The sequence below is a fragment of the Staurois parvus genome, unplaced genomic scaffold (assembly GCF_062004578.1).
Source record: "Staurois parvus isolate SC_StPar_1 unplaced genomic scaffold, SC_StPar_1.0 ptg000358l, whole genome shotgun sequence".
Taxonomy (NCBI): Eukaryota; Metazoa; Chordata; class Amphibia; order Anura; family Ranidae; genus Staurois; species Staurois parvus.
This window is the reverse complement of record NW_028318154.1, coordinates 4,197,143-4,341,321: the sequence shown is the minus strand read 5'-3', so window position 1 is coordinate 4,341,321 and position 144,179 is coordinate 4,197,143. Positions and strand designations below refer to the sequence as shown.

The following is a 144,179-nucleotide window of genomic DNA, read 5'->3' as shown; positions in this document are numbered from 1 at the left end:
GTAGGAAAAGGAGGAACCAACTCCAATATTTAATTAAATGGAAAGGTGATGGACCTGAAGACAATTCATGGGAACAGGAATCTAACATCCACGCTAAAGATTTAATCGTGGCATTCAAGCTCAGGCATCCAGAGAAGATGGCCCAGTTGGGCATCCGGAGGCTGCCCTTAGAGAGGGGGCACTGTCAAGGATCCTTCCGTGCAGCCGCGGCGGTGCGAGTGCGCATGCGCTGGAGCGTGCGAGTGCGCGCATCCGTAGTAGCGTACACGTCACCTCAAGGCGGGCTATTTAAACCTTCAATACAGTTTAGTCAATGCCTTCTGGTCTATAATGTTCTGCACTCCATAACCTGATTCTGTTGCCTGTATCTGATCTGACCTTAAGAAAGAACTCTGCCTGCACTGACCCCGGATTATCCCTGACTATCTGCTTGCCTGCTCCCTTGTACTTAATTTACTCGTTTGATCCTGACCCGGCTTGTCTGACTCTGCTGCACCTACTTACCTGTATCTACACCTGGCCTGTATCCTGATTGCTGCCATACTTACCTGCTGCTGCACCCACGGTCCTGCACCTGGCCTGCATCCTGGTTACCGCCATACCTGCCTGCTGTCGCATCCACGCTCCTGTGGCCATTCCCGGTCTGCATCCTGAATGCCGCCATACCTACCTGCTGCTGCACCCACTTTCCTGTATCTGCACCTGGTCTGCTGGTCTCCTGGGTCTTCACCTGCCTGCCACCATCTCCAGACCCACCCGGAACTTGTGCCACTCCTGGCTCTGCGCCCTCTGTTCCCACTATTAGGGTCTCTGAGTGGGAGTAGTAAGAGGACGCCTCCTCTCCACGTCAGGCTCCCCAACCAGGTACATGACAGCTTCTACAAACATTTGTGAAAGAATGGGTCGCTCTCAGGAGCTCAGTGAATTCAAGCATGGTACCTTGATAGGCTGCCACCTGTGCAATAAGTCCATCCATGAAATTTCCTTGCTACTAAATATTCCACGGTCAACTGTTAGTGGTATTATAATAAAGTGGATGCAACTGGGAACAACAGCAACTCAGCCATGAAGTAGTAGGCCACATAAAATGACAGAGGTGAAGAACACAGAAGTTGCCAACTGTCTGCAAAGTCAATAGCTAAAGACCTCCAAACTTCATGTGGCCTTCAGATTAGCACAACAACAGTGTGTAGAGAGCTTCATGGAATGAGTTTCCATGGCCAAGCAGCTGCATCCAAGCCTTACATCACCAAGTGCAATGCAAAGCATTGGATGCAGTGGTGTAAAGCATGCCATCACTGGACTCTAGAACAGTGCAGATGTGTTTCAGAGGCTGGGCTTGGCCCCTTAGTTCCAGTGAAGGGAACTCTTAAGGTGTCAGCATACCAAGACATTTTGGACAATTTCATGCTCCCAACTTTGTGGGAACAGTTTAGGGATGGCCCCTTCCTGTTCCAACCAGACTGCACACCAGTGCACAAAGCAAGGTCCATAAAGACATGGATGAGTGAGTTTGGGGTGGAGGAACTTGAGTGGCCTGCACAGAGTCCTGACCTCAACCCGATAGAACACCTTTGGGATAAATTAGAGCGGAGACTGCGAGCCAGGCCTTCTCATCCGACATCAGTGCCTGACCTCACAAATGCGCTTCTGGAAGAATGGTCAAACATTCCCATAGACTCACTCTTAAACCTTGTGGACAGCCTTCCCAGAAGAGTTGAATCTGTTATAGCTGCAAAGGGTGGGCCAACTCAATAAAAACCCTACGGACTAAGACTGGTATGTCATTAAAGTTCATGTGTGTGTAAAGGCAGGCATCTTAATACTGTTGGCAATATAGTGTATATCATTTGAATGACATATACTACAGTAGTTGTGTGCACAAGCATTGCTTCCATAGATTGTACAGAAGTAGGCTTATTGGACTTTGTGTAGGCCACCCACCCAAGCCTTCAAGTATCCAGCATTAAATACAGATTAGATAATGTCTCCAATCTAAGTAGCCTTTTCAAGAGCTTATGGCAAGCAGCCACTTTTTTCCTCCTCGCCAAAGCTGATAATAGCTGCTTCATAAATCCTTCTTAGCTGTAATGAACAGCTGTGTTGAGATCTCCCTGTTGTTGGTAATACGTTTGTTATGTGCCAATAAAGTGTAGCAAGTGTTTTACATTTAATGTGATTTCATAGTATCATAAAGCCAGTTACTCTCTACACAGGATGACAGCAAATTAAATTCAATGTCACAATTTTTCTTCTGCCCACTGAATGATTTAAAGAATATGTAAGCCCAACAATTCATATTCTTGTTTATGTGCCTGCATTACTATGTACTTGTATGAAAAATATCCTATTCTCTTTGTATTGCTTTGTTTGTTTGAAATCCCTGGTGTCCTGGCCAGTTTCCCAGTGTTCCTATTAAAAACTGACTACACATGAGAAAACAGTCAATTTTCTGGCTGGGCTGGAAGCTAATCCAATGATCAGTCTTCCGCTTGCACCCCCATCCCCTTGCACTGCCGTTCATGAGGGAAGATCAGTCTGCTGAGGTTTCTCCTCCCCTCACTTTTATGCAGCTGAGAAAATAGAGGATGTCTTCCTTTAATTCTATTTTAAATGGATGGCTTGTTGAACAAGGTGAAGGTTTACATATACTTGCAGATATTTGCACTTAGAAAAGTCAGGGCTCTGTATTTGTAGTAGGGGCTACCAGATCATTAGTATGTGCTCACAGGTTGCTCATAAATGGCTCATCTCCTTAAAGAGGAACTTCATTCATATCATAAAAATGACAACAAAGACACCTTTAGAAATTACAGTCTACAAACAGAGATTTACAGATTACAGTATTTTTATTCTTTACATACCTGATGTTTCTCTTCCTCCCCATTCTTCTTACAGTAGCTTTTTTTTTTGTTTTGTTTTGTTTAGGGCAGATGAAACCATCTTTTCCTGGAACTCTGAGTCTGCTTCCAGGGATATGTGGCAGGAACTTCCCAGGTTGCACCTATGAGACCAGGCTTACATCACCCATCCACTTCAAAGCAAGCTTGATCTTTGCCCATTTATTATTATTATTATTATTATACAGTGTTTATATAGCGCCAAAAGGTTTGCTCAGCGCTGTACATTAAAGTGGGGGGACAGTACATGAGACAATACAGTAACAATACAATGCAGGAGGGGTTTGAGGGCCCTGCTCTTTCGAGCTTACAATCTAGGAGGGAGAGGGTAGAGGTACAGGAGGAAGTGGCTGAGGGGGATGGAGTGGTAGGAGGAGTGGAGGAGAACAGCTGTTAGGTGAGGGTGGTGTAGGCTTGCCTGAAGAGATGGGTTTTCAGGGTACGCCTGAAGGTGAGGAGGGTAGGTGACAGTCTGATGGATTGGGGTAGGGAGTTCCAGAGGATGGGGGAAATCCTGGAGAAGTCCTGCAGTCGGGCATGGGAGGAGGAGACCAGGGAGCTAGAGAGTAGGAGGTCTTGTGAGGAGCGAAGGGCACGGGTAGGGTGGTATTTGGGTAACAGGTCAGTGAGGCAGTTTGGGGCAGCAATATGAATGGCTTTGTATGTCAGAGTTAGTAATTTGAATTTAATGCGTTGGGCAATTGGGAGCCAGTGAAGGGATTGGCAGAGGGGGGTGGCAGAAGTGGAGCGGTTGGTGAGGTGGATGAGTCTAGCCGCTGAGTTCAGGATAGACTGGAGCGGGGGTAGCGTGTGTTGGGGTAGGCCAGTGAGAAGGGAGTTGCAGTAGTCTAGGTGTGAGATAATAAGGGAGTGTACGAGTTGTTTAGTGGTGTCTGGGGTGAGGAACATACGTATCTTGGAGATGTTGCGGAGGTGGAGCCTGTATGAATTTGATAGTGATTGGACATGAGGTTGGAAGGAAAGGTTTAAGTCCAGGGTGACACCTAGGACTTTGGCATTTGGGGTGGGATTGATGGTGGTGTTGTTAGTCGTGATGGAGAGGATGGGGGGGGGGCGTGGGCTGGGGGGACATCCAGTCTGATATGTCGTTTAGGAGGTGGGTGATGTGGGCGGAGAGTGAGGGGGTGAGGTGAGGGGTGGAGAGGTAAATTTGTGTGTCATCGGCATAGAGGTGATAGTTGAAGCCGTGGGAGTGTATCAGTTTGCCAAGGGAGGAGGTGTAGATGGAGAAGAGAAGGGGCCCGAGGACAGAGCCTTGGGGGATCCCAACAGAGAGGGGGAGAGAGGGGGAGGTGGCAGCGTTATAGGTAACGCTGAAGGAGCGTTGGGATAGGTAAGAGGAGAACCAGGAGAGAGCAGAGTCGCTGATGCCAAGGGGGTGTAGTTTAGTGAGGAGGGGGTGGTCGACTGTGTCGAAGGCTGCGGAGAGGTCGAGGAGTAGGAGGACTGAGTAGTGGCCATTAGCTTTGACGGTTAGCAGGTCGTTAGTGATTTTAAGTAGGGTGGTTTCAGTGGAGTGCAGGGGACTGAAGCCAGACTGTAGTGGATCAAGGAGGTTGTTGTCAGTGAGGTGGACGCTTAGGCGATTGTAGACTAAGCGCTCAAGGAGCTTGGAAGTGAGTGGCAGCAGGGAGATGGGTCTAAGGTTGTTCAGGTCAGTGGGGTCCAGGGAGGGTTTTTTGAGTATGGGGGTGATGTGCGCGTGCTTTAGGGGGAGGGGAATGCGCCAGTACAGAGGGAGATATTGAAGATGTGGGTGAGGGAGCGAATGATGGAGGAGGGGGGTGACCGGAGGAGTTGTGAGGGGATAGGGTCCAGGGGGCAAGAGGTGAGGCGGGCTTCAGTGAAGACCTTAGTGACCTCCTCAGTGGTAGCAGGGCTGAAGGAGCGGAGTGTTGGGGAGCTTATAGTGTGCGGGACGTTAGGTGTGGTGGGGGGCAGTGTGGTTGCGAGGTCAGAGGAGGGGAAAGTTGAGGGGGTGATGGAGGGAGGGAGGCTAGGTAGATTGTGAATTGACAATGTCCTTACGGATTGCGTCAATCTTGTTTTGGAAATGATTGGCAATCTTGTGGGTGGTGAGTGAGGTACTGAGTGGAGGTGGGGGGGGGAGAGCAGGGAGTTGAAAGTGAAGAGCCGGCGAGGACAGATGGAGAGGGTGTTAATGAGGGTTACGAAGTAGGCTTGCTTGGCAGCGTGGAGGGAGGAGGTGTAGGTGAGGAAGGCAGATTTGTAGAGGGAGAACGCTCGAGGGGATCTGGTTTTGCGCCATAATCATTCCAGCGTGCGACTGCGTCGTTTGAGACATTTTGTATGGTCATTTTGCCAGGGTTGAAGCGGTCAGGGTCTGATGTTACGTGTGGTTAGGGGTGCCAGGGAGTCTAGGGCAGCCGACAGTGAGTCGTTGTACGCAGTAGTGGCAAGGTCAGGGCATGACAGGGGAAGGATACTGTCGTAGAGGGGCCAGGTTCAGGTTGCGGAGGTTACTGCTGGTGATGGTTTGACGCTTTGGAGGGGGGGGAAGGTAGAGGAGGGGGAGACGGAGAACATGAGGAGGTGGTGGTCAGAGAGAGGGAAGGGGGTGTTAGTGAAGTTGTGGAGGGTACAGAGGTGGGAGAAAACGAGGTCCAGGGTGTTCCCAGGTGTGGGTGGAGGACTGTGTGCACTGTGTGAGCGCGAGAGAGGAGGTTAGGAGGAGGAGTTGGGAAGTAGCCGGGTTGTTGACGTTGATGGGGATATTGAAGTCCCCAAGGATGATGGTCGGTAGCTCAGAGGAGAGGAAGAAGGGAAGCCAGGCGGCAAAGTCGTCCAGGAAGCGGGATACGGGTCCAGGAGGCCGATAGAGGAGAGAAGAGCCATTTAGAGTAGTGCAACAGACATGCTTTAATCCCCCTCATCCCCAACCGCACCTATTTACCTTTAGCTCATTCCCCCTCTACTCTGATCAGCCATAGGAGCTACTTCTGAGTATGTAGAAGCATATGGCAGTGCTGAACCAATCAGTACCATCACACAGGAAGTCCATTGCCCTGTGCAAAGTTGTCCAATTCTTTAATTCAACCTGTGGGGAAAAAGAAAGTATGAAGGTATGCTGCTGAGGAAGGTTAAACTGCACTTGTCCAAGCTAAAGCACTATTTAATTTTAGGAATGATACAAAACACCTTAGGCAGCTACTTGAAGATTTTCCTGAGAGCAGGGCTTAAAATATCATTCACATTCTGCTATCGCCCTCTGCTAATGACAGTCCGTAGGCCAGAGAAAGCCATATGGGCATGGACAAAGATCATATCAAGCATGGTTATTTGGCCCATATTATGTGTCCATCTTTGGTCAGTCATGATGGTATACCCTGCAAACATCCCATCACTAGTTACCCTAATTTAGAAAATCCAATGGATAGCTCAGTAGTATTGAACTTCCTAAGCACCGTGCTATGGACATTCCGTTCTCTCTCTCCTTCCTAGCAAACGTGAATCTGATCGGTTACTATGAAAATGTTTTAGGACCACCATTGTTACTCACAGGCTGTGTGTGTGAGAGAGAGACCTGGAGAGGCAGCAAGAAAGGTGTTCCAACATCAGCAACACCTGCATTCCAGGATCAACACCCAATGTTGGGGGTGAGACTATCCAGCATGTTCTCAGTATGCATGCGTCTTCAGTTTTGACTGGAGTGTATCCTTAATCATACTTATTTGTATTAATTTGTAGACAGCTGTGCAGAACAACAACAGGGTCTATTAATGAGATCTATATACTTAACAGAAATGGTCTTAGAACATAAGTAGCTCACGTCAGACAATGCTATAATCCTTTGAGAACTATTCCAGCATTACAGTATCATGAATTGGGATAAACCTCTCAGCTGCTAATGTAACACTAATTCTTGGTTGCCATTACAGTACAGATTACCATCAGGAACATAATACTTCCAAATGAACTAATTTGCTGTACTCTCTGGTTACTGAGCCATTCCATTTTTTGGACCCATAGACTTTAAATACTTTTATTTAGAATTCATGGTTTGGTCCAAAAAAAAAAGTAGTTGGCATATTTTTAAGATAGTTTCTTTGTTGCAGCTGGGATTTTCCTAGAGTATACTGTGCTTTACAAGCTTTTGCAGTTTACATTGATTGGAAATAGAAAATATGTTAAATAATATAAATGAAATGCAGGCTCTTTCTAAAAAAAATGAAAAGCAAGGAGACTAAATGCCACAAGAGAGACAGGGCAGATTTGAGTAATATAAATTTATACAATGGATAAGGAATGTAAGTGTACAGTAGTGGAAAGCATACGAATTTTGCATTTTTTGCATGGGCTAGCTGCCAACAAGTTAGGCTTTTCAGCCATGCATTATTGCAGCTGGCAGTCATGATAGATCCCAACACCAATTTCCCTTTTCTTGTCTACTTTGCAGGGCCAAATCTCAAACATTTTGGTCAAGATAAGAATACAGCCAGTGATCTATTCTATGGAATTCCTTTATACTTTGTACTGTGAAGCATATTATAGATATCACCAAATCTATTCCTATTGAAAAACATTAAATTGCTTTTATTTTTGCCCTTACAATATTCTTTTTAAAAGTGTTGATTTCTTCTAAAGGGAAATCCACCCCTTTAAAAGATACCATCTTGGAACAGACAGAAGACAGTTTCCCATGGCTAAATGGTTGCAAGCATTTGGACTAATCACCAATCATGGATTTTGAGCACTAAGTAGCCTGGTATTCTGGCAAATATCTTTGTATCTTTTGGGGAGGATACACATATCATTAACTTTAAAATTTGAAAAGAGAACAAAAAACACATTTCACATATAATATACTGCTAAACTCAAAAAATAAAATATAAAAAAAAATAAGAGTGGGAACCTGTTTACAAGTGATGGAATTACAGTGACTGGGGGCTCCTTATTCCAGTGGTTTCCATTCTTCAGTGCTGCTTCCAAAATCTTTTTTTTTTACCTTGACTTACTGATTGCTTTGTTTGTGCTCATTTATCTTGTGTTTGCCATAAAAACTTTGCCAGCAATTCTCTATCACACTCAGCAATCAGTTTCTTAGCAACATCCTTCACACTTTGAACAAAAGTCGAAGACAATGTTTCTCCCTCTCAGGAGGATTAGGAATTCATGTTTATAAAGCAGGATAAAAATGTGCATTTCTCACATGGCGTCCTTGAAAGCACTTCTTTTGAAAAACTTGAAGCACACATGATCTCTCAATTACTGTGATTTACTTTACAAGACATGCTCTCCCATAAACAAGTGGGAAATAGAATCCACTTTTTGTGACTTACTTGTCATAAAGACACAGTGAGACAAAGGTGCTGTTACGAAGTTAAAAAAAAAAAAATCAGAGAAGCTTCATCTGTGTGAATTATAGCCATAGCAACCAATTTTACTATATAGGCAGTTCTAAGAGATCCTGCTGCGTGATGAATTGCAGCATCTTTCTCCATTATGGAATGTTGGTTTTAAAGTGTTACTAAACCCACAACAGTAAAATCAGTCTGCATATGCAGTAAAGCATGCTTGTTATACTCACTGTGGAACCTAAGGGGATAATCCTCTGCATTGTGTAGAAATGTGGTTTAATCCTGACTTCTCTGATCCTCCCCTTCTTCCAGTGTCCCTTTCTTATCTCCTGATAAGACATATAGTGTGGAGACACTCTGCACATGCTCAGTTTTGCGTGTATTGCTAGAGTGTTTTTTTTATTCTTGGGATAGTGCATGTGATCAGCCAATTAGCACTGTCCGGACAGAGATCATGGGTTCTGCATCCTCCTAGAGCAGACAGAAAACTCCTCCTACAAGCTTTAACATGTGCTCTGCTGAACACTGATAGAAGTCACAAGACTGCTCTAACTGCATATGGGAAAAGGTGTTTAGCAGTTTATATTTACTAAAATAATTACATTTCTATGTTCTGTGTACTGTGGAAGATCAGACAGAGCGAATGCAGGGTCCTGGGTTTAGTAACATGTTAAGTATATGAAATACTGTGCAGTCATTAGCAATAATCAAAGGTCCAAGACATGTATTCATTATTAGGTTAACTGGTGTTTGTAGTAAGATATTGTAAGAAAAGGTCAAATTGGTATGGAGGGCTTAGTAAATACATAGTTCAAGAATCCAAGTACCCTATATGACAATTGTGTTGGGTCCAATCTCCACAGACACAGTACAGATGTTTCCCTACAGATCAGGTAACAGTGCAAACAAGCTATGACTTACAGTTAGTGCATTTTCAGAATTCATACAAAGAAAGCAGGAACTGAAGTAGGATCAAGGAATTGGAGTAATGATATTCTGCATTTCCAACAGGAACTGAAAGGCTTTCAATAAAGGCAAATAGTTACTAAACCCTTGGGTTTATCAAGGGGGTGAAATACAGACAACCATGCCAGGATACCTCAAGCCCACCACCAAGAGATCTGGAGAAAGAAAAACCAGCGGGGGGGGGGAATGTGGTAACAGACACCTGCCACCACCCCCACATGATAAAAGCAGAGGATGCAGTGTTGAGAATGCTCCCCAAATTATGTTCCTGTATTCACCCCACCTTCCCTGAAAGGCTTGGCTGTAAGTTACCCAAGAGGACTGAACACTTCCCCCTGTGCTCTTGCAACTCCGGAACCAGGAGCTGTAGCGCCAGGTAGTCAAGTGCTACCACAAGGAGGCAAGTCACCTTTCAGTAATGGCCTTCCCCAGGCAATTAAAAAAGGAGGTGGGCTCAGATTTGCTTGTAAAAATGGGATGAGCCCCACCAAAAAAAAAAAAGGAAAACGGATAAGTGGCCGACTACAGATAAGAATCCTAAGCCTCCTCCCACCAGGTCCCAAGCAATGTATCCTCATCAGTAGGAGAAAACAATAACTGGTCAGTTAGACAGATGGACTTCCTTCTAAAGTGTTGGTGATATGGTACCTGCTGGAGTATCTGCCTATTTCATCTGCTGTCCTGGAAGAAAATTTGGCAAAACTATATATGCTATGAACAGGTTTTAGAGCCTGCATTACTGTGAAAACAGATTGTATCTTAGCAACAAGTTGCCCATGTAACTTATGCAATTGAATGAAAGACTATACAAGGTTTATGATGTATTTGTAGCAGCCATCTGAATGTCATATTTTAATGAAAATGACAATTTGTTGATGCTGTAGAGACAGAGGTATCCCACCCTTTACACTTGGCAATTTGTGTGTTCTGCTTGCTACAGAAAAAATTCCTTGCAACCAAAAAACAGATAACTTCTATGCAGGAACATTAACCTGGTACCTATAAAAATGAATTGATGTATAAAAAGTAGATGCTTTATTTATAGACACACGTGGTCACAAGTACTTATGAGTAAATTGGGTTACCTATTCAGGCTTTTCACTCTGGGAAATTCCTTTATAGAACCTAGAACGTAACAAATCTTCAACTGTTTTAAGGGATGCAACAGTATTCCTGCAACTGCAAAATCTTTCTGCATATGCATATGGAATTCCCATTTCAAGATGTATGTGTCTTTCATAACCCTATTACAGAGCATACATGTATTTAACTACAGTGAAAATTGTAGTATGTTAAAAGCCAGTAACAGGAATGGCACTGCTGACCATTCAATGCTCCCTGATGTACAGTGAATATAAAAAGTCTACACACCCGTTAAAATGTCAGGTTTCTGTGATGCAAAAAAATTAGACAAAGAAATAATTTCAGAACTTTTTACACCTTTAATGCAACCTATAAACTACAACTCAGTTGAACAACAAACCGAAATCTTTCAGGTGCAGGGAAGAAAAAATAAAAAACTCAAATAATATGGTTGCATAAGTGTGCACACCCTTAAAGTAATACTTTGTTGCAGCACTTTTTGATTTTATTACATCACTCAGTCTTTTTGGGTATGAGTCTATCAGCATGGCACATCTTGACTTGGCAATATTTGCCCACTCTTCCTTGCTAAAACACTCTAACTCTGTCAGATTGTGAGGGCATCTCCTGTGCACAGCCCTCTTCAGATCACCCCACAACTTTTTGATCTGATTCAGGTCTAGGCTCTGGCTGGGCCATTCCAAAACTTTAATCTTCTTCTGGTGAAGCCATTCCTTTGTTGATTTGGATGTATGCTTTGGGTCGTTGTCATGCTGAAAGATGAAGCTCCTCTTCATGTTCAGCTTTCTAGCAGAAGCCTGAAGGTTTTGTGACAATATTGACTGGTATGTGGAACTGTTCATAGTTCTCTCTACCTTGACTAAGGCCCCAGTTCAAGCTGAAGAAAAACAGCCCCAAAGCATGATGCTGCCACAACCATGCTTCACTGTGGGTATGGTGTTCTTGCAGCAAAAATAGCAGTGTTTTTGCACCAAAAATAGGTTTTGGAATTATGACCAAAAATTTCAAACTTGGTTTCATCAGACCAGAACACATTTTCCCCACATGCTTTTGGGAGACTTCAAATGTGTTTTTGCAAAATTTAGTTTGTACATTTTTTTTTCGTAAGAAAAGGCTTCCATCTTGCCACTCTACCCCATAGCCCAGACATATGAAGAATATGGGAGATTGTTGCCATATGTACCACACAGCCAGTGCTTGCCAGATATTCCTGCAGCTCCTTTAACCACTTGCCAACCACGCTATAGCCGAATGACGGTTACAGCATGATTGTCCATTTCTAGGAGGGCGTCATACAACATCCTCCAAGAACATGAACATGCCCTCCCGTGCACCCCCAGTGCTCATGATCGGTGTGTCCATAGGACACAGCTGATCACATGATGAGGTAAACGGCCAAGCAAAGCGGCCTTTTACCACATGATCAGCTGTGTTCAATGACACAGCAGATCACAATGTAAATACAGTTGCCGGTTATTGGCAGCACTGTGACAGCATGAGGAATGTACTGCCAATAACCAGCAAAGGACACAGAGGACATTTGCACTGATCATCAGGGCACTGATAATCAGTGCCCAGCAGTGCCTCCCACCAGTGCTGCCCAGCAGTTGCGCCCAGTGCCCATCAGTACCACCAGTCAGTGCCGTCAACACTGCCCATCAGTGCCAATCATTGCTGCATATCAGTGCAGCATCATCAGTGCTGAATAAATCAAAAATGAGGAAGGAGGTTATAATTATTCTAGGTATCTGCTACACTATAAATATGTGTGGTCCAGTAACCAAAATATAGCTAGCAGATTAAAATTATGTGAACAAAGTGTCCACCAAAGCGGTTACAGAAAAGACCATGCGGTAAACCATGAGGTATATTACAAAAAATTTTAATTGTTCATCAGTGCTGCCTATAAGTGCAGCCTCTTCAACACTCATCAGTGAAGGAGAAAAATTACCTGTTTGCAAAATTTTATAATAAAATCAAAGAAAAACCTTTTTTCAAATTTTTTGCTCTTTTTTGTTTATAGTGCAAAAAATAAAACACCCAGTGGCGATTAAATACCACCAAAAGAAAGATCTATTTGTGTGAAAAAAAAATACAAATTTAACATGGGTAAAATGTTGCATGACCACGCAGTTGTCATTCAAAGTGTGACACTGAAAGCTGAAAATTGTCCTGGGCACGAAGGGAGTAAAAGTGCCCGGTACGAAAGTGGTTAATGGCCTCTTGCCAGCCTTCCAGACCAGTTTTCTTCTCGTCTTTTCAACAATTTTGGAGGGACGTCCAGTTCTTGGTAATGTCACTGGTGCACCATATTTTCTCCACTTGATGACTGTCTTCACTGTGTTCCATGGTATATCTAATGCCTTGGAAATTCTATTACACCTTTCTCCTGACTGATACCTTTTAACAGTGAGGTCTTTCTGATGCTTTGGAAGCTCTCAGTGGACCATGGCTTTTGCTGTAGAATGCGACTAAGAAAATGTCAGCATAGACCTACTAGAACAGCTGAACTTTATTTGGGGTTAATCAGAGGCACTTTAAATGATGGCAGGTGTGGGACTGCTATTTAACATGATTTTGAATGTGATTGCTTAATTCTGAACACAGCTACACCTCCAGTTATAAGAGGGTGCACACTTATGCAACCACATTATTTTAGTTTTATGTTTACCCCCCCCCCCTAAAAGATTTCAGTTTGTTTTTCAATTGAGTTGTACAGTTTATAGGTCACATTAAAAGGTAGAAAAAGTTCTGAAATTATTTATCTTTGTCTAATTTTTTTACATTACAGAAACCTGACATTTTTAACAGGGGTGTGTAGACTTTTTATATCGACTGTATATCAGGTATAGCCACCAGTGAAACATCAGTGAACAGGGGCCTCAAAGTGCTGCTTTTATGTACTGCTGTGTAATGAATCTTCTCAAAGGAAATCAAACAGTAATACAACGATCTGTAGTATGTTTAATTCAGTATTTCAGCTCTTTAATTTGACAACGTTGTCATTTTCTGCTTTTTCAAGCAACATGACAAACACTTATTGAAAAAGTGACCATTAAATAACCACTTAATTTATCACATCAGACATGTAGTTGAAATTTTCCTGGAAAAGATCATTTTACAACTTATTATACTTAAGCTATTGGAGGCATTACAAGGGTCTCGATCTGTGGAAGGCACATTTGACATGGGAGATAACACAGCCACCTGTGAGAGTACCAGAAGCCCATCATTACTAGGGAATACAGAGGTAGTATATAAAAAAGAATCTCTAAAAACAAAAATTGCTAATGCAACTATACATACAGTAGTAGTTGTTACAACTTTGGGATAAACCACAGACTGCTTTTTTTTTTTTAAATGATACATGCATTACCATGGCAAGTTTATGACAATGCAAAGAAATATAAATTATTCTACTAGAAGAAGTGAGGGTAGGACTTGCAAAATTCACTACTGGCCCAGTGTACTATTGTAGCAGGAGATTGAGAACAAAGTGTGTCTAGTCAGTAATATAAGCATAGTCAGCTATGGGGAAAATAATTGGGAAAATGTATCATTAGGAAATGTACACACATGTACCAATACCAATGGATTCAGGATCTCCTTACTAACACCACTGAATGTACACTCAAATTTTTTTTATCTGTGTATAACACACACACACACACACACACAACTTTCCAGTTTTTATTGAAAATGGATGCAGTTTAATGTCTCAATGTACTCTGAAAATAAGGAGTAGAACAAAAACTATTGGGTATTAAAAAAAAATCATGGAATTGTTTTCTTTAACAAAATGTAATTATTTTTAATTTAAAGAAGCCACCTTTTGCAGATATAACAGCCGGACACACTTATTGCATTCTTTCTACAATGGAAATTAAATATTGTTCAGAAAAATTCTTATCAACACTGTTGCAGAATTTCTCACAAAGATGTTGCACTTGTAGGTTGATTTTCTTTCACCCTTCTCTCCAGTTCATCCCAAACCAGCTCAATGGGGTTTTAGATCTGGAGATGGAGCTGCCCCCCCCCCCCTCCCTGATTTGAAGCCTACTGTCTTGTTTTTTTTTTCTAAGGTAGTTCTAAAACAACCTAGAGGTATATTTTGGAGCAACCCCTGACAAACTAGGTGTATCCCAGAGTGTGTTGCATTGAATGAACCCCTGACCAACTAGGTGTATCCCAGAATTCATTACATGGTGCTGAAAAATGCTGTAGTAGTAGTTTTAGTTCACAGTGTCACTCACTCTGTGCAAGTTGCCAACTCTGGAACCAGGAAAAAGAGCCTCAGCACATCACGCTTTCTCCTCCATGTTTGACAGTTGGTGTTACACACCAAGGTACCATCCTTTCACTTTCTCGACAGCGGTCAAAAACCCTGCATGATGAAACTAAGATCTCAGATTTTGATTAATCGGTCCATAAGACCTTCTTTCAGTCTTCAGTAGTCCACTGGTGGTGCTTGACGGCCCAGGCGAGCATCATCTTCCTATTTTGCCATCTTAGCAATGGCTTTCTTTCCACCTCTCGCACTGTCAAACCTGCAGCTGGAAATCTCCTCTTCACAGTTGAAACCGAGACTTGCTTACTTTGATCAGTGTTAAGCTGGACTTTTTATTATTATTATTATTCTACAGGATTTATATAGAGCCAACAGTTTGCTCAGCGATGTATATTATAATGGGAGACAGTACATGAGACAGTACAGTAACAATACGATTCAATACACAAGGGGTTCGAGGGCCCTGCTCCTTGGAGCTTACAATCTAGGAGGGAGGGGATAGTGGTACAGGAGGAAATAGCTGTGGGGGATGGAGTGGTAGGAAGAGTGGAGGAGTTCAGTAATTAGCTGAGGGCAGGGTAGGCTTCCCTGAACAGATAGGTTTTTAGAGTGCGCCTAAAGGTGAGGAAAGTAGGTGATAGTCTGATGGATTGGAGTAGGGAGTTCCAGAGGATGGGGGAAGCCCTGGAGAAGTCCTGGAGAGGGGCATGGGAGGAGGAGACCAGGGAAATAGAGACTAGGAGGTCTTGTGAGGAGCGGAGAGTACATTTTGGGTGGTATTTGGATACCAGATCAGTGATGTAGTTTGAGCCAGTATTATGAACAGCTTTATACATCAATGTTAGCATTTTGAATTTTATCCGTTGAGCAATCGGAAGCCAGTGGAGGGATTGGCAGAGAGGGGTGGCGGATACGGAGCGGTTAGTAAGGTGGATGAGTCTGGCCGCAGCATTCAAGATAGACTGAAGCGGGGATAGCCTGCGGTTAGGTAAGCCGATGAGGAGGGAGTTACAGTAGTCGAGGCGTGATATGAGGGAGTGAATGAGTTGCTTAGTGGTTTCCGGGGTTAGGAACGGACATATTTTGGAGATGTTGCAGAGGTGAAGTCTACATGAGTTTGTCAGCGAATGGACCTGGGGCTGGAAGGACAGATTGGAGTCTAGGATGACACCTAGTACTCTGGCTTCAGGGAAGGGACTGATGGTGGTGTTGTTGGTCTTGATGGAGAAGTCAGTGGGGGGGCGCGGGCTGGGGGGGAAAACTAGGGGCTCAGTTTTGGAAAATTTAATTTGAGGAAGTGGAGTGACATCCAATCCGATATGTCGCTCAGTAGGCTTGTGATACGGGTGGAGACTGAAGGGGTGAGGTGGGGGGTAGAGAGATAGATTTGCGTGTTGTCGGCATAGAGATGGTAGTTGAAGCCGTGAGAGTATCAATTGGCCAAGGGAGGAGGTGTAGATGGAAAAGAGAAGGGGCCCGAGGACAGAACCTTGAAGGACCCCAACAGAGAGGGGGAGTGAAGAGGAGGTGGCAGCGTTATAGGGAATACTGAAGGAACGCTGTGATAGATAGGAAGAGAGCCAGGAGAGAGCGGAGTCTCTGCAGCCAAGAGTGTAGTTTTTTTTTTGAGGAGGGGGTGGTCAACCGTGTCCAAAGCCGCAGAGAGGTCGCGGAGTAGGAGCACTGAATAGCGACCATTAGCCAGACTGTAGGGGATCAAGGAGGTTATTGTCGATGAGGTGAGAACTCAGGCGATTCTAGACTTGAAGCTCTTGTCCTGTAAGCTGCTTGTCACGTAAGCTGTTGACACTCAGAAACTTGTCTTCTGATCCTGTTGTGGCTTTGGGTCTGCCAGATCTCCTCTCCCCCCAAGCTTCCAAGTGTTTTCTGATAGTGTAACAAACTGTACTCACTAACACCTTGACTTTCATTGCAATTATGCTAAAGGAAAAACTTACACTCTTAAGGGTTATAATGGTCTGTCTTCCTTTATTAATTGCCTTTTTCTCACCATTTTTAGAGCAATATTATACTTCCTGTAGTGCAATACTGTCCATATATTGCTTAAAGTGGCATTTAAGGTTGTTTTATAAAGGAAAAGAAAAAACAAACATGTCGTAAGTACCAGCTCTCTGTAATGGTTTTGCACCATGCAGCCCGATCCTTTTCTCCTCAGGTCCCCACCAGCGCTCCCGGCTCCTCCCCCTTGACCAGTGCCCAATAGCAATCCATGCACTATGTGGGTACTGGTGCGTGCTGGCTCTCGAGCCCAGCTCTATGCATCCATAAGACACAGAGCGACAGCTCAGACCTGCCTCCCTGCTCTCTCCTCATTCGCTAACTGGCTGTGATTGACAGCAATGGCTCCCGCTGCTGCCTCAACCAATCAGTAGTGAGAGTCCCCAAGGCTCTCATGGAAATTGGATCAAGAGGGGGCTAAAGTATTAGGGTGGGGGGGGGGCTATTGCACATAGGTTTTTTTACCTTCATGCATTCTATTCTAAAAACCTTGAGTCTTTAGCTACACTTTAAGTGTGTTTGTTTTTTACAATTTGTTTCCTTTAACAGTCCTGTTGGAGGGGCTTTGGAGAAATATCACGAATCTAAAAAGACTACTGGGGAGGGGTAGTCCCGGGACAGCCACGCTCTTGTGCAGATCTCTGGCTCAAGAGGGAGCACAGGTGAGTGGTAGGGGGCTGTGGAAGGAGCAGGACACAGAAGGATATTTGCCTCCATACATAGAATATATGAAGGTAAAAAACCTTCTCTCTTTAAAACTACTTTAGGAGGGTGTAGTAACACAGTCTGTTTCAACACTGCTTTTATACAGAGTGTTTGTAAGTAATAAACAGAAGTTAGGACACGTGTAAGAATTGTTAGCATAAACTTTTAAATCTTAAATTGCTTGTAAAGGTTCAAGGTTTTTTACCTTCGTGCATGAAGGTAAAAAAAACCTCTGTGCAGCAGCTCCTCAAGCCCCCCTAATACTCACCTAAGCCCCTTCTTGATCCAGCAATGTGCAATGGAGTCTCGGCAATCCGGGCCTCCTCTCCTCATTAGCAAAGACAGCAGCAGGAGCCATTGGCAATCACAACCAGTGAGCCAATGAGAAGAGAGTGGGTGAGGCCAAGCCACGGCTCCGTGTGTGAATGAACACACACAGCAGCAGGTGCCCCCATAGCAAGCTGCTTGCTGAGGGAGGTACGCGAGAGGAGGGAAGAGCCAGGAGCATTGGCGGGGAACCAGAGGGTAGGACTGCACTGTGCAAAACCACTGCAGAGAGCGGGTAAGGATGATGTGTTTGTGATTTTAAAAAATAAATAAGCCTTTAATATCACTTTACTTACATTGCTGCAAAAAGTGAGGTGTTTTTCCTGAAAAAAGGCCTTTTGTATAACTGAAATGTACATTATTTTTCAATTTTTGTTAACCTAAAATGTTTACTTTCACATCTGGCACTTTACCGCTTATACCATTTCAGGTTATTCACTGGAATTGAACTGTTTAAATTTCAATAAAAACTGCAAATATGGGGGTGTTCTAAAACTTGACTGGAGATCATATTCATATATACACTATATTGCCAAAAATAATGGGACACCCCTCCAAATCATTGGATTCAGGTGTTCCAATCACCTCCATGGCCACAGGTGTATAAAGTCAAGCACCTAAGCATGCAGACTACTTCTACAAACATTTGTGAAAGAACGGGTCACTCTCAGGAGCTCAGTGCGCAGAAGTCGCCAACTGTCTGCACAGTCAATAGCTAAAGCCTTCCAAATTTTGTGTGGCCTTCAGATTAGCACAACAGTGCGTAGAGAGCGTCATGGAATGGGTTTCCATGGTCGAGCAGCTGCATCCAAGCCTTACATCACAAAGTGCAATGCAAAACGTCAGATGCAGTGGTGTAAAGCATGTCGCCTCTGGACTCTAGAGCAGGGGTGTCAAACTGGCGGCCCGCCAGATGTTGCTTAACTACAAATCCAATCCTGCCTCTGCCTTTGGGAGTCATTCCTGTAACTGTTAATCTTGCAATGCCTCATGGGACTTGTAGTTTGGCAACAGCTGGAGGGCCACCCATTTGAAACCCATGCGCTCTAGAGCAGTGGAGATGTGTTCTTTGGCGTGACGATTCACGCTTCTTTGTCTGGCAATCTGATGGACGCATCTGGGTTTAGCGGTTGCCAGGAAAATGGTACTTGCCTGCCTGCATTGTGCCAAGTGTAAAGTTTGGTGGAGGGGGGATTGTAGTGCGGGGTTGTTTTTCAGGAACTGAGTTTGGCCCTTTAGTTCCAGTGAAGCATAAGCATATCAAGACATTTTGGACAATTTCATGCTCCCACCTTTGTGAGAACAGTTTGGGGATGGCCCCTGCCTGTTCCAACATGACTGCGCACCAGTGCGCAAAGCAAGGTCCATCAAGACATGGATGAGCGAGTTTGGGATGAAAGAACGTGACTGGCCTGCACAGAGCACCAAACCTCAACCCGAAAGAACACCTTTGGGATGAATTAGAATGGAGACTGCGAGCCAAGGTTTCTCATCTGACGTTAGTGCCTGACCTCACAAATGCTCTTCTGGAATAATGGTCAAACATTCCCATAGACACACTCCTAAACCTTATGGACAGCCTTCCCAGAAGAGTTGAAGCTGTTATAGCTGCAAAGGGTAGGCTAACACAATACTGAACCCTATGGGCTAAGACTGGGATGCCATTAAAGTTCATGTGCATGTAAAGGCATGCGTCCCAATACTTTTGGCAATATAGGGTTTGTGTGTCTATACATACATGCACACACATACACCAGCCACTTTACTAGGTACACCTTTATAGTACAGAGCTGGGCCCCCTTTTGCCTTCAGAACTGCTTTAATTCTTTGTGGCATAAATTCAACAAGGTGTTGGAAACAATTTTGACATGATATCACGCAGTTGCTGCACATGGTCAGCAACAATAATCAGGTGCTCGATTGCTACTAAAAGGGTCCAAAGTATGCCAAGAAAATATCCCCCACATTACACCACCACCAGCCTGAACCGCTGCTACAAGGCAGGATGGATCCAGGCTTTCATGTTGTTTACACCAAATTCAGACCCTACCATTTGCATTTCACAGCTGAAATTGAGACTCATCAGACCAGGCAACGTTTTTCCAATCTTCTATTGTCCAACTTTGGTAAGTCTGTGCGCATTGTAGCCTCTGTTTCCTGTTCTTAGCTGACAGGAGTGGCACCCCGTGTGGTCTTCTGCTGCTGTAGCCCATCTGCTTCAAGGTTTGACACGTTGTGCGTTCAGAGATGGTATTCTGCATACTTTGGGTGTAATGAGTGGTTATTTGGAGTTACTGTTGCCTTTCTATCATCTCAAACTAGTCTTCCCATTCTCCTCTGACATCAACAAGGCATTTTTGTCCACACAACTGCCACTCACTGGATATTTTCTCTTTTTCGGATGATTCACTGTAAACCCTAGAGATGGTTGTGCGTGAAAATCGCAGTAGATCAGCAATTATTTATATTTTTTTTTTTTAAATACTCAGACCAGTCCATCTGGTACCAACAACCATGCCATGATCAAAGTTAAATCCCCTTTCTTCCCCATTCTGATGCTCCATTTGAACTTCAGCAAATAGTCTTCACCACATCTGGTGCGACATGATTGGCTGATTGACAATGTGTTACCAAGCAATTGAACAGGTGTACCATATAAAGTGGCGTTATATATATCTGTTAAATATGGCAATCCAACATTTCATAATCCAGATATGTGACTGCTATAGCAAGAAATTGTATGAAAAAAGTATCCTGTTCTCTTTGTATTGCTTAATTTGTGTGAAATACCTGGTGTAGCTGCTAGTTCCTCTGCATTTCTATTAAAAAACTGACCATGCAAGGCAGGAGAGCACAGCATGGTCAGTTCTTTAGCTGTGCTGGAATGCAGCCTGCTGTCATCCACTAATCAGACTTGTGCTGTGACCTCCACGCGCATGGGCCCCCCCCCCCATACACACAGTAATTGGCTGGGAAGATCCGTGCCCTGCTGTTTCTCCTCCCCGAGCTCCTTATACAACTGAGAACAAAAGGTGATTAATTATAAAAAGGGGGAAAAGGCAATTATAATGTTTTTTATATGTATCCATAAATGTTTTGTCTTTCTTTCAGTTTTAAACTGAATGGGTTATTTTAAAAGGTGAGGGTTTACATACACTTTAAACCTTCAATAAAGAATAAGGAGAATCTATATGAACAGTTTTTAGTGGACATTTAACCACTCTATTATAATGTACACTGTGCAAAGATATCAGCAGATACAAGATGGAGAATTAGGGTAAAACAAACAAAAATTTATATTAAATGAGAATTTTCCAGATCCAATATGAAAAAAATTTATTATGACAGAAAGCCCCTTCCAAGATGACTAAATATCTAAATTTAATTTAGGTTGTTATGTTAGTGGAAATTACATGATAAACATCTTCAGACACCAAACAAAATTATATATCATTAAATAGTGGTGTGGCCCATTTTTTTTCCACCTTTCGAAGTCTTAGAAACTTTCCTGTCTTTTTAATCTCCCTCATTTTACATCAGACTAGTGCACATTAAGCAATAGGGAATAGCTGGGAATACAGATGCCAAGACCTTTTTTGTGGTGTCTAAGATGTATAAATAGCTAAGCAAAGTCTAACACACACAACTGGGATATAACTTTTTATGGCCGTGTCTGCCATACTGCACACAATCATGCAGGTGCCACATTTAAAGACTGCTTAAGTAATGCAATTTCTTTATCACCTCTCAACCACTAGCCTGCTCGTGGCACAGATAAAACCCCATACACACGAGCCATATATCAGGCGGTTCAATAGAAACCGGCCAACATTCAGCCCGTGTGTACGACAGCCGATCCAACAGAAGCTGGCCGAACGTCTGGCTAATCGTAAAGAGCATGACCGAAAAAGGTCCGGCTTCTATCATAGGGGCATGACCGAAAAAGGTCCGGCTTCTATCATAGGGGCATGACCGAAAAAGGTCCGGCTTCTATCATAGGGGCATGACCGAAAAAGGTCCGGCTTCTATCATAGGGGCATGACCGAAAAAGGTCCGGCTTCTATCATAGGGGCATGACCGAAAAAGGTCCGGCTTCTATCATAGGGGCATGACCGAAAAAGGTCCGGCTTCTATCATAGGGGCATGACCGAAAAAGGTCCGGCTTCTATCATAGGGGCATGACCGAAAAAGGTCCGGCTTCTATCATAGGGGCATGACCGAAAAAGGTCCGGCTTCTATCATAGGGGCATGACCGAAAAAGGTCCGGCTTCTATCATAGGGGCATGACCGAAAAAGGTCCGGCTTCTATCATAGGGGCATGACCGAAAAAGGTCCGGCTTCTATCATAGGGGCATGACCGAAAAAGGTCCGGCTTCTATCATAGGGGCATGACCGAAAAAGGTCCGGCTTCTATCATAGGGGCATGACCGAAAAAGGTCCGGCTTCTATCATAGGGGCATGACCGAAAAAGGTCCGGCTTCTATCATAGGGGCATGACCGAAAAAGGTCCGGCTTCTATCATAGGGGCATGACCGAAAAAGGTCCGGCTTCTATCATAGGGGCATGACCGAAAAAGGTCCGGCTTCTATCATAGGGGCATGACCGAAAAAGGTCCGGCTTCTATCATAGGGGCATGACCGAAAAAGGTCCGGCTTCTATCATAGGGGCATGACCGAAAAAGGTCCGGCTTCTATCATAGGGGCATGACCGAAAAAGGTCCGGCTTCTATCATAGGGGCATGACCGAAAAAGGTCCGGCTTCTATCATAGGGGCATGACCGAAAAAGGTCCGGCTTCTATCATAGGGGCATGACCGAAAAAGGTCCGGCTTCTATCATAGGGGCATGACCGAAAAAGGTCCGGCTTCTATCATAGGGGCATGACCGAAAAAGGTCCGGCTTCTATCATAGGGGCATGACCGAAAAAGGTCCGGCTTCTATCATAGGGGCATGACCGAAAAAGGTCCGGCTTCTATCATAGGGGCATGACCGAAAAAGGTCCGGCTTCTATCATAGGGGCATGACCGAAAAAGGTCCGGCTTCTATCATAGGGGCATGACCGAAAAAGGTCCGGCTTCTATCATAGGGGCATGACCGAAAAAGGTCTGCCGATCAGCGTTCTCAGACAATGATTAAGAGCGCTGACCAGTGTGTTCTGGCAGGTGGCGTCCCCCTGTCAGAACACAATAGCTCAGTGGGAAGTTCCTGTACTAACAATCTGATGTTTGCTAGTACAATGATCTCCTCCAAGGCTCTTCAGTTTTTTGTTTTTTTTTTTCATTCAGCCTGCTGGGTTGAAGGAGAAAAAGAAACAAAAAAACAAACTGATAGTGTGTACTAGGCTTAAGTCAGCATCATCACCTCAGTTTGCATAGCAGGGAGGTTTTCTATGAGCAGCTGAATTGAACCAGGTGTGGCAGAGCCTAAACAAAAATGACAACTCTTTTTTGCTGATAAAAACAGTAAAAACATATGTCTTTTAGCTGTGATTTTTGGCTATTTGCCTGAAGATCTATTTGATTACAATGAAAGGCGTTACCGAGTAATATATGGAGCCTGCACTGCAAACCTTCTGAAAATTCAAGTTTTCGGACCTTTATATTGACCCACAGGCACCAATACTTAAGTAAATGATCCAGATCATGTATATATAGACCAGAAAAGTAAAAAAAACAAAAAAAAAAACCCACACACCAAAATCCTCAGAAGCCAATATTTGCATACTTGCTCTTGGCTAAAAAGTCAAAAGTTTTGAATCAAGATAGTCAGCATCACTGGCCGGCAGCTAGCATTTGCAGAGTGACATGTCAGCAATGACAACCTCCACGTTTCTCTACGTTTCGGAGACCATCGTAACATTCACTACTAGTTTTTTTTAAATGTCTAGAAAATTAGGGCTTACTGTGCAAAAAAAATGATAGTTTCTGAATATCAATTAAGAGAGAGAAATAAAAACTGTTAACAGCCAACACTAAATTCTGCCCAAGTAAGCAAGATTGTTTGTTCACTCAAGAGTTTTATTGTAAGACATTTGCAAGGCCAAAAAAATGTTATTCTGGAGCAACAGTAAAGTGCTGTGTTAAATTAGTCACCTGAATCTTACTCATTTGCATTTCTTTACTCCTGGTCAAACAAGAAGCCCTTCCTGCTAAGGACAAAGAAGCATGATGGGCTGACTTGACAAATCAGATATTTGGATGTTTGGGCTCCATACACAAAGGATGTTGTTTCTGCTTCTTTGAAAAACAAAAAGGCATGTCGCTGATTAAAGAGGCATACCAACGCATGCAGGTTACCTGAACAAATTACCGAAAACAGAAAGAACATTAATTAATACAAACTATAAGAAATCCTGGCCTCAGTCCAACCTCCCGCCCACTGTATAATCAATCATACTACATATGCATTAGGATTGACTGATAATGCAGCATACCACACAGACATTATGAATTTCAATTAAAGGGACACTGTCAAACCTCTGTAAATATTTTAGTACTATTTTTGCACATTGGTGTATTTATATACTTTATCACACTCTCCAAGGCTGCTAGTATTTTTCTAGTGCACAGTTTTGTTTCTACACTCCTAATGCAGTGAGTTACAAAAACAAGAGCGAAAAGAAACAAAGCTGCCAACTGCAAAAAAAAGAAAACTAATTTTTAATTATGGACAAAGACACTATTAGTTCCTGTTTTATATATGGAAGTCACCACATTAGGATGGGTACGTGTAAGCCTATCCATACTACAATACCTCTCGGTTTTGTTAAAAATGCACAGATCTAGGTTTAAAGCATTTATTCTTGATAGTGTCCCTTTAAGAAAGGGTAATTAAGTAGTAACAAAGGTCTAATTTATGTATGTCTGCAATGAGAAGTGTTGGCAATTAAATGGCAGCAGAAAGGGTAGCAGTTCTGAATGAAATCATGATTGCTACAGGCCAAGGCAGTTCTCATTTCTGACAGTTTGCTAAATGAGGAGGTATTCAAGGACAAATAACGAGTATGAGGATTTCTGCACACTCTTGTAATTTTAAGCATTAAATGTAATTCAAAGGATCTAAAGAGCCAGAATACTCCTCCCAACCCCCAAGATACCTCTCGTATTTCTAGATCAAGGGAAGGCAGTTGTAAAGTCATATGTGGTTTTGCCTGCAGAAGCCAGCAAAACTCTTACAATATAGCCATGCTGTTTAGTGCAGAATGGAAACTGACTTGGAAACAAACTACAAATTGTGTTCTAATTGAGCTGGCAAAATGCTGCATAGAAGTATGCTAACACACAACAGTCATGTCTAAGCCAGTGCATAGAGGAGATAAAGCACTTATGGTAATTGCAAACATTAACATGTTCATAAAGCTTTTACAAATTAGCAATGGTCCATAGAAAGATACCCATTGAAACATTGGGAGTGAAAGGCTTGAAGATTACAAGAGCGGAAATGACCTGAACTCAGGAACTCAGGTAAGAAAAAAATCCACGAAACCAGCAAAATAGCAGGAAGCCACCAGAAAAGGCATATAGAAAAAATGTGTGCCACTCTCCCCTACTGAACAACAGGCAGAAAACAAACCAAAAATGGAAACTGAATTTGGCAGATTGTACAAGTCGAGTGCAGAAAATACAAATTAAAAGGACATAGAAAACCAATTTTGATATATTTTCAGATTTAAATATGGGTAACAAATCCTTCCAGAGGAGATGATGCTATGTCGGAGACAAGTGGATCATGACATTACCAGCTGAAGCATAACTATGTCTCCTATCAACAGTGCTTTATTAAGAAGCCAACAGTCAAAGCGCACATCCTTCAGTTGTACTAGAGGTCCAGGCAAAGCATCATCTATGAAGCAAAACAAAGCTCTCCAGCTTCTCAGGAATTTGCTTTCTGTAGGTTATATTATGTTTGACAATCACACGTGCAGCCAAACACTGCAGAGTGGTGTGGTTGATGGGCTGGATTAAGTTCTTTGCCATTTCCTTCTCATCCAGCAAATCACAGGCAGTTTGGTTGTGCGAATTTGTAGAGTCAAAATGTGCCCCGGCTTTTATAAGCAGATTCATAATATCCGGGTGGTTGTTGAGAGCAGCAACATGTAGTGGACTGTTCTGTTCAGAGTCTCTGACATTAACATCAGCACCACACTCCAACAAGATGGCGGTCACCTGAAGAGAAGGGAATTTGCAAACAGGGTAGCGGCCGACACAAGTGGTGTTCTTATCCACAGCCAGGTGAAGAGGGCTAAAGTTATTTTTACCTTTGGGTTGCAGCTTAAGGAACCTATAAATGTTCTGCTTTTTGAAATGCTCTTGGTCTGGGCTGCAGGGAACTTTCTCCAGCAAACAGATCAAGTGCAAAATTATAGAGAGGGCCTTGTTTAACTGGACTTGGTCGGGAGGCATCAACGCTTGTCTGACCGCTCGGTCTATCTCCAGTACACTTTTACACAGTATACCCATAAGGTCATCAAATGTAACTGTAGTACCAAGCAATCCTTTAGCCCGATCCTGAAGCATGAAGGAAAATAACTCAGCAAATGACAACAGGCTACTGGCTGTCATTGGACTTAAAGGATCCAGGTTGTTCTGCTGCATGTCCAATGCATACTTCCAAAGATTGATGCATCGCTTGAAGTTCCCAGAGTCGGCATAGACTGCACCCCGATACCTGATGTAATAGGATGTATCTGGGTGCGAAGGGCCCAAAATTCGTTCTCTAATTAAAAGAGCTTGCATTCTCATCTCATCAGGGTCAGCAATAAGGTTATCTAGCTCCTCAGCAGTATTTACTTCCTTGGCATAATCATATGCCATTATTAATTCCTGTGGAGCAGGCTTGCTGATGACGTTAGTCCTATCACTGTATCTCATATCCATAGCTCTCTTCCAATACTTTAAGGCACCAAGAAGGTCCCGTTTTTTATCAACAAATGTAGCTCCAAGAAGTTCCAGGGCATTGATACGCTCTCTCTTACTGGTCTGTGGGTGCTGAGTAAGGAAGTCCACAATGTTTGTGTGACCAGTCACACTGGCTGAGAGTAGCGGTGTCATTCCATAGCCATCCTTCTCCATTCTGGCTCCATATTTCAGAAGCATTTTCATGATTTCTAGGCTTCCAGATTCAGCACAGTCATGCAAAGCTGTGTTTCCTAAAAAAAAAAAAAACAAACAAAAAAAAACACAAAAACACATTATATTAATGGTAACCCATATACAGTAAAGAAGCATGCACAAAGCAGTTACAACTCACTTAGATAGATGGCCAGGTGCTAAATATATTCTAGTGCATGCATGGTAGCAGGAGGCAGCAATCAATCTGCTACAGATAAACTTGGTCTATTCCTGTGTAGTGGAGCTTTGAAAGGTGGAGAGAAATATGATTACACTAGTGCCATAGAAAGTATAAATCATATTTATTTTAGAAAGTCCAGACCAAAAATGTATTCGGTAAGCAAATCTGGGGCTTGTGGTTTCATTTTAAAAGAAGCCATCTTCATGGAGCTTATATATTTCAGTGGGCAACCTACAGAAAGCAAAATTATGTAAATTTCTACTAAACTTTAAAACTATTTGTATATGGAAGGATTTTAAACCTAATTTTGTAATAATAAATTAATACATGAGAAGTACTATAATCACCTGATATACAATCTTTATAATACAGGATTTGTCAACCCACCTCTATGAATATATGCGCAATCAGTTAAGTTCCTTTAATCCCTAAAAACTTCTGAAGGTCAGTGGTGCTTGACATCAGGATCTGCAAGATTAGGCCACCTAACTCTGAGTGCAAGCATGTTGTAAAATGTACTGTCAGCTTTACTGTGTGAAAGTCTACCTAAAATAGCTCCGGGGGGGGAGTTTATGCTGTACTTTTTTTTTTTTTCTAAAAAGACTGTAGAGCACTGCACCTGCAATCATAAGATCGTGGGTGCAATCTCAGGCTCCTGCAGACTCTCAGAATAGCTGTCTGCCCGCACCTCATATGGGCAGGCAGTTACCTGAGATCATGAAGACCGATGGACTACGAGAGCGCTCACCCTCATAGTTCATTCACAGCTACAAGAAGTCGGCTGCAATGGTAGATGGTACTTGAAGGCATTCATTCACAGGAAACTGAATCAGCCGAGTTATTATCAAATTGTGACAGCTGGTGCAGGGAGACGATGCCCCACCTGCTGTCACAGGGAGGGGAATCAGGAGAGAGAGGCTGCAGATGCATGATGGCTCTGAGGAAGGGTTGCCCTCGAAACTAATGAGCCGTAATTTGACCCTGGGAGGGCCCTCATCTAGACGTCAGGGTCCATTGGCCCCCAACGGTCATTGCACCAAGTGGCTGTCAATTGTTATGCAAACTGTCCCACGTTCGTTAGTATGTTTTAATCTATACTACAATAAATCAGTTTGGGATAACGCACTAGGCTGGTGCACTCTTCCATTGTCTTTTTGCAGTTTGGTCTGGACTGCCCTGTCGTGTGCGAGCGCAACAAGGCTTGGTCTGTCCGTGGGACATCCAGATACACACATATCTGGGGGGGGGGGGCATTTTTAAGATTAGTTAGGTGGTGCCTGGAAATTCACTTTAAATTAAATATCGACAGTCAAAAAAGTCCAAACAACTAAGTAACTGAGCATGTTGCAGCTTCTAGATTGGTTTTCCTGTAACCTCCAGCCCCCATGTTTCACACTACAGTGCTGAAAATAGACAAAGAAGAAGCTAAGCAGGAGAATCCTAATTAACTGATCAGAGGTAATAAGATACTGATTCTTAAGCAAAGACTTATGGTACAAAGGCGACAGCATGAGTCACTAATGTTTTCAGATCTGCTATGTACATATCCTCTTAGAAACCTATCAAGCTGTTCAGTCAAATCACTTATTTTTTTATTATAAATTTATTTTAACAGCAGCAGCACACATGGAAGCATTCCCTGCAGGGTCATGCAGATCACAGAAAACAAAACATGCCTAAATGTGGCCAAAGACAAAAGTTAATCTCCTAATCTGTCCAGTTTAGGTCGGATCAGAAACAAATGCATCACTATCAACTAAATGAGATTCCTTGCACTCTCCCCACCTATCCTAGTATAAACACACATACTTGGATACAAAGCAGAGTTCATCTAGAAAGTAGGCCTTTAAAGTAAAGACTTAAAGTGGAGTTCCACTCACCCTGTCAAAAAATAAAAGTCAGCAGCTACAAAAACTGTAGCTGCTGACTTTTACAAAACAGCCACTTACCTGTCCCTCGGTTCCGCAGTGTGTCCCCCCCCCCCCCCCAGCTCGTTTCACCGTCCGTCCTGTATTCCAGGAGGCCAGCATCTTCAGTGTGGGCACCTGGCTGTGCAGCTTGCGACTTCACAGCCGGGTACTCACTGCGCATGCGCGAGTAGCGCTGCGCTTCCTGAATGGTCCTGTAGTCTTCTGAGACCTGTCACGTGTCCCAAAAGACTACAGGGAGGGAGGGAGGGAGAACACCTTCCGCTTTGGATTGGAAGTAAAAGCGGGTACCTGTCAAATTCGGGTATCCACCCCCCCGGCCCCCAAAAGGTGCCAATCCTTAATGGGGAGCGGGGGAGCAGTCCTTAAAGCTGAACTTCCCCTTTTGGGTGGAGCTCCGCTTTAAAGAAAGATCTTCCATTACAGAAGCCATTTAGAAAATGCTGTATGCCTGTGTTATGCTGACTTACTAGTATTTTCAGAAGGGGAGGGTAGCAATGGCAGCCTCTATGTTTCTTTCATGTCTAGTACCCCTAAAGCGGTATCCAGCCCAAAAAAATATTGGAGCTTTCCAGTCCTTAAAGTGATAATAAAGGCTCTGAGTTTTATTCTTTTTAAAATACCAAAACATGTTATACTTACCCACTCTGTGCAATGGTTTTGGATCCTACTCTTCTTTGGTCCCAACAGAGCTCCTGGCCCCTCCCTCCCGGAAGCAGCTTGCTATGGGGGCACTCCTCATTGGCTCACTAGCTGTGATTGACAGTAGCAGGAGCAAATGGCTTACACTGTTCTCTCAGCCAAATGAGGAGGGAGAGACCTGCTGCTCTTGTGCACATCGCTGAATCAGGATCAAGTAAGTATTAGGAAGGGGGGCTGCTGCACACAGGTGGTTTTGTAAACCTTGGGCCTTTACAACCACTTTAAAATGTAACTCTACTTTCGTGGGAAAAAAAAAACCAAAAAAAAAAAAAACATAGGATAGATAGATCTATATATCTCCGTATCCATCTCATATGCATTTGCTACACAATCCATATTGTAATTCGATGTAATTAAAATTATATCTTTCCTCTTCAACTGCATTTTCTGTAACATGGCAACTTGAAAGTGTTCTGTACACAGTTGGTGTACAAAAATGTCATTTCCTGCTTATGAGAAGAACTCTGCACTAAGGGGAGAGGAGGAGGAGAGACAGGAGAGACAGGAGAGGAATTACAGTCCGCTATTATATTGACATTAAAAAGTATTGCGGTTGCAACAATGTATCTATTTGTATCCGAAAAACCCATCTGTATCCGAAATGGATACAAATAGATACAATGTTGCAACCGCAATACTTTTTAATGTCAAATATAATAGCGGGGCTCTCTGCAGGGACAGAAGTAATTAAATGCCGGCCGTAGACGGGAAGAAAATCGGCCAATTTTTTTACTGTTGGTGGTAACGTCGGCCTATTGAACAACCGATTTTTCATTTTTTGCTAAAAAATCGTCCAGTTTTCTCCCCGCCTATGGCCTGCATAACAAACAGTTTTTTCATCAGCGTGAAAACACGTAGGAATCTGCAACAAAGCTTGTTAAAATCCTTGCAGTTTACAATGATCACCCAGAGAGGATCAAAAGTGAAGTTACTCTTTAAGGCCTCATTTAGGAGGGCTGTCTGCCTGCATGGAGATTCATAAGTGTTCCGCGATTCCCCATGCAGGCAGCCCTATAGCTGTTAATTGGTACACAGCAGCTGCACAGACACAGCAACTGCCCCCATTGTGACACCCGTGCGGGTGCACAGATTCACATGATCCATGTGAACGAGACCTTAATGTGGAGGCTGCATTCATTTTCTCTTTTTTTTTTATATTTTTACCTGGTGACCTCGCCAGGAACAACTTTCTTAGGGTGTCTTATGTCTATACTATTCTGAAGTCGCTCTGGTCTGGTCACATCTCTCCAGCAGCAGCTTCAGTATAGAAAAAGGACATCCAACAACTGCTACCCCATAATAGGCCTATGTGTGACATCACCTATGCTCTGCAGCGGTTGTCGGCGACCTCTCCTTCACTGAAAGCTGGCGCTGGAGAGATCATGTGATTGCGCTGGAGCAACTTCAGAATAGGCAAGTGTTACAGTATAGATAGAATAGGCCTAGAAAGGGTGTGGGAGTCTACAGAAAGGTATGCTTACAGAGAACTATAATTAAGTGTTCTTGCATGGCATGACCACTTACTGTTATCTCACATATATATTCTTATAAGTGTTCTTGCATGGCAAGACCACTTATCTCACATATATTCTTATTACAGCCAAATTTACCACCCTAACTCCTCCCACAGTTTTTACACTACATAGACAGTAATATACCAAAACGTGCGGATTGTTCCCGATTGGTGCTATTACTTTGTGGAACGTTTCGCCGAATGGTTCACGAAATATCGCCATTTTTGTGGTGAAATTGGTCCCATAGGAATGAATGGCGCTGTGAGGGACCGCCGAGCGGCACCACTAGCACTCCACTGGTCAGGCGTGCCCAGAGTGCGGAGTCTAAGCCCCAGGGTACTTGTTCACCAGGGCCCCTGATGGTGGGGATGGACTTGTAGTACCCCGAGACCAGGTCGCCTCTACTGAGCACACCTGTCAGTGGTAGTGGTGTTCGCCAGGGGTTCCAACCAGGGAGAGCCAGATGTGAGGAGGTCGGGTGACCCCGATGGGATGGATGGATGGATGGCGGAGCAAGTGCGTAGTCAGACAGGCCGAGTCGGTAATGTAGAGGACGGTAAGGTACAAGGGAGCAGGCAGAGAATCGTCGGGTCACACGCCAGGTCAGCAACAGGAGGTCAGATCTAATAAGGGGCATCCAGGGAGAGAGGTCAGGCAAGCAAGGGTCTGGGCAGGAGAAATCAGCAAGGTCAAGAGTAATCCGGGTCAATAACTTACTAGGCACAGGAACACAGGAAGCAGGTAAGACCAGAAGGCAACGAAATGACAGCTCAGGGACCTTTAAATATCCCGCCCTGCGCTGCCATTGGTGCCCAGCGGGCGGCCGCGGCTTCTACTGCGCATGTGCGAACTCGAACGCCGCGGCCGGCCCGGATCTAGTGCCCGTGTACTGGGTGGAGCAGTGCGCCTGCGCCGGGCCCATCGCGGCGGGGATCGAGGAGATCCCCGACATTGCCCCCCCCCTACGGGCAACCTCTGGATGCCCACCCGATCTCTCCACCACGGGTGATCACAAAGAAACCCCCGGACAAGCCTAGGTGCATGGACATTATGGGCTGGTTCCCACGAATTGTCCTCAGGGCCGTAGCCCTTCCACTTGATGAGAAATTGGGTCTGGCCCCCCCTTCGTCGGCACTTCAAGATTGCCTCCACCTCGAATTCTTCTTCCTCTTCAACCGTTACGGCCTCCGGGGGCCTGGATTCCCATTCCGGGAAGGCATCAGGGACTACTGGTTTCAACAGGGACACGTGGAAGACAGGGTGGATCTTGAGTGTCTCGGGGAGAACAAGTTCATAGGCCACCTCATTGACCATCCGTTTGATGCAAAAAGGGCCTATAAATTTAGGTCCCAACTTCTTTGACGGGCAGAGCATCCTCAAGTTTGACGTAGCCAGCCAAACCTTCTCTCCGGGCTGCAACACCAGATCCCCTCTTCGCTTCCTATTAAAAGCCCTCTTGTAGTCTTCTTGGGCTTGACGGATGGCTTCCTGTAGTTTCCTATTGTTGGAGGTGAAGAAGGTCAGTGCATCCTGTGTCGCTGGAATCGGGCATTCCGGGACCAAGTCCGGGAGGAAGACAGGATGAAACCCATAGTTGGCGAAGAACGGGGACTGCCCAGTTGCTGAATGGCAAGCGTTGTTGTACGCGAATTCTGCCAAAGGGAGGAGTGGCACCCAGTCGTCCTGAGAGAATGATGTGTAGCATCGAAGGTATTGCTCCAGGGTCTGATTGGTCCTTTCGGTCTGGCCATTGGTCTGAGGGTGAAATGCCGAGGAAAGGGACAGCTTGATATCCAGGGCTTTGCACAATGCCCTCCAAAACCGCGAGGTAAACTGCACCCCTCGGTCCGAGACAATGTCTTCGGGAACCCCATGCAGTCTAACGATCTCTCGAATAAAGACTTGCGCCGTCTCGGCTGCTGATGGAGTCTTCCGTAAAGGGATGAAATGGGCCATCTTGGACAAGCGGTCCACGACCACGAGAATTGCTGTGTGGTCCAGTGAAGGTGGAAGCTCGACAATGAAGTCCATGGAGATTTTCTGCCAGGGCCGTTCAGGGATGGGCAATGGACGTAGCAGGCCCCACGCCTTATTTCTTGAAGGCTTGTTCCGCTGGCAGATGGCACAGGAGCCCACGTAGTTCTTACAATCCTTGGCCATGTCCGGCCACCAGAAGGAACGTCGGAGAAGTTTCAGGGTCTTGACCGGCCCGAAATGTCCTGCCAGTGGATGGTCATGGCAATGTCCCAAGACCAAGGTTCAGGCATCCTCCGGCACCACAATCCGGTCCTCCCTCCATAGGAGTCCCTCCTTGTTCTGGAGGGGGGCCCCATCGGGGGTGGACATTGCTGTGGACGCTCTCAGGATCTCGGAGCGAAGGTTTGTCTGAAGGGCCAAGAAATTCCCTGCAGGAAGAATAGTGTCGGGCACTGGAATCTCCTTGGTGTCCTCGTACATGCGCGACAACGCGTCAGGCTTCGTGTTTTTCGAGCCGGGCCTGTATGTAATGTGGAACTGGAACCTCGAGAAAAACAATGCCCATCTTGCTTGGCGTGGGAGTAGGCGTTTGGCCGTCCTCAGATATTCCAGGTTCTTGTGGTCCGTGAATATCAGGATGGGATGGGAGGCACCTTCCAGCAGGTACCTCCATTCTTCTAAGGCGGTTTTGATAGCCAGTAGCTCGCGATCCCCAATGTCATAGTTCCTCTCCGCAGGGGTAAGTTTCCGTGAAAAGAATGCTACTGGGTGAAGTAATTCCTTGGCGCCCTTCCGCTGGGAAAGGATGGAGCCAACCGCGTTTTCAGATGCATCTACTTCTAAGATGTAGGGCAGGGAGGCGTCGGGATGACCCAGAATGGGTGCCGAGGTAAATAACCTTTTTAGTGCTTCAAAAGCTTCCTGTGCCTCGGGCGTCCATCTGAATCGCGTCCCAAGCTTGGTTAACTGAGTGATGGGGGAGACCAGACCCGAGAAGTTCTTGATGAACTTCCAGTAAAAATTTGCGAACCCAATAAAACGTTGGACACCTTTCCTGTCCGTGGGTTCAGGCCAATCTAGGATCGCTGAGACCTTCTGAGGGTCCATCGCGACCCCCGTGGTGGAGATAATCAGACCCAGAAATGTAACGCTAGCCTGTTCAAAGCAGCATTTCTCTGCTTTAGCGTACAACCCGTGCTGCCGCAACCGCCCCAACACCTTTGTTACATGTACCCTGTGCTCCCCCAGGGAGGATGAAAAAATCAAAATGTCGTCTAAGTAGACGATGACAAAGATGTCCAGGAAGTCCCTAAAGATGTCGTTTACAAAGTGCTGGAAGGTGGCTGGGGCATTGCACAACCCGAAAGGCATGACTAGGTATTCAAAATGGCCGAAACGGGTGCGGAAGGCCGTCTTCCACTCATCCCCCTCCCTTATGCGAACCAAATTGTAGGCTCCCCTTAAGTCCAACTTGGTAAACACTACTGCAGCTTTTAGGCTCTGGAATAATTCAGGTACCAGTGGTAATGGGTAACGATTTTTAATTGTGACCCTATTCAGCTCCCGATAGTCAATGCATGGCCTCAAAGTCTTGTCCTTTTCTACAAAGAAGATCCCTGCACCTGCTGGGGAAGTGGAGGGACGGATGAATCCCTTTCGGAGGCTATCCTCAATATAGTCCTTCAGGACCCCTAATTCTAACTCAGAAAGGGGAAAAATTTGCCCGAACGGAATTTCAGAACCGGGCAACAGATCAATAGGACAGTCATATGGGCGGTGGGGGGGTAGAGCATCTGCTCCCCGTTCACTGAACACATCAAGAAACTTATGGTAGGCTGCAGGAATCACTTGTTTTAGGCTGTCATCCCCTTCAGAGCACAGGAGGACCTGGGGGACCTCCGGGCCCGAAGTTCGACACAGTTCCCGACAATATGGGGAAGGGAACGAGACAACCCCAGTCTCCCAGTCAATTTGGGGGTTATGGGCCCGCAACCAAGGGAGCCCCAGAATGACTGGGAAAAGGGGTGATGCAATAGCATCCAGGCGGAGGAGTTCCCGGTGCTGACCGGCAATGGAAGTCACAATGGAAGGGGTCTCCTGGTTAACTACTCCTGACTTTATCCGGGAACCATCAGCCAAAAAGATGTGAAACCCCTTCTCCTTTGGGCGGAGGGGAATACCCTGCTGGTGAGCAAAATTGATATCCACAAAACAGCTGCATGCCCCCGAATCAACTATGGCCGTCACCTCCACGGTCCTTTCTGAAAGCTGAAAGGAGAGGGGAACAACTAAGTACTGGGACGGATTCATATTGCCAACAGATAATGAAGATGAGGTGAACTTACTCAGTTTCTGCGGGCAGGAACGCACCATGTGACCAGCTTCGCCGCAGTACAGGCACAGATTCTGGGAGCGTCTGCGCTGGCGTTCCTCAGGCGATAGTTTAGGCCGAGCCAGGCCTAGCTGCATGGGTTCGGGAGCATCTTCAAACGGCAGGTTCTGGATGCTTGGCCTAGTATGTTGACTGGATCCCTGAAATGACCCCCAGAGATTTCCGCGACCCTGACCAGACCTCTCCAATCTGCGCTCCCGTAGTCTACGGTCAATTTTGATGGTGAGTGCAATCAAGTCCTCTAATGTCTCGGGCACCTCCACCCGGGCGAGCTCGTCTTTCAGAGCCTCTGATAGGCCCATACGAAACTGGTGCAAAAGTGCGAACTCGTTCCAACGAGTGTCACCCATCCAGCGCCTAAAGTCAGAGGCGTATTCCTCAGCCGCCCGCCGACCTTGTCGGAGTGCGTATAGTGTGGCCTCGGCCGAGGCTGCCCGTTGTGGGTCATCATATAGGATGGCCATAGCGTTAAAGAAGCTGTCGACCGTAACCAGGTGAGGGTCATTGTTTCCCCTTAGTCGGTGGGCCCAGTCTTGGGGTTCACCCTGCAACAGGGAGACAACAAACCCCACTTTCACTGACTCTGTCAAAAAGGTCCGTGGCTGTAGTTCAAAATAGAGCAGACAGGAGTCACGGAATGACCGAAAACGTGTGCGATCCCCATGGAAGCGCTCGGGTAAGGGTACTCGGGGTTCCGCCATAGGGAGTGATGTGGGAGGCCCAGGGGCCGGCTCGTGGGCTGCTGCAACCGGTGGTACAGGAGCCGGGGCCTGTGAAACAGGAACAGATATGGTGCAGGCCTGAAACCGATTCTCGATCTGCAGACATCTGTCCTGTAATGTGTTTACAGCTTGCGTCAGGGTAGCCAGGTGCCTGCAAACCTCGTCCAACGGGGAGAGTCCTCCTCGAGGCTCAGTCATGGCCTTCTGGTACTGTGAGGGACCGCCGAGCGGCACCACTAGCACTCCACTGGTCAGGCGTGCCCAGAGTGCGGAGTCTAAGCCCCAGGGTACTTGTTCTCCAGGGCCCCTGATGGTGGGGATGGACTTGTAGTACCCCGAGACCAGGTCGCCTCTACTGAGCACACCTGTCAGTGGTAGTGGTGTTCGCCAGGGGTTCCAACCAGGGAGAGCCAGATGTGAGGAGGTCGGGTGACCCCGATGGGATGGATGGATGGATGGCGGAGCAAGTGCGTAGTCAGACAGGCCGAGTCGGTAATGTAGAGGACGGTTAGGTACAAGGGAGCAGGCAGAGAATCGTCGGGTCACACGCCAGGTCAGCAACAGGAGGTCAGATCTAATAAGGGGCATCCAGGGAGAGAGGGCAGGCAAGCAAGGGTCTGGGCAGGAGAAATCAGCAAGGTCAAGAGTAATCCGGGTCAATAACTTACTAGGCACAGGTACAGGAACACAGGAAGCAGGTAAGACCAGAAGGCAACGAAATGACAGCTCAGGGACCTTTAAATATCCCGCCCTGCGCTGCCATTGGTGCCCAGTGGGCGGCCGCGGCTTCTACTGCGCATGCGCGAACTCGAACGCCGCGGCCGGCCCGGAGCTAGTGCCCGTGTACTGGGTGGAGCAGTGCGCCTGCGCCGGGCCCATCGCGGCGGGGATCGAGGAGATCCCTGACAGGCGCAATGTTCAAAACTGGAGTGGGAGCTGACAAAAGCTAGAGTGTGAGATGAAAAATTAGGACATGATTTCTAAACTGCCATCACTCCCTCATTTTCAAGCCCACCTACACAAATCATATATCAAAACGTTCAGCTATCCCTGCTGCCACTAAAAATGTCTAAGCCATACTCCTGATAGTTTTCACAATATGACCATTTGTTTGCAACTCACGCTGCTCATAGAGACATACTATGCATCAAAATGTAGGTCTGGGTCTTGTGATTCTCACAATATAAAGCTCTTCGCTGTAGGAGTTACAGTTTTAAAACTACAACCGTTTGAAAATGGCAACCGTCAGTGAAGTGAGCAAGTTGGAGCAGTTTGTTTTTAACAGCTCCTCTGCCCTTGCTGTAGAGTGAGTTGCCATAGGAACCCAGGTGTGTGAGCAGGCAGCAGAGTGACAAAAGCTACTCCGCCCACTCCAGTTGTAGACTACTGGTAGAGGCAAGAACACTTCACACAATTTCCCCAGAAATTGTAGATTTTCTAGTGCAATATTATATATACACAATAAGTCTCTCCATTTAGCGGCCAAGGATAATGACAAAATGTATTTAAAGTTCAAATGGAAGGAATGCATAGTGGTACTGTTCTATTTTTGTTCTTTTTTATTGTAAGAACTTACTCATATGTGTTATTTCATATTTAACATACTATATTATGTAGTCTTTATTGCAACAAACAAGTGTAGCTCTAGTCTCATGTTACCACAGTTCTTGAAAAAAAAAAAAAAAAAAAAAAATAATAATAATAATAATAATAATGAGTATAGCTTAGTGGAATGGTCTTGTCCAACATTCAACAGATCAAAATAGTACATGCCACATTTTTTGTAGCATAGTGCACCAGGAGATGAAGAAAGACCAAAAAAAAAAATCTAACAGGTCAGCCTAGAAACTAAACGGAAAAAACAAAAACAAAAAAAAATTTAGTTTATATTTAAAAGAAACATACCAAGAAATAAGGAGGTAGCAACACTTTTGCTGCCTGTGACTTACAGCATATGGTAGTATAGAACTGCTTCCAGCTGGCTAGCTCAGTATACCTTGCGTCAATAACATACTTTTCCTGAATGAACACTTTGGACAGAGACTTAATGTACATGCACAAGCTGAAAGCGGTACCGATCACTCAAAGTGCTTCGTGTTCATTCATTCAGTACAGGGAAGGGGACTGAGGATCTATGCCCTCAATCCCTTTCTCGACTTCAAAAAGTGAGACATCAATGGTCTGTGCAGATCCCTGATATTTCCCAAAAGCTCCTCCAACAGGGCTTTTAAAGAAAAAAAAAGAAAAAAAAAAAAACCTGTAAAACACACATTTTTGCGTTAAAAAAACGCCTGAAAAGTAAAAAAGAAAAATGCTTTCCTATATAACCGAGGCATTGTGCTTGCGGTGCAGTGTAAAAACTCCTGTTTGCAGCATCTTTGGGGCATGTTTGGCAAGTTAAAAAAAAAAAAAAAAAACCCCACAAAGATGCCTCTTCCCATCGAAATCAATGAAAAATGTCTGAAAAGCACCCATGAAAAGCATTTTTGGTGCAGTTTCTAAGTCATGTGTCCTTTAATACGCTCAGTAAGTGCGGTAAAAACTCATATGCGTTTTTACGGAGGATCAGTGTGAAAATAGCCTTAAAGTGGTTCTAAAGGCTCAAAGTTTTTTACCTTCATGCATAGAGAAAACACCCATGTGCAAAAGCCCCCCCACCCTAATACTTTCCGCTCTCGATCCAGTGATGTCCATGAGAGCCTCGGGGACTCTCACTCCTGATTGGTTGAGGCAGCAGAGGAAGCCATTGGCTTCTGCTGCTGTCAATCACAGCCAGTGAGCCAATCAGGAGAGGGAGGGGGGCAGGACTGAGCTATGGCTCTGTGTTTGAATGGACACGCACAGTTGCGACTTGGAGCGCACCTGCTTGGGTGCCCCCAGAGCAAGCTGCTTGCTCTGGGGGCACTCAGCAGGAGGGAGGGGCCAGGAGTGTCAACGGGGGACCCAAGAAGAGGCGTATCCAGGCTGCTCTGTGCAAAACCACTGCACAGAGCAGGTAAGTATAACACAGTGCCATGAACATTTGTTTATGCAGCTAGAACCACCTGGAGCTGTGTGCAGGCAGCCTATGTTACTCTTTGGGGACAAAGAAGTTGTACAAACACAACTGCAGATCCTAATTTTAAAAGTGTGCAGGTGTGGGTGAGCGGTCCTGAATGCAGGGTCATGCACCATGCGCCTGCCAAATAAGGACCTGTGGCTGTGTTCATAAAGCCACTGCATTCCCATAGAGTAACACAGGCTGTCTGCACATAGGCCCAGGTGGCTCCAGCCGAATAAACAAACTGGCATCACGCTGTACAAGCCACGTGTCCACAGTGTCCCAGGAATCACAGGTGTTTGCGTAAAGCTGCAGGCAGCAGCCTGCACAAATCAACGTCAGGCTGATGGACAATGTGACTATACACATGCAATTTCACATCCTGGCCGCAAACTGGACTGCTCAAAAATCCCTACATGCATGTAACCGCTCAGATGTGCATGCATATAGTCATGGTGTCTGTCAGCCTGTTATTGATTTGAATGGGCTGCTGCTCACGGCCGTATACAAACTCCTTTGACTGCTGGGCACAGTAATACACTTGTTCTTAATGCTGTATGACCCTTTGTGGCCGTGAAAATGAGCCCTAAAACAGAACACAGATGTGTGTTGCAGCACATCATAACACTGCGTTGCCTGCATCATTTTATCACAATGTACATTAACCACTTGCCGACCACAGATAGCCAAATGACGGCTTCACCGCGGCTGGCCAGTTCTGGGAGAAAGTCATATGATGTTGTCCCAGAACACACCCTCCCACGTGCCCCTGGGTGCGCGCACCTGGCGATCTTCGTGATTGCTGTGTCCTATGGACACAGCTGATCACGTGATGTGGTAAAAGGCCAATTACAGCGGCCTTTTACTACGTGATCATCCGTGTCCAATGACACAGCAGATCACCAGTAAATGCAGTTGCTGGTTATCGGCTGCACTTTCCTCACGCTGTCACAGCATGAGGAAAGTACTGGCAATAACCGGCAATTGTTAGAGGATGGATCGGCACCGATCATCAGGGCACTGATGAAAAGTACCCACCAGTGCCGCCCACAAGTGCCCAGCAGTGCTGCCTATCCGTGCCACCTCATCAACGCACATCAGTGAAGGAGAAAAATTACCTGTTTGCAAAATTTTATAATAGAAACAAAGAAAAACTTTTTTTTCCAAAATGTTTGCTTTTGTTTATAGCTCAAAAAATTAAAAAAAACACCCAGCGGCGAGTAAATACCACCAAAAAAAACCTCTATTTGTGTGAAAAAAATTATAAAAATTTCAGTACAGTGTTGCATGACCGCAAAATTTTCACTCAACGTGCGACAGTGCTGAAAGCTGAAAATTGGCTTGGGCATAAAGGGAGTATAAGTGCCCGGTAGGAAAGTGGTTAATGAAATGCACACATGGTGCTGTGATTTTCACTGCTTCACAAAAAAGGAACAAATTTAAAATTTACAAATATTTGTTAATTCAATACAATTATATTGTTTGGATTTGGTAGAAATTGTGCAAGTTTTGCTTTGGTAAATATTGATTTTAGTGTATAGAAAAACTATTTTGCAACAATTGCGAAACCTAAATAACAAAATAAAAAAAATCAGCACCCCTTATTTTTATCTATCTTTCAGAAAATGCATAGTTTGGGGGGTCTTTTTACAAACTCTGAAAGCTGTAAAGGGGGGAAAAAAACGTGGTAAAAATGAAAAAATGCTGTGATATTTATGGCGGCACATACTGTAATATTTATAGTGGAGCATGCTGTACTCTGACCATCCCTCATGCCATGTCTGCAGTCTGACCATCTCCTGCACTACTGTAGTCTCTGACCCTCCCCTGTACTAATGGCAGTAACCTCTAGCAACCAGGGAGAGGTAATGTGCTGTAACCTCTAGCAACCAATCACTGAGTGTGGACCAGTTCTTTATGTTTATATTATTAAAGTTTTGTTGTTGTTTTTTTTTTAGATAAGTCTGTTTTTTTGGGCTGTTGGGGTGCAGAGCAAAATTGTATGGGGGAGCCCAAGAATATCTCACTCTATTTAACCACACCCCCTTTAAGCCATGCCCAACATTTAGCATAATTTAAAACACAGTCTTTGGTGCAATGCTCTTCGCACGGCACCATATTTTTATCTCCAAGCTCCACCCACAAATGTGCCTGCCCCTAATTTACATAACGCTCCACCTACACTGGCTTTCTGGACATATAACAAATACAATTAAAAAAAAAAAAAAAGTGTCCCTAAAATTTTTTTGAAATGTTGGCAACTATGCTCCTCTTCCACTTTTTTGGTAGTTTTGTGAGCAAGGAGATACGCGTTAGTTGAAACTACAGCCACAACCCAAAAAAACCCATTGTGTGTAGCTGCTGATCATACTTCTGCAAGCTGCACAAAACTTTTCAAGCTCTTAATATGGAGACACACCCAAAGTAGGAATGTGCCTGTACCTAGACCAGAACCTACTGTACAGTACACTATTTACATAGCTTGCCAAGTATTTCACACAGACCCTAACCTCCTATTGCTTGCAATATACTTTAGGAAACAAACTGGCATTGGAATGACAGAATTTTCTAAGCAGTTCATGAACTGAAAGGCAATAGAAACAAAGCTAAAGTAGAATAACTGTATACTAGAAACACTGGAGGGGAAATTTATCAAAATTGTAGCAGACAGAATTTTGAATAGTTGTGCGATGCAGCCAGTCCGAATCTTTCATTTTCTAAGTTTAAAGCAGAACTCCTACAATTTTTTTTTTTTTTTACCATGCAGTGGGATTGTGCCCCACTGCTTTGATCAGCTGCTCGTTTTTTCTACGGGTGCGGACTAAGCACATAATCACCTGACCCACCGATCCTATGGAAAACCTCGCTTCCCCCCGGTCCAGCAATGGACTGTTCCTGTCTGTGGAGCATGCACTGAGCATGCCAACGCCAGGAACAGTCCATTTACAAGACTGCTGGACTGCGGAGGGGGGGTTGACAACAGAAGCCAAAAGGACTGGTCTTGTGCTGAAAGGATCAGCAGGTCAGGTGAGTATATCTTCTTTATCACCTCCCCAACAAAAACATTTAACCCATGCAGTACCAGCACAGCCCCACTGCACGTGCAAAAAAATCTATTCCCCCTGATTTCTGCTTTGAGACTGCACTCACACTTGAGTGTTTGGTAATTTGAAGCTCAAAGCTACAAAAATGCTCAAACTTAAAAAATAAATTGTTCTGTATGGTGCCTATTCACACTTGATTGCACGGATCAGGTGTCCACAGGCACCATAAAGAACAACTGATTGTTGTACATCATCTAGGATATTTTTTAACCTTCATGCATTCTATGCATGAAAGTAAAAAAAACAAAAACCCATTGTGTGGGCAGCAGCCCCTTCCCCCCCCCCCATACTTACCTGGGGCCCCTCTCAATCCAGTAATGTGCATGAGAGACTAGGCTGTCCCAGGTCTCTGCCTACTCAATGGCAGAGACAGCAGTGGGAGCCATTGGCTTCCGCTACTGTCAATCATAACAAGTGAGCCTATGGGGGGCGAAGTTTGGTGCAGCAGCTCGGGTGCTGCCATAGCAAGCTGCTTTCTGTGGAAGCACTTGGCAGGAGGAAGGGGGGCCAGGAGCGCCAGCAGTGGACCCGAGAATAGGAGGATTAGAGCTTTTTATATGCCTTTACTATCACTAAGTTTGAACGTTTTTGTAGCTTACAGCTTCAAGCTACAAAATGCTCAAGTGTGAATGAAGCCTCAAAACAAAAACAAAACACAAAACAAAAAAACAAAAACAAAAACTGTTGCAGGGGCGCACAATTTATATCACCTGCTGGTTTTTTGTGTCAGCCCTGCTGCGGACAAGCAGCAGATTTCTGTTTTTTATTTTTTGTCCCCCCCCCCGCATGTATCCGGGCTCCACTTTCCTGTGGATTGGTATAGCAGGTGCTGGTAGTGGGGGGGGAGAAGGTGTTGAGGAGGCACATGTCTGCTCTCCTTTCCTTCTTGTCCTGACCTGGAAGTGATGTGTATGACATCACTTCCAAGTCACCGCTGTCACTTTCCCCGACTAGAATAGAGCGGGAGAAATGTATTGCAATGCAATCTGCATTCCAAGACATCCAGAGGAGACATGCAGGTTCTTTTAGACCCTGGATATCTCAAAGAGAATCCGTCACCAAAAAAGAATCACATAGGAGACTTTTTGTCCCCTGCAGTATGTGATGAAAAAAAATATTTCATTTTAATATATATATATATATATATATATATATATATATATATATATATATATATATATTTATTTATTTATTTTTTCCTTAAAAGTTACACCCAAGCACATAACCCAACCTGCCCCCCTCCCACCTATGCATGAAAAAGTAAATTGTGATACACGTTACAAATTGCTGCGCATACCAGAATGACAGCATTAATTCTAGCACCAGACCTTCTTTGTAACACTAAACCGATGACCTATAGGGGGCTTTAAATGTGTCACCTGTAGAAAATATAGGGTACTAAAGTTTGTTGCCATTTCACAAGCGCACGCAAATTTAGGCTTTGACATGTTGGGTATCTATTTACTCTGTGCAACCTAATCTTTTCCATGTTACAAAAAATTTGCAATTTATTGCCTAATTGTGCGCTAAAATGAACTTAAGTATGTTTTTTATTGAAATTTTGGGTTTTCTAGAGCTTTGTGGTAAAATCGTGTGACATAAAAAAATCGGAACTACCACTATTTTATTCATTAGGGTGTCTGCTTTAAGAAAATATATAATGTTTTGGGGGTTTGTGTAATCTTCAGATCTTAAAGGATTTTTTTCAACAAGCAAGAAAGTAGGAGATAAATAGTGCAATGTTAAAAACATGAAGTCGCCATAAAGCCTCCTTCGTTTTTAAAAGCCCCAGACATTCCTAAAAGCCCTTTATATTTAAATACGGTTTTGGTTAGAATTATTATTTTTTTTTCAGGACAAATAGATTTGGACCCCGCATTAGTCCCTTGGACAAGTAGTTTTTTTTTTTTGTTTTTTTTTTTAAATTTCCACACCCGAGTTGCTCTCTGTTATGCTTACTGTTTGTGTGTCCAGGTGTGAGCAGGCACCATAAAGAACAATTTTATAGGTTTAGGAGTAATGGTAGCTTCAATCTACAAAACACTCAAGTGTGAATGCAGTCTTAGGCCTGGTTCACACCTATGTGCGTGGTAATCTGCTGCAGGGGGAGTCCCTGCCCCTTTCCAAAAACACAGTGGCTGAAAACACATAGATGTGAATGTGTCCCATAGGAAACCATGTTAATTGGATTGTAGTAAGTGCAACTGCAAAATGCAAAAGGCACTAAAGCATGCATAGGTGTGAACCAGGCCTTCCTGAACATGCTGAAAACAGAAGCAGAATTTGTTGCCATGCAGGGCTTTTGCATTTACTGTCTGCCCAGCAATAGATACATTCCTCCATTTTGTTTTGAGAGAGCTGCTTTTACATTCCCTCCATGATTCTGCAACCTTTCCAAGCCTGCTAAGGAACACATGTATTACAAGATAATTGGAGGCTAGAGGAATCACTGTTTAGGAAACACTGTATGCCTTACATGCCAAAATTCTGTGATGAAGTTCTACTGAATTTGGAGTTTCATACAAGATATTCCAGTTCTACTCCATTCTTTATGTACATATGAGCTGAGGAATATTCTGTCAAGAACTCTGGATATGCCATTTGTGGAAAGAAGCGCCGAGAAAAGAATGTTCAGCTAAGAAACCATGAACGACACTAAAGGAGTTTGGGGGTGTGTTTTACTTGCTGGTCATCCAATCCCTTCCCATCCAAAACTGCGTACGGTTTCCAAACAAAAACCACAGCTGCCTGGAACACTTCAACATCAAACCTGACAGTCAGATGAAGAAAGGTTTACAAGCTCCTGCCACTTGCTGCAGATATGAGCCTGGAAGCAACCAAAGTGTTACAAGGAAACTACAATGGTATTTAATATATGACAAGGATTACCAGAGCAGTATGGGTTAGCTAAAGGAAGCACAACAACTATTTCTTTCTTTGTCCCTTACTCAAAATTAGATGGAACCATCTGAAAAGGGACACATCACTCCTCTGACTCCTTCATTTGGACGAAGGAAACAAAGGCTAGATATAATACTTCATTATATTAAAAAATGTAATATTTAAAAAGTTACTTGCTTCAAAAGACAATCTGTCATTTTGTCCATTCAGGGCAACATGAACCCCCTTCCCCTCCACTTAAAAGTGGTTCTAAAGGCTTAGGTTTTTTACGTTATACATTTTCTGCACTAAAAAGATAAAAAAAAAAAAAAAAAAAAAACACTTCTGCGCCACAGGATCCCCCCCAGCCCCCACGTTATACTTCCCTAAGCCTGAACTCAATCCAGTACTGTGCCTGAGAGCAGCGGCTCTCTCCCTCCTCGCAGCCTGGAAAAGGTTTACAATCACTTTAATTATTGCCTCCACTGAACTAACTCCCTACTCCATCATTCGGCAACTTCCCAACAATCCCAGGTATGTAGAGGTTTGTGATCTCTCAGGATGCAGTGCTCAGGCCTGAGCAGCCACTATCACCTGGCCAGGAAAGGATGTTGCAAGAGGTGTAGGTGTGTGTGTGTGTGTGTGTGTGTGTGTATTTAAAAAAAAAAAAACACACAACATTTAAGCTGGCCACAGATGGTTTGAATGTTGGCCAGTTCAACAAGGATCAACCGATATTCAATCCATCTATGGGCAGGTTGGTTCAGGGGCAGACTGACCATTTGGAAATTTGGGCACTGCCCGAGGGCCTGGGGTCAGTAGGGGGCCCCATGAGATGCCCCTGGTACCTTTTTCACGGGCCTTTTTGAGTTTGGGCAAGGACACAGGGGCCCCATGATCCCCTAATGCCAGGGGGCCCCATGAGTTGTCAGTCCGCCCCTGGGTTGGTTGTACCCAGCTAGCAATAATCATTGTGTTCATCCCAACACCCCCCCCCCTCCAGGAGAATACAATCACTCCGTGAGAGGGATTCCCCCATCAACACCGAGTGTGTTGATGAGAGAATCACATCACTGCACCATCTATGGCAGAAAGGACGCAATTGGAGGAGTGTGGAGGAGTGGAAAAGAGACTTGTGGGAATGGTCACACAGAGGTGAGGAAGCTTGTGGTTTTGTATATACTTTTTTTTTTTTTAGAATTCATCAGATCAAAAAATTGTTACTTTCCTTCTAAACTACTGCTGCAGATTTCCCATTCATTCAGTTTCCGCAAAGAAAAAAAAAAAAAAAAAAAAAAAAGAAGAAAAGGTGATTCAATGCATGCAATACTAAAACAATACAAGTTTGAACAAGCTCCAACTCTACCACCAAGACTAAAGAACAATTACATATTCCATGGGTCATTTTTTTCAGTGTGTCACATAGAAACTAAGAAATCTACAGTGACTCAGTAGTTTCTATGGGTGTGAAGTACACCGTGTATGTTAATGTTCATACTCCGGGAATCCATTCTGAAGACACCCAGTTAGAAAAGATGATGCTAAAACTGTATGCATTTGCAACTAGATTAGGTGTTGTATGTTAATTTTAATGTGCTTTCTTCTCTATTTCATGCTTTATTTTAACCCTTTTGCTGCCATCCACATTAGGCCTATGCACTCAGCCCCATAAACCACTGATTCATGTTGTACAGGCCAGAGCTTTGATGTAAATAAGACGAAAGACCTCATTCCCACACACAGCATATTTCTACACCCAGGAGTTACAGGTGTTTTTGTACACCAGCCTGTAAAAATCACTGACAGGCACCTCGGCTGTCGCATTATACCTCACAGCCTGGATACAAACAGGGCTGCTCAATAAATCACTATACGACTAATCACTTGGATGTGCATTTACCTGCTTACAGGCATGGTATAAGTCAGCCTGTCATTGATTTGTACAGGCTGCTGTTCATAGCTTTAACCACTTGTCTACCGGGCACTTTTACCCCTTTCCTGGCCAAGCCAATTTTCACCTTTCAGCACTGTTGCACTTTAAATGACAAATTGCGCAGTCATGCAACCCTGTGCCCATATGAAATTGTTATTATTTTCACATAAACAGATTTCTTTTGGTGGTATTTAATCACCACTGGGTTTATTTTTTTGCGCTATAAACAAAAAAAAAAAATTCATTTTGCAAATAATCTTTCTACACAAACATAGGCCACAATGTATGCTGCTACATGTCTTTGGTGAAAATAACCCAAATCAGTGTTTATTGTTTAGTTGGTAGGAAAGTTATAGGCTTCAAAAACTATGGTGTATATCTAAAAATTGATAAATCCTGGTGTAGACGGCTGATCTCACTTCTTGAGGCCCAAAAACACTAGGACAGTACAAAGACAGGACCCCCAAAATGACCACTTTTCAGAAAGTAGACAGTGAGGTATTTAGTAAGAGGCATGGCGAGTTTTTTGAAGTTGTAATTTTTGGTCATAATTTTGTGGAAAGTTACAAAATAAAAATAAACTTTTCACAATTTGTTTTTTTTTTACATGCTATCACCAATGCAGTACAACGTCATCATATAAATGGCATGGTGGTGATCAGGGACAGTATGTTGAGGGTAAAAAAAAAAAAAAGGTAATTATTTTAAACTTGTTTATTACATTTTTTTTCTACTCGTGTGATCAGAGCAATACAATGTTACCATAGTAACATTGTACTACTCTGGGCAAGTGATCAGGACTTTTTTTTTTTTTTTTTTTTTTTTACACATTATGATCACTTATATAACTAACTACATTGGTATAAGCAAGCATTTTTACTGAATGAAACTGATTCATTGAATAGTTATGATCAGCTGTGATTGGCCATAGCTGATCACATGCTACAGATGGGCTGTGATTCACCCAGTCTGTACATGTGATCACTGTGACCAATCACAGCTCGCAGCACAGTGGTAAGCATTGAAAGGCATGAAAGAAAGACATTCATTGTTTACAACGGTCCTGTGATCTGCTGTGATTGGTCACAGCAATCACGTGACACTGGCAATGGGTGGTGTAGTGATCTGTCATTGGCTATGTCCAGTGGACACAGCTGGTGACAGATTACACCGGAGCGTGGCCTGTGCTTGATTTTATTTTAAAATCTCCTTTAAAATTACATTAATTCAAATCTATGTTCAGCAGCTCCTTGCTGCACACTGTAGCGCACTGGTTTGCAAAAAATATGTATATGCATACACATGCAACAGAAGACTGCAAGCAGGCAGCTAGGTGAATTTTAATGCAGAAGACAAAACGGGGTTGATTTACTAAAACTGGAGTGTGCAAAATCTGGTGCAGATATGTATAGAAACGAATCAGCTTCCAAGTTTTGTCAAAGCTTAATTGAACAAGGTTCAAGTTAGAAGCTGATTGGCTACCATGCACAGCTGCACCAGGTTTTGCACTCTCTAGTTTTAGTAAATCAACTCCATTGCATATTTCTTCTGCGATAAAATGCCTGCTCGTAAGGTTTTTGTTTTTTAATGCCTGCGTTTCAGCTTTAAAAAGTACCTTCATTTAAAGGGTTTTTATTTTTTGTTTTGTGGTTGTAAAAAGGAAAAGCAAAAATATAGCATAGTTTCCCTATAGAACATTAGGGTTACAGAGAGTTTGCAACACACACACACCATCAAATGATATTACTAACAGCACTAAGAGAAAGCCTGAACAACTCCCTAACTATTCCACAGCATAGGCCCCTGGCTAGACGGTGGGCAATATATAACAGCACACCATTATACAGAGCTGTTACATTTTAATAGGTTCACTTTTCATATGTCAACATTTTTATTTGAAAGACACTTCTTGCATTTGGGCATACCGTTACTGTCAATAGAGGTATAGCATATTCCTACAACTAAAAAACTGTTTATTACAGAGATAAATTTAAAGAGTACATCATATCTCTGTTTACTGCAAAGCCTTGAAATAGCCCAAATATGTGTCAGATGTCTTGTTTTAAACTGGTAAGTGCGATATAGATTTCAGGTACAGCTCTTTTCCTACTCAGAGAAATAAATTACACATAAGAAGAAAGCTTGTACAGATGCCTGTCCAAAAGTTATTTTTGAAGCTGCTGTTGCCACGCAAATCCTTGTCAGGTAATAGTACTTAAAAAAGAAAAGGCTGATCTCTGCTGGACTCCCTTCAAAAGTTTCAGAGTATTTCAGCCTCACACGTTGGATAGTGGAATATTCTGCCCTAACCCAAATAAAAAAAAAGTCAAGTTATCCTAAAAATGCACAAGCCACAACCAACCATCGGGTTAAATTAAAAAAAAAAGAAACTGTCCGGAAATCATTCCACCTTGGTAACAGAATACCACTTTTTTCAGTAAAGCTGTGTTGCAGCTCTGGTTTTGTCATTCGTGAATTTACCAACTCTTCCCCATCATCAGCAACACTAGACTCAGAAGAATGCTGAATCAAATAAGTGGAAAAAAAAAGTAATGGGACACAATAGTCTTATATCCAGGATGACTTATTATCACAACTTTAGATTCATTAACGAAAACAAACACATTCCTCAAAAAGTGTTACCTTAACCAGTTGCCACCCGGCCTATAGCCAGATGGTGGCCGGGCAAGCAGCTCGTCCCCCCGGGTGGATGCCATACGGTGTCCTTTCAGGCATGCGCAGTTTGCCTGCCCGCAGAGCCGCGCGATCTGTCACCAGCCGTGTACCCCGGACACGGCCGATGACAGATCTGTGTACCGGTCCCATTGCCGCTACCATGTGACCTGCTGTGACCAATCACAGCAGGTCACGACAGTTGTATATAATGGATGGCTTCCTTTCATGCCATCCATTGTATACAAGTGAGGCTAGCTGTGAATGGTCACAGCAATCACATGCACAAGCTTGGCCAATCACAGCCCAGCTGTGTCATGTGATTAGCTGTGGCCAAACCACAGTTAAGAAAAAAAGAAAAAACCCTGAATGAATCGATTTCATTCAAATACATGCTTGCTTATAGCAAAGTAATTCTTTGCTATAAGCAAATTGTGTAAAAAAAAAAAAAAAAAAAAAAAAAGGAGGAGGAAGGGAAGGGAAAGAGGGAGAAGAAGGGAGAAGGAGGGAGGAGAAGGGGGGAGGGAGGAGGAGGGAGGGAGGGAGGGAGGGAGGGAGGGAGGGGAGGGGAGGGAGGGAGGGAGGGAGGTGAGGGAGGAGGGGGGAGAAGAAAGAAGAAAGGAGGAAGAAGAAGAAGAATTATCAATTTTTTTTTCGTACTGTCACCAGTCAGTGTCCCTGATCACTGCCATGCCAGTTATATGACGACGCTATACCGCACTGGTGACAGTATGTAAAAAAAAAAATATAGTGAAAATCATTTTTTTTATTTCTTCATTTCCGAAAAATTATGACAAAAGAAATTACAACTTCAAAAAACTCGCCATGCCTCTTATGAAATATGTTGGACTGTCTACTTTGCAAAAATGTAATTTGGGGGATCTGTGTACTGTCCTGACATTCTTGGACCTCAAGAAATTAGATTGGCTGTCAGTACTTCAGGATTGATCAATTTTCAGATATATCTCATAGTTTGTGAACTCTGTAACTTTCCTACAGAGTAAGTAATAAATACTAATTTGGGTTATTTTCACCAAAGACATGTAGAATACATTTTGGCCTAAATTTATGAAGCACAATTATTTATTTCCAAACTTTTATAACAGAAACAAAGAAAAACGTGTGTTTTTTTTCAAAATTTGATTTTTTTGTTATTTTAGCAAAAAATAAAAACCCCAGCAGTGATTAAATACCACCAAAAGAAAGCTCTAGTTGTGTGAAGAAAATTATAAAATTTTTGTTTGGGTACAGTGTTGTATGACCGCGCAATTGTCATTCACAGTGTGAGAGCGCTGAAACCTGAATATTGGCCTGGGCAGGAAGGGGGTAAAAGTGCCCGGTATGGAAGCGGTTAAGTAAGGCTCGGTTCACACTACTGCGACTCCAAAGTCGTGCAATTTCCTTGGCATTCCCTTGCGACTTGCTTGTGAATTTTATAATTTAACAATGCAGTCTATGGCTCTCAAGTCACACCAAAGTTGCAGAAAAGTAGTGTCATTGTGACTTGAGATGACGCCCATTGAAATTAATTTGTTTTGACTTGTCATGGGAATGTATGTGTCCCAAGTTGCATTATAAATCACAACTGTATGAACTGGGCTTAGACTTTAATTTGTTGGTCAAGTGTATCTAAATCTGCTGACTCTCCAAAAGTTGTATCTATTACTGGCCAGATAACCAGGTAAATATGGGAAAAAAGTCCATAAAACAAAAAAAACAAAAAATAAACAAAAACAAATGCAGCCACTAAATCCAAGAAAAAGTAAGCTGCAATGTATTGGTATTGGGTTTAAATACTGCTACCTAAATATTTGTTTACCTTAATACAAGGAATACATTAAGATTCAAAAAAATGTTTAGCCTTTTAAACCACTTTCCTAGCACTTTAACTTCTGGGCCTAGCAACAAAGTATCAGCAGGGAAGCATGTGAGAGGAAAACTCCAAGAAGGATACAAACAGAAAATAAACTCTTTTTGTAACAGAATAGGAGGAGAACTACAGCCCATGTTGCTATTGCTGTGTCTTCCTTGAACTTTAATCACTTCTAGACAAGATGACAACATTGTCTGCAATGTGAGATCTAAGTCACTGCTACCTATGACTACTAGTCGAAGGAGATTTGGAGTGAGATTTGGGGAGGTCACTACCGTGCGGCTTATGTTTCTCCTTGCTGGAGACTGCTATAAGGAAGCAGATCCCTGCTTCTACCAAGATGCACACCTTCACATAGAGACCCAGTTCAGAACACCACATGGCAAATTAACCTCTTCACGCCAGCCGAACGCAAATGTGAGGCCTCCCGGCGCCTAGGCCTAGACTCCGAGCAGCCGCACATTTGCGTTCTATTAAAAAAAGACATATGTGCTAAGAGCGCTCCCAGTACTCACGGAAAGGTCCCGATCTCCTCTTTTGATCGGGACCTTTCCCGAGCATGTGACCGCTGTAGCGGCGTGTCACATGACCCTAAACCCCACCCCCGGCTTCTGAAACCCTTAAAGGGCCGGGAGGCGCCGGCACGAAGGGGTTAAAGTAGTTGTAAAGGCTGAAGGTTTTCACCTTAATGGATTCTATGCATGAAGGTTAAAAACCTTCTATGTGCAGCAGTGCCCCCTGCCACCTCAATACTTACCCGAGCCTCACTGCGATCCAGCGATGTGAATGACAGCCTCGGCTGTCTCTGCTTCTCATTGGCTGAGACAGCAAGCGGGAGCCATTGGTTCCCACTGCTGTCAATCACAGCCAGTCAGCCAATGAGAAGGGGCAAGGCTGAGCCATGGCTCCATGTGTGAATGGGTACAGGGAGCAGCGGGTGCCTGCATAGCAAGCTGCTTGCTATGGGGGTACCCAACAGAGGGGAGGGGTCATGAAAGCCTGCGGGGAACTCGAGAAGAGGAGGATCCAAGCTGCTCTATGCAAAACCACTACACAGAGCAGGCAAGTATAGACATGTTTGATATTTTACAAAAAAAAAAATAAATAAATAAACCTTTAGAATCGCTTTAATAATGGAGAAAGATCATTTGCAGAAAGACGCAGGCAATTCCGGTGGCTAGTTACTACTGCCTTGCCTTTTTTGGGCGCAACTTCTCGGGTTCACTACCTCTTTAAAAGAAAGAATTCATAACATGACAAATTGCAAAACCTACAGGCTTACAGGTCTATAGAAAATGGTTATAAAGAAAATATTACTATATGCAAATTACACACAGACACCTCAATTCGTAGGGCCACTGATAGGGAGCTCAGGCATAGTACTATGGGAAGTGGTGGAGGCGAGTCTAATCTCTGCTGGCAGGAAGTGAAGAATATGCAAGAGACTTATGACAACTTCATAAGGTGAGATTGTACAACAGCACTGTAGTCTGTTCAGTACCAGCTGCTACTGTTGTGAACATACGTTATAGATACTAATACAGTTCTAGCTATGGGGGCACCTTACTTGTTTTTGCCTGGTTTTGGGGGGGTGTTGGATTGTTACAGGAGACACTATGCAAGTCTGTTGAGTCTGAGGCAAGATGCAGGATGTGCTCTAGAGCTGGGGGCATGTGCAAGAGGCCAAGAAGCAGGCTGTAACTGAGAGGGGTCTGTGCCAGAGGCAGGCTGGGATTGCTTAGAGATGTAGTGGCTGAACTACCCAATACAGGCATTCCATGTGTCTGCTCAGTGTACAGTACCCCTGAATAGCTAGCCAAAAACATGAAACCTGACCACATTAACACAGATCAGCATCTATGCTTTGCGTGGTCAGTTTAAAACAAGAAATAAATGTGACTGGCAGGATCAACCAGGTACCTCAGATGGAACATAAAACGTGATAGATACTATGATTTATAAAATACACACGTGAGCATGCACATAAAAAAAAAACAAAAAAAACTGCATGGGTTAAATGCTTTTTTTTTTCTAGGGGTTCAGAAAGCGTAGATATACTTACCTAATCTGCTGATACTCCGAGCGCAAGACCAGTCCTCGTTGCTCCTGACCCCCTGCACGCTAGCGGTCTTGTGAATGGGCTGTTCCTGACGTCTTGTCCATAGACCAGCTCCTGACGTATCGATGGCAGGAATAGTTCACCACTGGACATGGGGGAAGCGCTGCTTTCCGGAGAATCGGAGGACAGGGTAAGATTAGCTTTTCCCTGAGCCCTTTGTCAAAATGAGCAGTTAATCCATGCAGTGCGGGAAAAGCCCCACTGCGTGGGAAAATGCAAGTTTTGACTGGAGTTCTGCTTTAAGCTTGGTTACTTTGTTTGCTTTAAAATCAACCCCTAAGTAACAGGTGTCCTTTTGCCCAGGTCAGGTATACAGTGCAAATATGCTAGGTGTCTGCACATAACTGCAGTAGCTTTCAGTCTCCCTGCTATGCCCAAATGCTGGAAGTTGCTATTCAGCGAAAAACTGCAACTTCATGGTAGTGTCAAAACTTGCCACCACCTCCACATTACTATTTGCCAGTGAGACAGTCAATCATAGTGATGGACCGATAGGAATTAATGGGGAAGAAAAAAGAAGTCATGCTTGACAATCAGCACTGTACAATAAGAACAACCTGACAATCAGGTGGAGGGGGGTGGGGGGGATTGATAGCTGTACAAGTTACTCAATGTTAAACCTGTCAGCAGCTTTATTTCTGTTAAAGTGAGCAACGTCTGTTAAAATTTTTCACCCTTACTATGAGGTTTCTAGTCATTTATCACAAGAAAAAAAAAATATGCAAAAACCATTATTTGTGCAAGCAAAATTTGTTACATATGTATTACAGGATACTATTGAATGTTAGAATGCTGGTAAGACCACCGCATTGCTGAAAACATGTAAGAGGGACTAACACTCTAGAACATTACTGTTGCATTTTTGAGATAGGCACATTAGTGATCGGCAGGTTTTACTTTTTACAGCTAGAAGTAGTATTTTTGTAAGCGTTCCAATAACAGATGAAACAGACCCAAAATGCAGTTTTTCCCCATGCACACGATCCTACAGATGGCTATTAAGTAGTGCCGAGTGCTGTAGTAACCACGGGCTGGGAACCGCAAACAATCCGATTAATAAATCGGGTAAACATTGGAATAAACATACTAAACCATTTACAAGGATACCTGGTATTTTAACATTAACAGCTGAAAAGAGCACAAGACTTGGATGCGTTAATAAAATCATTTTTTGTTTACTATCACTGCCTTTTGGAAAGGAAGTACTTCTTTTTTGGTCGGAATCCGCCCAGAAGCCTAACCGGTAGCTGGCCTAGTCTTCTCAGCATGCTGCACTGGAGGGGCAGAGCAGGGAGATGGTGACTGACAGTCACCGCTCGCTGCTCAGTGAAGACTGAGAACTGAGCAATCGGTGGTCATGTGATCACTCTGCTCTCAGTGTACAGCTGTAGCATCAGATCCATGCTGTGGCCATCTAGGTGAGTAAGCTTGTTTTTTTTTTATTACTATTCCCACACTTCTCTGTTAAAGCAGAAATCCAGATAACAATTCAATTATTGTATGTACTAAAGTTTGCCAATATCAGCCTCCTGAAATGCTCTAGCAGAACTGAAACTGGCAGGAGCAGTAACAGAATCCAAACTATAGTGAACATGTAGTGACAGTGACAATTCTGCAAGCAGGATGTGCTGCTAGTTTTTCTTTTCCAATCATCAGGCTGGGGATTATACTGCCACCAAACGCAACTCATTCAAGTGGTGGTGTGGGCAAGGAGGTGAGGCAGCAACATAATCGCCTCCCAGCCACCTGTCAACCACCTCTGAAATGCGTTCCACCATGTATTATTATACAGGATTTATACAGCGCCAACAGTTTTACAATATGAAGGCAGCCAGCACAGTTACAATACAATTCAATACAGGAGGAATCAGAGGGCCCTGCTCATTAGAGATTACAATCAGAGGGGCGGCAAGAGCTGCTGCAAGCGTGTATGAGCCCCAATGTTCAGGCTCACACCCTGAGATTTCCTGATTAGATGCTGAAAGGTCGGTCTCCAAAGTTATTTACAAACTCATTCATCAGCAGTAATGAAGATCAATTGTCCCTCCTTCCTTAGCTGATAAAAATATACAAGGCTAATTTTTCTAGGCAATGAGCCATCAGAGAGTAATGCAGGCCATAGACGGCTGTTTATCGGCCAAATTTTTCATCCGATAAATGAAAAATCAGTCGGCCCCGTTGCCGATGCTGCCACCAATGTCCATGAAAAACGGCCGGTTTTCGTGGATTTTCCAGCATGACCGATAAAATTAACAAGAAGATCCGCGAAAAAGGCCGACGGGCTGGCCCCACTAATGGCATGAATATTGGCTGATTTTTTCGTGCGGACGAAAATTCGACTGATCAACGACCCATCTATGGCCTGCATAACAGTTATCCTAGCCCACAGTCAATCGGCTTTCCAACTGGGTCTGGTTAAGGAAATTGGTCCCCCGAAGCCAATCTTCTTGCCATTCTCCATCTGGTCTGAACCCCTTCTGCTGACATCACATGGCATCCTGGTCTGCACTGTATGTGACAGATGGGTTTGGGGGGGGGGGGGGGGGGAGGGAGGAACACACTGATCACTGTTACTGTACAACTGAGTAAAAGGTAAGTATTTGTTTTTGTAAGCTCATGTTCTAGATAAAAAGAGCAGTTAGTGTGTCCCTCAACAATGGTTATAATAATAGGCACATCAAGATTGTCATTTTCGACACAAACTTGGAAAGTGATAAGGAGCAATAAAACATAAGTATGTAGCACTGCAAAGCGGGTTCCCACACGGGAACCGCAAGTACAGTGCACGTGACATGCCATAGACTAAATGGCACCTGCTCAAATCCCGTGTTTTTCTGTGTGGGAGGTGGCAGCTGGGGGAACAGGTGTGGTCCTGCGAAAGCAACACGCACACAGATGTGAACCCAGCCGTAATAGTGATTCACTTAACCACTTGCCCTCCTGAGGATTTACCCCCTTCCTGACCAGGCCATTTTTTGCGTTACCGCGCTTACCTTACTTTAACGGACAACGCTGCACCCAATTGAAATTTACGGCCTTTTTCCCCACTAATTGAGCTTTCTTTAGGTGTTATTTGATAGCCTGTACACTTTATTTTTTGCGCTATATAAAAAAGCAACAATTTTGAGAAATATTTTGGACTTTTTGCTATTAAATAATTCCAGTAAAAAAAAAAAAAAATCAAATTTTGTCATATATTTAGGCCAAAATGTATTCTGTGACAAGTATTTGCTACAAAAAAAAATCCCAGTACGTGTATACGTGTAAATTAATTGGTTTACATGAAAGTTATAGCATTTACAAATTGCAGTATAGATACTGGGATTTTTTTTTCTACTAGTAATGGCGGCAATCAGCGACTTAGCGGGACTGCAGCAGACATTCTGACACTCGGGGGGGGGGGGGGGAACTAACTTGGTGTCACTGACATGCCCAGCAGTGTGCCTGAGATGTAAGTAAAACAGTCTTCCTCCCGGTCGGAAATGCTCGGTAATGAGACGGGGACGCGAATGGCGGCGCAGGTAGGGCGCACGCCCCCCTTACCAGAAAATGCAGATCATGTATATATACACACGTGATTTTGCGCACCTGTGCCGCCCTGTAACAGTATTTCTGCTATAGGGCGGTCGGGCAGCGGTTAAAGTGAATGACACATTTACGGCTTTGTAAAATATGCCCTTGTAAATTCCCTTTAAGCATACTAATATCTAAAATACATTTCATTATTTTATTGAATACATATTTTCTATTTGCCTACACTAACACTTTTAGAGTTTATGTACACTGCAGTTGCTAAACTGAAGTTTAGGAGCAGTTGTGTGTTTTTTTCAGCAGCCCCTGAACTCTCCTTTATGTTTTCTATGTGTCCATGTACACAGTCTTCTACAGGCAGTAGAGGTTACAGGCATTTTTTTGAAAGCACAAAAATCGCATTCAGGAATTAAGTTTACAGGCATTTCAAACGCCAAACGCTTGTAACCGTGTGCAAACACTTGTAACCTCGTTTATGCGCATTTATGTTTAGACGCATTTTTGGGCTGCTCCATATCCAGATGCTGTCCAGTGCCTTTTTAATTCATCAAAAATGTATGCACAGCATTTTCCATGTATTCAAATGGACCTAGTACACCAGTGCAGTCAGTTCCAGGTTTTGCGTGAAGGAAAATATGGTAGAACGTGCTGCATTATGCTCATGATGAGATCCATAGTGAATACAACCAGAAAAGACAGGTCATCTCAACACATACTGCTCTCTGCATTTCTCACAGAATGTCTGAAATAGTAAATTATTTACTATTTTTCAGTGCATTCTGGGCATTTGGGAGGGTCTACTGAGGTTATCTTTTAAAAACGCTTCTAAACGGAAATGCAAAAAAAACACGGCTAAACGTGCATAAACGCAGTAGCTAAACTGACATTTTTAACCTACGTTTTCTAGCAGTCAGTAAAGTTTTTCAAACGCCCCGTGTACATGAACCCTAAATTATGTCCATAGGTCTTGCTGGAAAGGATAAAAGACAAAATAGAAGGGCTGAAACACTTTCATTTACTGGGAAAGGCTCTCCCCAGTGCTGACAAAAAGCCTACCAGAAACCTGCAAAGATATTTAGGCTGCCGATGCCAATATTCTTTTGGAAAGAACTGCCTGGCTGTTAGCTAATATTTACTGACCTGAAACAAGGATACAGCTAGTGAAGCCAGAACAAGGTCTGCATACTTGTTCTGAGTCAGCGACTCAAAGTACTGAAGCCGAACCGTCACCATGACAGCAAAACAAGTAACATTTTCAGAAGTCATCTATAGCAGTCTACATATTTCTCACACTGCAGCTTTGCATTAGAGGATACCTATGTTGACAGACCACCTACACTTCACTGTGATACTCTTCTCCTATAAATGCCAGCTCCCTGGCTGTTATTCTAATCCAATAGCTTGAAAATTTCATGATTCACTGGACACCAATTATTTTGAATCAGTAGGTATCAGTACTGAAGCCAGAGAGACAGCGAGACAACTAGCATCTTAAGAAGGTCCACAACACTTGGAACTTCTCTCTGGTTCCCTTAAAAATAAAACTCCAGCCAAACAGAAGATAAAAAGGAATAACCCATAAAGAAAACGTAATACAAAACCACTTTCTCTGAGCCCAGGTCATCTTTGACCCACTCAAAACATGTGGCTGGAAAGTGAAAGTGGAAGCATTAGTGATGAGCTCATCTCTGTCACTCTGCTTTCACTTTCTATTTGCATGCTTCTGGACAGCACATGGACCAGCTGGCTCCTTGTACAGCTTCTTGCTCTCACATGCCAGCCCTACACTGACTACATTTAAAATACTACATTTATTGAAGTATTAATAATTACAGAGTTGCATTAATATGCGTCTTTTATATCTGCTTAGAGATTCGTTTTAAAGAACTATCTATACTGATCTGAGGTAAATTTGACTGCGCCATCAAGATCAATAACACAACCATCAGTTCCTCCCATCATGTCAGGTTACTAGGTGTAATCCTAGACTCCCATCTGTCCTTTCAGCCCCAAATCCAATCACTGTCCAAATCTTGTAGACTTCACCTCCGCAACATCTCCAAGATACACCCGTTCCTAACCTCGGAAACCACTAAGCAACTTACTCACTCCCTTGTTATATCTCTCCTTGACTATTGTAACTCCCTCCTCATTGGCCTACCTCATCGCAGGCTATCCCCTCTTCAGTCTATCATGAATGCTGCTGCCAGAATCATCCACCTTACTAACCACTCTGTATCTGCCACCCCTCTCTGCCAATCCCTCCACTGGCTGCCCATTGCCCAATGAATAAAATTCAAAACATTATCACATATAAAGCCATTTATAACTCTGCCCCAAATTACATCACCGATCTGGTCTCCAAATACCACCCAAACTGTACTCTCCGCTTCTTGCACGACCTCCTGCTCTCTAGTTCCCTTGTCTCCTCCTCCCATGCTCCTCTCCAGAGCTTCCCTCATCCTCTGGAACTCTCTACCACAATTTATCAGACTATCGCCTACTCTGCTCATTTTTAGGTGATCTCTGAAAACCTATCTCTTCAGGGAAGCCTATCCTGCCCTCAGCTAATAATGGAATCTTCTACTCTTCCTACCATTCCAAGGAAGCTCCAAGGAGCAGGGCCCTCCTATCCCTCTTGTATTGAACGATATTGTTGCTGTATTGTCTCCCTTTATAACGTAAAGCGCTGAGCAAACTGTTGGTGCTATATAAATCCTGTATAATTATATATATATATATATAATCTTCAATATAAAATCAAACAATACAGGGTGTACCAAAAACACTAGTTTCACAGTATTATTGGTTCCCTAAAGGAAAAAAACAAAAACAAAAAAAAAAACAAATGAAGGCTTTCAAACAGTTAGAAAAATACACAAAATTTTTTTTTTTTTAAGCAGAATCCCTCTTACTCCTGCCAGGCACTCAGCTACATCAGGACTGGTGAAACAGTTACATAAATAAAGCACTTTTAAATTTACCTAAAACCATGGTCAAACGATACTGCAGTTCTGAGGTTTCTCTATTTACATTCAGCAAATTCCTTCGCATGTCCACCTACATCACTGCCTCCCTGATGTGGACACTTCCTATTGGCTGTCCAGCAGTGGTGTACTTTTAGGATCCAAAGGAGAAATTATGTCAGCTCCAGAAAACTTTAGGGAACTACCGAGGGGCAAAGCTGGGCTAATAGTTCTTCGCACCTATAGATAGCACCAGTGGGAGGACATGGATACAGATTTAGGGTAGGACTTGCTTCAGGTACGAAAAAAAAAAGGAAACCATTAACGCCCACACTGGGTGCTCACAAGTCCAGCAGCTGTATGCAACACAACCTGTCCTTAGATTATAATGCTCTCAATATACAGCGCTCCTAAAACTAAAAATATAAAAATAAAAGAAGCGCATGTTCCTCACCACAATGTGAACATTCATTAAAGTACAATAGATTAGGTGTCCATTGAAGTGTGCTCTTTCATATTATATTTTTTTCACTGTATAAAGTGCTCTGTGCAAATTGAGAAAAACAAATTGCACCAAAACAATTCTTTAGAAATAGTGATTCTTCTATGGTTCACTCCACCACTGTGTGCCAACAACACCACACTGGAGAACTCACCAGATACCCATGACCCCCCACATTAGAGTAGGTCTGTATGCGCTTTATCCCCCAAGGGGTTTAAAACATCCAGGGATGCACTTCTTCCTCACAGTATTATCAGAGTTATCATAAAATCAGAAGGGAGAAAGAATCTGATGGTGTAAAACCATCAACTAGTTCATACAACCTAAAAATCCATCAGCTAATATGCAGACATTGTTTGTGCATTCCGCCATGCACCTGGGTTTAACAACTCTATATCGTTACCAGCCGGCTCCACTACAGCTCATTGCGAGTGTGGTCCATCTTCCAAATCTGGTATCTCACCTTCTGGGTAGCTCACCTTCTGGGTGTCTCCAACAGAACATCACTTCCTGTAACTCTGTCTCAACGTACGTTTCGTCATACCATCTAGAGGCGCTACGGGAAGCTTTCGCCTTTCTCCTCTTAAATGCAGCAAGTTAATTTCTGTACCATTCTTTTCCAAATATATTTTTGTATTTTAAAACTTTATCCTATTTATTGTATAAAGCCATCATTTCATATCCTCCATAAATACTGATAAATTATCTTTAATGGAAGCATTTTAATAGCTTTAATATTACTGCCAATTCCATCAGATCAACCTGTATTGATCCATTTGCCAGTGTATGGTACCCTTAAATTAAATCGCTATATTTAATATAACTTATTTCCTAAATTCCACTGGGCATGCATTTAACCTTTTAATAACATTAGATAGGTGGCTCTCATTTATGAAAATAAAAAGTAATTTATAAAAAATTATATAAAATAAGAATAAAAATTATTTAAAAAATACCCAGAAATAAAAAATGTGCAATAAAGCAGTTTACATCAATGTCTATGTTAAGGCCCTCTGGTGTCAACGTATCCAGTGTGTACATCCACTTAGTTTCGTTTTGAGAGACACTCTGTTTTTTGTTTTGTCTCCTCCCCTGGATGTTTAAACCCCTTGTAGGAATAAAGCGCATATAGGCCTACTCCCAGGGCTTTTTTTCCCTCAGCGAATAGGTGCACGAACTCCCTCCTTCTGAGTCGGTCTTTGTCTCCGCCCCCTACCTACGTGCACCATCCTTTGGTTCCACTGCCTACCCACCTACCAGTATCACCCATTTTAGTGAACAGAGAAGTATCATTTTGTGGTGTTAAGTGATTTGTATGGAATTTACTAAAGAAAAAAACAAAATGCAGTAAAAACACAAAAAACAACCCTGCTGCCAACAACAAAAGAAACCCCAGTAACAATAGACCTACTCCAGCCACAAAAGATCGCTCAGCACCCAGCAACAGAACCCTCCCTCAACAGCAGATCCCTCCCAGCAACAATTGACCCTTCAGGAACAATAGACCCTTCCCTCATCAAGAGATTACCCCTCCCCCCAGCAAAATTAGATCCCCCAGTAGCCAGCATCAATAGACTCTCCAGCACACCCCCAGCACTCCCTGACATTCCATACATTCAGCACTGAAGGTACCAAAACTGCGTTCCCGCTGAACAAAAAGCCCTGCCTGATCTAATGCGCGGGAGGAAGGGGGGTCTTGGTTAGCTGGTGAGTTCTCCAGTGGGGTGGTGGCGGCACACAGTGGTGGTGTGAAGCACAGAAGAATCACTAAATTCCTAAACAATTGTTATGGTGCAATTTATATGTTTTGCACAATTTGCATGGAGCACTTTATACAGTGAAGAAAATATACTATATGGAAAAGGACTAATCAATTGCACTTTAATGGGCATTCATATTATGTGGTGGATAATGCACCTCATTTAAATTTATATATGATGTTTTTAGGAGTGCTGTATATTAAGAGAGCATTGGTTCAAAGAGAGTAGAAGGAAGCTCACTTTTTGCTCCCAATGGAGCTTTGGTAATAACAGATGCAGTGCCAACTAATGTATCTCAGAACCGATATGCTGTAATATGATCCATTTTATATAAGCCACCTATACTGGAATCGAAGGGCACCTTATTAAAGTTCAAAGTTTTGGTTTTTTGGGGTTTCTTTTAAATTTAGGACAAGCAAACCTTTTAAACTCCAAAACATATTGCTACTTGGTAATGCCAACATATGCCCTACTGATTCATGGTCTTCATGACTTTTAATGATAGGCCCATTTCAAATATGAAGATACAAAAAACATGTAATAATTATAGAACTGATTGGTACTGGGGTATAATTAGCATGATGGTGTTACATCAACGTTAACCTAGAAGCTTCTGTACAGCACATATGTCAAAGTTGATGAAGGGATATGAGCGCTGGTGCAGTGCCATGAGTGATTACTGACATCTCAAATCAAAAGGTCATTGCCAAAAAAGACAAACACAAAAAAAAAAAAACACCTCTCTCTAAAAGCATGTAAAATTGATACAAAGTAAATATAAAGCTTGCATTAGTTCTCATTAAGAGGTACTGAAACCAGTTTGTATCAATATGGGACTATTAGGTCTAGTACAAGCTTACTTTTTTCCCCACATCAGCAAGGGAGAGGAAGGGCTACAACATGTAACCTTACATTTTGCTATTTACTCTAGTTTTTGTTATTTTAAGTACTTCCTGAGGCTCTGGTTGTAGTCAAACCCAAAAGGATGGGGATTCTAGCACATAAAAAGCTCCTTATATTTTGTCAGTCTCACTTCAGCACGGTATCATTTTTTCCAACCTAATAATTAAAAGAAGTCACATATGGCTTTCTGTCCATGAATAAATTGCCTCACTGTCACATGATAGGAAGTCGGTCCTGCTGGGTTCTGATATTTAGTGTGGACCAAGAGCTGACTTTATAGCTTGGAATTTGTGTTGAGTGCACACAGTGAGCACACTTGCAGCACAAACATTGGCTACCAGGGGAAGCATGAGTGTGGTCTGTGGGTGTTAAAGCCCACCCGTTCATCCAGACTCCTATCCGCCCCCCCTTATTATGGTTCCCAAGATCTCCCACTCCTCTTTTGACATACACACACAAGATATCCAATACTGGTAATATTTACCACCAAATGAAAGCCCAATGTGTATAATCCATCCGGATAATATGTCCAGTTTTACTAAAACAATAATAAACACCCACTCTACTAAATGCTGGACAGACTGCAAGCAAACACCCTGGGAAACATCTCTTACAAGTCTGAGTGCCACTCCGTGTACCTTTTTAATATATCCCCTCTACTCCTCCTTTTCATATAACTTTCTTGTGTTCCCAAAATCTCATTTCTTTACCCGTCTGCTCCACCTCAAAACTTGTACATCTCACCCTCACTGCTACCATCTCCCTACTACTGCTCTCCTCCTGCTGATACTTCACTCTCCTGCTGACCCAAACACCAGGACTGGAAGTCATGTGCAGTTGTGTACATCCTGCTCCCATCTTACTTTCCTCACTCCTCTTCTCCTAACCTCTGGGGATATCTCCCCAAACCCTGGTCCTTCACCACCTCGCTCACCCACTAGGCACCTTCCTACCCCCACGAACCGCCGCAACCCCCTCAACCTTATACCTGTCCCCCTCCTCCCTGCATCCACCCCTCCACTCTCGGTTGCAGTCCTGACCGCCCGATCGGTGTGCAACAAGCTCACCGCCATCCATGACCTCTTTATCTCCCACTCTCTCAACCTCCTAGCGGTCACCAAAACTTGGATCCAAGCCACTGACTCCGCCTTCCCTGCGGCACTCTCCTATGGAGGTCTTGTCTGGTCCCATTCACCCAGACCGAGCGGTCGTAGAGGTGGTGGGGTCGGCGTGCTCTTGTCACCGCTGACCACCTTCCAGGTCCTCCCAAACCCCCCCCCTCTTTATCCATCTCTTCCTTCGAGGCCCACTGCATCCGACTCTTCTCTCCCACCCTCCGAGCTCTGAGGAAGGGGGTTCAGCTCCAGAAACGCGTCATTCGCATCATTAGACACAGATGTATTGTGACTGTCTTTGTGGACCACTTATACTGCTTTTAATCACGTTGGTTTGTGAATATATATCCTCTTTTTATTCAATACGCGTTTTACCACGGTAATGCACGATGAGAGTGCACCCTTGTCTGTTCTTTTCCACTAGTGCTCAGATTTCCCGATCTTAGAAGGACTGCACCTCTTCGGTTGGCATTTTGGCATCTTCTTGGTTGTATGAAGACTGGAGCGCTGGTTACATTTGTTTATCTTCTCTCCCACCCCTCTGGGGATTGCAGTAATCGATCGGCCTCCTGGACCTGTATCCCGCTTCCTTGACGACTTTTCCGCCTGGCTGCCCTTCTTCCTCTCCTCTGAGCTACCCACCTTCATCCTTGGAGACTTCAATATCCCTATCAATGTCAACAACCCGGCTACATCCCAACTCCTCCACTTAACCTCTTCTTTTTCACACAGTGCCCACAGTCCTCCACCCACACCGATGGGAACACCCTGGACCTCATTTTCTCCCATCTCTGCACCCTCCACAACCTCACAAACACCCCTTTCCCTCTCTCTGACCACAACCTCATTACGTTCTCCGTCTCCCCGTCCTATAACGCCTCCCCCCCAAACGTCAAACCATCACCAGCCGTAACCTCCACAACCTGAACCTGGCCTCTCTCCACCCTGCAGCTGACCATCTGTATGACAGTATCCTTCCACTGTCATGCCCTGACCTGGCCACTACTGCGTATACCGACTCGCTGTCAGCTGCCTTAGACTCCTTAGCACCCCTAACCACACGTAGCATTAGACCCCGACCGCTTCAACCCTGGCAGAACGACCAAACTAAAAATCTTAAACCACGCAGTCGCGCACTGGAACAATTATGGCGCAAAACCAAATCCCCTCGAGCGTTCTCCCTCTACAAATCTGCCTTCCTCACCTACTCCTCCTCCCTGCCAAACAAGCCTACTTCGTAACCCTCATCAACACCATCTCCACCTGTCCTCGCTGGCTCTTCTCCACTTTCAACTCCCTACTCTCCCCCCCCCCACCCAGTACCTCACTCACTGCCCACGAGATTGCCAATCACATCCAAAATAAGATCGACGCAATCCGTAAGGACATCGCCAATGCTCAACCTACCTCCCCACCTAGCCTCCCTCCCACTATAACCCCATCAACTCTCCCCTCCTCTGACCTCGCAACCGCCCTACCCCCCACCACACCTAACGTCCCGCACACTATAACCTCCCCAACACTCCGCTCCTTCAGCCTTGCTAACACTGAGGAGGTCACTAAGGTCTTCTCAGAAGCCCGCTTCACCACTTGCCCCCTTGACCCTGTCCCCACCCTCCTCCTCCATCCTACGCTCCCTCACCCACATCTTCAATCTCTCCCTCTCTACTGCCGCATTCCCCTCCCCCCTAAAGCACGCGCACATCACCTCCATACTCAAAAAACTCTCCCTGGACCCCACCGACCTGAACAACCTTAGACCCATCTCCCTGTGCCATTTACTTCCAAGCTCCTTGAGCGCTTAGTCTACAATCGCCTAAGCGCCCACCTCACTGACAACAACCTCCTCGATCCACTACAGTCTGGCTTCCGTCCCCTACACTCCACCGAAACCGCCCTACTCAAAATCACTAATGACCTGCTAACCGCCAAAGCTAATGGCCACTACTCAGTCCTCTTACTCCTCGACCTCTCTGCGGCCTTCGACACAGTCGACCACCTCCTCCTCAATAAACTACACTCCCTCGGCATCAGAGACTCTGCTCTCTCCTGGCTCTCTTCCTACCTATCCCAATGCTTCTTCAGCGTTACCTAAAACGCTACCACCTCCCCATCTCTGTTGGGGTCCCCCAAGGCTCTGTCCTCGGGCCCTTTCTCTTCTCCATCTACACCTCCTCTCTCGGCAAACCGATACACTCCCACGGCTTCAACTATCACCTCAACGCTGATAACACGCAAATTTACCTTTCCACCCCTCGCCTCACCCCTTCAGTCTCTGTCCGTATCACCCACCTACTGAACGACATATCAGACTGGATGTCGCTCCATTTCCTCAAATTGAACCTTTCCAAAACAGAGCTCCCGATTTTCCCCCCAGCCCGTGCTCCCCCCCCTCTCCATCACGACCAACAACGCCACCATCAGTCCCACCCCGCAAGCCAAAGTCCTAGGTGTCACTCTAGACTCAGACCTGTCCTTCCAACCCCATGTCCAATCATTGGCAAACTCATGCAGGCTCCACCTCCACGACATCTCCAAAATACGTTCGTTCCTAACCCGACACTACTAAACAACTTGTCCACTCCCTTATTATCTCACGTCTGGACTATTGCAACTCCCTTCTCACCGGCCTACCTCATCGCAGACTATCCCCGCTTCAGTCTATCCTGAACTCAGTGGCCAAACTCATCCACCTTACCAACTGCTCTGCTTCTGCCACCCCCCTCTGTCATTCCCTCCACTGGCTCCCGATTTCCCAACGCATTAAATTCAAACTACTAACACAGACATACAAAGCCATTCATAATGCTGCCCCAAACTACCTCACCGATCTGATACCCAAATACCACCCTACCCGTAATCTTCACTCCTCACAAGACCTCCTACTTTCTAGCTCCCTGGTCTCCACCTCCCACGCCAGACTGCAGGACTTCTCCCATCCTCTGGAGCTCACTACCCCAATCCATCAGACTGTCACCTACCCTCCTCACCTTTAGGCGCACCCTGAAGACCCATCTCTTCAGGGAAGCCTACCCTGCCCTCACCTAACAGCCAATCTCCTCCACTCCTCCTACCACTCCATCCCCCACAGCCACTTCCTCCTGTACCACTATCCCCTCCCTCCTAGATTGTAAGCTCGAAAGAACAGGGCCCTTGAACCCCTCGTGTTTTGTTACTGTATTGTCTCATGTTCTGTCCCCTACTATAATGTACAGCGCTGAGCAAAGATTTTTTAGCGCTATATAAATACTGTATTATAATAATAATAATAAACAAAGTCCAAACCACTTGAGTTGCAAAGCAGCACAACTCAGACTAATATTCTAGTGATTTGTCTGGTGCACTGGCAGCCCATTCAAATGAATGGGGTGGCTTAAAATGGTAGCAAACTATTTTATGCTAGTTTTACCAACAGGCTGCAAGCATGGTTAGTTTACATCTTGTGTCATCCCACTGTCAATACAGGCATGCTGTGCTAGAGAACAGCATGCCTACTTCTTCTGTAGTCTGTGGAAAGCCATGACCCCTCCAGCCACTCATCCTCTAGTACATTCGCCTGGGGAAAGAGGGAATTTATTATGCCGCCAGGTCTGACTGCATGTCATTACTATGGAAACACAGAAGCTCGGCAGCAATGTCATTTACTGCAATGACATCACCCCCCCCCCCTTTCTTGACATGCCCACCAGCAGGTCCATGGATTGCTCATTGAGCTACAGCGATAAAGTAACCTGAAAATTCATTATAGACACACATATCAGGAAACAAAACCTGGATTCCTCTGTAGAATAATGTATTTGTCGTTAGTAAACTTTACAACTGCTTTAACAAATAAACTGATCTAGAAAAACCTACAGCATACAGGCAGTGCAATCAAATCTTCATACACGCTTGCTTACTCAGGGCCAGTAACACATTATGTAGTGATATCAAGAAGAAGATAAAAAAGACTTGAAGGTTTCCAGTAAGCTGCCAATATACACACAAAGAGTGTTCAACACCACCAAAAATCTCAGTCTATGGGTTAGGCTACTCACAGATATTCACAGCATTAGCCCATTCCACTGAGAGGGCAGCACATGAGCAACTTGGTTACATTAAACCCCAGCACACACACAGTGAAAACCCCACACACAAAAAAAAAAAATGTATATATGAATATAAAATGATTGTGCTTGTAATAGCAGCCTTATAGAAATCACAAGAGTAAACCTCTAATTATTAGAACTAGAGAATTTAGACCATCAGGAAAGCTTTCAGTTTTCGTTACTCTCCTCTGCCTATATATATGTGGAAAGACAAATCAAAATCTAAACTGTCTATGAAAACTACCGCAAATATGAGTGGAAGATAATCTGTCAGTCTCACAGTTTGGGGAAAATCAGATCCCTTTATATATGGTTACCTTAATTCACACAAAAGCCAAATACTTCAAAAGGAGCACAGTAGCACGGTTCATGACATTATTACAAAGGAATTATGGAAAATGAGGGATTCCTATTGCTCTATTAACTTAGAAGCTCTTTAATTATCTAGAAGCAAAATTACCTTTTACGCTTTTCCTATTAACATCTGCTCCCTTTTCTAGCAGGAATTGGGCTATCTCTTTATGACCTTTGTAGCAGGAGATCATCAAACAAGTGTGGCCATGACGGTTGGCCACCTCCAAGTCGGCTTTGTGCTCTATTAGATATTTCACAATGTCCAAATGCCCATCAAAGCAGGCAGCTCGCAAAGGCGTAGAGTTGGTGAGGGTTGTGTTGTTCACGGAAGCTCCATGATCCAGTAGTGACTGAACCACTTTAAGGTGGCCGGCTGCAGATGCAGCCCACAGTGGTGGTGCTCCTTCTATGGTCTCCCCATCAAAATTGACAGATCCCCCGATTTCCACAGAGGCACTGCACTGATCCAACAGATAATCTACCATGTCTAGGTGACCATAACGTGCTGCCATTAAAAGAGGTGTTGCCCCATTGGTTTTCTCAGACATCAGCAAAATGACTTCATCTTTGGCCTTGTTTTCCAGCAACTTGGAAAGAAGGCGTAGCTTTCCATCACGGGCAGCATTGAATACTGCAGTCTTGAGATCCATGGTTGTTCTGCTATGACAGTCTTGTGCGAGTCAGAGAAGCCAGATCTATGCAGGATGACAACCGGAATTTTCCAGGAAAGGCACGAGAAAAAAATTAAAAAAAAAAAAAAAAAAAAGAAGAATGAGTTCCACCACGTCTCAAGAGAAGCATAAATATGGGCTCACAAATGCATAACACTGAATAAAGACAAAAGGAGAGAAAGACATGGTTAGTCATTCTACTAGTTAACCTTAGAAACACTTAGCATCACATTAACATTTGTTTTAAAGTGGTAGCAAAGGCGAATACAAATATTCTTAAAAATGTTCCCTTCCCCCCTCATCCTACCTATACTGCATACCCTATGTAAAAAAAAAAAAAAAAAAAAAAAAAAAAAAAAGTCTATACTGCATTCCCTGTATGAAGAAAAAAAAGAAAAAGCTGTACCATTTTTATTCTGATCATGTGATGCAGAAGCTCTGGCTCCCCTGTGTAAGGGAACACTAGGCAACAGTTGTGAATTCCCAAAGACACAACGTCACCTAGTTTCCAATGGCCCAGCCACTGGTGGTGCAGCCGCTCACTGGAGCTGCAGGATCACGTAACTGAATCGGAGCGGATCAAAAATAGGTGACTACGTAGATTTTTTTAAATACAGGTTAGGGGTGTGTTTGTGTGGCGTGGGATGGGGTGTGGTGTAGGAAGGGGTGGGGGGGGTCAACATTTTAAAGAACAGTTAGTATTAGCCTTATCTTCCACTTATGTAAAGTTATGTAACAGAACAGCATTTGGGCTCCATACAAATCTACAGAACGCAGTCACGACTAAAATACTGCAAAACTCTGAAAGCAATGTGTTCAGCTACTTTGTGCTTATCAAAGCATGGTGCTGGCAGCAACTGTCTCATGATTTGTTCCTGCTTCACCACAAGAGCTGGCATAACATACATTTCAAGAATAGAAACCTAACAAATTGAAAAGCAGTATTCAGTAATTTGGAGCAAGCTAGCCTTCCAAACCGCCTTTATACAAACTGCTACATACTCCAAATAATACATCTGTTCAATTAAAAGTGCCCGAATTTAATTTCCATCCCAGTATGGTAGCAATCTACAGTATAAGGGATGGACACAGTAATTCCAACATAATGTCCAATCGTGAGGAGAGAAGGACAACCTCACAAACTTTATCCATCTCTAAACATCATTAACTGGTCTGAATACAAGACAACTGTGGATTTCTATCAGAGAAACAAGGAAAAGCATTCATTGTTGCAATTACCAGATCCTTTTGGCTAAGAGAATCATTCAATAAAACATTGAGAAGAGCCTTTTTATAATTTGAACTTTCATTTTGTACATTTGCAACACTGTTTGTTTTGGCTACTATACTTAGAAGACTTCTCTAAGCAAAACACACAGCTGCAAATAACACTGATCTTAGCATTAGTCACACTCTTTATTCACCGCTTCTGTATTGTTTACATGACAACCAATATGGAACAATTACATAGCTAGCATCGGCACAGGTATGTGTGTTACTACCAGAAGCCGAAAAATAATAAACCTATCATACGAATATTGAGTGCAAGGTTTATGAACAACTTTTTTTAATTATGCAAGCCAACTTAAACCAGAACAGGAGTTTTAGCTACAATGTGTTAGCTTGCAACATTTATGAGAAACACAAGAAAAAAAAAAAAAAAAAAGACACACCTTTTAAAAATGACATGAATATTTCTTATGTAACATTTTTACCTTGGGCATCAATAGAACTATAAATAGAATAAACCCAACTGTCAGGAAAGAGTATGTTGTGAGCTAATAAAGCTTCATAAAAATGTGCTCAATAAATGAATAAATAAAATATAACTGTGTAAACTATGCAAAGAACAACAAAAAAAAACTATTTAGTCATTAAAAATAATGGCTGCACACAGGTACATAGGCTATGTATATGGCTGTGGTGCTGCTAGTGATAACAATACCTTTTATTTTTAAGTAGGTTTTATAAGATTTTTGTACAAACTGAGATGTTAAAGGTTAGAATTATAGATTTTATATACGTTTTCTGTGATGTTACCCCTGTTCTGGAGTTTGTTCTAATAATCCTGGCTGCACCAAGTGGAGGTAAACAAAAACAGACCAAAAAATGCTTACTTGCTGAAAAAAATCTTAAAGTTTTCCTTTTCTGTGTAATAAGAAGGCGGCTGGGGCATTATGTTCACCATATTTAACCCGGTCTGTACTACTGGTACTTTGTAATCAATCTGTCTCCTAATTATACACTGCAAGCTATGCTGACAATACAAGCTGCCTATGTATTTTTCTCTATACATCTGCTCCCAAGACCAAGAATCTAGAAAAGGTAAGAAATATTTTAGGCATGCTGTGTGAATGGGAACACAAACATACAGTGGGGGAGTGGGGGGGGTTCTCCAACTTGACCGCAAAGGTGTAAATATACTTTACAAAAAAATCCTTATTTTGCGGTGACCGATTTGTGAACTGAACAATGTTGACGGAACTGAGGAGAGTGAACTTTGCCCATGCTTATATCTACCAGACTAGGAGCAAAGGGGAAATTATTCACAGTCAGCTAAATGTGACTACCGGCTCTACCGCAAGCCCAGTTATAAACTACTGGCTCTATACTTATATACCATCGGCTCTATCGCGACCCCAGTTATATACCACTGGCTCTGCTGTGACCAGGATAAGTACTACCAGGTTTCCATTACCCGGATTAGTACCATCGGCTTTACCATGATCTGGATAGGTGCTAACAGTTACGTCATGACCAGGACTAGTACTACCAGCTATACCATTACCCAAAACAGTAATACGATCCCTAACTTGGCCCAGATTAGTACTACCAGTTCTCCCATGACCCAGATTATCCACTACCTGCTCTACTATGGATGGATTATATACTACCAGTTCTACATGACCTAGATATATGCTAACGGCTCTTCCATGACCTGGATAGGTACTAACACTTTTCCATGATCAGGATTAGTACGACCAACTCTATGATAACCTGGATAGAGTCTAACAGGTATACCTTGACCAGGACTAGCTATACCATGAGCTGGATAAATACTACCAGCTATTCCATGACTTGTACCAGCAATAAGAAACCTTAAAATGGCCCAGATTAGTACAACCAGCTCTACTATGCTTTAAAATAAATACTACCAGCTCTACTATGGATGGTTTATATACTACTAGCTCTATATGACCTGGATAGGTAATAGCAGCTCTACCATGAGCCAGATTAGTACTGTGACCTGGACTACACACCACCGGCTCTACCATGGCCCAGGTGAGCATTACCAACTCTACTAGCTATACCATGATCTGGATCGGTACTAGCATCTCTTCTATGACCTGGATGAGTAATATGAACCCTAACATGACCCAGATTATATACTACCAGCTCTACCGCAGCCAAGATCATTACCCGCGGCCCGGACCACTGCCCTCGGCCACACCGCGGCCCGCAAACCACTGCCCTCGGCCACACCGCGGCCCACAAACCACTGCCCTCGGCCACACCGCGGCCCGCATCACTATTCTCAGCGCTTCCCCGACCGGGGGAATCAGCACTCTCAGCGCTTCCCCGACCGGGGGAATCAGCACTCTCAGCGCTTCCTTCACTTGGGGGCTCAGCACTCTCAGCTCTTCCTTCACTTGGGGGCTCAGCACTCTCAGCTCTTCCTTCACTTGGGGGCTCAGCACTCTCAGCTCTTCCTTCACTTGGGGGCTCAGCACTCTCAGCTCTTCCTTCACTTGGGGGCTCAGCACTCTCAGCTCTTCCTTCACTTGGGGGCTCAGCACTCTCAGCTCTTCCTTCACTTGGGGGCTCAGCACTCTCAGCTCTTCCTTCACTTGGGGGCTCAGCACTCTCAGCTCTTCTTTCACTTGGGGGCTCAGCACTCTCAGCTCTTCCTTCACTTGGGGGCTCAGCACTCTCAGCTCTTCCTTCACTTGGGGGCTCAGCACTCTCAGCTCTTCCTTCACTTGGGGGCTCAGCACTCTCAGCTCTTCCTTCACTTGGGGGCTCAGCACTCTCAGCTCTTCCTTCACTTGGGGGCTCAGCACTCTCAGCTCTTCCTTCACTTGGGGGCTCAGCACTCTCAGCTCTTCCTTCACTTGGGGGCTCAGCACTCTCAGCTCTTCCTTCACTTGGGGGCTCAGCACTCTCAGCTCTTCCTTCACTTGGGGGCTCAGCACTCTCAGCTCTTCCTTCACTTGGGGGCTCAGCACTCTCAGCTCTTCCTTCACTTGGGGGCTCAGCACTCTCAGCTCTTCCTTCACTTGGGGGCTCAGCACTCTCAGCTCTTCCTCCACTTGGGGGCTCAGCACTCTCAGCTCTTCCTCCACTTGGGGGCTCAGCACTCTCAGCTCTTCCTCCACTTGGGGGCTCAGTACTCTCAGCTCTTCCTTCACTTGGGGGCTCAGTACTCTCAGCTCTTCCTTCACTTGGGGGCTCAGTACTCTCAGTAAGCCCCGTATGACGGACCCGTTCCCCAACATTGTGATAATACACAGGACACCACAGCGGACACGGATTCGTCAGAAAGTTGAACAAACGTTACCCCTCCCCGGCAGCCATTGTCCCGGCCGTCCAGTGAAGACTCTTTGTGGAGAGCTCAGGAATCCGGGGAGCACTATGGCGGCTCCTAGAAGTGAACTTCCTCACCCACCGCCCCGTCTACACTGAGCTCTGCCCTCTACAGCCCTCGTACGACTGCCAGGCTGAGGCGGGGAGCTGTAGTCGTGGAATCCACACTGGAGAGTACACCTCCCCTATAGAAGAGACACGGTGTAGGCGGAAGCAGCCGGTCCCCCTGTCCCCAGCAGACATAGGCGGACACAGCCGAAGAGACATTACCGCGGCCATGGTTGCTGCCTGTAGCCCCGGCTCTCCCCCCCACGTCACCGCGTTCTCCGATCCAGCCTGCGCCAAGCCGCGGCCGGTGTGACGGTTGCAGGCGGGGCTCCCCTCCGTCTGATAGCAGGCACACCTAACCTGCTAGCCTCCGTTAGCTACTAACAGAACTGTCCATAGCCAATGAATGACGGAAGGCGTGGCAGGGGAATGAATCGCGCACATTCGTCGAGCGTATGCTGACGTAGCCGCGTCTCATGTTTGGTTGAGATGACAGCTGCGTCGAGTGTTTGGGCGGAGGGAGACGACAATGGTGTGGGCGGGGCACGGGGGAGGTCCCTGACTGGAGTTCTGGAATGTAGGGACTGAGTGTGTCAGGAGCTCCTAGATTGGTAGAATGTTCTATGTGTGTTGCTAGTTCACCTCAGGGCTCTTGATAGACTGGGTATACCTGAAGTACACTGTATTGCCAAAAGTATTGGGACACCCCTCCAAACCATTGGATTCAATCCCCTCCATGGCCACAGGTGTATAAAATCAAGCTCCTAGGCATGCAGACTACTTCTACAAACATTTGTGAAAGAATGGGTCGCTCTCAGGAGCTCAGTGAATTCACGCGTGGTACTGTGATAGGTTGTCACCTGGGCATTAGGCCCATCCATTAAATTTCTTTGCTACTAAATATTCCACGGTCAACTGTTAGTGGTAATATAACAAAGTGGAAGCAACTGGGAACAACAGCAACTCAGCCACGAAGTGGTAGGCCATATAAAATGAAAGGGGGTCAGCTCATGCCGAAGCACACAGTGAGCAGAAGTTGCCAACTGCAGAGTCAATAGCTAAAGTCCTCCAAACTTCACGTGGCCTTCAGATTAGCACAACAACAGTGCATAGAGAGCTTCATGGAATAGGTTTCCATGGCCAAGCAGCTGCATCCAAGCCTTACATCATCAAGTGTAATACAAAGTGTCGGATGCAGTGGTGTAAAGCACGCCGCCACTGGACTCTAGAGCAGTGGAAACATGTTCTCTGAAGTGACCAATCATGCTCCACTTGTAATCCGACGGACATGTCTGGGTTTGGTTTTGCTTGAAGAACAGTCCTTGCCTGACTGCATTGTGCCAAGTGTAAAGTTTGGTGGAGGGGGGATTATGGTGTGGGGTTGTTTTTCAGGGGTTGGGCTTGGCCCCTTAGTTCCAGTGAAGGGAACCCTTAAGGCGTAAGCATACCAAGACATTTTGGACAATTTCCTGCTCCCATCTTTGTGGGAACAGTTTGGGGATGGCCCCTTCCTATCCCAACATGACTGCACACCAGTGCACAAAGCAAGGTCCATAAAGACATGGATGAGCGAGTTTGGGTAGAGGAACTTGACTGGCCTGCACAGAGTCCAGACCTCAACCCGATAGAACACCTTTGGGATGAATTAGAGCGGAGACTGCAAGCCAGGTCTTCTCATCCAACATCAGTGCCCAAGCTCACAAATGTACTTCTGGTAGAATGGTCAAACATTCCCATAGACACACTCCTAAACCTTGTGGACAGCCTTCCCAGAAGAGATGAATCTGTTATAGCTGAAAAGGGTGGGCCAACTCAATACTGAACCCTACGGACTAGGATACCATTAAAGTTCATGTACGTGTAAAGGCAGGCGTCCCAATATATTGTTTGCAAAGGGGCTCATGTATCCGGATCATGATCTGTCTGGGGGGGGGTCATAGTTTATGAAAGCCAGTTGTAATGGGACCTCAAGGGCACTGGTCTTTTAGCACTGATGTATGAGATGCTGGCATTTTGGTGTCAGCAAAAGGCACAGGTGCACCATCCAAACACTGGCAACAGCCTGCAAAGCTTCAGGGACAAGTACCTGAATTGTTTGTGTTCCTGGGCACGTTCCGCCGCAAGGGCACGTTCGCGATTTGGAATCACAGCTAAACACGTGGTACACATTTGGGTGCCATTAATTTGCCAAGATTGTCAGAAATGCAGCAAAACACACATTTATAAAATTGCACGAAGCTTATCGCCTAAAAAGGTGCATGAGCTTCCACTGCTTGAAAAACATGCATAGGACAGCCCATTCAAGTGAATAGGCTGCGCTATGCGTGACTCACATGAATATTGCGCACACAAAATTAAGAATGGGAATAATTGTCCCCACTATGTGATATGTGAATGGGGCCTAAATGTTAGAATCTTTAAGTGCACCATCAAGGCACAGCAGCTGACACACTCTCATAGAGTTTACAGACTGCGAGGCTGGATGATGCGCCTGTGCCAAGTGTCCACACCAAAGTGCTGGGATCTAATAAATGGGGCTAAAAGGCAAGTGTGCATGAGGCCTTAGGATGATATCCCAGCTTTATATCCACACAGATAGCACCAGCACTTTAACAGCTTGCTGCCCAACATACAGTGCCTTGAAAAAGACACATATAAAAAAATGGAAACCGCATTGGGAAAACACATAAACTGCAACCTGCATAGGTGTGAAACAGGCCCTGGTCCTGTTAATTTTAGAGCCAGCAATCTGCTTTCCAATATAGGTGATTTAATACGCTTTGCAGACACCCAATCACTTTTACCAAGCTCAAAAAAGCCTCTCACCTGCCACCATTCCACCAGAAAGCCCAGGACTGCTGCAAGCGGTTTGGTTGGCTGCCCAGAAAGGAGGTGAAGGAACATCCAGTCCCCCATCTCCTCTATGATTAATTAAGCAAGGATTTTGTCACTTTCAGTTTCAGAGCTGTCATACCCTGGCCAGTTCAGTCAGTGAAGGAGCTGATCAAAGAGATCTGTGTTTGATCAGATGTTTTGAAGGGCAGAGGAGATATAAAGAGTACCTGTCACTGCCCAAAGTGGTCACTAGGGGTCTTTTTCACCCCTTGTGATAACAATAAAGTTAAATGAAAAAAAATTAAAAAAGTATAAAAGTAAAATTTAAATAAAAAAAAAATGTAAAAGCACGCCCGTCCCCCCATGCTCACAGGCAAAAGTGCATGTAGGTCCCACACACATATGTAAACGGTGATTGCACCACACGTGAGGTATTGCACCAGACGTCAAAGTGAGAGCAATAATTCTAGCAGTATATCTCACATGTAACTCTAAACTGATATCATGCAAAGGCTGTTAAAGCATCACCTGTGGACAATTTTAGGCACTTTAGTTTTTTTGCCATTTCACAAGTGCAACAAATTTATACCTTGACATTTTTGGTATCTATTTACTGGGTGCAACATCATCTTTTATATTTTTCCAAATAATTTAGGTATTATATTGGTGTTTTGTGTGCACTAAATTTCCTTTAACTGTATCTTTTTCTGCAAATTTGCATTTGATAATGGCTGCACAAAAAAGTTGCAACAACCACCATTTTATTCTTCAGAGGCTCTGCTTTCGGAAAATATGTAATGTTTGTGGGTTCTAAGTCATCATCTAGCAAAAATAAATGTTGAATTTAACATGTACATGAAAAATGTCAAAATTGGCCCGGTAGGCAAGCAGTTAAAGAGGAACTTCATACCGCAGTGCAATTTTATTTTAATCTTCTCTTATCTTTTTATCATCAGATTACATACTCTGAAGTCTTTTGGATCTGGCTTTGTCCTGTTGCAGTCTGCTGATCATCCACCATAAACCGGATCCTGCACCACCATCTTCTTCAGTGACATCATTAGGGGGCTGCTGTCTCTTCTAGGTCCTTGCTGATGATGTGTATGTACTCCTGTGTGTAATTAGGGGGCCAGCTGCAAGAAACAGGAAGAGCCACCTGGCCCCTGGTGACACATATACATAGTACAGTAATCTTGCGATTAGGGACCTAGGGTGTGGGTATTTTCGGAGGCTGTGGGCCAGGGGGATATTATTCTTGCCTAGGTGAAAATCCCAGGAGATGTCCTACCCAAAAAGTGTATATTAGGATGAAATAAAAAGGCTAACAGTGAGACCGGGAGTGGGAGGATTGCTAAGCAGTTGGGGAGGATGAAGGTCTGCTTTAACCTCTTCAATACCGGACACTTGCACCCTCTTTTTGCCCAGACAAATTTTCAGCTTGCAGCACTGTCGAACTTTGTATGACATGCAACACTGAACCCATATGAAATTATTATAATTTTTTTTCACACAAATAGTGCTTTCTTTTGATGGTATTTAAACACCACTGGATTTTTTTATTTCTTGCTAAATAAACAAAAAGAGACTGAAAATTTTGAAAAATCTCCCCACATTTTTCTTTGTTTCTGTAATAAAATTTAGCAAATAAATATTTCTTGATAAATTTAGGCTAAATGTATTCTGCTACATTTCTTTCGTGAAAATAACCCAAATCAGTGTTTATTATTTGGTATAGGAAAGGTATACAGTCCACAAACTATGGTGTTTGTGTATATTCCTAGATTGTAAGCTCGTAAGAGTAGGGCCCTCTTACCCCTCGTACGTTGTTTGTTGTTGTTGTACTGTGCCATGTATTGTCCCCCCTATTGTACAGCGCTGAGCAAACCCTTTGGCGCTATATAAACTCGTAGTAATAATAATAATAATAATATATATATATATATATAAATATATATATATCAGTTCATCGGGATCGATCGATATATATATATATATATATGAAAATCGATCACTTCTCATTTCTTGAGGCCCAAAAATGTCAGGACAGCATAAATACCCCCCAAATTACCCATTTTTGGAAAGTAGACACTCCAAGGTATTAAGTAAGAGGCATGGCGAGTTTTTAGAAGTTGTAATTATTTTGGAATAGTTTTTTTGAAAATGAAGACATTAAAGAAAATATTTTTAATTTTGTTTACATACTATCACCAGTTCAGTACAGCATAATCCTATACCTGATGTGGTGGTGATCAGGAACACTGACTGGTGATAGTATGTAAAAACAAAACAAAAACAAAAAACATTTTTTAAAAAATGTTTTTCTTTTTTATTACGATTTACGATTTTTTTTTAAAACACTGTGACTAGAGCACCATAATGTTACCATAGTAACATTGTACTACTCTGGGTAAGTAATCAGGACTTTTTTTTTCTTTTACACATTATGATTACTTATACAATTGAATTTCATTAATATGAGCAACCATTTTTACTAGATGAAATTGATTCATTCAGTTTGTGTTGTTGTGATTAGCTGTGATTGACCACATGGCACATGGCTAATCACATGGCACGTATGGGCGGTGATTGGCCCTGTCTGTACTATGTGATCACTGTAACCAATCACAGCTAGCAACAAAATTGTACACAATGAATGGCATGAATCAATTCCGGTTCAAATGTATGCAGATTATATGTGGTTTCGACGGCATTCAATCCGCATGATGTGAAATAACATTGCTTCCTATGGTGCCTGTTCACATTTGTCTGGTGCAATGGTGGTGCAGATTGGTTTTAAAAAGAGTCATATACCATTTCTGAGCAGTGCCTTTCATTTCAGGTGCAGATTACTGGCTATTGACTTCTATTGGAACTGTTTCTAAAACGCATATGTGAACAGGATAAAATCCTGAGCTAATCCTGACCTGAACCGCTGAACAACTATTGTATCAATTAGCTGTGAAACCTGAGCTTCAGTCTGCACCGCACATGTGTGAATCAGCTCTTAAAGGCCTTCATTGTTTTCAATTGTCATGTAATTGGTCATAGCAATCACCTGGCACTGGCAGCGGCCGGTGCAATGATCTGTTATCGGTAGTTGTCCAGTGGACACAGCCAGTGACAGATCTCACTGCAGTGGCTCAACACGTGAGGCACGTTCCGGGAGGACATCATATGACGGCCACCTGGACTGACAAAAGTCCCATTGTACAATAGGCTGGGGAGTGGTTAAAGCAGAAATAAAGATGATTTATTTTTTTCATTTTGGATAGGGTAAGGGAGGGTTACAACACCTGCCAGTTTTTTACATCTGTGTCCCATTGGGTAGAATTGCCCTCTATTCATGTTCTGGTGCCAACTCAAAATTTAGGATTTTCTTTTGCTGTCAGTTATGCCAGTCACCAAGATAAATATAGAGGAGGAATCTCCTTATTAGAGACACAGACAGCAATAAAAATTTGCAATAAAGACAAAATCAGCACACCAATAAGTAGATGCTGAGGTAGAATATACTAAAGTCTCTTAACAGCAGAAAAGTTACATCAATAGTAATATGGTACTTCATGAAATCCTGCTTCAGACTCGAGTTGGTTTGCTGGTTTTCTCTTCTCTGCTGGATTTTGTATAGTGCCACCATAAAGCCGTACACCGCTTCTTCACCCCTATGGATGTCTGTGTGGCATGGTTTGATGAGTTGTTAGGCCTCGTTCACACAGGGTGCACTACACCATACAGTGTATGGTGTGCAGAGAGTGTGTGTTTGGGGCTGTGCACCCACATGGATGTCAGATTGAAAGCATCTGCTGTGTCCATACAGCTTCTGTGTCCCAATTGGCATCAATATGACTGCTTGTATTGGGTTGCATGAAACATCTGTGCATCCCTGTGCAGATAAACATGGGCATATGGCATATGGTGTAGTACAGGTGCAGTATGGTTTTGCCTGTGCAAATGAGGCCTAATCATAAGGTTGTGACCATTACCTTCACCTCCAGTGATTGATCCAAATCGGAGGCATCACCACAGGTGACACAGCACTCCACTGCTACTAGTAACCAATTACTAGTGGGACAGCACACTGAGGACAATTCTGGTATCCACAGCTTTAAAGCGGTATTAAACCCAAAAACAAAAAAAGTAACATGTTGCAGCTTACCAATTATAGCTGTGGCAGCTGCATTCATTTTATTTTTTAGGGGTTTTTTTCCCCCTCTCTTTTTACCTGGTGATCTGGCCAATAACACCCTGTCTGTATTGGTTGCCTACACTCTGGATTGAGGAACTACAAAGACACCTTTGCACAAGTCTGGGGAAGGGGGTGATGTTAGTTGTACTAGCAGATTTAGATACACTAACAAATTGAAGCTAGACTCTAAAAAAGAAAACCAGTACAGCCACCACCAGGGCCGGTGCTTTCACTAGGCAGCCACCTAGGGCACACTGCCACCGAGGGGCGACTGGGTACAGCACAGGCCAGCACTTTCTCTGTGTGGCATATGGACCTCTTGTATGTATTTTTCATTTCTCTGCAGAGTTCCCCTCTCCTCATACATAGGGAATGATGAGGGAATGATGGTATCTTTACTCTTCATATACAAAATCAGTAATCCATGTAGCAGTGAAATGTTGATGAAAAGTGATGACATTAGCACAGGACCCCAGGTGGTTAGCAGTCTCTGATTGGAGGATCAGTCCGTACATCTCCAGTACACACACTGGCACACACGATCCTCCAGCTGTAACAGGTAGGCGGCTAGTGATTGAATGGGGCATGTCCAGTGCTGGCTTCACCTTCTGCTACACAGATGGAGCCAATCAATAGGTAGGGGTGTGCTCTCGTTGCAGGGTTAACCCCATGTGAGCAGGATGATCGGTGCCCAGCAGTGCCACCCATCAGGGTCACCCGTCAATGCCACCAGTTAGTGCCTCCAGTCAGTGCCCATCAGTGCTGCATGTCAGTGCAGCATCATTAGTGCCTCCTCATCAATACTAACCTATCAGTGCCCATCAGTGCTGCCTATTAGTGCCGCCTCATCAGTGCCCATCAGTACTGCCTATTAGTAACTATCAGTGCTGCCTATCAGTGCAGCCTCATCAACACATTTCAGTGAAGGAGAAAATGTACCCGTTTGCAAAATTTTATAATAGAAACAAAGAAAAAACGTGTCTTTTCAGATTTGCTCTTTTTTCGTTAATAGTGCAAAAAATAAAAAACCCAGTGGTGATCAAATACCACCAAAGAAATCTCTATTTGTGTGAAAAAAATTATAAAAATTTCCAACGGGTACAGTGTTGCATGACTGCGCAATTGTCATTCAAAGTGCAATAGCGCTCAAAGCTGAAAATTAATTTGGGCTAGAAGGGAGTAAAAGTGCCTGGTAGGCAAGTGGTTAATATATCCCCTGTACCTTTCCAAAATCTGAAACCTGAACATTTAAAGTAAAAGTAAAGGCAATACATTTCTTTGTTTGATTTGAATAGAGTGCAGACGGATTAGAATCCCTAGTCCATTGTTATTGCTGTCTGTGCTCCATTAGAGAGATTCACCCCCTCTATTTGTCTTGTATTTACCATTATCATTGAAAATGAAAGTAAAAGAAAATCCAAAAGTCGGGATTTATATAAGTGAGATTGGACCTGGTACTGGAGAACCAAAAGTTAAACAATGTTATAAGTAAAAAAAGTTGGAGGCAGCTGATACAGCATGGCTTCCACTTACGCCGAAAGCAAGAAACAGATATATAACTCTTAATTGGTTATATTTAGAGATAAACACAAAGCTGCCATTAGAAAATATAGAAAAATCTTTGTAGTGATAGCATTCTCAGCTGATTTGAGCGTTTTATCTCCCTTAAGGATGTCTCAACAGATAATTATCAGAGGGAATTGCTCAGTGTCTGGTTCTATCATTCTCTGATAATCCCAGAGAAACATTTATCTTGTACATCAAGTTTCTAAAAAAATTCTGTTTTTTAAACAAGCAATCTTACACCTTTACATCTAAAAATGTTTCTGATTCACCAGATACCCATATGCAGTATGTAACAGCAATATGTGATACAACTGGCATTTCAGTACTGTGTGATTATTAAAGGGGAAGGCTTCATGCATTATTAAGGCATTACATTTTCCTTTTGGATTTAAGACATAACTTACAAATCCAGGTATTAAATGATAAGTTAAGTTTCACAAAAAAGTCATAATTGTACTCCCTGCCTTCCTTATTACTTTCTTTATGCAAACATACAGTGGGTAAAATAAGTATTGAACACATCTCCAATTTTCTCAGCAAATATATTTCTAAAGGTGCTATTGACATGACATTTTCACAACATGTGGGTAACAGCTCTTGCAATCCATACATACAAAGAAACCAAAACAAATATGTTTAGGAATTATGTTATGTGTAATAAAATGGAATGACACAGGGAAAAGGTATTAAACACGCTAACTGACATTTAATTAATACTTTATACAAAATCCTTTGTTTGTAATCAGCTTCAAGACGCCTCCTGTATGTAGAAACTAGTTGCATGTATTGCTCAGGTTTGATTTTTGCCCATTCTTCCACACTGTCTTCAAATCTTCTTGTCCTCTTCTATGAACTCTGATCTTTAGTTCTTTCCATACATTTTTTGTTGGGTCCAAGTCAGGTGATTGGCTGGCCCATTCTAGCAGCTTTACGTTCATTCTTGAAAACCAATTGAGAGTTTCCTTGGCTTTGTGTTTGGGATCATTGTCTTGCTGAAATGTCCACCCTTGTTTCATCTTCATCATCCTGGTAGATGACAGCAGATTTTTATCAATAATGTCTTGGTACATTCAACATTCCTTCATTGTCTTTCTGAAGCTCTCCACAAGTGGTCATTGGCTCTTGGACAATTCTTATGATAATTATTTTCACTCTTTTCAAATCTTGTGAGGAGCACCTGGTAGTGGCCTGTTTATGGCCGGTTTATTCCACTTCCAGATTATGGGAAAAATGGTGACAAGTTCAGTACTTAATTTTACCCGCTGTAAACTTTGGATGGAAACTAAACAGAAAGCATATATAACATTAGATGTTAACCACTTGCCCTTCGAAAGACTTACCCCCCTTAATGACCAGGCCATTTTTTGCTCTTCGGCACTGCGCTATTTCAACTGGTAATTGCACAGTCATGTACCCAAAAAAAAAGTATGTCCTTTTTTTTAACACAAACAGAGCTTTCTTTTGGTGGTATTTGATCTCCACTGGGTTTTTTGTATTTTTTGTGTGATATAAAGGAAAAAAGACCGACATTTAAAAAAAACAATTTCTATTTTCTGTTATAAAAAAATATCCAATAAACTCAAAGTTAGTCATAAATTTAGGCCAAAATGTAGTCATAAATTTAGGCCAAAATGTAGTCATAAATTTAGGCCAAAATGTATTCTGCTACATATCTTTTTTAGAAATAATCCCAATAAGTGTATATTCATTTGTTTGTGTGAAAGTTATAGCGTCTACAAACTATGGCATATATATATTGGAATTTAAGCAGCTTTTACTTTCTGACTGCCTATCACATTTGCTGAGGTGCTAAAATGCCAGGATAGCACAAAAACACCCCAAATTACCCCTTTCCAGAAAGTAGACACCCTAAGCTATCTGCTGAGAGGCATGTTGAGTCCATGGAAGATTTTTTTTTCCATAAGTTTTTGGAAAATGACAAAAAAAACTTTTTTTTTTTACACTAAGTTGTCATTTAAATGATATATTGCTCACACATGCTATGGGTATATGTTTTACACCCAAAAATATATTCTGCTACATCTGTTGAGTATGGGGATACCACATGTGAGAGACATTTTGGCAGCTTAGCCACATACAGGAGCCCAAAATCCAATGACCCGTTTGAATGCCTGATTGGATGTAAATTCCTCATTTTACTTCCTCACTTTTTGGAAATAAGACACCACAAGCTATTTACTGAGAAGCATGTTGAGTCAATGCAAGATATTTGTTTTAACCACAAGTTTTTGGAATATGGAAAAAAAAAATTACACAAATTTGTCAATTAAATGATATATTGCTCACCCATGACATGGGTATATGTGGAATTACACCCCAAAATATATTTTGCTACTTCTCCCAAATATGGGGATACCACAGGTGTGAGACTTTTTAGGAGCCTAGCTGCGTACAAGAGCCCGAAATGCAATGACCCCTTTGAGAGCCTGAAGGTGCGTAATTTCCTCATTTCATATCCTCACTACCTATCATAGTTTCAGAGGCTCTAAAATTCCAGAATAGCTCAAAACCCCACCATCAGGAGCTCTGGTGAATATTGGTTAGTGCTTAGACCCCACACCTCAGATGAGCCTGCATCATTTCCCAGGGTGACCTGCTTGTTTACCTATCCTGTTGGTTGGTCTGCTGCTATAGCTACTGGTCTCTGATCTTGACCTTGACAATGGGACTCACCAAGTGATACCGCAGTGCTGGTATAAAAAAAGACCAGGATATACTAGGTTGCTGGTGCTTGCCAGTTCACCAAAAGGTAGTGAGGCACTAGTACCAGCACTCAGGGACCTAAAATGAACCTCTTCTTCATTGTCTGAGCTACCTGTCGAGGTGCCACTGCTTTCTACAGGTTCTTATTCTGAGACAGATTCTGTCAGAGAGGCTTCCCCTTCGCTCTCATCTGACATGCTCAGAATCCTGAAGACCTCTTCACTAGTGTACCTTTTTTGGGACATTTTGGGCTCTAAACCTAGTGCGATTCACGGCAAATAGGGAACCTGGCTACCAATAAAATTCAACTGCTAGTGCTAGCAGAGATCAGACTTGATTCTGCTATCACTAAGGTTTTGTGTACAATGTATCACAGGTGACAGTGATCAGAAATTACACTAACACTGCACTACTTGTTAGAGGTGGTGTCAGGGCAGGGCTGTGGAACGGACAGGTAGGCCTAGTGGCAGGGTAACGCACTGGCTGACGACAACCACCACCAACAGACCGAAGTCCCTCAGGGCGCGGAGTCTAAGTCCCAGGCTGCCCTTCACCAGGGCCCCTGATGGTGTGGATGGACTTGACACAGCCAGGAACCAGGTCGCGGCCCCCGAGACACCCCGGCTGCGGTAATGGCCGCCGCCAATGGCGTGTAGCTGGTGAGAATGACAATAGCGTAGTCAGGCAAGCCGGGTCGACAACAACGGGACAAAACAGTACAGAACAGTAGACAGAGAATCACAGGTCACGGGCCAGGTTCAGCAACGGAAGGTCAGATCGAAGGAAAACACAGAGAATGGTCTTAGTCACAAGCCGAGTCAGAATACCAGAAGAGTCACGAGCGTATACACAGAGCTGTAGCAAGACAAAGACACAAGACACAAGTGCAAAGAGCATGTGCGGATCACAGGCTTATATGTACTCAGCCACACCCCTCTGGGGGATGGACCTCAGAGACCTGAAGGCATAAAAGCTTCCCACCATGCTCAGCAGAAATCCAAGATGGATGCCAGCACATGGAGTAACATAACCTCTGGGAAAAGGTAGGACCTTGACAGGTGGGGGGGAGTGTTGGGCCTAAACAGAAAAGGTTAATGGAAACAGGGCTGATCATGCTAATACTGTGTTTTTGGGGACACTAATACTAAGGGGGCACTGGTACAGTTTTGTTCATGATCAATATATTGATCAGTATCAACACTAAAATAGTAATGACGGTGATCAGCCACGTATATCGTAAGTGCGATAGTGTGCGAGCAGTCTAACGCTAGGTGACCCGGGCTGGGGGGGCACTAACTAACTCTGACGCTATCTTACGTCGCTAGTGGCACTAATATAGTAATCAGTGAAAAATACTGTACACTGGCAATGTACTAATGGCACTGGCAGAGTGACAGGGGGCAATTTCAAGGGTTAATGTGGCAATCAAGGGGTTAAAATGTCTCTATCTAAAGTGTGTGGGTGCAGTGTGCTGCTTTTACTCACGTGTGGTGTCTCTATCTTCTCCCCTGGAAAAAAATGGTTCCAGGGAGAGAAGATGGAGCTAGATCATGTACCTGTATTTACAAACATAGGCACAGCTCTGCTTCTCCATTTGCTGCAGGAGATCCTCAGACTCTCAGCCAAAATCCTTGGCCAAGACCTGTTGACATGCATCTCCAACAGCGAATGATAGCAGGGGTCAGCGGGGGCTCCAAACCAGGAAGTAAACCTGGTCCTGCTGCTGCCGCCTACCCACAATTCACTGCCCCAAAGTGGTTAAAGTGACACTAAAGCTTTGGTTTTTTTTTCTAAAATAATAACCATGTCTATATTTACCTACTCTGTGCAGTGGTTTTCAACAGAGCAGCCCTGATCCTTCTTCTTTTCGGGTCCCTCACAAAACTTCTGGCTCCTCCCTCTCAATCAGTGCCCCTTGGGAAAGGTTCTCACCCAGGAGGCACCTGAGCTGCTGCTCTATGTGTCCATAAGTCGGCTCGGCCCCACCCCTCCTCTCTCACTAGCTGTAATTGATAGCAGTGGGAGCCAATGGGCTTCTGCTGCTGTCTCAGCCAATGAGGAGGAAAAGTCCCCAAACAGCTCAGGCTGTCGAGAACATTGCTGGATCAGAGGGGGCACAGGTAAGGATTTGGGGGGGGGGGGGGTGCTGCACACAGAAGGTTTTTTACCTTCGTGTATAGAATGCATGAAGGTAAAAAACCTTGGGCCTTTAGAATCACATTAATTAAACATTAAAGCCCATCTCCAGGCATACATAAACTATCCTGCCATTTACATTGTACAATGACCATATCCTGTATGTAACAGGGCACTTGCACTGACCTTCATTGCAAAAGTGGTTGTATCAGGTAGTTGCGCTCCATATAATGACCAGGGATGCATATGGGGTTTTAGGAGGGGGATGTCCCTTTTTGGCTAATGTAAAATTTTAGTAAAATAGGTATAATACCTAATATTATTATTATACAGGATTTATATAGCTCCAAAAATGTATGCAGTACTTTACAATATAAAGGGAGACAGTACAATTACAATACAGTTCAATACAGAAGGAATAGGAGGGCCCTGCTCATGGAGCTGACAATCTAAAGGGATGGGGAGGTGATATAAAAGGTAATAGCTGTAGGGGCTGACCTGATGGAGGTGACTTAAGTACAGTTCTTAGGTGGTGGTGAGGTACGCTTCCCTGAATAAATGAGTTTTCAAGGATCGCTTAAAGGTGGACAGGCTAGGAGCATGACCGGACATACTGGGGCAGGGAGTTCCAGAGGATGGGAGAGGCTCTGGAGGAGTCCTGGAGGTGAATGTGGGAGGAACTGGAGAGCAGGAGGTCTTGGGAGGAGTGGAGAGGACGGTTTGGGTGATAATGCCTAGTACAGTCAATAATATATAGGAGGGGCCTATTCACTCAGCACGCACTATTTTTTCATTCGTTGAGGTATGTTGCATTTTTAATCGGCTTCCTAATACAGTGTGCTGCAACACTCCTCAAAGTACAAAAACATGTGCATGGAAGATTCCTATTGAAGAGATTTCTCTGATATAACTAGGAAAGAACATGCAGGTTTTTTCCAGTGGTGTCAACAAAAAATCCTGACCTAGTTATTCATACTTCTCCACTCTATTCAACATAAAAAAAAAGTTTAAACTGGAATTTTTCTCCTAAATCTTCTTGCTACTTGTTTTTATGGCTTTGCTCTAAATGCTTCATGACAATTACATTGTTTTAAAACCATTGTAATTATTGCATTTCAAACTTCCATAATTGGAACTCAGTGTATTTAACAACATTTGTCTGAGTGACTCCACCTTCAGTTCCAGACATTCAATGTTGCACAATAAGCTATTGCTCTGTATTGGCTTCAAATATTACTAAATTAATTCTTCTTAGGTGAAAAGGGAGAAATGTCACTACCTCGTCATATTGATTTTCATGCCTTTACATTTGCAAAACAAAATATTGTTTGGAACCTGTTGTAACCTGCTCACCATAATTTAGAAATAGAAAAAAAGTACATAGTATATCTCTATAAAACATGTGAACACAACATGATAATACACATGAGATTTTTTAATCCACAAATTCATCAGGCAGTGATCAGCACAGCCAACAGCAGTCTGTCATCCCTACAAAAAGCAATCCTTCTGTATGCACTGTGATGGTGAAGGGAATCTGCAGGATCATAGGAAACTAGTGTGTTTGGACAACATAGCACTTTATTAAACTTATACAGGCCATAGATGGGTCGAACATCGGACGATTTTTCTTTAAAAAACGAAAAATCGGTCGTTCAAGCGGCCGACGTTACCAGCAACGGTAAAAAAAAAATCGGCCAATTTTCATCCTGTCTACAGCCGGCAAAAAGTGTCCCTGCAGAGAGCTCCGCTATTTCTTTGACAGTTCCTTGACATTTATAGCGGTTGCAACAATGTATTTGTATCCATTTAGGATACAGATGTTTTTATTCGGAAACAAATAGATACATTGTTGCAAGCGCTATAAATGTCAAGGAACTGTCAAAGAAATAGCGGAGCTCTCTGCAGGGAGATTTTTTGCAGGACTGGAATTCCTCTTCTTCTTCCTCTTCTTCTACTTCTTCCTCCTCTTCTTGTTCATCTTCCTCTTCTTCCTCTTATTCTTCATCCTCTTCTTCATCTTCTTCATCCTCTTCTTCATCCTATTCTTCTTCTTCCTCCTCTTCTTCATCCTCTTCTTCGTCCTATTCTTCTTCTTCCTCCTCTTCTTCATCCTCTTCTTCTTCTTCACCCTCTTCTTCTTCCTCTTCTTCATCTTCTTCTTCCTCCTCTTCTTCATCTTCTTCCTCCTCTTCTTCATCCTCTTCTTCTTCTTCCTCTTCTTCTTCCTCTTCTTCTTCCTCTTCTTCATCCTCTTCTTCATCCTTTTCTTCTTCTTCATCCTCTTCTTCTTCATCCTCTTCTTCTTCTTCCTCTTCTTCATCCTCTTCTTCTTCCTCTTCTTCTTCTTCATCCTCTTCTTCATCTTCTTCATCCTCCTCTTCTTCTTCATCCTCTTCTTCCTCTTCTTCTTCCTCTTCTTCATCCTCTTCTTCTTCTTCTTCTTCATCCTCTTCTTCATCCTCCTCTTCTTCTTCCTCCTCTTCATCCTTCCTCCTCTTCATCCTTTTCTTCTTCCTATTCTTCTTCTTCATCCTCTTCTTCTTCCTATTCTTCTTCTTCCTATTCTTCTCTTCCTCCTCTTCTTCATCCTCTTCTTCTTCATCCTCTTCTTCATCTTCTTCTTCATCATCTTCTTCTTCTTCATCCTCTTCTTCTTCCTCTTCTTCTTCCTCTTCTTCATCCTCTTCTTCATCCTCTTCTTCCTATTCTTCTTCTTCCTCTTCCTCCTCTTCTTCTTCCTCTTCTTCATCCTCTTCTTCCTTTTCATCATCCTCTTCTTCCTCCTCTTCTTCTTCTTCATCCTCTTCTTCTTCTTCATCCTCTTCTTCCTCTTCTTCTTCTTCTTCATCCTCTTCTTCATCCTCTTCTTCTTCATCCTCTTCTTCATCCTCTTCTTCTTCTTCTTCATCCTCTTCTTCTTCTTCATCCTCTTCTTCTTCCTCTTCTTCTTCCTCTGCTTCATCCTCTTCTTCTTCCTCTTCTTCATCCTATTCTACTTCTTCATCCTCTTCTTCTTCCTATTCTTCTTCTTCCTCCTCTTCTTCATCCTCTTCATCCTCTTATTCATCCTCTTCTTCTTCTTCATCCTCTTCTTCTTCTTCATCCTCTTCTTCATCCTCTTCTTCCTATTCTTCTTCTTCCTCCTCTTCTTCTTCTTCCTCTTCTTCCTCTTCTTCATCCTCTTCTTCTTCCGCTTCCTCTTCTTCATCCTCTTCTTCTTTTTTCTTCTTCTTTTTGTCTTCCTCTTGCAGGTCATTGCTCATGCGCAGATTTTTTTATCGGTAAAAAGATCGGCCGATTTGCCCATCATTGCCGGGAAAATCGGGCGATCGGCAGAATCGGCCAATTTTTTTCCAACTTTACCGATAAAAAAAATCTGCCAAAATACTGAAAAATGGCCAAACAATTAGCCCACTAACGATCAGAAAATCGGCTGATTTTATTTTCGGCTGAAAAATCGGCCGATTTTCGACCCATCTATGGCCTGCATTAGAATGCTTGGCAGCTACACTATATTGCCAAAAGTATTGGAGCATCCCTCCAAATCATTGGATTCAGGTGCTCCAATCACCTCCATGGCCACAGGTGTATAAAATCAAGCACCTAGGCATGCAGATTGCTTCTACAAACATTTGTGAAAGAATGGGTCACTCTCAGAAGTTCAGTGAATTCAAGAGTGGTACCATGATTGTCACCTGTGCAATAAGTTCATCCGTGACATTTCCTTGCTACTAAATATTCCACACTTAACTGTGATTGGTATTTTAGCAAAGTGGAAGCAACTGGGAACAACAGCAACTCAGGCCACGTAAAATGACAGAGCGGGATCAGCACATGCTGAAGAGCACAGTGCGCAGAAGTCACCAACTGTCTGCAGAGTCAATAGCTAAAAACCTCCAAACTTCATGTGGCCTTCAGATTAGCACAACAGTGCGTAGAGAGCTTCATGGAATGGGTTTCCATGGTCAAGCAGCTGCATCTAAGCCTTACATCACCAAGTGCAATGCAAAGCATCGGATGCAGTGGTGTAAAGCACACCGCAACTGGACTCTTGAGCAGTGGAGGTGTGTTCTCTGGAGTGATGAATCGTGCTTCTCTGTCTGGCAATCCAATGGATGTGTCTGGGTTTGGCATTTGCCAGGAGAACGGTACTTGCCTGACTGCATTGTGCCAAGTGTAAAGTTTGGTGGAGTTGGGATTATGGTGTGGGGTTGTTTTACAGGGGTTGGGCTTGGCCCCTTAGTTCCAGTGAAGGGAAATCTTAAGGCATCAGCATACCAAGAACAATTTCATACTCCCAGCTTTGTGGGAATGGTTTTGGAATGACCGCTTCCTGTTCCAACATGACTGCGCACCAGTGCACAAAGCAAGGTTCATAAAGACATGGGAGAGTTTGGGGTGGAGGAACTTGACAGTCCTGACCTCAACCTGATAGAACACCATTGGGTTGAATTAAAGTGGAGACTGTGAGTCAGGCCCTCTCATCTGACATCATTGCCTGACCTCACAAATGCACTTCTGGAAGAATGGTCAAACATTCCCAAAGACACACTCCTAAACCTTGTGGACAGCCTTCCCAGAAGAGTTGAAGCTGTTATAGCTGCAAAGGGTAGGCCAACTTAATATTGAACCCTATGGACTAAGACTGGGATGCCATTAACCCCTTGACGCCGCCGCCTCCCGGCCCTTTAAGAGATTCTGACGCCGGGAGGCGGGGCAGTGGGGGCGTGGTTTAGGAATCATGTGACCGCCGTGATGACGCGTCACGGTGGTCACATGATCAGGAAAGGTCCCGTTCGAAAGAGCGGAGCGGGGCCTTTCCGTGAGTACTACACATGTGTGCTGGGAGCGCGCAGGGCGTGCGCTCTCAGCACATATGTATTTAGTTACATGGACGCAAATGTGCGGCCACTCGGCGTCTAGGTTCAGACGCCGGGCGGCCGCACATTTGCGTGCGACCGGTGCAAAGGGGTTAAAGTTCATATGCGTGTAATGGCAGGCAATACTTTTGGCAATATAATGTAAATAAAAGTCAATTTCCACAACAGAGAATGCAAAGGCTTCTTTTCAGGTTAATGTACTGTAGTCTTGTTAGGAGAAAAGGGCTTACTGTACTTCACCCAGGAAAACTTCAGTGGAAGTGGAGTCCAAACACAGTAGCACCACATGGCCCAGCTAGCAGTAGAGTATTCTGGTATGTGTATGAAACAGGTGCAACATTCAGCAGTCTTATCATCAGTCTCTCTCTACTTACTCTCTGCCTCCTACTTCCATATCAGTTCTCTCATTTATTAACCCCTGCGGTGTCTTCTAAAAATATGAAAGTCACACAGTGAGACCACTGCAATAATAACCTAAAGTATGTGCTCATTGTAAATACATTATAGTTCCCCTTTAACAATCTTAAACACACCAGTATAGGGACTTACTGCCAGTTGCCAGTCAGCCAGAGTAATTCGGTCAATATAGAAATGTGTCACTGATAAGGTTGTGAATTATTGCTTCAGGAGTTAAGAGTGTCAAAGCTAAGGTTGTGAATTGTTGCTTTAGTAGTCAAGAGCGTCAAAGCTAAGTAAAAAGTGCTGCTTTTGAAGGGGAAATTTGCTATCATTCCAAGTAAGGCAGTCTGTGGAGATCATGTACATAGAAAGCCAGGGAAGCTCCATATCAGCTAAGCAGCTACTCTTAAAGTTTAACTTGATTTTAAAGTGGTTAAAGGCTGAAGGTTTTTTACTCTCATGCATTCTATGTATGAAGGTAAAAACCCTCAGTGTGCAGCCTCCCCAGCTCCCCTAATACTTTCCTGAGCCTGATCTGGATCCAGCGATGTGCACAAGAGCAGCGACTCTCCCTGCTCTCTTCCTTTTTATTGGCTCAGACAAAGCAGTGGGAGCTATTGGCTCCCGTTGCTTTCAATCACAGCCAGTAAGGAAGGAACGAGGTGGGGTTATGCTGTACTCTGTCTGTGAACCAGCTCAAGCAGGCATGAGTGCCCCCATAGTAAACATCTTGTTCGGGGGGCACTTGGCAAGGGGAAGGAGCTAGGAGCGGGGACCTGAGAAGAGGAGGATTGGGGCTGCTCTGGACAAAACGATTTCACAGAGCAAGTAAGTACTGTGCAAGATGTTGGATTTTTTTTTTTATTTTTACCTTCTAAATAATCATAACTTTAGTTTGTTTGGACCAAGCTATTCTCTTCACTAATACATTCGCTTGCTGATAGCTCTGTATAAACTTTATGTAGCATCAGCAACATACAGGGTACAGTATATATTTGAAAACAGTGTGGCACTGCTGACAGTCAATAATGATGTGTAAACAGTAAATAAAATTGAAAGTGCATCTATAATAACTGGAAAATCTAAATTGCATAAGGCATCATCGATATTAAATTGTGCACGTAAACTGCTATATTAAAACTCAAATCAAACAATAAAGTTCATAGTGCAGTCCATTTATACAATTCCTCAGCTATATTATGCTCCTGTTATCAGTGAATAGGTTATATCCAGCAGTTGTGAATCACACAAATGCTATTTGTGATTCCAAACACCTTGTGCTCCCTCCAGGCTCACCTCACCTCCAATCCAAATACACCAGCATAAATGATCAGACCATCCAAGGTATCACTACAGCCTCCATCCACAGGGATCTCCCTTGGGGTGCCAATTCATATCTTCTCAAACAATATCTGACGTGCTTCTGCCTTTAAGATGTCATGCATATTCATGTGGCCTTAGTCAGAGCTCGGTGGTCAGGACAGTCCATGATAAAAATAATACTTCATTTGTTTATTTTTTGGCGAACACAGCAAGTTGCACTGCTGCATATTTATGAGGTCCTCGGGCTGTGCATTTCGGATATTTATGGCCCGAGGATCACTAGTATTTTGAACCAATGAACTTAACCCATTCATGATAGTTCAAAGCAAGCATTGCATTGTAGAAGCAATGCAATGCAAGAAAAAAAAAAGAAAAAAATCTCTGATCACCTCCCACCCCCCAGAATAGAATAATTTTACTATGGTAATATTGAACTACTCTGATGAAAGTAATGTTAAAAAAAAATTAAATATTGAGAAAAAAATTGTTTTTTAAGTTTTTTTTCAATACTATGCAGGTGAGCAGCAACTCTGGGCAAAGTGACGTACCCTTACATCGCTTTGTATTTCCAGGTGTGAGCGTGCATGTGTGCGCCTCCCGCTGCTTTCTCTGTTGGTCCAGGGAGAGGAGAGAGAACACCTCACTGTGAGTAAAAGCACTACATTTTACACACACACGTTAGGTTAGCACATTTAACACTTTGATCGCCCCTGTCACCCAGCCAGTGCCATAAGTACAGCATCAGTATATATAATTGTTTATTGATCACTGTATTACTGCCACTAGCAACATCAGATAGTGTCAGGGTAAGTTAGTGACCCTCCCAGCTAGGGTCAGTTCACTGATCACCGCTATTACTAGTATAGTGTTAGTACGGATCAATATATTTTTCACGAACAGAACTACTGTATACTAGTGCCCCCTTAGTATAGCGTCCCGAAAAGCGCAGCATTAGCAGTATCAGCCCCATTCACTGCCAGCACTAGTGTTTAGCCACTTTTTTTTCACAGAAGATTTGTATCAATTGATTTTGGGCCAAATCAATTTATACGCACAACATCACCGCCCACCCAAATTCAGCTCATGCCAGACAGTTCACATGGAAACCTATCATGGTTTCCGAATGTAAAATTTTTTTGGGCCTAACCCTCAACATGGGTGTTACAAAAAAGAATGAACTGCGATCATACTGGTCCACAGACCCAATTCATCATATGCCCATGTTCTCTGCTGCCATAGCCAGGCATAGATATGAGACGATAGTTTGTGCTTCATGCATTTCAGTAATAACACTCATGAAAAAAAAAAGAACATTACATGTATGCCCAACAACGACTAGCAACATACTGGTACGTCGCTGGACTTTGAGTGGTTATACCGGGATGATGTCTGCAGCTATAGACATCATCCTGGTATAGTTTTTTCTGCTGGTGGTCAGCTTTCATGTAAAAGCAATCCTAGATGCTAATTATCCACTGGATCACTTTTAAAAGCAGCAGGAAGAGATGCGCCCCTCCCACCACCTTCCATGGCTTTCTCTGGCTCTCTTGTCCTTTAACCAGAGAAAGCAGCCGGAAGTTCCATTGGATAACCATAGTGCTGATCAGAGACCAGAATGGCTCCAATCATCTCTATGGTCTAAGAAACCAGAAGCAACAAGCATTTCATCATTTTGGTTTCGCCGAATATAAACAGCGCCGCTTTTAAATTGGTAAAGCATCTGATCACACCGATCTTAGTGTGCGCAGATGCTTTAAGGGTAGAGGAGGGATCTAGCGTCTAATAGACTCCAGATTTCTCAGAAAAGAGTACCTGTCACTGTCTATTGCTATGACAGAGGATATTTACATTCCCTGTGATAACATTAAAAGTGATAAAAAAATAAAAGGGACAACGTAAACACAAAAAAGAAGCAAAATAGATAATTAAACTCCCCCGTGGTCCCTTGCAATGGGCGTGCAGAATTTTAAAGCATGTCATGTTTGCCATCTATTTACTCAATGTGACATCATCTTTTACTGTATATATTTTTAAAAAATTGCGCAATATATTGTGTATTTTTTCCAAAAATTGTTCATTTGAAAAATCACTGTGCAAATACTTTGTGAGATTGCAACACCCATTGTCTAGGGCCTCTTCTTTAAAAAGATGTGTCAGAATAAGCTTGGACTTGAAATGGTTAGAAGAGTGGGTGGTATGTAGCATAAGCTTCTAATGTTGGCCCTAAAATGCCTGGATAGTGGAAGCACCCCCCCCCCCAAATTACTCCTTTTTGGAAAGTAGACACCTCAAGGTATTTGCTAAGAGGCATGCTGAGTATTTTGCAGATCTAATTTTTTTGCTACAAATTTTTGGAAAATGAGGAAAGATAACAAAAATGTATTTTTATTTTTCTTTCTTTTTTTCTTTTTCAAAACCTTCTGACAAAAAATTATATCTGCAAAATACTCACCAAACCTCTTATCAAATTCCTTGGAGTGTTTACTTTCCAAAAAGGGGTCATTTCGGGGGGAGGGGGATGTTTGTACTATCCTGGCATTTTAGGGCTTTCGAAACTGTGATAAGTAGTGATGAAGTGACATGAGGAAATATGCCCTTTGAAAGCCTGAAGGTGGTCATTGGATTTTGGGGACCTATATATGCCAAAAAGTGTCTCGCATGTGGTATCACTATGCTCAGAAGAAGTAGCAGAATGTGCTTTGGTGTGTTATTCCACATATACCCGTGGTATGTGTAAGCAATATATCCTTTAAACTGTTACTAAACCGACAAAGGTAAAATCAGTCTATATATGCAGTAAAACATGCTTGTTATACTCGCTGTGGAACTTAAGGGGTCAATCCTCTGCATTGTGTAAAAAGGATGTTTAATCCTGTCTCATCTGATCCTCCCCTTATTCCACTGTCCCCTACTCATCTCCTGATAGAACAGAGCCTTGGGGGCAAGCTGCACATGCTCAGTTTGGTGTGTATTACTAGAGAGGTTTTTTTTCTTGGGAGAGTACAATTTGATCAGCAAAAGGCCAATCAGCACTGTCCAGACAGATGGTTGGGGGTCCTGCAGTCTCATAGGACAGTGAAAGGAGAATGAAAACTCCTCCTAAAGAACAAGGAGAGTATTTCCCCCATAGTAAGAAGAAATTGGCAGCTTCAACACTTCAACAGTCTATTGATTTACCTTTTTTTTTGGACTAGCAAGTTATATAATTGGTTCCCTACATCTATGGGGGCATGTGAATCGCTACCTTTCCTACCAAGATGCAGCACTTGGTGCATGGGCAGGGGATAAGGATTTTGTAAATTCTTTGTAGCCTAATGCAAGTCTTTATACTTTGCTTCAGGGGAACAGGCCACAGAGAAGAACAAAGAAGTAGGAAAGGTGGATGAAGTGAGCTAATTAACTAGACCAAACATACATACAGTTATTTTAATGTTAAGTGCATGCATGCTAAGTAACATATAATGACATATGTGGGTGGTTTGGTTCGAACAGTGCAAAATTGGCACAGGTGCAGCATATAGCCTCCTGTCAACAGCCTGTAAAAATCAATGACAGGCTGAAATATGCAGCAGTTGGATGCTCTTTTGAGTCGTACTTAGGGCTGTATGCGTTCAGAGACATTTGCCCAAAACACAGAATCCTGCACTTGTTGCACCTCTGCATCCCTGCCCCCATGTGTACTTAGCAAGGGGGATAATCAGCTGTCATTCGCTCAGTGTCTCTCGACAAGACAGGTCATATGTGGCAGGTGGCTGGATATTTTAGTTTTTTGTAAGGGTCACGTTCATTGTGATTGATGCTGGATCTACACTAGGGGGCATGTTTATATATATATATATATATATATATATATATATATATAGATAAATATATATATTTTTTTGGTGAAAGAGTATGGGTACTATATACACCTTATTCATTCACTAATGGGTTATGTGGTGGGATCTGGGGACCAGATTCCAGATCCCGATATGCACCCCCACAACCACCAGGCCAGGGTTGTGGGGAAGAGCCCTTGTCCTCATCAACATGGGGACACATTGCTTTGGGGGGAGGGAAGCCCCCCTCCTCCAAAGCACCCACCCCCATGTTGAGGGCTTGTGGCCTGGTATGATTCAGGAGGGGGGAACACACTCATCCCCCTCTTTCCTGGCCTACTGTAAGCAATGTACCGGGGTAGGCTCCAAAGGATACAGTGAAGTCATGAACGAGGAAAGCAACCCCAACACCAACTTTTGCCACAACAGAATTTTACTTAGATGTGGCAAATAAACACAACCACAAATGCTGAGAACATACAAAATTTACATACACCCAGCCCAAAGGCTGAGACCCTTGTGCTGCACAGCATGGCGCCTTCTGATGGATGAAGGTAGAAAGTGAAGTAATTTACCTACTGGCGGGCACAAATAAGCTGCCACACCTTACCTGTTATTACCCTAAAAGAGCAGGAATCAGTGTATGGTATGGGCTAGCCTGCGGTGCAGCACAACAGCTTACAATCTTACACAAATCTACAGTATTCCCCCTCCCATAACTGGTCCTGTAGCACGTGCCTGAGTATTCCTTCTGAGCAAAATGCCAGTCTGGCTTGTGTTTGTAGGATTTTATCAGCTCTCCAATGTGAAATGTCACTCTAAGTTGTGGAGTCCTTCCAATAATCTGTAACAACACTTGTGGCCTTACACAAACAGAGACCCTAACTAACTAACTATAGGCCTGGACTCAGTCTCAAGGCGCCAACACTGAAATGAGGTGCATGCACGATCTTACCGACCCGGGTCTGCTTTGCATCCGCTGGTGACTCTGAACAGTACAAATGTCTCTCCAACAAGCATGCGGTCTTGCCGTATATGTTGCTTAGTTCCTCTGCTCTCATCAGCCTTCCTGGCAGCAATCTCATCAGCATTCCTGGCAGCAATCTCATCAGCTTCACTCAGCTGCAGCTCTGGCCACTGAGGGACGACCCCACACCTGGATGTCATCAGATTCTCAGCTCACACGGCCCCCCATTCACCATGCTCCAAAACATGGCTTCTCCCTCTCCTTACTGTTCTCTCCAACTCTGTGTGCAAAACCCCACCTCTTCATGAATATACAAATATCTATGCAGTCTGAGGCTGTGTTAGAAAAACAGTGACATCTTGTGGCTAAACTGCAGAATGTCAGTTAAAACATTAATTTACTTCCAGACAAACAGTGTTCAAACAATGAGAGCTGTTTCCCCATCTCACACTACCATGCTGCATGCTCGGATAAGGGTCTGGTATGAATTTTGGGGGGGACTCCACACCTTGTTTTTTTAAATTTAGGTGTGTGGTTCCTTTCAAATTCATACCAGACCCAAACAACCTGGTATGGATTGAAGGAAGGGGGCATGCTGTTTATTAAAAAAAAAATGTAATGCCAGCTCTTCTTTTGTTTACATTCTGTTGACAGTGGTGAATCTTGCTGACAGCAAATGAGACATGGTTGTTAAGGAGGCGTCTGTCCGCTCCTTAACAACCAGTTATTAATTAATCAATTTGGATCATCCATTATTTCAGATCTTTCAGACATCCAAATGAAACAAATGAATTTTGTTGATTCATTATAATTTATTTCTGATTCATTTAAATTCATTACTGTTGTTATTAATGTAAATTTAATCTGAATTCCGATTCATAATGAAACAATCACACATGTCTAATTGGATACCACCAGCCTCCTGCCTCTTTGTTTATGTATGCTGTGGGACAGAGAATGACTTGGCCCGCAGCTGATCAAACTTTGAAAAAGCACATACATTTTAAAAATAGATGAGTTTGAAGGATTCCCAAGCTCATCTCTACCAGAGAAGAGACTGCTGAGGAAATATTTTCTTCTGCCTTGATGACATTGTCTCAGTCTGAGGACAGTCACTACAAAAAAATGTGCAGCATTATTATTTTTCCACAAATTCATATATGTCACAATAGAAACCATGTTGTTCTACCTGTTAAAAAAATAGGTATTGTTAGCTCAAAAGCAAATGATATCTCCATACCTGTCAGCTGAATACAGAATATCTGCATTAGATTCATCATATGGCACATAAAGGGCAATGCGTATTACTGACCTGCTCAAAGGCTTCTGTTAGGCCAATCATAACTAATGAAGAGGAAAGCTGCACCATATTTTTAGATGTCCCGAAATAGGCTACAGCTTGGACAGGGAACACCTAGTGCAGGCCTGGTGAGCAAAGCAGAAAAACAAAAACACAAACTGCCAAGCAACCAGCTGAACATGAGCTGAACATTTGGAACTGAGACAAACATAGTAGATTAGGCAGGGTAGTTATTGCCAAGATTCAACAGACTTTTCAAGTTACAGTTTCAATAATGGATAAATTAGCAGTGAAATGGAATGGCTTAATATTAGCAAATTCAGCTTAACGTGGCCTGGGCACATGAAGAGGGATTAATAGGAAACATTGCCTGCTTGCATGCTATGTGCCATTTTCACCACCAATTACAGTAGCAGTAGGTGTCTAGTTAACAAACGAGTGTGCCCTGGAAGTGACAAGTGTCTAGAATGGAGTTATAATTTAAAACTTGTTGCTTGGGGTTACATGGAGCTGAGGATTTTCTGCATAACTGTGCAACTTTAAATTGCACGCCCCACTTTTTGCTGTCTTCAAAAGATATTGAGGGGAAAAAAATGGATCAAGACACTGTTTTTATTCCACCTTTCTCAAGAATGTCTAGTCTGCAGCACTAAAAAAAACACTGTAGCTCTAGTTCTGAAATGGATAGACTTAGGTGGGTTGGTAGGGTTTCTTGCTTGTAATAGGCACATAAATGCGTAAAGCCAATGATCAGCAATCAGTGTCTCATGAGTCACATGCTGCTTTCAGTACTTTAGATTTTACTGAATTTTACTAAATCTTTGAAGTATATCACAGATTACCATTCTTTTTGTAAATCTATTATGATTCATCACTATGTGTTATATTTGGATGTGGCTCAGATGTTATACAGGAAAGAAAGGACTGCACATGAATAACAACACAGTGATTAAAAAGTGTTATTCCATTAACTCATATCCACCAAGTGACTTGCCGCTTCAATATGTTTTGCCCAATAGTGCCTAATCAATAATACAGAAGCTATAAAGGTTTAAAGCCTCAGTGTTCTGCTCTGCTGAAGTGAAAAAAAAAATATAAAAAGCTGTAGCAGGTACAAGTAATTTAAATAATGTTTTCTAGATATACTGTATGTGTTAAAAAGTGGGGATTTCCCTTTACTTCCTGTCCTGTAGACACAACAGGAAAAGTATTTCAAAGTGCAGGTAATTCCATTTTTTCCCCTGGATTTACACTGTTTCATGTGCATTGCAGATTAGGTGGCTGGGTCTATATAGTTTCCATTTCCTTCTCACAGTAAACCACAGTGTAGAAATCTGAACCAGCCCTAAAGGAAGAGTGTGATTTACACTTGAGATTGTTTTTTTATCCAGGAACAGGCATGAATTTGGCTTCATGAATAAGTGTTATTAGGACCTTAGACAGTTGTCATTGGAAAAAGTGTCCTCATTGGAAGTTTTACTGTGTTATTGTTTTGGTGGAAACTAAGAAATGTGTATTTTTCAGTCCTTGTAGTCCCAGTGTTCTCATGGGTCACCAGAACAAATACAGAATCTCCCTAGTTTATGTCACAGACAACAATAAATACCTGACAGAGGTTCTAACCTCTCACTACTCTTAAAGAAAAAAGCTTTCCCTTTAGGTACACTTTTAAAAAGGTTTCCCTGATTTCCAGAGAACAAACTGATTCATGAGCTGGCATTAGAACATTTTGCACTTGCAAAAATAGTGGAAAGAAGACCTTATTCTATGTCTACGGGGTGTGCTACTATGTGTTCTTGTAAGGCCCCTTTTACACGGGCAATCCGATCAGATCCACCTGCCAATTTTTCAGGCAGACCTGATCAGATGGCCCATGTATTCCTATGGACCGGTGGGTGTAAACAGACTTTTGTTCATTTGTACCTGCCTATCTCCAATCCAATCCACTGAAAAAACCCAAAGGAGATCCGTTCACCTCCATCTAAGCAGATCAGATTGGAGGGCAGTCAGGTGTAATTGGACAGCCAGTCCGTTTACACCAGACTGTCCATACAGCAGAGTGGGCTCTGGCCATGTCCGATCTGCATAAATGGAGCAGATACAGACCTGTCATCTGCCTGCTCTGCTCCACTCAGCAGGGAATCAGCAGATAGATCACCTGCTGAGCAAACTGGATCTGCCTCATGTGAAAGGGGTCTAATATTGTAAAACTGAGGAACTGGCCTTGTTAAGAAGTATTTCAAGCAATTCAAGAAAAAAAAAAAAATACCATTTGCAATATTCATGAGAGAACTTTATATATTACATTATGCACTTTGTTTATACAGTATAACAATAGCCTCTATAACTTTAACCTTTCTCTTTTGGCAAGCTTTATACAATGTGAGTTTGCCAAAGCCTCCATCGATTAGTGATTAGTGTCCAGGTTATCTCATATATATATATATATATATATATATATATTTCAATGTTATATTTCTCTTTGTTCCATTCTCTCTTTCTCAGCCTTCCAAGTTGCATAATGCTTCTGATATATGGACTCCTGGAAGGTTCTTTCCACTAACAGATTGAACTCTGGACTCTTTTCTTCCAAAGCGTTAAAAAGATTTATTGGAAAGGGTGTCTTGTCTCTTGGCAGGTAATTGTCTTTCGGTCTCACTGGGATCACGGTGTTATATTTATGATGCATATTAATGGAGTTGATTAACGTGGCATGGGACTGGAACTCACACCAAGTTTCTTTGAGGAAGTTCTCAGTGAGCAATAGAATAGTCCAGGCTGATCCATTCACTGCATTGTCCAGGGTTTGCAGTATATGCTGACCTGCAGGCATTTCTGCGAATATAAGTCCTGGCTTGACATGGAAAGTGTCCTGCAACAAATCCTTCAGTCTCATGGCCTCATTTATATCTGTTTCAGCATGAAGAATTACAAATTTATAAAACACTTCTTCATTATCTTCATTGAGTTTAAGTGAGGAGCCCATTTGTGGTGTCACCGTATTGTTGTTAGAGGCGCATATAGGTTCTTCCTGAATGATCGGAATTGTATCTTCTCTGACAGAATCTAATGGAGGTTTCCTTTGTTGATTAATGTTTCCCATCATATTAATTCATTATCCCCTTTTAATGCGTCCTAAAATAAATTGAAATAAGTTTATTTACTTACATTTTAATTTATTTGGATGCGGTGAAGGTAAAAGATAGAGCAGAAGCATATTGTATATAGCATATTTATACCATGTTATAGAAGCACTATCCCTGGCAATGCCATTTTTGGAACTATTACCAAAAATCACATAATACTGCCCCCTGCTAGTGGATTATAAATACAATTGGAGGCAACATTAGTTGGAGTTGCTTCAGTTATGGGAAGGAACAAGTGGGATTTGTGCCTCCATATAATTGAACTTTGTTTTCTCCTCTACCCCATTGGAGGGAGCCCAGTTGCGGTTCCCAAACATGGACTTTGTGTACAGATAGACTAGACCAGGGGTAGGCTTTCTAGCTGTTTTGGAACTACATTTCCAATGAGGCATTGCAACATTACAAAACTGACAGTCACAGCTATTACTTGCAGAGGCATGATGGAACTTGTAGTCCTGCAACAGCTGGAGAGACACAGGTTGCCTACCCCTGGACTAGACTAACTAATTGCTAACAAGGTATGATCTAATGGGCAGGAGCACCAGGGCTAGAGTGATACACTGAATATTGAATTATGTCTATGGGAACTGTAATGGAATGTGAAGCTGTAAATGAAGAAGTGCCTTCAGTAGAGCAAGTTCCATCAACAAAATCTGCCTTGTCTGAAGTCTACTCAGGAATATGCATAGGGGTGCATGCATAGTGTATCAAATAATGAGTTCATACTATAGGAAAAGACATTGCAAGGAGAAGATACAGTACAGGTGTCCCAAGAGCTACTGAATTAGCCCTTGGAGGGTTGTGTCCCCATTGCTAGTGACAACAGTATGTGTCTAATTATGGATAGTAGCCAGCCAGCCAGGAAGCTGAGGTGACTCAGCAGGTGCTGGAGGTCCCCAGTAGTTAAGGGGGGTTGGGTTTCCTTCCTAGCAATTGATAACCCAGATTGGATGTAGTTGCAGTATGGGGTGTCCTAGGGACCTGACCTGAGAAGTCACGGAAGAGTAGGTGAAGCCTCGGGGTAATAAAGCATGGGTGCACTAGGCAAACTAGGTGGCCGCCTGGGGTGTGCTGCCACCTAGGGGCACCTGGGAACAACACGGGCCAGCACGCTCCTAGTGTGGGACGTTTTCTGTGTGGGACGCCACCACGTCATGAATGATCATTCAGCTGAGAGGAGGGATGGCAGAGGGGAGGAAGAAAAGACAGAGGAGGATGCTGGGTGTCTGCAGTCATTGTAGCAGCTGAACTGTCACTCCTTCCAGTGTTCCTCTCAAACTCAGTTCCTTACTGCAAGCCGGCTGGTGGCTGCTGATCACTGTGGAGTATTAGCTCTTCTCTTCCCATTCATCAGCAGAGGCAGAGCTGTGCCTGCAGAATAAGATAATGTCTACTTTGATGTCTCGTGTCTGTGTGAGTGTGTCTCGGCCGGCAGGATATCATCACATGTGCTATGTGTCAGTGATGATCAGGGGCGGACTGACCATTTGGAAACTCGGGCACTGCCCAAGGGCCCGGGGTCAGTAGGGGGCCCCATGAGATGCCCCTGGTACTTTTTTCATAGGCTTTTTTGAGTATGGGCAAGGACACAGGGGTCCCATGATCCCCTATTGCCCGGGGGCCCCATGAGTTGTCAGTCCGCCCCTGGTGATGATATCATCACAATCCCACAGCTTGCTCTTCTAGTGCCTGCTGGGTCTGCTGATCTGTGTCAGTGTTGGTGGTGGTGTGTTGTGTCGAATCTGTCACTGTGTGGGATCGCTCAGTCCAGCTGCCTACTGTCACAGCGTTTTATCTCCCCCCCATTGCCTGGGGAATTCCAGCCTGGGATCTGTCATCCTCCACTCACTGCAACTGTCACCCTGCCACTGCCAGCCACAGATACAGTTCGTCCGTAACACTGATTTTGTCTTTAATATTGGTGCTGGTGGAGTTTTATGGAACTGATTTTTGCAAATTAAAAGAAATGTAGCAGTTTCATGTTTTGTTGTTTTAATATTTTCTACTGTTTTTAAATTGTTATTTATTTATTGGGGGGGGGGCACAAATAGCTGGTCTTGCCTGGGGTACAAAATAGTGTAGCACCAGCCCTGTACGGGTGGAGTACAGTTTTTAGCTTCCTGCTGTTTATCTGTATGTTACTGTGTCATGTCTGAGTGGAGGATATGACTGTGTGAAGGAAAGGAGTAAAAAGACTAATACAGATGAGAGTGTCACTGGCAGAGGTTTGTGTCTTTGGGCATGAGTGCACACTTCTCCTGTTTCCCCACCTGAATCTGCTTACACCTGATATGGGCCATGGAGCCTGGAGGCTTTCTAGAGTCCTGGGTGAAATGAAGTCTCCAACTCTGGGTCCACATTTTGCCAGTAACCTGCACACTGATTGTGCAGGTTAGCTTAGTGATTTTTTTTTAAGAAGCAGACTGTAGTGCAGGGCTCCTACGTACAGTATACCAAACAAAAAAAAAGTATATGTCCTTAAAAAAAGTATAAAACTCATTAAGGTGCACAAATTAGTTATTTTTATGTTAACTGACACATGCTGATGCTGCTAAATTTTGGTTAAGTAACTAGGCATCAATGACCCATTGTCACAAAAAGGCTAATGCAGCTTAAAGCAACATCTGGTACAATACTTTAAAACAGTATCATTAGAACTTTCTAAATCCACTGTGTTCCTTTTTTAAAGGCTATAATTCAGATATATAAAACTGGGTAATAAAAGGATTATGCGGTTTTTATTAGGAAACATTTTCTGTACTGACTTTAAAGTAGGATTTAGCGTGATAAGTATTTGCCAAAAATAATTTTATAGAGCTGTATGCAGTTGAAGTCTGGGATTCTCACATTGGAATGATATACCAGTATATAATTTGAACAGTTCTGAAACATTTAACTATTTCTAATTTGTAAAAGTATGTCTAAAACCAAAATTATTTGCTCTCTGTTGGAGCCATCTGTGTCCCCACTGGGAAGCTTAGAAGTAAAGAAAAATCTCAATAGGAAATAAACTGCAACCAAAAATCTTGACAGGAGATTTTGTTCCTTATTCTTTTCAGACTTAAAACAATTTGTTTTTATTATACATTTATACTATTTTAGTTTAAAAAAGTTTCCTCTTTCAGACCTTCCCCTTGGGCTCCCATTTTTTACTATGGCACTGCAGGTAATACTAGGTATTGCAGTTCCTCCATACCACTAAAATGCTGGTATGGAATTGTCCATTTACAAAGGCAAGTAAACAAAACACAGTCTACAATCAGGGAAAATTACAAACACACACTCACTGTGGTAGGATTCTAGTTTATGCTCCTGGTCTGTCAATCATTTAGACAGAATGGGAGTAGAATGGATTCATAGTTACATGAGACAGTTTATGAAGTCAAAAAGGACACAGGTCTATCCACTTCACTCTATGTGTGTGTAATTTTATTTTCTCCCCTGGCCCTATATATTCTGCTTTCTGAGGATGACATCTAAAAAATGTTTAACGTTATTGACATTCTCAGATAGTACCGCATCCTGGGGGAAGGAATTTCATATTTCTACTGATCTAACAGTAAAGAACCTTTTCTACAATCTAAAGTTAAACCTCCTTTCTTCTCACCTCAAATTATGGTAATGTGTCCTCCTCAGATACCTTAGAGTAAACAGTTTATTACAGTTAATGAAGCCACCCTTGATTTATTTCTGCATTATAATCATATCTCCTTTAACCACTTCCATACAGGTCACTTCTTGCCCAGGCCAATTTTCAGGTTTCAGTGCTCTCACACTGTGAATGACAATTGCGTGGTCATACAACACTGTAACCAAACTCAAATTTTATCATTTTTTTCACACAACTAGAGCTTTCTGTTGGTGGTATTTAATCACCACTGGGGTTTTTATTTTTTGCTAAATTAACAAAAAAAGACCTAAAATTTTGAAACAAAAACCCACGTTTTTTTTTGTTTCTGTTTATAAAATTTTGCAAATAAATAATTGTTCTTCATAAATTTAGGTCAAGATGTATTCTGCTACATTTCTTTGGTGAAAATAACCCAAATTAGATTTATTATTTAGTTTGTAGGAAAGTTATTGAGCTCACAAACTATGGGATATATTTGAAAATTGATCAATCCTGAAGAACTGACGGCCAGTCTAATTTCTTGAGGTCCCCTTTTTGCAAAGTAGACAGTCCAACGTATTTCATAACAGGCATGGCAAGTTTTTTGAAGTTGTAATTTTTTTGTCATAATTTTTCAGAAAATGAAGAAATTAAAAAAATGATATTCACAATTTTTTTTTTACATACTGTCACCAGTGCAGTACAGCATCATCATATAACTGGCATGACAGTTACATTTTTCATTTTTTTAAGTTTTTTTTTTTCATATTGCACTATGACCAAAGTAGTATAATCTGATAAATCCTTTTTTGTGATAAACATATAAATCCCCCAAATTAACTCCAACTATTATACTTTTATAATCTATATCAAAATGTGTCAAATAAAACCACACATAGTACCAAATGAATAAAATATAAAATATATGAAAAAAATATATGAAAAAAATATATATGAAAAAAATATAAAAAAATATATTAATAAACCCCAAAGTGTCCAAGTTCAAAAATATTTCCAAAAATATTTCTTATATATTCAGTGAAGCAAGAAACGATTTTAAATACTCCATGGTAACCTCAAAGAAAAAGGAAAAATTCATAGTGCATTATCCTTATAATATAAATTTATATACTTCACTCAGTGCGCAACACAAAACACATCAAAATTGTGCAGATTGAATTAATTATATATCCATCCAAATACAACAAAAATTTAAAAACCCCAAAACGTGAAAAATCGTGATCACTCCAACCATAAGTGAATAGTGATACTAAGTACTAGTACCCTTTAAACTCCAGCCAAAAGTGATACCAAGTACTATTACCCTCTTCCACTGTTTTCAGGCACAAAGCTGACATAGAAAACCCGTATTTCTCAATCCTTCATTTTCAGGGGTATTTTCCATAGAAGTAAAGAAAGGCTCTTTTAGGCAGGATCCATAAAAAGGAACAGATTTTAATAATAACTCACATATAAAATAGGGATATCCAGCTTCCAGCACTGATCTCTCTAGTCCTCGGTTGAAAACCATATGTTTCCAAGCAACAAAATGGCCGCGGTGACACCTCCGGTAAGCGTGCGTGCGTGATGACGTCACTCCCCTAACGCGTTTCGTCACTTCCGGACTTCATCTGAAGGGATCATAGTAACATTGTACTACTTTGGGGAAAAAAACTTTTTTTTTTTTTTTTTTTACACAATTTGCTTATAGCAAAGAATTACTTTGCTATAAGCAATCATTTACCTGAATGAAATCGATTCATTCAGGGTTTTTTTTTTTTTGTGCATGTGATCGCTGTGACCATTCACAGCTAGACACACTTGTATACAATGGATGGCATGAAAGGAAGCCCTCCATTGTATACAACTGTCATGTGACCTGCTGTGATTGGTCACAGCAGGTCACATGGTACTGGAAACGTACTGTACACGGCCGGTGACAGATCTCGCCACAGCGCGGCCCTGCAGGCATGCTCAATGTACGTTCTGAAAAGGACGCCATATGGCGTCCACCCAGAGGGACGAGCTGTTTGCCCGGCCGCCATCTGGCTATAGGCTGGGCGGCAACTGGTTAATTACCTTTTCTCTAGAGTGACAACTGTAATCTATGTAATCGATCCTCATAGATGAGGTCTTCCAACCCTCTTTTAACTTTGTTGCCCTTTACTGAATTCTTAAATTCAACCACATCTTTCCAGAGGACTGGTGACCTAAACTGAACTTCATATTAACTAGCTGGTGACTGCCTCCTGCTGCTGCCCTGCGCAGAATCTCATATACGTGATCCGCGTTCTCTCTGTGTTCCTGAGTGCACGTGCAAGCCCAGTGGTGTTGTGATTCAGTACAGCACTGATCAGTCATCAGGCCTAGGCCAATGATTAGGCCTGGACCTGCTGATCGGTTGTACCAAATCAGAGATCATCCTGTGCCTGTGTTTACAGAACACAGGCACAGAAAGTGATGCAATCTTCTCTCTTGGAGGCCTTTTCAGTTCCAGAGAGAGAAGAGAGCAGATCCAGTCACAGCACCACATATACACAGTAAAATCACAGTTAGGCACATTTTAACCCACTGATCGCCCCTCAGTTAACCCTTTCATTGCCCTGTCACCAGTGTTATTAGTATGGTGTACAGATTTTTTTTACTGATCACTGTATTAGGGCGACTTCAGATAGTGCTAATGTCAGTTAGCATAAGTTAGCTCGCCTCCCAGATAGTGTCAGATTGCCCTCCACACTATCACCATCACATTTAACCCTTCGATTGCCAGAAAAACTCTCACATACACAGTATAATTGCACATACACACTCATTATTAGTATAGTGTCTGAACAGATCAGTATCTTTGATCAGATCAGAATTATACTAGCCAATACAAATAGTATAGTGTCCCCAAAAAAATCAGTGTTAGCAAGATCAGCCCCAACACCTGCCAGCACCTGAATTTAGCCCCTCCCCTCCACATAAAACTAGCAGAGCAGTTCAAGCAGTCCCTGACAGTCAGGTGCTCTTTTTCCTGTCAGTCACACTAGGTACCTTTTAGTATGTAAATTTAGTGGCCAACATGTCCAAAGAAAGGTACACTAGTGAAGAGGCCTACAGGATTCTGAGTGTGTCAGATGAGAGTGAAGGGGAAGCCCAACTGACAGAAACAGACTCAGAATATGAACCTGTAGAGTGCAACGGCACCCTGAAAGATAGCTCAGATGATGAAAAAGAGGACCCTGCTAAGTTCAGGCATACCCAACCCCATTCCCAGGTTGCTGAGGTGCTAGAATTGCACAATGATTCTCATATGCAGCAGAGTGCCAGTACTAGTGCCATGCTACCTTTTGGTGACCTGGCGAGCACCAGCAGCCTAGTACACCCTGGTTTTTTACACATTAGCTCTGCAGTATCACTTGGTGATATGGGAGTCCCATAAGTGCAGTACAAGCTGGTGCAGTGGCTAGCACAAGTAGCATCTTACAGCCACCACAAATTTGAACACAGGCCCGTAGAGCCCATAGTGTCCTTCTGGACGTGCTTGCAAATCCTGATTGGCAGCCCACAGATGCTGCAGCACCCATACTTCCCCCATTCACTGCCTAACCCAGAATTCAGGAGAAGACAGCACATTTAAGTACTTTTTTGATTTTTCATCACCGCCAACCCAAATTCAAACCTCACTAGACAATTCGCATGGAGACTGCATGGAGGTTTCCGAGTTTAAAATGTTTTTGGGCCTAACCCTCAACATGAGCATTACTGAAAAGACTGAGTTGTACTCATATTGGTCCACAGACCTAATTCATCAAATGCCCATGTTCACTGCTGCCATGACCAGACATAGGTATGAGAATATAAGGCATTATTTCAGTAATGCAACTTAAAAGGTGAAACTAATATATGAGATAGACTCATTACATGCAAAGCAAGATAGTTCATGCCGTGATTTGTCATAATTGTGATGATTATGGCTTACAGCTCATGAAAACCCCAAATCCACAATCTCAGAAAATTAGAATATTACATGCAATCAATAAAACAAGGATTGTACATAGAAAAATATCGGACCTCTGAAAAGTATAAGCATGCATATGTACTCAGTACTTGGTTTGGGCCCCTTTTGCAGCAATTACTGCCTCAATGCGGCGTGGCATGGGAGCTATCAGCCTGTGGCACTGCTGAGGTGTTATGGAAGACCAGGATGCTTCAATAGCGGCCTTCAGCTCTTCTGCATTGTTCGGTTTCATGTCTCTCATCTTTCTCTTGGCAATGCCCCATAGATTCTCTATAGGGTTCAGGTCAGGCGAGTTTGCTGGCCAATCAAGCACAGTAATCCCACGGTCATTGAACCAGGTTTTGGTGCTTTTGGCAGTGTGGGCAGGTGCCAATTCCTGCTGGAAAATGAAGTCAGCATCCCCATAAAGCTCATCTGTGGAAGGAAGCACGAAGTGCTCCAAAATCTCCTGGTAGATGGCTGCGTTGACCCTGGACTTAATGAAGCACAGTGGACCAACACCAGCAGATGACATGGCTTTCCAAATCAACACAGACTGGAAACTTCACACTGGACTTCGAACATCTTGCAGTGTGTGCCTCTCCATTCTTCCTCCATACTCTGGGTCCTTGGTTTCCAAATGAGATGCAAAAGTTGTTCTCATCAAAAAAAAAGACTTTGGACCACTGAGCAACAGACCAGGTCTGTTTTTCTTTAGCCCAGGTAAGATGCTTCTGACGTTCTTTGTTGTTCAGGAGCGGCTTGACAAGAGGAATACGACATTTGAAGCCCATGTCCAGGATCCGTCTGTGTGTGGTGGCTCTTGATGCACTGACTCCAGCCTCAGTCCACTCCTTGTGAAAGTCCCCAACACTTTTGAATGGCCTTTTCCTGACAATCCTCTCCAGGCTGCGGTGATCCCTGTTGCTTGTGCACTTTTTTCTTCCACACTTTTCCCTTCCACATAACTTTTTATTAATGTGCTTTGATACAGCACTTTGGGAACATCCAACTTCTTTTGCAATCACCTTTTGAGGCTTTCCCTCCTTATGGAGGGTGTCAATGATGGTTTTCTGCACAACTGTCAGGTCAGCAGTCTTTCCCATGATTGTGATTCCTACTGAAGCAGACTAAGAGACCATTTAAAGGCTCAGGAACCCTTTGCAGGTGTTATGGCTTAATTAGCCGATTAGAGTGGGACACTTTGAGCCTAGAATATTGCACCTTTTCACAATATTCTAATTTTCTGAGATTGTGGATTTGGGGTTTTCATGAGCTGTAAGCCATAATCATCACAATTATGACAAAACACGGCTTGAACTATCTTGCTTTGCATGTAATCAGTCTATCTCATATATTAATTTCACCTTTTATGTTGCATTACTGAAATAAATGAACTTTTGCACAATATTCTAATTTTACGAGTTTCACCTGTATGTGTATATGCCCTGACAATACATCTATGAGTCTCTGCTTAATTTTTGTCCATCTTGCATTCATACAGTATCTCTCCAACAAGCATGCCAGATCTGGGGTCAACATGTATGAGCTCTGCGAGAGGGCAACAGACTATACATGTAATTTTCAGATTTATGAGGGAAAAGATAGTCACAAGGAGCTCCCTGGATGCCCAGACTACATGGGGAGCAGTGGCAAGATAGTTTGGGACTTGGTGTCACCCTTGTTTCATAAGGGGTACTACTTGTCCGTGGACAATTTTTATACAAAATTTCAATCACCTCCCTCTCTGTCCCTCTCCTCATTTGAAGTTCACTGTATTCATCTATTCTCTCCAGTTTCTTTAAGAATTGCTGTGATATATGAGCCTCCTATCGAGCTTCCTTGATGACTTCTTCGCTTGGCTACCTTACTTTCTCTCTTCTGAAATTCCCACAGTTATTCTTGGTGACTTCAACATCCCTGTTAATCTTAACACTCCTGCTAGTTCTAAACTTTTGAGCCTAACCACTTCTTTTGACCTAAAACAATGGACACATGCTTCTACTTACTCTAATGGTAACTGCCTCGACCTTGTATTCTCCTACCTATGCACTCCTTGAAACCTCACCAACTTTCATTTTCCTCTTTCTGATCACTCCCTTATTAGCTTCACTCCCTCCTTGGCTTCCTCCTCTTTTTCTTCCAACTACCGGAACAATTACCCATAGAAACCTTCACTATATTAACCTTTCTCTTCTTTTTTTTGCAACAGATTGTATCGATGACAAAATCTCAGCCTTGTCCTGCCCAACCTGGCCACTTGTGTCTACAACAGTTCACTGTCATCCACATGACAGTCATAGACACATTGGCCCCCCTCACTACACACAGAATTAGGCCCACGACTGCTACAGCCCTGGCAAACAGACAATACCAGATGCCTCAAAAAACGTAGCCATGCTCTGGAGCGTTTATGGCGTAAGACTAAGACCCAGCAAGACTTTGACCAATATAAATCTGCCCTTCTAAAATACAACTCCTGTCTCCACACTGCCATACAGACCTATTTTATCACTTTCATTAACACCCTCTCACGCGATCCCCGTCAACTCTTTTCTACCTTTACCTCCATTCTTCTTTACCTCCACCCAATAACTCAATTACTGCCCAGGAGATCGCTAATCACTTCAAAAATAAGATTGATACAATTTGTGACGAGATCTCCACTGTACAGATATCTCCCTCACCCTACACTCCTTGTCCATCTGTACAATCTATACTTCCCTTGTTTAACCCAGCTACTATAGAGAAGGTTGGTAAACGTTTTTTCTAAAGCCCACCTAACCACCTGTCCCCTGGACCCTGTTCCCTGGCAAATACTACGGTCACCCTCTGGCTCTGTCCTTCACTCTTTAACTCATAGCTTCAATCTCTCCCTTTCTACTGGCATCTTTCCCAACTCTCTAAAACAGGGGTCCTCAAACTTTTTATACAGGGGGCCAGCACACTGTTGAGGGGGCTGGACTACAGTTTGAAAAAAATATGAACAAATTCCTATGTACATCACACATATCTTATTTGAAGTGCAAAAAACCAAGAAAAAACAATACAATATTTAAAATGAACTGTACACTGTAACACACTTGACACCACAATGCACTGTACACAGTAATGCACTTGGCACTGCAATGCACTGTACACTGCAATGCACTTTACACTGTAACACACTGGACACTGCAATGCACTTTACACTGTAACACACTGGACACTGCAATGCACTGTATACTGTAATGCACTGGACATCGCAATGAACTGTGCACTGTAACGCACTTGACACCGCAATGCACTGTACACTGTAATGTACTGGACACCGCAATGCACTGTACACTGTAAGGCACTTGACACTGCAATGCACTGTACACTGTAACGTACTGGACACCGCAATGCACTGTACTCTGTAACGCACTGGACACCGCAATGCACTGTACACTGTAAGGCACTTGACACTGCAATGCACTGTACACTGTAACGCACTGGACACCGCAATGCACTATACCCTGTAATACACTTGGCACCGCAATGCGCTGTACACTGTAACGCACTGGACACTGCAATGCACTGTACACCAAAATGCACTGTAATGCACTGGACATCGCAATGCACTGTACACTGTAACGTACTGGACACCGCAATGCACTGTACTTTGTAACGCACTGGACACCGCAATGGACTGTACACTGTAACGCACTGGACACAGCAATGCACTGTACACTGTAACGCACTGGACACTGCAATGCACTTGACACCAAAATGCACTGGACACTGTAATGCACTCGACATCGCAATGCACTGTACACTGTAACGTACTGGACACCGCAATACACTGTACTTTGTAATGCACTGTACACTGTAACGCACTGGACACCACAATGCACTGTACACTGTAACGCACTTGACACCGCAATGCACTGTACACTGTAAAACACTTGACACCAAAATGCACTGTACTCTGTAATGCACTTGACACTGCAATGCACTGTACACTGTAACGCACTTGACACCAAAATGCACTGTACACTGTAATGCACTTTACACCAAAATGCACTGTACACTGTAATGCACTTGACACCAAAATGCACTGCACTCTAACACACTGGACACCTCAATGCACTGTACTCTGTAATGCACTTGACACCAAAATGCACTGTACACTGTAATGCACTGGACACCGCAATGCACTGGACACTGTAATGCACTGGACACCGCAATGCACTGGACACTGTAATGCACTGGACACCGCAATGTACGGCCACCACATTGAGAATAACCTTCTCGATCCCCTTCAGTCTGGATTTTGCCCACAACACTCCACAGAAACTGCTCTCCTAAAACTCACAAACGACTTACTAACAGCTAAAACCAATGGTCACTATTGTGTACTCTTTCTCTTGGACCTCTCTGCTGCATTTGACACAGTTGACCACCCCCTCCTCCTCAAAAAACTCTTTTTACTTGGCATCCGTGACTGTATTCTCTGTTGGTTAGAATCTTACCTATCTCACTGAAACTTTAATGTCACTTACAACTCTACTTCCTCCTCTCCTACTCCTCTTACTGTCAGGGTCCCCCAAGGTTCTATACTTGGACCTCTCCTTTTATCGATCTACACTTCTTCCTTGGAACAGCTAATAGCTTCCCATGGTTTCCAATACCATTTCTATGCTGATGACACACTAATATCTCTCTGCTCCTCAGCTCACCCCATCAGTTTCCTCAAGTATCACCGATTTCCTAACACACATATCAGACTGTCTGTCACACCACTTCCTAAAACTCAATCTATGCAAAAGCTCATAATATTTCCTCCCCCACGTGCCTCTTCCCCTGATTTCTTGGTCAAGATCAATTGCACCACTATCAACCCATCCCCGCATGCAAGGGTGCTAGGGGGTAACCCTGGGTTCTAAACTATCCTTCCAGGCCCACGTCCAATCCCTGTCCAAATCATGCCGCCTCAACCACCACAACATCTCCAGAATATGCCCCTTTTTAACCAATGATACCACAAAGCTCCTAATTCACTCCCTAGTTATCTCTCGCCTCGACTACTGCAACTACCTCCTTATTAGCTTACCTTTACATAGGCTATCCCCCCTCTAGTCCATCATGAATGCTGCTGCCAGGCTCATGCACCTTACTAACTGTTCAGTGTCTGCTACCCCTCTCTGCCAATCCCTCCACTGGCTTACACTCACCCAATGAATAAAATTCCAAATACTAGCAACAACTTACAAAGCCATCCACAACTCTGCCCCAAGCTACATCACCAACCTGGTCTCAAAATATCTACCAAACCGCTCTATTTGATCTTCCCAAGACCTGCTCTTTAGTTCCTGTGTCACCTCCTCCTATGCTTGCCTCCAGGACATCTCCCAAGATTCTCCCATCCTATGGAACTCCCTACCCCAATCTGTCAGGCTATCTCCTAATCTATCCACCTTTAGATGATCCCTGAAAACCCTTCTCTTTAAAGAAGCATATCCTGCTTCTAACTAATCAAAAGCTTTTTATTTCCTCCATCAGCTCATCCCCCCACAGCTATTACCTTTTGTATCACTCAACCCTTCCTCCTAGATTGTAAGCTCTAACGATCAGGGCCCTCTGTTTCCTCTTGTACCAAATTGTATTGTAACTGTAATGTCTACCTTCATTTTGTAAAGCAATGAGCAAAATGTTGGCACTATATAAATCCTGTATAATAATAATAATGAGTCTCGATTTCAGCTGCGACATTCAGATAGTAGGGTCAGAATTTGGTGTAAACAACATGAAAGCAAGGATCCCTCCTGCCTTGTATCAACCAGTTCAGGCTGGTGGTGTAATAGTGTGGGGGATATTTTCTTTGCGCACTTTGGGCCCCTTAGTACCAATTGAACATTGTTTAAATGCCACGGCCTACCTGAGTATTGTTCTTTACCATGTCCATCACTTTATAAATACAGTGTACCCAATTTCTGATGGCTACTTCCAGAGAATAATGCACCATGTCACAATGCTCAAATCATCTCAAACTGGTTTCTTGAATATGACAATGAGTTCACTGTACTCCAATGGCTTCCACAGTCACCAGATCTCAATCCAATAGAGCACCTTTGGGATGTGGTGGAACAGCAGATTCGCATCATGGATATGCAGCCAACAAATCTGCAGCAACTGCGGGATGCTATCATGTCAATATGGACCAAAATCTCTGAGGAATGTTTCCAACAGCTTGTTGAATCAATGCCATGAAGAATCCGAGAAGGAACCCGAGCATGCAGCTGGCAGTTTCACCGGCTGACCATAGAGCTGATCTGGAGATTGGAACAACTCCAATCAGCTCTATACTCTAAGAAACCAAAAGCTATGAGCATTTTATCACTTTGGATTTGCTGGATATAAACAGCACCACTTTTAATTTGGGAAAGCATCTGATCACACCAATCTTGGTGTGATCAGATGTTTTAAGGGCAGAGGAGAGATCTAGAATCTAACAGACCCCAGATTTCTCAGAAAAGAGTACCTGTCACTGCCTATTGCTATCACAGGGGATATTTACATTCCCTGTGATACCAATAAAAGTGATTAAAAAAAAGAAAGGGACAGCGTAAAAAAAAAAAAAGCAAAATAAATAGTTAAAAAAAAAGTATCCCTGTCCCTAACGTGCATGTGCGCAAAGGCGTATGCAAACATCGATCCCGTGTAGCAGAACACATTTTGGCCTAAATTTATGACAAAATTTAAGTTTATTGGATACTTTTCATAACACAAAGTAGAAAATATCGCTTTTTACCACCAAAGGAAAGCTCTATTTGTGTGAAAAAAAGGATATAAAGTTCATGTGGGGTACAGCGTTGCATGACCACGCAATTACCAGTTAAAGTAGCGCAGTGTGGTATAGCAAAATATGGCCTGTCAGAAAGGGGGTAAAACCTTCCAGAGGTCAAGAGGTTAAAGATGAGGACAAACCACCAATGTTTTGTAAAGGGGTAGAATTATTGATTTATCTCTTGAATGCATTTTCCTTTTTAATGCATGAGGGTATTTTTATAGATGTGTTATTTTAGGCTTGGGTATTGCATGCTGTTGCTGTGATCCCATGGGAGATCCTCCTAATGTGTATTTTTGGCACCCAAGTGCATAATATTTCTCAATACTGAACTTTATCTGCCATGTAGGTGTCCAACCCACTATTTTGTTGAAGTCTTCCTGTAATGATGCTATATCATCTGCTGAAGTTATTTCCCTGCATAATATGATATCATTAGCAAATACTGAAATTCAGCTCTTAACTCCAACCCCTGTATTATTATTAAAAAAATTAAACAGCATTGGCCACAAGACAGAACCCTGGGGAGCACCACTCACAACTTTAAACCATTCAGTTATTTATCACTGCTTTCTGGATCTGTTTATGTAACCAGTTTCCTATCCATGTACATACTATTTTTATCAGCTCCAACAAACCTTATTTTATAGATTAAATGTTTATGAGGTACAGTACAAATGCTTTAGCAAAATCTAGATAAACTATGTCCCCTGGATTTCCACCATCCAATTTCTCACTTACTTCAACAACTGATTGGTCTGACAAAAATGGTCTCATAAATTTATGCTAGTTCACTTATGATACTTTTACCGCAGACAAATTTCTGTATAGAGTCTCTTACCATTCATTCAAATACCTCACATACTATTCATGCTAGGCTAACAGGTCTGTATTTCTCATGATATATATATTGATCCTTTTTTGTAAATTGGTACCACATTTGCTCTGTTTTAGAAAATGAGAAACAGCTAAGTTCCCTAAGGACTTATGGGTGTAAGCCATCTGGACCTGGTGATTTGTTCATGTTATGTTTCAGATCTCTTTTGTACCTAGTTTGCCATCAACCATAGAGGTACTTGTTGTTAAGACTATCAAATTTCTATTTTTCAACTGTAAAAACTGAAGTGAAAAAAATAATTAATACATCTGCCTTTCCCTTTCATTTTTGACCAGCTTCCCATTTTTATCTGTTATTGGGGTCTATCTGGTCATTCATAACCTTTTTAGTATTGATATATTTGAAACAAAATTGAGATTTATTTTTTCGCTGTTGCAATATGCTTCTTGTATTCTATTTGAGTCCCCTGATTGCTCCCTTGCATTTCTTGTTGTATTCTTTGTAAACCTGGAATACAGGTACTTTTTAAAGGCCTGTTTTTTCTCATTTCTTTGTTTTTTTATTGTTGAATTGAGCCATATAGATCCTAATATTCTTTTATGCCTAATATCCAATGAAATACAATGATTATTGTACTTGTTTATATTCATCTTTAAAACATTCCCACTTGCCTTGTGTGTGCTTTGTTGCAATATTTAATCCCATTGAGTGTCGTGGAGTAAGGATCACAGCTTATTGGAGTTTACCTTTTTGAAATTTTGTCATACCAACATGCTTCTCTTTTCTGTAACTTTTGGCAAATGTGGTTACATTATGATCACTATTACATTTGTAATAAGCTCCATGTTGGAAATTAACTCCAACAGAGCATTTTTCCTTGTTGGGACTTTCGCCATCTATTCCATGAAATTGTCCCATGATAGCTTTAAAAAATGGCAAATGGACCTGTGCAGTTCTATCTGCCCAATCAATATCAGGATAAAAAATTGCCCATAATAATAACATTATAACAATCTGTGAAAGGAGCTGAGACTCTTCCTTTTATGGAGCTCCTGCCATAATGACTGTTCTCGCTAGTGATATAATCTCTCAAACTAACTTTCAGATTGTGCTTCACATAAATACATACTCCGCCACCTCTTCTGCCAATTCTGTTCCTCTGAAAATAGAGTGTTCCCCTTGATATTAGCAGCCCAGTCATGTGAGCTGTCCAACCAGGTTTCCAATATTCCCTCAAAGTCAAATCACTCCTTGAATAACAGAAGCATCTCGTTTGTTTGTCGTGCTACTTGCATTTGTGAACACACCTTTCACTTTATATTAGCGTTTATTTTTGTTTATCATCTATTTTTCATTTATCGTTTATTTTTCTAGGTTCTCCTAGCGTGATACATTAGATTGCAAATAAATGATTTAGGCCTTCAAGCACAGACTTCTACATGGTTAATAGTTGCAGCTTTAAATTTAGTACAAAGTTGACCGTTACCATTATATGTGTGTAGCAAGTGTTCATATTTGTTATACCCAGTGTAGCCATGATTATCAGATAGCTGCTTAAGTAGAAGTTACTGTATAATTGAAATCTTAGTTGAGAAGGCTGACATGATTAGGCTATTTAAAAGCTGTAAAGAAATTGCATTTGATGAAATACATAGCTCTAAAGAATCCATGTCAGCTCTGTAATATAATCTTTGCTCATTGTCTTCTGTGTTGACCTCTAGAGCTTTCATGCAGACAGATGTGCTTAGAAGTACTCCAGTGGGAGTCACCCATTATGTATAATTAGTATGCCTAAATCATCGCAGCAACATTTTCTCAATTTTAACCGACAAAGGCTCATCTCTATGTTTAATTTAGATTGCTGAATTTTTTGCTGTATTGTCATAGTAAGGTTATCAATATAGAGACCCAGTTCCAATGCTTGAGTGCCAAATCTATTTCTAGACCAATGGTTATCATCTAGATAGGGTAGGTGACAATGACTGTAAAACTGCAAGCACTGTCAGAAATCCCAGAGGAGTGTATGGTATGCAGCATCCAGAATACTGAAACCTCTAACCCAATCAACTTTTCAATCTTGTGTCCATTTTTCCCTCACTGTAGAGCATGATTTTAAAACACACGACCCCCTTTAAAAAGATATACTTGTGCCCAACATAAACAAGTCACTTTTCAAAGTGTATGTTGGGGTAAAACAAGAATATAAGTATGCCTATGCAATACATGTACATTACCCAATGCTCTATCTCGTTAAAAAGTGAGTATATAAGTGTTAAGTCTTTGCTACTGTGAAATCCCACAAAGCATTGGTGGCCATATCTGCTGAACTATAGAAATTCTGTGTCCTTCTTCACAGGCATGCATTGCTTTTTTTCCAACCTAAACAAGGCAGTTGCCTTGGCTACCAAAAACATATGCATGCACGGGGGGGGGGGGGGATTTACTAAAACTGGAGCAGACAAAATCTGGAGCAGCTATACTTAGTAGCCACTCAGCTTCTAACTTTAGCTTGTTTAGTTAAGCTTGGAAAATAAAAGCTAGGAACTGACTGGTTACCATGCACAGCTGCTCTGGATTCTCTCTACTCGGTCATAGTAAATGCCCCCCACTGTATGTAGAGAAAGAACTTCTTGGAAAAATAGTTCATGGGGAAGTGACCTGGTGATGCTCATACCTATACAAATCTTTCAAGGAATAATACTTCCTCAGATATATGCCTCACGTATAGGTAAAATATATTGTAAGTAAGCAAGTAAGTTTTACGTGCTACCTTTCTAGTACATAGTACACGTATCCATGAGTATAATTTGTACAGATGACTAAACTTGTTATGCAACAATGAATAAAACATGCACACAGACTTATAAATAACATACAGTTTGCATTATGAAATATAATTAGGGCATGTACTGACTTAATATTGCTGCTATAAGATTACTTATATACTTTTTCCCTTTATATAACCTTCCATGTATATAAAAGTTGCCCTTTTTTTCCAATAGGTAATCCTATTATATATTCCCATTGTACTTAGTTGTAAATTACATTGCAATTGCAATTATGATAACATACATGAATGGTCACTTGCATTTTTAAACTGTCCAGGCTTAAGAACTGAATAGAGGAGTACTGAAGATAAGAAATAGGAAATGTTCAATGTTTTTAAAGCCTAATTCTACCTTTTAGACATTGGGGGAAATTTACTAAACCTGGTGCACTCAGAATCTGGAGCAACTGTGCATGGTAGCCAATCATTTTCTAAATTCAACTTTTTCAATTAAGCTTTGACAATAAAATCTGGAAGTCAACTGGTTTCTTTTCAGAGTTGCACTGGATTGTGCACCCTACATTATTAGTAAATAACCCCCCATTGTTTTATATTACACCCATATTTAGGCATAACATAAAATATGGGGCCAGACCACAGCCCACCGCCCTCAAACTGTCATTAACACACTCATCTACTATTGACTGACTCATTATCCCTGCTAATAGTCTGTTCATAAACTGCTCTTTCAATAAAAAATTAATTTCTGTGGTTAGTTTTGAACTTTCCTCCTGCTAGTTTGAGGTGATGTCCCCATGTTCTTGATCTTGACTTCATATTGAAAATGCTGCCCTCCTGAACCTTAGTTACTCCCTGAAAGTATTTAGAGTTTACAATAATGTCTCCCTTTTTTCACACACTGCAAGTCCCTTGGTTGTTATGGTCTCCCCTACAACCAGGTTGGACTTTAAAGCCCAACTCCAGGATAAGTAAAAATATTCCCTTGTAGTGGGGCTGCTGGTGCATTGCAAAGCTTATATGCTTTTTTAGGTCTCTGTATATGCTTGTTTGTGTCTATAGACACACATAGCCGATTCGGGATCAAGCCTGTACCACCGCAGGATACATGGCACACGGATAAGAGGAGGAGCCAGGAGCACCAGCGGGGGACCAGAGAACAGGAGGATCAGAATGCTCTGTGCAAAACCATTACACAGAGCAGGTAAATACGACATGTTTGTTATAAAATAAAAATTTACAATTACTTTAAGACAAATCTATAAACTTGTACATAAAATAAATTTCAAGCTACAGTATATAGCAGGCACCCTTCGAAGTTACATATTATCATCACATGTCCTGTAAGCCTCCCCAGGCTGCTTCTGCAGCCTCTGGATAAAATGAACTTCCATGTACAGGGCAAATAAGCAAGCTGCTTCTTCATTACATAGTGCTGAATGTGCTGCTTGTAATCTATTACCCTGCATGTGTTCATCAGAAGGTAAAAAAACTTGTGCCCATTAAGTATTTAGTAAAGCGCCCCTCCTCACTGGCTGTGATTGGACAGCAGTGGGTTCCAAAGGCTCCCACTGCTGAGTCTGAGCCAATGAGGAGGCAGAAAGCCTCTGCTCTCATGCACAGCGCTGGATTGAGATCAGGCTTGGGTATAAGGGAAGATGGGAGGGGGGAGCTGCTTGCAGAAGGCTTTTTACCTTTAAACATTTTTATACATTAAGGTAAACAAAAAACCTTCTGTATTTATTAAAATGGAAACAAACAAAGAAAAATCAGCAGGAAAATAATAATTGAAAAGAGAAGGAGACTATGGAGTTAATTAGGGCTGTTTAGAGTAAGCAAATGGTTAAAAGGGGTTAAACAGAGGAACATTCTAATAAAAAAGAATATAATTTTTTTTATACTTGTCGGGTTGCTGTAAGTCAGGGGTCCTCAAACTACAACCTGCAGACCGGATACGGCCCACCAAAGCAATTTATCCGGCCCACCGGGCCAGCTGAAAAAATAAAACAAAATGGCGCTGGCCGGTCCTTGGCCGCGAGGACCCATCAAGAGGCAGCCTGGAAGCCCCTGATTTCACCTGCTGTGGCCAGAGGAGCAACAGGAGAGGAGGAGAGCACAGGCACCAGGTACAGTGCATTGCGGTGTCCAGTGTATTAGTGTACAGTGCATAGCAGTGTCCAGTGCATTACAGTGTACATTGCATTGCGGTGTCCAGTGTATTGGTGTACAGTGCATTGCGGTGTCCAGTGCATTACAGTGTACAGTGCATTGCGGTGTCCAGTGTATTAGTGTACATTGCATTTTGGTGTCCAGTGTATTAGTGTACAGTGCATTGCGGTGTCCAGTGCATTACAGTGTACAGTGCATTGCGGTGTCCAATGTGTTACAGTGTACATTGCATTGCGGTGTCCAGTGCATTACAGTGTACATTGCATTGCGGTGTCCAGTGTATTAGTGTACAGTGCATTGCGGTGTCCAGTGCGTTACAGTGTACAGTGCATTGCGGTGTCCAGTGCGTTACAGTGTACATTGCATTGCGGTGTCCAGTGCATTACAGTGTACATTGCATTGCGGTGTCCAGTGTATTAGTGTACAATGCATTGCGGTGTCCAGTACGTTACACTGTACATTGCATTGCGGTGTCCAGTTTATTAGTGTACAGTGCATTGTGGTGTCCAGTGCATTACAGTGTACAGTACATTGCGGTGTCCAGTATGTTACAATGCATTGCGGTGTCCAGTACGTTACAGTGCATCACGATGTCCAGTGCATTACAGTGTACAGTGCATTGCAGTGTCCAGTGCGTTACAGAGTACAGTGCATTTTAAATATTGTATTGTTTTTTCCTGTTTTTTTGCACTACAAATAAGATATCTGCGATGTGCATAGGAATTTGTTCATATTTTTTTCAAACTGTAGTCCGGCTCCCCAACAGTGTGAAGGTCCATGAACTGGCTCCCTGTTTAAAAAGTTTGAGGACCCCTGCTTTAAGTGATCGTTTGAATATTAAAGTTAATCCCTTTGATTTGCAGATGAATAAATAGAATGATACAAAGTAACAATATGATTCAGACTGCTTTTTTGACAGCTGCAGCTGCTGTTTTCTTCAGTATACAGGTGAAACTCAAAAAATTAGAATACCGTGCAAAAGTTAATTTATTTCAGTAATGCAACTTAAAAGGTGAAACTAATATATGAGATAGACTCATTACATGCAAAGCAAGATAGTTCAAGCCGTGATTTGTCATAATTGTGATGATTATGGCTTACAGCTCATGAAAACCCCAAATCCACAATCTCAGAAAATTAGAATATTACATGCAATCAATAAAACAAGGATTGTACATAGAACAATATCAGACCTCTGAAAAGTATAAGCATGCATATGTACTCAGTACTTGGTTTGGGCCCCTTTTGCAGCAATTACTGCCTCAATGCGGCGTGGCATGGAAGCTGTCAGGCTGTGGCACTGGCTGTAATGCCAGTAATACTGGCTTTGATTAATCAGAATTGACATTTGCTGTATGCCAGAAGTTAGAGGGTCCCAAAAGCAAGGCAGAGAGACTGGATGTGCTAAACACATCTTATGTACAATGACATTTTTTGGGGTGGGTGTAGTATTCTGCTTCCCCAGCATTTCTTAGCTAACACAATCTGAATAAACTCATCTTACATTTTAATATTCAAAATTTCCAGCTAACTGATAAGCAGCTGAAAAAAAAATGATTGTCTCGGCACTGCAGTATGTTTTCATACAAAACTCCCTGGTGCTTAAATAGAGGCTCTAACAAGGAAAACATTTGCTTGGTTTGCTACATTGATTGACAAGCTCTGTATTAACATCATGCTGTCTGCAGAACATGTTTTTTGTTTTTTTTTTAAATTGAGCCGTTCTCAGAAAAAGTTGTGTGTAATATATATCTACAGTATATCTTATATAGTGGTTTTGTTTAAGTTTGAGTTTCATTTCACCAGGCTTCATAGCAATATATTGATTTACCTACAATTTTATTATTTACAGGTAGCTAAATAAAGATTTTTTTTTGTTTTAGAAAAGCAACTTAGTTCCACATCCATGTTATTCCTATCACAGAATATGATAGCAGAGCACCCCCTTCTGGCCTTTTCTTCTGCTTGTTAGGAAACCGATGAACTGGCAATTGTTAATGAGTCTCTTACTGTACATATTTGAAAAAAGTATATAAACTAATTGAGAACCTACATATAAATAAAGGGTCCATTACTGAAATAAATAGTACATTATGATAATTGATTTTGCTAATAAATAGAACAATAACATCTAGAATATAGTTATTTGTTTAATTTTGCAATTTAGTGTGCTTTTCAAAAAATCCTGCTTGCTGGCTGCTGCATCTTTGATGTGCTTTCATCAAAATTAACATTATTTAGAGTTCATTAGTAATGCACCTACATTCACTGTCAATTGATACATTTTAGAATTGCTTTAGGCAAGTATGTTTGCCTCCTTTTGGTTGAGTAGAAGAACAGTTCCTGCAGCAACAGATCTTGGGTTTCTTGCAGAGTGAAAAGTGAACCATCACTGATATGCTGGATTCAGCCAGCGGTAATCTGTGGTTGTAGCCTATTCACCAAACCCATTCCAGACACTGCATACATTAAAAGAGAAGTACAGCCAAAGCTCTTTTGGCTGTACTTCTACTGTGGTGCACAGGAATGCAGTTCGCCCACTGTTGGCTGACCTCACTCAGCCGCTCCAGGCAGGGGAAAGATCCCGACTCTAAAGTCAGGATCCACCCCAGAGTCTGGAGCTCAGCCAAGCTCAGCCTCTCAGCGAGGTGCTGAGAGCCTGAGCCAGCCGTTCCTTTCTCCTCTGCAGCCCAGCACTCCAGCGGGTGTGCAAGGAGGGGGGTAGAGCAGAAAACAGTGACAGTCACCACTCTGTTCAGAGCGGCTGTGAGTTCTCACACTTAGAGCCGGTGAGGGAAAGATGTAGCATAGGAACAATACTGCATCCACCTAGGTAAATATAATTGAGGAAACAAACAAAACCCCATACTTCTCTTTTAAAATCTGTGCATTCTGCCAGAGCACTAGCCCATATGGAAGAAAAATATATTTGAAATATATTTTAAAAATATTCTTCCCAAATATATTGACATATATTTGAAATGCTACAATTTTGGCCATATTCAGTATATAAAAAAAAAAAAAAAATATATATATATATACTGCATGTTTAAATGTGTCTTTATTACAAAATATATGAAAAATATTTTTAAAAATACATTTCAAATATACTGTATGTCTTTAAAAATACAAATCTACATTTTTGGACTGCACTTACAAATATATGTTGCTTGAGGTGATTGTAGCCGTATTTCTGAACAAGATCAACAACATACAGCAATTATCATCTAATACACTTCTAGTGACTATGGATGTAGTATCCCTGTATAGTAATATCCCTCACAAGGATGGATTAGCTGCATGTTACAGATCTTTATCATCCTCACCAAACCACAAATACACTGCTGAGGATGTTACACAGCTCATTGAATTCATACTTACACACAACTACTTTGCCTTCAATAAAGACATCTATCTTCAATGTATGGGCACTGCGATGGGAAGTAAAATGGCACCCCATTATGCCAATTTATTTATGGCTGACCTGGAGGAAAAATTCCTGAACAGCATGGAACAAAAACCATACAGATACTATCGCTATATTGATGATATTTTCATCATATGGACAGAAGGTGAAGAAAACCTAAAACAATTTTACTCATTGATCAACACTTTTCATCCATCAATCAAACTAAAGATGGAATACTCAAACACACACGTCAACTTCCTAGACACCACAGTATACATCAGGGATGATACGCTTCACACCTCAATATACAGGAAACCCACTGACAGATGCAACTACCTCCACAGTTCCAGCTTCCACCCCCACCACACGAAACGTGCCATCATACACAGTCAGGCCATTAGATACCACCGAATATGTTCTGACCCAAGAGACAGAGATAGACATCTCGGGACACTAGCAGAAGCCTTCCATAAGAAAGGTTACAAGGACAAAACTATCAACAACAGCATGAACACAGCCTTGAGAACCCGAAGGGAAAACCTACTTCAGTACAAAGAGAAAAAAACAAACAACCGTGTACCTCTAGTAACCACATACAACCCAGCACTAGAGGGAATAAGTAAAATAATCAAAGATTTACAACCCATCATAACAGAGGATGGAACTCTGAAAGAAATATTCCAGCAACCACCAATACTGGCCTTCAGACAACCCCCCAACCTCAGAAATAAACTAATTAGTAGGAAACTTCCTTCTGATTATGATGTCACTAATAATGGAAGCAAAACCTGCAATAAAATATGCCGCAAACTGTGTAACCAAATCAATCCATCAAAAAGTGTCAGACACTCAAAAGGGATCTTCAATATCTCCGGATCATACAGCCAGGGGTGTATTTGCCACGAGGCAAACTAGGCACTTGCCTAGGGCGGCACTTTTCAGGAGGGCGGCATGGCGGCAGTGCCGCCCCCCCCTTTCCCACGGAAGGGACACTTCCATGGGAAAGGGACAGGGGCAGGGCCGCCATGGCTGAGGGACCGGTGTAGCAGCAAGATCTGTCCCCCCATGAAGATCTGTCCCCCTGACGCATCTGCACATCTTCACCGGCTGCAGAGGAGAGCGCAGTGGTGGGCGGATCCCCGGTGTGAGGGGCGGGGCCCGCTGTAAGTGCCGGGATGTGCAGGAAGGCCAGAAGGAGGAAGCAGAAGAGGATGAGGTCGGGGCGGAGCCCGCCTGCTCCTTTGCAGCCGCCGGAGATCCTGGGGGAGAAGGGACACAGGCACCTGGTGATCAGAACACCATCTGGAGGAGCCGCTGCTGGACAGGTAAGTGCTTGGAGCACTGGTGCTCCCTCGGTCCTGTCTCACTGTCCCCTGATACACTGCCCCCCATCCATCACACTGCCCCCTGCCCCCACATGTCACCCTGCCCCACACCTGTTCCACTTCCCTTCTCCTGTCCCCCACATTGTCCCACTAGCACCCATCTGTCCCCACTGCCCCCCACCTGTCCCTCTGCGCTCCTCCTGTCCATCTGCCCCTCACCTGTCCCTCTGCGCTACTCCTGTCCCGCTGCCCTGATCCTGTCCCATGCCCCCCTGTCATGCTGCCTCCCATCTGTCCCTCTGCGCTCCTCCTGTCCCACTGCCCCTCACCTGTCCCTCTGCGCTCCTTCTGTCCCGCTGCCCCTCACCTGTCCCACTGTGCTCCTCCTGTCCCACTGCGCTACTCCTGTCCCGCTGCCCCGATTCTGTCCCATGCCCCCCCGTCATGCTGCCCCCCATTTGTCCCTCTATGCTCCTCCTGTCCCACTGCTCCTCACCTGTCCCTCTGCACTACTCCTGTCCCACTGCCGTGATGCTGTCCCATGCCCCCCGTCATGCTGCCCCCCATCTGTCCCTCTGCGCTCCTCCTGTCCCACTGCCCCTCACCTGTCCCACTGTGCTCCTCCTGTCCCACTGCCCCTCACCTGTCCCACTGCGCTACTCCTGTCCTGCTGCCCCTACCTGTCCCATGCCCCCCCGTCACGCTGCCCCCCATCTGTCCCTCTACGCTCCTCCTGTCCCACTGCCCCTCCTGTCCCACTGCCCCTCACCTGTCCGTCTGTGCTTCTCCTGTCCCACTGCCCCTCACCTGTCCCTCTGTGCTCCTCGTGTCCCACTGCCCCTCACCTGTCTATCTGTGCTCCTCCTGTCCCACTGCCCCTCACCTGTCCCTCTCTGCTCCTCATGTCCCACTGCCCCTCACCTGTCCCTTTGCACTCCTCCTGTCCTGCTGCCCCGATCCTGTCCCATGACCCCTGTCACGCTGCCCCCCACCTGTCCCTCTGCGCTCCTCCTGTCCCACTGTCCCTCACCTATCCTTCTGCGCTTCCCCTGTCCCACTGCGCTTCTCCTGTCCCGCTGCCCCGATCCTGTCCCATGCCCCCCGTCACGCTGCCCCCTACCTGTCCCTCTGAGCTCCTCCTGTCCCATTGCCCCTCGCCTCTCCCTCTGCACTCCTCCTGTCCCACTGCCCCTCACTTGTCCTAAGTGGGCTTCCGGGCCTCCCACTGACACCAATGATGGGGCACTATTCCTCCCACTGATACCAATGATGGGGCACTTCCTCCCACTGACACCAAATATGGGGCGCTATTCCTCCCACTGGCACCAGTGATGGGGCACTATTTCTCCTACTGATACTAATGATGGGGCACTATTCCTCCCACTGATACCAATGATGGGGCACTATTCCTCCCACTGATAGCAATGATGGATCACTATTCCTCCCACTGACACCAGTGATGGGGCACTATTCCTCCCACTGACACCAATGATGGAGCACTATTTCTCCCACTGAAACCAATGATGGGGCACTATTCCTCCTACTGATACCAATGATGGGGCACTATTCCTCCCACTGATACCAATGATGGGGCACTATTCCTCCCACTGACACCAATGATGGGGCACTATTCCTCCCACTGACACCAATGATGGGGCACTATTCCTCCCTCTGAAACCAATGATGGGGCACTATTCCTCCCACTGATACCAATGATGGGGCACTATTCCTCCCACTGATACCAATGATGGTGCACTATTGCTCCCACTGACACCAATGATGGGGCACTATTCCTCACACACTGACACTAATGATGGGGCACAATGTCCCAGCAGTTGTATCACCCTCTCACCCATGGCGCTGTGCTCATCTGCAGTGGCACTCTTCTCTTATTCTCTTTCCACACAGGACACGGAGGCATCAGTAAGAGCCATTAACTCCTGCAGCTGTCAATCAAATTATGTGACGAAGGAGCAGGGAACGGGCTGAGCTGAGCTGTGTGTGTGCCTTTGGACACATTTGGTCCCCTAGGGCAGCCTTTTTCAACCAGGGTGCCTTGGGGCTTCTTCAGGGATGCCTTGGCAAAATGCCTAAAAACTGCCCAAACATTGTAAACAAGCTTTTAGTTACACAAAGCCACAGGTTTACATTGTGCACCAATAGGACCTTCTAGCTGCTGACATTCAGACAACCAATGACACCATCAGTTCATATGGAGGATGTTGGTCATCTGCATCAGGGTCACTGAGTGATGGGAAAAAACTGAGGGAGAAGAGAAACACTGGAATACTAGTGTGCAAAAGTGTATTTGATTTGGAAGAATAGATCACCTCCAATGTTGGATGTCCTACATGTGTGGGTGTTGATGCATTATATAAAACTATTAGTTTCCTTTTTTTACATTTTAGAATGGGGTGCCTTGAGGCTGTCCATGATTTTAAAGGGTGCCTTGACTGAAAAAAAGGTTGAGAAACACTGCCCTAGGGGATTAAATAAAAGTTCTTCTGATATGACTGACTTGACATATCTGTTTAGGTTTTTTGACTCCTTTTGCTGCAGTAGAAATCTCCTCGATCCTGCTGCAGTCCTTGCCATGTAACACTGGACTTCACATCAATTTCATGCTAGCAAACTTGGTATTGTGAAGCAGAGATCTCACTGCCAGAAGCTTGAACAGTTATTAATAGTGAAACAAAACCCCATCCAACAACAGCAAACGGTATACTAGGCAAATGTGAAAATATAAGTGAGCAGTCAGAAAACCTAACTAGCAAGCCTAACTATCTTATGTTGTACAATATATACAAACAAAAAGAATGCACAGAATAGCAGGGTAAAATTGGAGGTGCAAGGAACAGTCAGGAAGGTAAACCAGGACTGCGCTTTAGGGGGAGCTGATGAAAGGGTACAGGATCTTGGCTGGAATCATGATCAGGAAAAATCAGCAAGCAGGTATCTGCCTAACATGCAAACCACTTTGCTGATTCACATACAGTATATGCGGATTGGATGCAGTTTGAACATTGCTTTCTATGGTGCCCGTTCACATACAGTTGTGTTCAAAATATTAGCAGTGTGTTGAAAAAAGTGAATAAAGCTCAAAATCCTTCTAATAGCTTTTATTTCCATACACACAAATGCATTGGGAACACTACACATTCTATTCCAAATCAAAACATGAAGAAAAATATATCAAATTTGTGTTGTTCCTCTAAAAAAAAATGTAAGAAAAGTGAATATTAGACTGTTCAAAAAAATAGCAGTGTTTGTATTCTTCTTTCCAAACTCAAACATTCACTATATAAACTGAAAAATGTTTGAAGATTTTGCTTTCCTTTGAATCACTTAATGAATATTTAGTTGTATAAGCACTGTTTCTGAGAACTGCTGTACATCTGTGTTGCATGGAGTCAACCAACTTCTGGCACCTGTGAACAGGTATTCCAGCCCAGGATGATTGGACTACATTCCACAGTTCTTCTCTATTTCTTGGTTTTGCCTCAGAAACTGCATTTTTTATGTCACCCCACAAGTTTTCTATTGGATTAAGATCCGGGGATTGGGCTGGCCACTCCATAACATCAATCTTGTTGGTCTGGAACAGGGGTGGGCAAACCTTTTGACTTGAGGGCGGCAATGGGTTCATATATTGGACCCGGGGGCCGGACCAAGAGTAGATGAATGATGTGTATGTGTCATCCATAGTAAGTATAGTAATATTCCCCCATAGTAAGCATAGTAATTCATCCCCCATATAGTAATTCATCCCCCATAGTAATTCATCCCCCATATAGTAATTCATCCCCCATAGTAATTCATCCCCCATATAGTAATTCATCCCCCATAGTAATTCATCCCCCATATAGTAATTCATCCCCCATAGTAATTCATCCCCCATATAGTAATTCATCCCCCATATAGTAATTCATCCCCCATAGTAATTCATCCCCCCTATAGTAATTCATCTCCCCTACAGTAATTCATTCCCCATATTAATTCATCCCCCATATTAATTCATCGCTCATATAGTATTTCATCCCCCATAGTACTATTCCCCCCCAAGTAGTAAGCCAAGTCCCCCCTGTGTCAATTTACTTACCTTTGCTCCGCGCGTTCCTCTCGCCGTGTTCCCGCGCCGTTCCGGTCTTCAGGGCGGACTGTGAGAGGAGCCTAGCTCCCCTCACGTTCGTCACGCTGCCCCGCCTACACACATCCTGACAGCCAATGTATCACGCTCCGCGGGCCGGATTAAAAGGTCCGCCGGCCCGTATGCGGCCCGCGGGCCGTAGTTTGCCCATTGCTGGTCTGGAACCAAGATGTTGCACGTTTACTGGTGTGTTTGGGGTCGTTGTCTTGTTGGAACACCCATTTCAAGGGCATTTCCTCTTCAGCATAAGGCAGCATGACCTCTTCAAATATTCTGATGTATTCAAACTGATCCATAATCTCTGGTATGCAATAAATAGGCCCAACACCGTAGTATGAGAAACATCCCCATATCATAATGCTTGCGCAACCATGCTTCACTGTCTTCACAGCGTACTGTGGCTTGAATTCAGTGTTTGGGGGTCGTCTGTCAAACTGTCTCCGGCCACTAGACCCAAAAAGAACAATCTTACTTTCATCAGTCCACAAAATGTTGTGCCATTTTTCTTTAGGCCAGTCAATGTGCTCTTTAGCAAATTGTAACCTCTTCAGCACGTCTTTTTTTCAACAGTGGGACTTTGCGGGGGCTTCTTGCAGATAGCTTGGCTTCACATAGGCGTCTTCTAATTGTAACAGTACTCACAGGTAACTTTAGACCTTCTTTGATCTTCCTGAAGCTGATTGTTGGCTGAGTCCTTGCCATTTTGGCTATTCTTCTATCCAATCGAATGGTAGTTTTTCCACTTTCTTCCACGTCTTTCAGGTTTTGGTTGCCATTTTAAAGCATTTGCAATCATTTTAGCTGAGCAGCCTATCATTTTCTGCACTTCTTTATATGTTTTCCCCTCTCTAATCAACTTTTTAATCAAGGTACGCTGTTCTTCTGAACAATGTCTGGAACGACCCATTTTCCTCAGATTTTCAGAGAGAAATGCACTGTAACCAGCTTGTACAATATTTGCTGCCTTCCTTCCTTAAATAAGGGCAATAATTGCCACCTGTTTTTCAAAGAATGAATGACCTCACCAATAGAACTCCACACTGCTATTATTTTGAACATGGCCCTTTCAATTAGTGATTCAATTACACAGAATGAGCAGCATGCCTGTCATGACTGTTGGGTCTGTTGGATTTCTATTACTTTCCTACACCTGCTAGTAAATTATTTGCCATGTAGAAATATCATTTCTACCAAAAACAGTGATTGATCAGGTTAGTGATGCCTGACTGCTATTATTTTGAACACAACTGTATGTCCGATGTACTGGCTGTGTGGATTCAGTGCGGATTGAAAGAGTCCTGTATGATTTCTAAGCAGTGCGGTCCGGTTCAGATGTGGACTACATGCTATTGACTTCTATGGGAACGGTTTCTAAACTGCACATGTGTGAACAGGATAAAATCCTGACCTGAACCTGATGTAAATCTGACCTGAACTGCTGAACAACTACTGTGTCAATTAGCTGTGAAACCTGAGCTTCAATCCACACTGCACATGTGTGAATCAGCTCTAAAGCAAAGATGCAAATCAAGGGAGGGGTTATATACCTTCCCAGCAGTCAGCATCAGGGGAAGCCTAATTACCTGGATCTGCTGGCTGCTAGGAGACACCTGCTGGTAGCCACTGGAACTGCACCCTTCAGCTATGGGAACTACAGTGCTGCCAGCAGGTGATCCAGGTCCTGGCATTAAGACTTCATTCACAATATGAATCTTATTGATTAGTGTCCATTTGAGTATCTGTAAACAGTTATGTCTTTCGCATATGTCTTCCATATTTACCTATGGATTCAATAGCATTTTGCTGTTCTTAAAGGATAACTCTACTTTTGTGGGAAAATATAATAGCCAATGAAAAAAAAACAGCATATACAATTGCAAGTAATGTTATACATTATTAAAAATGACCTTTCATTTTCACTCTGCAGTGCTGTAAGTTTCTGTACAATGCAATATGGCAACGTGGAGGCCTCCTGTATACAGATGGCTTACAGAATGTCACCCAGAAATGTTATTTCCTGCTTTTGTGATTGGCTTTCTGATTTTTCTAGAAGTCTGCACTAAGATACAAGTCAGAGTTTGGGCATTCCCTGCAACAAAAATGTAATTTTTGGTGAGATTCTCCCAAAGGGAAATCACATCTAAAGGAATACAGGCCCCTGCCACTTTTCTCATTGGAACCCCGCAAGTGCAGAAGCTGATTCATAATTTTAAAGTCACTCCCATCCCCATTCACTTTGCACATGGACACAAACAAACAACAATTTCTTCAGAATAACAAAATGTAGGACTCTGCAACAAAGTTTGTTACAATCCTTGTAATATACTGTTCATAGATCACCCACAGAGGAACGATTTTTCCCAACAAAAGTGGAGTTACTCTTTAAAGGGGATCAGCAACAGGACACTTGTGATTTAACCATCGATCGCAGCCATATGATGGATAGATCACCACCGTGCTGATAGAATATGATCATAATGTCACTGTCCCTGTTAGACAGCAGCCGGAATGATGAGCCGCCATTGGGTAGGGGGAGAAAGTCTGCAGGAGGTGTGGCCTGATCTCTCCTTCTCCAGGAAGAATGCTGTCATTGGTCAGAGGGAGTAAAAAAAGCAAGTCCCTGCCACCTTATTGGCTACTCTTCGGGTGCCAGTGTGGCCATTCTGGTTAACCAGAAAATGCTGTGTAAAGCAAAGCAAAGGGTGGTAAAGGAGATGTTTCAGGACTGTGAGTGACTATGTGTATCAGAAGGGAAGGAGGTATGGGGTGGCCTTAGTGGGGTGAGGTGATCACTTTATATACTCTACTTACTTTACTAATGTATTTTATTTAGATATAGGGCCTAATCCACTGTAATCTCTCCTCTAGGGAGTGTACCAGCATCCCATATACTGAATAAACCATAAAATAACCACCAAAGGTAATTATTTGGACTTTTTTGATACTCTTCTTATTTATAGAATCAATAAATTATTAAAAATTAATTTGTTTTTATTATCTCTCAATTAAACTTCTTTTTCTTTATAAAAAGAAACACAATCCAATGTGCGTGCTGTTCCAACACATATGTATATTTTACAACAATCTGAACATAATATATTCTTTTTATATACATACAGTTCCTACACATCAACCCTAATTGATCTGTATCTATACAGATCAAGTATATACTACATCAACCCTTTATTAACTTAGTTGATGGAGGAACTTGTCTTGATGCATTTATCAGGCTAACTGGCCCACTTCTTCAGGAGAAATTCAAAGGTAATTATCTGTAATGTAACAGTATATCTAAGTTTGAGAATGTATTTATCATATTACACCAGGTCACACATTACTTTATTAATGTTACTCTCTCATATATAGCAACTTACTTTGAACAGTAAGGATGGAATTACACCTTTTTCATAAAAACCTTTCTAAAGTATTTAGGATAGTCACCATGCCATTATTCACCAAACAGTAGGCCGCAGGAAAGAGGAAGCAAGAAAAAGAAGAGTCCCATATGGACAAGTATAAATATATTTAGCCTGAAAAATAGTAAATAAACTGATCATCCTTTCCAATTCAGTATATCTCCACCAGGAAGGCAGAATAGAAGCTAAAAGACAGATTTATATAAAAGTATTATTGAGTATATAATGAACCCTAATGTTGTTGCATTCTATATATATTAAACAAGATCTATGACAAACACATTAATCCCTCACTTTAAAATCCTGTGCTCAACGGTACATTCAAAGAATGCTCCATTCAATAGATTTGTGACAAATTAGGCCAATAAAAAAAGGGAAAAAAGGCCAATAAACAAAAAATAGGTCCTAAAAGTGTGTATATATATATATATATATATATATATATATATATATATATATATTTAATTGTCCTTATTCAATCTCCAGAGTTTGCTCATCATTGGTCAAATGCCATGAAACAGAAAAAGAGGGCTTTCACCTTACCTTCCTTTCACCTCTAGTTAATCCCCTGCACCACATCTAGCCATTGGAACACCATCATGCTGCACTGATGTCTCCATGTCTAGCGTAATGATGCCGGATGCACCGGTGTCTAGACACCACCTGAGCAGCATCATAATGGAGATCGGGAGCCATGATTCACCTAGAGTAGTCCTACCCTCCAAGCCACCCAAAGGTCAGGGGGGACACCTCCTTCACACAGAGTGAGATAGGTTACATACTCATCAGGGCCTCTTTCCCTCAATGCACAGTATTATGCAGTTTTGTTCTACCTTAACCATTAAGGTAAATGACCCCAGTTCAGCAGACAGAAGGCTTACCTGGGAATGCTGCGTCCACCAGAAGGCCCCTGTCCACCCAAATGCCAGTTCCTGCAATACGGTATACATTATACCAATACAGTGGGGCAAAAAAGTATTTTTTCAGCCACCAATTGTGCAAGTTCTCCCACTTAAAAAGATGAGGGAGGCCTGTAATTGGCATCATAGGTAGACCTCAACTATGAGAGACAAAATGAGAAAAAAAATCCAGACAATCACATTGGCTGATTTGGAAAGAATTTATTTGCAAATTATGGTGGAAAATAAGTATTTGGTCAATATCAAAAGTTCATCTCAATACTTTGTTATATATCCTTTGTTGACAATGACAGAGGTCAAACGTTTCCTGTAAGTCTTCACAAGGTTGGCACACACTGTTTCTGCTATGTTGGCCCATTCCTCCATGCAGATCTCCTCTAGAGCAGTGATGTTTTGGGGCTGTCGCTGGGCAACATGGACTTTCAACTCCCTCCAAAGGTTTTCTATGGGGTTGAGATCTGGAGACTGGCTAGGCCACTCCAGGACCTTGAAATGCTTCTTACGAAGCCACTCCTTCGTTGCCCGGGCGGTATGTTTGGGATCATTGTCATGTTGGAAGACCCAGCCACGTTTCATCTTCAATGCCCTTGCTGATGGAAGGAGGTTTGCACTCACAAACTCACGATACATGGCCCCATTCATTCTGTCCTGTACATGGATCAGTCGTCCTGGTCCCTTTGCAGAGAAACAGCCCCAAAGCATGATGGTGCCACCCCCATGCTTCACAGTAGGTATGGTGTTCTTTGGATGCAACTCAGCATTCACTCTCCTGCAAACACAATGAGTTGTGTTTCTACCAAACAGTTCTATTTTGGTTTCATCTGACCATATGACATTCTCCAATCCTCTTCTGGATCATCCAAATGCTCTCTAGCAAACTTCAGATGGGCCCGGACATGTACTGGCTTAAGCAGGGGGACACGTCTGGCACTGCAGGATCTGAGTCCCTGGCGGCGTAGTGTGTTACTGATGGTAGCCTTTGTTAAGTTGGTCCCAGCTCTCTGCAGGTCATTCACTAGGTCCCCCCATGTGGTCCTGGGATTTGTGCTCACCGTTCTTCACCATAGTGGAGTTTGGAGTGTGACTCTTTGAGGTTGTGGACAGGTGTCTTTTATACTGATAACAAGTTCAAACAGGTGCCATTGATACAGGTAATGAGTGCAGGACAGAGGAGCCTCTTAAAGAAGAAGGTACAGGTCTGTGAGAGCCAGAAATCTTGCTTGTTTGTAGGTGACCAAATACTTATTTTCCACCATAATTTGCAAATAAATTCTTTCCAAATCAGCCAATGTGATTGTCTGGATTTTGTTTCTCATTTTGTCTCTCATAGTTGAGGTCTACCTATGATGCCAATTACAGGCCTCGCTCATCTTTTTAAGTGGGAGAACTTGCACAATTGGTGGCTGACTAAATACTTTTTTGCCCCACTGTATATTTACGAATACTGCAACAAATTAATATAACATTCTATGTACATTAAATAATCTATACAGTGGTAATTTTGTATCCTTCAAATCCACAATTACTAACAGTAGTGTTTACATTAGAACTATTTGATATGTAGGATGTCTATATAAAGAAGATATGTTGTGTACAGATTGATGTAAACATATACAGTACATTTGTTGGAACTGCACAGATGTTGGATGGTGTTTTGTTTAGAAAGATTACCCTTTTCTGGTTATTTTATGGTTTACTACTTAAGCTGGCCATAGATGTATTGAAATTCAGTATATTAACAGGGACTGGCCAAATTTTGATCCATCTATGATCTTTCCTGCTTAACAGAAGTTGATCTAATGATTGACTTCTGTTGAATGAGATTGTTGGAAAATCGGCCAATTAGCTGCAGATGCAGTATATTCTGATAGTGAGGGGTCCCTGCTGTCAGAGTACTATAGAATAGTGGTGGGGAAGCCTCCATCTACCTTGTCAATGTCCATCTATGCCTATGTTCATCTATGTCCAGTCTTTACTACCTTTACTACCCGCACTGTTGGGACCTTTCTAGATTTTCTCCTGCGTGCTGCATCCTCTTGATCTTGGATCTCTTCAATGTTGTTCAGGCAAACCAACACCTCTCTGGAGTTGCCTGTCCCTTCTCTAGCCCAAACCCTTTTTTTCTATTTTTTATGTTATGTTTTTATTGCTGCTTGTGCTCTCATTGGGAAGATCTAACCTCACTATTTGTCCTGGGGACAATGCCTGTGAGAGAGAAAGTGAGGGGAATGCAAAATGTTACAGCTGTCACCCAAACATCAGACAAGGGAAAATTTTCCAATTGGGGGCACTTGCTACTTTTTTTGTGGATATTTCTACTTACTTTCTGTTGTATATCTAGGACATGATGTGAGGGACATATCTCCAATGAGGACACAGGCAACAATATAAACCTGACAGAGCTTCCACTCTATCCAAAACTTGGCTGAAATTAAACTTCAAATACAATATGATATTTACAGAATGTTGCAGTTCATTAGGCTAGGTTCACAGCTAACGCTGAGGAGCAGTGAGTTAAAGCATTCACGCTTCATTTGTTTATTAGCACTGACTAAAGCAGCCCATAAAAAAAACCTTCCTGAATTTGAGCCGTAGGTGGCCCTGTCCGCACCAACCAGCTCGACACTAGTTGATTTTTCAATCAACTTTTGTTGAAGGAGCCTGGTGAAAAATTGTCGGCCATACAGTGAAGGCATCTAATGTGGTAGTTGGTGAGATTGTGGAGGAGATTCCTTCACTCATGCTACTCAGCATGGATGGAGGAATCTATTAGATTTCTCATTCGGCCTGCATGTATAGCTAATCTTAGAAAGTAATGGACATCATCATTAGACACAGTCAGACACTACACATTACACAGATCATAGTCACAATTGGTAAAACTACAAAGACATTTTCAAGCTTTGTAAATGTTTGCTAAAATGAGGTACACTCCTGTAACGCATATAACAAAATGAGTGCCCATAGAGTTTGCTGTCTATTACACATGTTGGTACAAGAGTGAAATCATAAGTACTTATTACCGACAGGTCTCCTGTCTGCCTCCTATGACTCACCTGTAGCGCAGAGAGATTACACACTTCATGTGCTCCACCCAGAGATCACAGTCTTTTTGGATTCTACTTTACAGTTTATTGGAAGTCGAAAGAAATTCTTTGCTTCTTCTGCGTAATTAGGGGAAGCTGTAGTGGAAAAAAACTGAGCTTGAGTTTTATGATTCGTACATGTGCACCTTGTGACTAGAAGAGAAAGGGGAAGCGCTTTTTTCCACTCTTATTGTACTTACAGCTGTACACCAAATGAACAGTAAATGTATTGTTGCGACAGATATATGTAAACTGTCCTATTTTCAAAAAAATATAATAATACGTTCTGTTCAACTGGTCTTGTGATCCAGGCACAAAGGGAGACTACACACCTAGATCTCTGATCTCCAATGTAAGTAATGGAACAAGGAAAGAAATAGAACATGGAGCCTGCTGTTGCTGACTTGCCTTTTATGAAAATGCTAATATCATGCTGACCCTCTTGGTATAATATCCCTACTCCTGACCAGGGGCGGACTGACAACTCATGGGGCCCCCAGGCAATAGGGGATAATGGGGCCCCTGTGTCCTTGCCCAAACTAAAAAAAACCTATGAAAAAGGTACCAGGGGCATCTCATGGGGCCCCCTACTGACCCCGGGCCCTCGGGCAGTGCCCGAGTTTCCAAATGGTCAGTCCACCCCTACTCCTGACTAGGGGTGACTAGGGCTAATTTTTGGGTTTGGTCCAAATTTTGCATGTTTAGAATCTTACTGACAGCCGAACAAAACTGGGTGTCCAGCCAAGCTGAACCTCTGGCTGCATGCAGCAGGATGTGAAACATTTAGCAACATTATTACCACAGTATTACTAATCCTAACTGGTTTTGTTAGTCCTGGTTCACACCAGTTTGCTGTTGATCCATCTTTGCAATGCTTTTTGCATTTCACTTTGCGTTTTTATACACGTGTTTTTGCAGTGTTTTTACTTTTGTATTTTGCATTTTTTCAGAGTTTTTTTATTTTTTTTTGCTGCTGGGCAGAATAAAAATGCAGCAAAAATGCACTACCTGAATTTCAGCAGCATCTTCCTTGAACTCTATTGTAGCAAAACACTGCTTTTTTGCATTTAAAAAAGTTTCTGACCCTCTTCCAAAAACGCAGCTGCTCAAAAAAGCATAGAGGTGAACGTGTCCCACAGAAAACCATGTTAAATGGACTGTAGTCCTAAAAAATGTGAATCCCTCCTGTTAGGTTACAGCATCTGCATCCACCCCCACCCCGATGCCCCCTCCCTGTGACAGCAGGTGGGAGATCTTCTCCCCACACCCATTATCACAATTTGAAAACAGCACAGCCAAGCATGGCTCCATCTACAACGCCATGTCATTCATTCACATTTTCCTTTGAATGAATGCCTACAGGTACCATCATCCATTGCAGCTGATGGCTTGTAGTTCTCAATAAACTGCAAGGGTGCTGGTGATCTTCCTGCTGTCAGGTAACTGCCTGCCTATACAAGATACAGGCAAACAGCTATCCTGAGAGTCTGCGGAGCCTGAGATTGCACCTGCGATCTGCTGATTTTTGGTGCAATGCTCTGCAGGCTCATTGAAAGACAGCTATAGCAAGGCTCTCTCATTCTGGGAGGGCGTCCATGGAAGTCCTCCCGGAACTGTGCCCCCTGGGGTGAGCATTGGGCGCTCTCTGTGACCAAAAGGACACAGCTGATCACAGATCCTAAAATAGATAAGTGCAGCGCTAAATAACTTATAATTATAATGATCGTATGTCCAACAATAAGAGTCAGTTATAAAATTAAATTATCAATAAAATTAATAAATGAATAAATGACCAAGATATCATAAGATAAAGGTGACAGTCCGTACAGATATACAGGTGCAGAATCTCAGTTAAATCCAGTAGTGGTGTTCCAAATAGTGTGGTAAAATTACGCATTCAATGTAAATACGCATTATAAGAACCAGTAGAGGTCTCCTTTAAGGATATGGATCTGGTCTAGGACAGAGATAATCCTCCCTCTAGGTAAGTGATGTTGCCTGGAGCACACAGGGAAGCATAAGGATGAGCTGACCAGAAGTCCCTTTAAGGGTTGGATGAGTGCAGATGCCTGTGTACAGGAACTCCGTTCTCTGGAATCTTTAGATGGCTGGATCAGGCAGACTCTATGAATAAATGGCTCTTTGGTAGGGTTTGCTCAGTGAGTGCTCTCTCTTCAGATACTCCTCTGTCTGATCTGCCCTCACTGAGCTCACCAGCACTGCCAACAGCCAGAGGCAGCATTGAACCTTCCACCTGGCCCCAACACTCTAAGGCTACGTTCACACTAGCGTTGTGTGCAGGCGGCAGAGAGGCGTTTGGGAAGCGTTTTTACCGCTTCCCAAACGCCTCTGCCAATTCTGCACATTACAGCACATGGTGCTGTTCTAACGGGAGCGTTTGCGTCGTGGCAAAACGGACGCCTCTGGACGAGTCAGGAGGCGTTGAAGCCTCCTATTCTCGTCTATGGTGCCGCTCCGCAAACGCCCGGCCAGCGTTTGCGGTGCGGTTGCGACGCGGTTGCGGGGCGTTTGTGGAGCGGTAACACCACTCAAACTGCATTATAGGTGTTTGGGGGGCGTTATTGACGCTCGGCAAACGCCTAGCAACCGCCACTAAACCGCGCATGCGGCGTTTGCCGAGCGTCAAAAAATGCTCCGCAAACGCCGGACCAACGCTTGCCAAACGCTATAGGGGCGTTTGGCAAGTGTTCGCAAAACAGCCAAGTGTGAACGAGCCCTAAGAGTGTTGGGGCCAGGTGGAAGGCTCCATGCTGCCTCTGTGTGCTCCAGACAACATGTATAATTTTACCACACTATTTGGAGCACCACTACTGGATTTAACTGAGATTCTGCACCTGTATATTTGCACGGACTGTCACCTTTATTTTATGATATCTTGGTCATTTATTCATTTATTTATTTTATTGATAATTTAATTTTATTGCTGACTCTTATTGTTGGACATACGATCATTATAATTATAAGTTCTTTAGCGCTGCACTTATCTATTTTATGCTTTTGATAAGGTTTTATATTGGTTGCCTTGAGTGCTTTAGCTGCTTACTAGAGAGCGCTCACTTTTTTACTGCATTTTATTGTGATCACAGATCCTGTAAAGGACCAGTTACAGCAGCCTTTTACCATGTGATCAGCTGTGTCCAATGTAAACAGACTTGCTGGTTATTGGCAGTCCTCTCCTCACGCCGTGTCTGTACAAGGAAAGGAGAACCAATAACCGGCAAGGCTTTCAGTACATTCTTTACACTGATCAGGGCACTGATCATTATCAGTGTAGTTTATCAGTGCCCATTAGTGCCGCCTATATGTGCCTATCAGTGCTGCCTCATCAGTGCTCATCAGTGCAGCTTATTGGTGCCCATCATTGCCGCCTCATCAGTGCCCATCACTGCAGCCTATCAGTGCTCATCAGTGCAGCCTATTACTGCCCATCAATACAGCATCATCGTGTACATCAGTGAAGTAGAAAAATGACTTATTTGCAAAATTTTATAACAGAAACTAAGATAAACATTTTTTTTCCAAATTTTCTCTGTCTTTTTTTATTTGTTTAGCAAAAAATAAAAAAATAAAAATACCACCAAAAGAAATTTCTATCGGTCTCAAAAAATGAAGTCAAGTGCTTCAATCAAGTGCTGCATGACTATGCACTTGTCATTCAAAGCGTGGCAGCACTGAAAGCTGAAAATTGGCCTGGGCAGGAAGGGGGTGACAGTGCCCAGTACTGAAGTGGCTAAGTAAAAAACAAGGCATGGGTGAGATTATACATACAGTCATGGCCGAAATTGTTGGCACCCTTGATATTTCTCCAGGAAATCATGTATTTCTCACGAAACGTATTGCATTAACACATGTTTTGCTATACACATGTTTATTCCCTTTGTGTGTATTGGGACAAAACAAAAAAAGGGAGGAAAGAAAGCAAATTCGACATAATGTCACACAAACCTCCAAAAATGGGCTGGACAAAAGTATTGGCACCCTTTCACAACTGCGGATAAATAAGAATGTTACAAGCATGTGATGCTCCTGTAAACTCACCTGGGGCAAGTAACAGGTGTGGGCAA

At 43.0% G+C, this 144,179-nt stretch overlaps 2 protein-coding genes across 4 annotated transcripts; both read right to left on the bottom strand.

Moving 5' to 3' along the window:
• Nucleotides 1–23,642: 23,642 nt before the first annotated feature.
• On the bottom strand, nucleotides 23,643–74,697 carry FEM1C (fem-1 homolog C). 3 transcript variants are annotated; one of them, XM_089684843.1, is made up of 3 exons: nucleotides 74,539–74,697; nucleotides 69,120–69,840; nucleotides 23,643–26,794 (listed from the first exon to the last, which is right to left on the bottom strand). In XM_089684843.1, exons 2-3 carry the CDS (start codon nucleotides 69,661–69,663, stop codon nucleotides 25,485–25,487), a joined length of 1,854 nt encoding a protein of 617 aa, XP_089540969.1. In that variant the 5' UTR covers nucleotides 69,664–69,840; nucleotides 74,539–74,697; the 3' UTR covers nucleotides 23,643–25,484. The 3 variants fall into 3 exon arrangements, with proteins under 3 accessions (XP_089540969.1, XP_089540971.1, XP_089540970.1); XM_089684845.1 differs by having other exon boundaries at nucleotides 69,120–69,708; nucleotides 74,539–74,687; XM_089684844.1 differs by lacking the exon at nucleotides 74,539–74,697 and adding an exon at nucleotides 74,243–74,508.
• A 26,350-nt stretch (nucleotides 74,698–101,047) lies between these two features.
• Nucleotides 101,048–140,573, bottom strand: TICAM2 (TIR domain containing adaptor molecule 2). Its single transcript, XM_089684842.1, has 2 exons — nucleotides 140,065–140,573; nucleotides 101,048–103,588 (listed from the first exon to the last, which is right to left on the bottom strand). Exon 2 carries the CDS (start codon nucleotides 103,557–103,559, stop codon nucleotides 102,924–102,926), a length of 636 nt encoding a protein of 211 aa, XP_089540968.1. The 5' UTR covers nucleotides 103,560–103,588; nucleotides 140,065–140,573; the 3' UTR covers nucleotides 101,048–102,923.
• Between the last annotated feature and the right edge of the window lie 3,606 nt (nucleotides 140,574–144,179).

Coding starts and splice junctions, on each gene's coding strand:
- FEM1C (XM_089684843.1), bottom strand. CDS start 69,663: ATGGATCTCAAGACTGCAGTATTCAATGCTGCCCGTGATGGAAAGCTA. Junction 26,795..69,119: donor TAATAGGAAAAGCGTAAAAG/GTAATTTTGCTT, acceptor TTTTTTTTTTAG/GAAACACAGCTTTGCATGAC.
- TICAM2 (XM_089684842.1), bottom strand. CDS start 103,559: ATGATGGGAAACATTAATCAACAAAGGAAACCTCCATTAGATTCTGTC.